Source organism: Micromys minutus (assembly GCF_963924665.1).
Source record: "Micromys minutus genome assembly, chromosome: 6".
Lineage (NCBI taxonomy): Eukaryota > Metazoa > Chordata > Mammalia > Rodentia > Muridae > Micromys > Micromys minutus.
The window spans coordinates 14,958,082-15,102,260 of NC_137975.1; positions in this window are offsets into that span (position 1 = coordinate 14,958,082).

Consider the following 144,179-nt stretch of genomic DNA (forward strand, 5'->3'; position numbering starts at 1 on the left):
TGTTAAAGACCAGCCATAGACCATGGTGATCTGAGAAGATGCATCTGACTATTTCAAACTACTTATATCGATTGAGGTTCGTTTTGTGTCCAATTATGTGGTCAATTTTTGAGAAGGTGCCATGGGGTGCTAAGAAGAAGGTGTATTCTTTTACTCTAGGATTATATTTTCTTTATATATTTATTAATTCTTGTTGGTTCAAAGACTCTGCTAGCTTTGCAGTGTCCTTGTTCAGTTTCTGTTTCCATGATCTGTCCATTGGTGAGAGTCGGGTATTAATGTCTTTCACTATTATTGTGTGGGGTGAAATGTATTTTTTGAGCTTTAGTAGGATTTCTTTTATGAATGTGGGTGCTTTTTATTTGGAGCATATATGTTAAAGATTGAGAGTTCCTCCTGACACATTTCCCCGGTAATGAGTAAAAAGTGTCCTTCCTTATCTTTTTTGATAACTTTTGGTTGGAAATTTACTTTATTCGATATTAGAATAGCCACTCCAGCTTGCTTCTTGGGGCTGTTTGCTTGGAAGTTTTTTTTCCCACCCTTTTACTCTGAGATAGTGTCTGTCTCTGTCCCTGAGATGAGTTTCCTGTATGCAGCAAAAGGCTGAATTTTGTTTATGTATCCAGTCTGAAAGCCTATGTCTCTTTACTGGGAAGTTGAGTCCATTTATGTTAATAGATATCAAGTAATAGTTGTTTCTGTTTCCTGTCTTTATTGCTTTTGTGGGTTGAGCTGTGTCTGTTTCTTTTTCTTCTTTTAGTTTTCTTGTTTAGGAGTTTTCTTGTTTTTACTAGGGTATATTTTCCCTCATTGTATTGGGTTTTCTACCTATAATTCGTTGTAGTGCTGGGTTTGTGGTCAGATATTGTGTAAATTTTGATTTGTCTTGAAATATCTTTATCTCACCATCTGTGGTGATTGATAGTTTTGCTGCGTATAGCAGCTTGGGGTAGCACTTGTGGTCTCTTAGGGTGTGCATGATGTCTGTCCAGGCTCTTCAAGCTTTCATAGTCTCTGTTGAGAAATTGGGTGTGATTCTGATTGGCCTGCCTTTATATGTTACCTGACCTTTTTCCCTTACTGCTTTTAGTATTCTTTCTTTGCTTTGGGCACTTGATGTTTTGACTATTTTGTGTCAGGAGGTATTTCTTTTCTGGTCCAACCTATTCGGAGTTCTGAAGGCTTCTTTTATGCTCATGGTCATCTCATTCTTGAGGGTAGGGAAGTTTTCTTCTATGATTTTGTTGAAGATATTTACTGTGCCACTTAGTTGATACTCTTCTCCCTCTTCTATTCCTATTATCCTTAAGTTCGGTCTTCTCATTGTGTCCTGGATTTCCTGGACATTTTGGGTTAGGAGATTTTTGTTTCTTGCATCTTCTCTGGCTGTTTTGTCGATATTTACAATGTTGTCTTCTGCCCCTGAGATTCTCTCTTCGATCTCTTGTAATCTATTGGAAATGCTTGCTTCTGTGACTCCTGATTTCTTTTTTAGGTGTTCTACTTCTAGGGTTATCTTTTTTTGTGATTTCTTTATTATGTCAATTTCCGTTTTAAATTTTCTCTTCCATTCTTTTGTCTCTTTGGTTGTGTTTTCCACTAGTTCTTTGAGTTCTTTGAGTGTTTATCTTGCTTTCTCTTTAAAAGCTTCTGAATCTTTTTGCTTTTCCTCCCATTCTTGTTTAAATATCTCTATTAGCATCTTTATGTATGATTTCAGGTCTGCATCTTCTTTTTTGGAGTGTTTGGCATTCCTATGTTTTTCTGTTGTGGGAGAGCTGGGTTCTGGAGTTGCCAGGTTGTCTTGTTTTCCTTGGGATACACTCTTTCCCTTTCCTCTTGGCATTTTGTTTTCAGTGATATGTTCTCCCCTTTCCCTTGTATCTGGTCTGTGTCCCTGGGTCTTCACTGGTCTATGTGGCAGATGGGCCGAGCCCTGTTCTATGCCTCAGAGTCGCCGGGTGAAAACAGAAGTTCCAAAGTTCTGTTCCTGGTCCCTGGATCAGGCACTGAAGTAGCCGCCAGGTGGAAACAGAAGTTCCAGAGCTCTGTTCCTGGTCCCTGGATCAGGCAGGGCTGGGGGTGTGCTTACAGTGTGCACTTTGCAGAGATCTCTCTGCTCCCTGGCTGCCCAGGTTTCCCACTCACCAGTCTTTAAAGCTTTAAACGCTGCTGATCCGTGTGGTGCATGGGCCGCGCCCTGTTCTGTGCACTGAAGTCACCGCCAGGTGCTAATAAATGTACCCTATATTTATTAATTCATTTTTTTTTTTGAGAAAAGGTCTCATGTAGCCCAGATTGTGCCTGAATTCAGTTTGTAGCTGAGGATGACCTGGATTTCCTTATACCCTGATTCAACTTCCATTTCCATAGATCACAGGCCTACTAAACTACATCCAGATTATGTGGAGCTTGCTATTTAATGCATGGTTTTATCAATACAAGCCAGTAATTTGTCTAGTGAGCTATTCTCAGCTGCAAGAGATAGGATTATTTTTGTTATTTTTTAGTTTTCCGTATCTTTTTGTAAAAATATTACAATGATTTAATTTTACAAAAGTTTAATTTATACCTAAACATTGCTTAAACATATTTATGGGATGCTGGAATAATTCTACACATACATACAAAATTTAATGTTCAAATTAGAGAAAGTAGTTTCTGTCTCTTTAAAAACTAACCCACAGACAAAAACACTGACCCAAAATTGTTCCTGTTTAATAGAACTGCAAGGACAAAAATGGAAAAGAGGCTGAGGAAATGGGGGTTCAATGTCAAACCCAACAATGGTCTATCTCAAGGGGAAGCTCCTAGGCCTGACATTATTACTGATGCTATGGTTTGCTTATAAACTCCACCAGATGCTAATGGATATTGTTTACCCATTACATGCAATAAAACCTGCTGGGGGGCAGTCATTTCAGATTCTGTATTCAGCCCCCTCACATACAATACTGTGAGATGAATTCAGCCCTTTCTTTATCTTTTCAGATGCTTTATGGCAGGATATTTTATTATAGTAACAAAAATAAAATTAGGACAACACTTTTCAAATTTGATTCATGAACTTACCATTCCTATATACTGAACCTCAATAGTCGAGTAAAAACAGGAAACACACAACAGGAAATATATGTCCCATAACTCACTCTTTTTGTAACTCTCAAGCAAGTATAGTTTGTGTCTTTTCATTGTTGACTTCACTGATGGAGGTGATAAAAAAAATTAAGAGTGTTTTATTTAAAAGATCTATATAAGTTTGACAGCTTTGCATTCATTTGAAAGTATTTCTCTGACCAGGTATTAATTTTACTTACAGTAGGCAGTGGAGGTTAGCACCACTGGGAATGGCATATGTGGCTTAGAGCAATAGGGAATCAGGTGTTACTCCAATGTAACCTGACTTTTGCAAAACAAACTCTGCAGCTCTTGAACAAGAGCCAAGATTTGCTTTCTCCTGGTTATGAAAAAAAAAAAAAAAAAGAAAAATGGAATATGACAAAGGAAAATTGTATTTGTTTGTTTGGGGTTGATAAAGGATCTGATCTTTGTTTTCTGTTGAACTGTTGTTTTAGATTTTTTTTTTAATCTGGGTTAAAAGGTGAACATGATATTTTCTGTGCTCACTTCCTTGAATATGGGGTGGGGCAGTAGTACCAATAGCAGTAGTGGAAGTGGTAGGAATAGTAGTAGTAGCAGCAGCAGGAGCAGTAGTAAGAGATGGAAGAATTGTAGTAATAGTAGCTTCCATGTGATTAAGATTCTTATGGTGCAAATAATACTAACTTATTGTTAAAACTACAAGTGTGTGGTATTGGCAAGAGAAGGGTTTCCTTTTTTATTCTGGTCTGTCTACTGGTGTGTTTACATTATTGGAATCTAGAACTAACCTATATAGTGACTACTGTGTCAAAGCTCTCTGGTTGACAGGCTTTAGTTCTTGCCTGCTGTGGGTCTACAGAGAGAGGCAATTAGCAGAACCTACTGTGAACTGGAAGCTCTCATCAGTTAACCACTTGCCTACCACCCTAAAACTTCAGCTTGGCCTCACACCCACTGCCAACATCCATTTGATTTAAATAAAATCTGGCCCTTATGTGCCTTCTTGACTTAGAGTACATAGGCTTAGGTGACATGGTACAGAAACATACAAATGCAAGAACCCCAGTCCTATTCTCTGTAAGCAAAGAGTCTTTATCTTTGGCCCACTTGCTATGCCACACATGCTGACTAACTCTGCTAATATGTCTCCATGTCAGGGGTTCTTTATGATTCTCTATAATTGTGAGCCTACAACTTTCATAATACTCCTCAACATCAGGACCTTATTGTGGATACCCATGGCCATGAATCTAATTCTCCTAATACAGATACCCTGAAGGGTAATTGATCCCAACTTCTTTTCTACATGCTATATTATTCTTGTATTTATAATGATAATCTGATAGCAGCATTCAGAAAGCTTAATAAACATCTCATGTCAGCCATGAGCATCCCATGCTCCTTATCCTATCCCATGCTGAGAGAAGAGATTGTCTCCTATATTTTGTGGGAATAGTGGAAGAATCAGTGTATTGTGAATTTCAGTATTTTACCTTTCTGAAAGCTTTTTCAGTAAGACTTTTCCAATGTAAAACCACAATCTTCATGATTTTATTTTTTTGGTTTCTATCTATGTGTGTCATCTTAGCCTCTTGTGTGACTTTTCTTTATGAGATGTCCACAGATACTTGTTCATCAAACAAGGACAATTAATAAGGGGCCAGTGAAATTCGTACAATTTAGTCTAGCCTAGTGAACTGGCAGGGTTGCTAGTGAGGTTATTTAGAGTAGAATGAATGAGGCATTATTAACAGAAGTATGGGTGACTCAAAGGAAGCCAGAGTATTCAAAACCCATGAAACTACAAGTCAGGAACCACCTATGTCTTTCAGGAAGCTTGGCTGCCTCAATAGTCTCCTCTCGCCAGTAACTGTTACTGCTCCTTTAATACTAGAAATGGGTCTTGGAATTCTTGTGAAATTCAGGGTTTTGTAGCATTTTAACTTTTGTGTACTTTCTGACCCCTACAAGTTTTGCATAAGTCTACAGTTTCCAGAGCCTCCTTAAGAAGAAACATTCAAAAGAACCACCAGCATGGCTATTAACTTGTTTCTGCCCTGCGACTGCAGTCAGCAGTTTGGAGTTAAAAAGACAGCCAGTTCTAACATTACCTTCTTGAACTTCATCATAGATAAATCTGAGGCTATATGACAAGAATCACACAAATGTGGCTCGATGGGGCCACATTTGCATATGCTAATTCCAAAATTCCAAGCCCATTTGCAAATGCTAACAATGGCTATAGTTAAGAGAGCCAGGTCCCTGTGGGAGGGCAAGCCATTGATTATCCAGAACTGCCATTCTTTCTGTCCTGCAGTCTTACTCTTCCATAATTCCTCTTTCATGTCTTTGTGGATTAATGCTCCATCTCCTTACACCTTTCAGGACTATGAATGTTGCTTTTTAAGGCAACTCATCAATAATCACAAGTGCTGACTTCCAGGAAGTTAGATCAAGAGGAAATGAGTAACTCTAGATTAGCCATACACTTCAATTAATACCCAGAGAAAAGGCACAGGAACATCCAGTAAAATAATATCAGAAAGAAATAAAAACACTGTGTTGCTAGGATACCTGGCTAGGTACTTGTTTTATTATAGAGTATAAGTGAAAAGCAAACAATGACCAGAAATTTCTCAAAATATATCCAAAATGCATCTGAGAAATGTCATAATTGAAAATAAAGGACAATCATTAGTGGAAGTAAACCTACTTCCTGGAACACATTAAGTATGAAGAAATACTTTTTTTTTCTATCTAGTCTTTCAAAGCAAGAAAAACTACCCACAGTTGAGACAACCTGTAATTACAGCAACAGGTAAAATAACAACTGTTCCCTTAATTCCTGCTCCATTTGTCTGTCTTTGTGCATGTGTACAGTTGTCTGTTTGTCTTACTGCCAATGGCCTTTGGTCAATTAGTCAACTCAACAATAACAATGGCAACTAACTAACTAACTAACCAACTAATTAGCTGACTAACTACAAATAATGCTTGATTTCTATGAAAGATCACCTTCATTTAATATAACAGTGCACACAAACACACACAGGCACACACATAAGCACACACATACACTCACACAGAGATAGAGAGAAAGATATATTTATTGCACAAGCTTGCCTCAAATTCACACATTCTATGTGATTGAGGGTGACAAACATTCTGATTCTGCTTCTATCTCCAAGTGCTAGGGCTAAATGTTCCCAATACCCGGTTCCTATTTTTTTTTTTTTTTTGCAATATAAGAGATTATACTCATGTCTAATGTGCTAGCACTCTACCAACTGAGTTACAGTCCAAGGCAATGTAAATACATTCATATTCTTTTAGTCACTCTGTAATTATGGCTGCCATTGTCAGGTTACATAGATAAAGAAGAAAAATATAAAGCAACTGGCCAAAGTATTTTTGACCCATTAGGTGGCACTGAAAAAAATTAATTCAGAATATATAAAAAATTTATAAAAATTTCTGTTGAAGAGATGAGCATATTCAAAATAACAGTTGAAACAGATACAGACAATATTTCTCTAAAATGATTCAGGGTCTTGAAACATGAGGGTAATATAACATTTAGACAAGTTTCAAAGACAATGTGTTATGAAAATGAAGTCAACAGAGGAAGTGAACAAAGAGGAGTCAAACACATTTGTTCTCTTTATTAATGGTGAGCAAACTGCTGTCCACCTACCCCAGCACAATGCCCTAAATTCTAGTATTCTGATTTGTACACCAGGAAAGTTGTAGAGAGCCGTTTGTTCCGCACCCAAACATGGTGCTGGCTTCCCGCCAAGGAATCAGCAAACAGAGCTGTTGCCCAGCCAAGAGACTTAGAGCGCATGCGCCACATATGTCATAGCCGGCTCTCAGGACATACTAATTAGCTACTGGAGAGTGCACCAATCAGGGAGTGACACGAATCTCCTGGGCATATATAAGCAATGCATTTCTCTCCCACGGAAGATCCCCTGCTCAGAGTATTGTACAATAAAGGTTACTTGCAGAAGGATCCTGTTGTTGCACGCCTTTTCCTGCCGGCGGGATGTGGAGCGAGCGACAGAAAGTGAGATATAAAAAAAAAAAGAAAAATGCACATGAATTAGAAAAATAGAGACTTTTAGAGAACTCTTTATTAGCAAAGGATATAAATCAAATTCTGTTACTTGATACAAACAATAAAAACTTAAGAGAAAATAAATAAATTAGGGATGGAAAGATAGCTCAATTATTCTGATTTCTTTCTGCTTGTCCAGAGGTCCTGAATTCCTGCTCTAGTACACAAAACAGACAGCTCATAAGCACCCATAACTGTAGCTTCAGAGGACCTGCAAACTCTCTTCTGACCTGTTCAGACAAACTACATATGCCTTCACACATATACCCTACAAACACACACACACACACACACACACACACACAAACACATGGAAGAAACAGAAAGAGGGGGAATCTTTTTTAGTGTGAATGTCAACTAGAAATGCTTCTGATAGGCCTCATAGAATATATGATTTTAAGACAAACTTTTTTTTTTTACAAATAGAAAATGTACATTAGTGTTGAGACAAATGAAATATTTAAAATTTTAGTTATAAGCTATTGTTTGGTAATATAGAAAAATATCATCTCTTTAGTAGTAGTCATATTCCTTTCTTCAAAAGCCAATGACAACCAACAGCTGAACACACTTCATTTCTTTTTATCCACTTTTCTGAGTCCTCTATTCTGAGTTTTAAAGAACCAGGATAAATGTTGAGAAGAACATTGTGATGTGAAATCACAGCAGGTTTTCTCTTCCCCATGAATTATTAGCTTATAAAGGATGTGGTATTATTTTTTATTCCTTATTAATTCATGGGGAACGGAATTATATTTTATATTCCTGTCAGACACAGTCCTTTTTTTTTTCTTGGCATTGACCTAGTAATGTCAATTTTTAACTATACTTCCTAGATTCTTCATAGCATATCAGACTCTTCGTAGATACATAATTTTTTATAGAAAAATCATTACAGCCACAATGTCATGATGTAAATGTGAGGCTAAAGCATCCAAACAGATTTCAGGTTCTACATCTGTATATCTCTTTTTGACAAATTTTTTGGAAGAATAATGCTAATAAATAAAAAGATACCACCCCAACCCCACTTCTCATACTGTTAAACTTTTGTTGGTATATGTCTACAAGAATAATGTTGATTTTTCTATACTTGGCTTCTACTTAGAAGAGATTGATTGTAGTTTATAGTAATTACCACCCTGACAAGATGGAAAATTGCATGAGAGATAATTCTCTGAGCATGTTCAAGAGGTATTATCTAGAATATAGGAAACATAGTATAACTATCCACCCTAAATGTGGTTGGCATTAGTCTCTATGCTGGAAGCTCTAACTGAATAAAATGGAGAAAGTAAGTTGAGTCCCAGCATTCACCTTTCTCTGCTTCTTGACCATTGATGCCATGTGACCAGCTGCCATGTTTTTCTGTTACTAGGCCTTTCCTGACATGATAAACTCTATTCCATAAATCTGTGCATCAAAATATCTACTTTTTTCATAAGATGATTCTTCCCAGTTGCTCCAAGTGTTAAGAAAAGAAATATAAACATTGATTTTTTTCTTATGTAGTATTTATGTGTGTATAACCACCTTCACTCCAAGCAGTTATTTTCTTTCTCCTGCACCCCCTCTTTCTCATACGGTTCCTCACTCACCTGTTCCAGAGTATTGGAAGTGAGTAAGGCTCACAGATCAGAGATTCTCACCAGTTTCATCTTACCTCATATTTTCCAAAGTAACACAACTTCCTAGGACCCAGCCTCATATACCTCCTTTATTTTGCTTAAAATAATGTACTCAATGATCCTGGACCTCAGATTTACTGGACTTGATCGTTTGAACTCTGTAGGACATAAGGAATGAAATACAGGAGAGGTTTTCCTATGAGACATATCCAGGTTACAATTAGGTGGCATGAAACTTAGGACTAAAGCTTAGAGTCCTTCCTATTACTGTGATGGTGAGCTGAAGAAGGCAGAAAGACACCTACAGCTGAGACCTCTGATGTGAGACCTTTGCAATCAGAACTCTGTCATGTTCAATTAATTAAACCCTGTCAAAGGAGGTTTAAAGAGTTCAATTACAACAGTAACTTTTCTTGACATAAAATTTTCTCAGTGTGCAATCACTAAGAGCTTAATTGATAGATAACTGAAAAGCCACACATTGTACCCATTTACTCATTCTAAATGAGTACAGAACAGGATATCTACAGACTTGGCCGCCTTATCACCTCTGATGATTTGAATATGCTTGACCTAGGGAGCAGCACATTGAGGAGGTATGGCCTTGTTGGCGTAGGGGGTGACTTTGTTAGATGAAATGTACCTTTGAAGGCATGAACTTTAAGACCTTCATCCTAGCTCCCTGGAAGTCAGTCTTCTTCAAGAGGCCTTCAGATGAAGATGTATAACTCTCAGTTTCTCCTGTACTAAGCATACTGGGATGCTGTCATGATCTCAACTTAATGATAATGGACTAAACTTCTGAGCCAGTAAGCCAGACCCAATTAAATGTTATCCATATAAAACTTGCTGTGTTCATGGTGTCTTTTCACAGCATTAGAAAACCTAATTAGGGCATCACAAAACCCTGTCTTATTATTTCATCCCTCCAAACAAACAAACAGACAAACAAACAACAAAAACACACAAAAATACCGTATTGTTACATTGTCTCCCCTTAGGTCATTCATTGCTAGACCTGGTTAAGTAACAAACTTCATTGATCATCTTTGGTATGTGCTGAATCTTCTAGGACAGATGTCAGTTAATTAGAATTAAAAATCTTGGTGTTCCCAATCTGTTGGTTGCCATTTTCACCTATTAACAGTGTCATTTGCCTTACAGAAGCTTTACAAATTTATGAAGTTCCATTTTTTTAGTTCTTGATCTTAGAGCATAAACCATAGAGGGCTAATATCTAATACATGTAAAGAACTCAAGAAGTTAGACTCCAGACAATCAAAGAACCTTATTAAAAAAATGGGGAACAAAGCTAAAAGAAAAAAAAAAAAAAGAACTCTCAACTGAGGAATATTGAATGGACAAGAAGAACCTGAAAAAATGTTCAACATCCTTAGTTATCAGGAAAATGCAAATCAAAATACCACTGAGATTCAATCTCACACCAGTCAGAACAGAACGACAGCAGATACTGATGAGGATGTGGAGAAAGAACAGCACTTGTCTACTGTTCTTGGGATTGTAAGCTGGTACAACTCTGGAAATCATTCTGAAGGTTCCTTAAAAAAAACTAGACATAGTACTACCTGAAGATCCAGCTATATCACTCCTGGGTATATCCAAAATATTCTCTAGCATATTACAAAAACAAATGTTCCACTATGTTTATAGCAGCCTTATTTATAATAGCCAGAAGTTGGAAAGAATCCAGATGTCCTTCAACAGAGAAATGAATACAAGAAATGTAGAACCTTTACACAATGGAGTACTGCTCAGCTATAAAAAACAATTACCTCATGAATTTTTAGGCAAATGATTGGAACTAGAAAATATCCTAAGTGAGGTAACCTAATCACAGCAGAACACCCATGGTATATACTCACTGATAAGTGAATATTAACCCTAATGCTCAGAATTCCCAAGATACAATTCACAGAGCACATGAAGCTCAAGAAGATGGAAGACCAAAGAGTGGGTAATTTTGTACTTCCTAGAAGGGGGAACAAAATACTCACAGGAGGAAATAAGGAGACAGAATGTGGAGCAGAGACTGAAGTAAAGACCATCCAGAGATTCCCCCACCTGGGGATGCTTTCCATATATGATCACTAAAACCAGACTATATTATGAATGTCAAGATGTGCATGCAAGACAGGAGCCTGGCATAGCTGTTTCCTAAGAGCCTCTGCTAGAGGCAGATGCTCACAGCCCACCATTAGACTGAGAATGGGGTCCCCAATGGTGGAGTTAGGGGAAGGACTAAAGGAGCTGAAGGAATTTGCAACACCATAGGAAGAACAACAATATCAATCAACCAGAACCCCCAGAACCGACGTGTACTAAATCACCAATCAAAGAGTACACATGGAGTGACCAGTGGCTCTAGGTGAATATGTAACAGAGGATGGCCTTATGACCGTCAACAAGAAGAGAGGCCCTTGGTTTTCTGAAGGCTCAATGCTCCTGTGTAGGGGAATGCCAGGGTGTCAAGGTAGGAGAGAGTGGGTGAGTGGATGGGTTGGTAGGTTGGGGACCAGTCTTATAAAGGCAGGGGTCATGCCATGGTGGATTCTGGAGAGGAAATTGGGAAAGAGGAACAAAATTTGAAATGTAAATAAAACACATATCCAATAAATTAAAAATAAAATCTCAGTGTTCATGGAGTAGAAAGGAAGTTTCTCCTTTGAAAGCTATTGCAGGAAACTTTTTACAAGTGATGGGTTTGTTCCTTACTTTTAGTTATCCAGGCCATAACCCAAGGAAAACATAGTATTAATATTGCCTCCTCAATAGCAGACCCTGTTCTAGTTTACACTTTGTGAGAAGTCTACTGATGCACCTTCATATGAGGCAGTTTCTCAGAGAAATCAGGAGTCTCTTCTTGTCACTGCCTGTCAGGTACTTTCTCTGTATGGATTCTGCTATCTGACTCTGTCTTTTCCTTTGCCTTCTGGCCTGCCTTGGACTCTGTTTATGCATTATTCAACTCATCTTTTCTGACTCTATGAGATTATGTCACCCTCTCCACTTGCTGCTTTCCTCAGAGCTGTCTGGCTTACTAACATTGACCCTGAGCTTTGAAGCATCTGTTTTACTTCCTCCCTATACATGGTGACTTCACAATCATCCTTTCTCCCCTTGAATGTATGAAGACATTTAGGTACTTCCTGTAAAAAGGCATGTTCAGTGGAGGTTTGGGTATGTTCTTTGATTTACTGTGGTAAGGTCTCAAGTAGTCCTGGCTTCTAGTTTCAAACTGACTATATTATCAAGAATGGTCTTGCACTTCTGTTCCTATTTCCTGCTATGTGCTGGGATTATACGTGTGAGAAACCATGCCTTGTGTAAATGGTGCTGAGGATCAAACCTCCAGCTATTCCCACATGATGCACACATATTCAGTTGAGCTAAATTCCCAGCATGACATTTCAGATCTTTAGGTGAGAAACAGCTGAAATAGTTGGACAAATCCTACCATATAGTACTCAAAATACAATGTTGGGATTGAAGAATTTTGGACATTTTGTTGGTGGCATATTATGTTAGAAAATGAATCATTGAAGAAGTCTTAACTTGTCATTGTGATTACTGTGATAAATTATGTCATCGTGTTATTGTCATTAGCATATGAGTATGAGTAGAATACTTACTCTTTGAAGGAATGCTTTTAATTAAGAACTTACAATAAATTTTATTATATTTTAGATAATAAAATATTTTATATATATTCTTCCAAGGGAATATAAAGAATTTTTTAAGTGGAAACTGGATTTGAATTTTATTTCTTCCTTTTGAAAATTCCCTTAAGTATATGTATTAATAATGCTTTTTTAAACAGTTTTTTAATGTATATGCCCATACTTATCTGTTCACATGTCTGAAACAATTGTTCTAGATTACAAAAGAAGCCATGCAATCCCCTTGAGCTTGAGTAACAGCAACTAGTGGACTACATGATGTAGATGCAGGGAATGAAAATAATTCTTCTGCAAGAGCAGTGTGAGCTCTTAGTTACTTATCTCTCTCCAGCCCCAATACTATCTACTTTTAAATTGTTTGAGGGACAACATTCAACCTACACACTCTTTTGAGTTATATTTTGGGCAGTCAATATTTTGGCTTGCCAACACTAACAACTGAAGAGTATGTACATTGTTCTAAATATGCCCTTAATGTCTAAACACAGCTGTTATTACCAACTATGGAATTTAATAAAAGTTATATCAAGTATATTTGATTGTCCATCATTGTCAACCAAGGTCACAATATGTTTTACTGAACAATATATAAACAAAACCTACATTAGATCATTTGTTTTCTTTCCCTTTTGATGATTCTTGTAAACTGGACTGGAGGTGGATTATTTATCTACCATAGTTTGTTTCATCTACACATTTGATTCAATTTAATGCCCACCATATTAAATATTATGCATTACTCACAAGTCACAAGACCCAGCTGACACAAGAGAAAACTTTGTAGGTTTTCACTTATTTTTCTTTTCTAAAAAAAAAAAAAAAAATTACACACCATTTTCAAGATGTGCCCTCAAAAGAATCCTTCATGGAATTTTTTTTCTTTGTTCTTTTATTCTTTCTTTTACCACTCAAAATTAAAATTAAAGACCATAAAGTCTAAACAATGAAACAATTGCCATGTTCTTCCCATCATGCTGATTTAGTCAGGGTTCTCTAGAGCAACAGAACATATAGATTATTTATATAGATTAAGGGAAATTATTGGAATGACTAACAGTCTGCAGTCTAATTAACCCAACAAGGGACAGCTGTGAATGGGAAGTCTAAGAATCTCCTAGTTGTTCAATCTAATAAAACTAGTTGTTTCAGTTGGTCTTCTGTCTAAGATGGAATATTGAACAAGTAGATTCCAACAGATGTGCTGGCAGCTAAGTGCCAGCAGGCAGAGAAGAAATCCTTCCTTCTTCCTTTGTCCTTACATAGGCCTCCAACAGAAGATATGTCCCAGATTTAAAGTGTGTACCACCACACCTGGATCTGGGACTTGCTCTGACCCAGGTTGACCTTGAACTCAGAGATCTGCCCAACTCAGTCTTCTAGGATTAGAGGTATGCATCACCTTGCCTGGACCTAAGCATTTTATGGATACCATATTTCAAGGTCCAGATCAGAAACCTATTTCTTCCATCCTTATGATATAGCTAACAGGTGTGCTCTCTATTTCTGGATTGTAGTTTATTTCAGATATAGTCAAGGTGACAAGTAGAAATCACCATCACACATACTAACATTTGTAGTTGACAAGAACATCAGAATATCCCCCAAGATGTACATGTTCTGTTCATTAAAACAACAACAACAACAACAAATACCCAGTTTCAAACCTTGGCTATTATAGAATCCAAGATAATTTATCAAAAGATATGTTTATTTTTATTTATGTGTATTTGTGTGCCTGCTTGCATGTATACATACATGAAGAGAATGCCATGGAAAATCATAGAAAGTGGTTTGGTCTGTGGAAGCTGGAATTAAAAGCATTTCTGAGTTGCCTAGTGTGGGTGTTTGGACCTGAACTTAAGGCCTCTGAGAGTAGCCAATGCTCTTTACCACTGAATTTTAATAGTACTTGCTCTATGTTATCTTCTTGAGCTGAAAAGATTTATTTTAGTTTTGTGTGTGTGTGTGTGTGTGTGTGTGTGTGTGTGTGTACAAAACAAAAAGTGTTGAATCCCTTGAAGCTGGAATCCTAGTAAGTCATAAGCTGCTGAAAGTGGATGCTGAATAGCAAACTTCAGCCCTCTGCAAAATCACAATTAGAGCACGCTGTATCACTGATCAATCTCTCTAGCCAGCACCCAATTTTAAAATTCAATTTCATCTTATACACTTTTGTCTGTTTTCACAATGTGTCCTGACCATTCTCATTCCCTACTCTTTCATTACCCTCTCACTTGTTCTCCTTGTGAATATCTCTTACATCTATTCCCTTTATTTCCAAGTCTCCAAATTTATCCATGGCCATCTGTGTGGCCATGGTTTGAAGCTACTCCCTGAGCCTGGTGGACTGAGCAGAAGCTATATAACCGAGGAAAACAACTTCTTTTCTCCCAGTCTCTATTAGTTGCCAATACTTCAACAGCAAATTATTGAACTCCATAAATCCGTCTTCACTCATGACTGATTCTTGACATGGCTAGTCTTGTGTGAACCCTGTGCAAATAACCAGAGTGGTTGCAAGGTAATGATTGTCAGAACTATATGGACTCTAAGAGAGAACATTTCTTTATCCTTTGATCAAGACCATTTAATAAGAGAGCTAAAATTATTCCCCTCGGAGACCTGTTTTGTAGCTTTAGAGAAGTTTGCCTTTTCTCCTGACGAATCAGGAGTGCTATCAGTAAAAGCTGTGAAAAGCAGAGAACGCTGTTACGTCCTGTAAAAGTTATGTTCCCCAAAACGATTTCCTTGTTGCAAATAAATTTGACTTAGTGCTGTGTTCGCTGAACATTGAAATTAGAAAGCCGCTTGGCCAGTTGCATATCCTAAAACCCACATAGCCTTTTCTGTTACTAGAGAAACTCACTTCAAAATGGCAAAGAAATGAGTAAGATCTGGAGAACAGATGTGGGTGGCAGCTCTCACTTTTGAGTTTATGGTGACCTTAGGGCATCTAGGTCATGAAAGTACGAGTGGAAAGGACTACACGGAGGCCTAGCATGCTTAACATGAAATTTGCCACAGAATGAGAGTTCTTTAAGTAACAAATATTAGGTATTAGTCTCTTTATCATTTATTTATTTTCATATGAAAAATGTGTAGGGGATTCATAGTGTGTCCATGACTATAGGTAAGAGATAGGCAGTGGGTATATTCCTCCACAGCATTCCACCTTTTTCTTTACAAGAAAGCAAATCCCAGTGAACCTAGAGCTTTCTATTTCAGCTGGGTCAGCTAGCCACCAGGCCACCAGAATGTGGTTCTCTTCATAACCCCAGCACAGGGCTCACAAGCATGTGCCTGGCTTGTGAGTCACGAGTATCACACCTGACTGTCCATGGCTGAGGGAGAGCATGCTCAGGTTCTCATACCTATCCATCAAGAATTCAGCCCACTGAGTTATCTCCCTGCCTCCACTATTCACTTCATAATCTACACCAAGCTACCATATAACAGATGGTATGCTTGCTAGTTAGTCTTTGTCAACCGGACACAAGCTAGTAACCTGGGAAAAAGAATCTTGATTGAGGAATTCATTCTATTACTTTGGCCTAGGTGCATGGCAGATGGGACACTTTCTTGACTAGTAATTGCTGTGAGTGGTGTCTCTCGTTGGCAAATGGTCCTGGGTTGTGTAAGAAAACAAACTGAGTAATTCACTAAGGGGTCCTTCGTGGTCTTTGATTCAGTTGCTGTCACCAGTGTCCTGCTTTGAGTTCCTGTTCTGGCTTCCAGTGATGAACTGAAAAGAGAGATAAATACCCTCCATCTAAAGTTGTTTTTCTCCTGGAGGTCATCATGACAAAAGGAGCCATAACCACTGGAGTGAGCTCACATAGTTCTTTTTTCTTTCTTTGCACTCCTTCGTAAGTCTTTTCACTATTCTCTACTTTTCTAGCCAGCAACTGCTCCAGATCCGCAAGAGTTGTTCACAAAACACTCACTCATATTCATATTCTGACAATGAAGCCACAACTATGAAGATTTTTAAATACATTTCAAACCTTACACATTTAAGGTCAATTTGATGAGAACAATTGACTTTGATATATGTGCAATAGCCAGCATTTTATGAGTTTCCCTATTTTTGGTTGCATATTTGCATTTTGGTTCTTAAGTATGTATATTAAAGTGTATGTAGGTACACATACGTATGTGTGCACATGTGTTCATATGGAGGATAAGATTTCCTCAGGTCTCTTTCCTTAGATATTATCTGTAATTGTCAGGAGTCTCTAGAGTAACAAAATTTATAAAATGAATCTCTCTCTCTCTCTCTCTCTCTCTCTCTCTCTCTCTCTCTCCCTCCCTCTCCCTCTCTCTCCCTTTCCCTTGCCTTCTCTCTCTCCTTCCCCTCCCCCTCTCTCTTCCCTCCTCTCTTTTTTTCTATCTATCTATCTATCTATCTATCTATCTATCTATCTATCATCTATCTATCATCTCTATCTATCTATTATCTATCTATTTATCATATCTATCTATCTATCATATTTATCTATCATCTATCTATCAATGATCTATCTATCATATCTATCTATATATCTATTTGGTCATTAGAGTGTCTCACAGGATGTGGTTCAGCATAATTCAATCATAGCTGGATATAAACAGAAATTCCAAGAATACAAAAGTTGCTAAGTCCATAAGGCTAGATTGCTTAGTTGGTTTTTAGTGTGCACTGGAATCCTAGAAAAGTTTTCTCTAATACTAGTGAAGGAATGGACTTACTAGCAATATAAGAACAAGAAGGCCAAGAGCAAAACCCTCCTTCTTCCATGTCCTTATACAGGCATCTATCAAAAAGTGTGGTACAGATTAAAGGTATGTCTGTCTACCTAAATACCTTTCATCTAAATACCTAGATGAAAGGTATGTGTCTTTATGTATCAATATCAAGATTAGACTTATATATTCCTATTTCAAATTAAGTAAAAATTCCTCACTGATATGCTCCTCATTCTTGGGTCTTCTTTAATGACAGATGTCTTCAAGTTGATAGCCAGGAGACATCACACATCCACTCTCTTTTTAAGATGGGGCATTTGAAAACCAGGCTAGGCTAGATAGGCACAGAAATCGGGAAATTTCCCTGACTCTTCTTCCCAGTGTTTAGATTGCTAGTACATGCCACTATGTCAAGAGTTTCTTTTAAACACAGGCCTTAAAATGTAACTCATGGTTTTGTGTGTTCAAGGTAAGTATTTAATTCAGTTATTCTGCTATTTCTTCTTTGTTGAGGCCCCTAGTCTGACCTCAAAATCCCAATATGCCTTGAAGCCCCGATTTTCCTCTTCTCTGTTATTGGGATTATAGAAATGCATCACTCTTGCTATTTAATGTTTCGCTGGAGAGAGAACCTATGACATTGTGCATGCCAATCATCTGCTTCCCTGAGGATTCTCACTGTTTTAGAAGTATACCATGAATAAACTGAATTGGGTAGTAAACTGGTTTTGTTTCTATTATGATAAAGACCATGATCAAAAGCAACTTGCAGGGGAAATAATTTATTTGGACTTAAAATTTGCAGTCAGTCCATTATGAAGGGAAGTCAGGGTAGGAAATACTTCAGGAACGTAGTCTGAAACATAGTTTAGGCAGAAGTTAAGAAGAAACCATGAAATAATACTACATACTGGCTTGTTCCTCATGACCCTCTAAGCTTGATTTCTCACAAAACCCAGGACAAACTACATAGTAGCATCATCACATAAACTAGGCTGAGCTCTCTACGTCTATTAATAAAAAAAAAACCAAAAAAATTCTTGTAAGTTTGTCTACAGGTCAGTTACTGGAGACATTTTCCCAGTTGAAATCCCCTGTTCTTTAATGGCCACAGCTTGTGTAAAACTCAGAAAATCAAAAACCCAAACCTTTAAAGCAAATCACTACCACCACAACAACCACCATCACAAGAAGCAGCAGCAGCAGCAGCCAACAACAACCTAATTAACTAACTACGCAGCCTGGGTCTTTTCTCCATACCATGTTGTACAAGTCTTGAAAAGTCTACCTTTAATGTAAGAAACTAAGAGCAAGGCAGATTTTCAGATTTTTCTGGACAGTCTCTCTACAAACCCTAAAACACACATACATCAGCCTTGTTACTTTGCCCCATTAAGTACTTTCAAGCCTGATGGTCTTTGACTTTTAATCTGAAGTAATTATCACTTAGGAATGCTGGATACCTCAGGACACCAGTCTTAATTAGTCACTTAGAGAGAAATTCCCCACAGCCAGTGAAGATTGAGAAGGAAGCAAACAGGCAATAGGAATATTTAAGGTAGTGACTTTACCTTCACTTGTCTCTTAACAGCAGAGAAGTACCAAGTGAGAGGTATTTCCCATTTTGGAAGCATGCAATATTTGGTGCAATTCAACAGAAGAGTAAATGCAGGTGACAGAGAAGGGGATCTGTGAACAGCACAAATGAACAACGCCATTAATGATCACAAGGTCTTATTTATGTATGCATTACTCACAGGGCTGGTACACCCCTCAGAATCTACCTATCTCTGCCTTCATTGTTTCAGGGTTACAGTCATTCATTAGTACAGTAGGATTGTGTATCTATGATGAAACACCATGTAAAAGCAAACCATATTAGTGATTGTTTATTTTGGCTTATATTATGCAGTCATAAATGTCTATTATTGTGAGGATGCATGGCAGCAGAAAACAAACATAGAAGCCCATATTCTTTACCACAAGCTCAAAGCAAAGAAAATAAATTGTAAGTAGAGTGAGATTCTGATCTCTCAAACACACCCCTTTTCTCCAGCCGAGCATGTCTGCACCTCTTAACCCTTCTTAAATAGCACCAGTAGCTCAGGATAAATACCTAACTGCTGGGGTTTCCACATGGGAGATTGAGTAGTTTAAATTTCTTAGGCCAAAGTTGGAAGCTCTTAGCCTTTCTTCTCAACCTGCTCAAAAGGGAGCAAGAGGGAAACTTAGCTTACATCTGTGAGCAGTCAGACAGTAAGAAATGGGGTCAATGTGTGGCACAGTCTAAGGAGATAAATATAGTAAATTTGGACATGAGTCCTTTAGAGAAATCTTTCTTGAGTAAATAGATAAGTCCTCAATAGTGATTCACAGTAGCAATTCCCAGTGTGCTGGGCAATATTTGGTCATCAGAAGTCACCGAGTTGTTTCAGGGACAAGAGAGCAATTGAACGTTATTGTTCTTAGCAAAGCTCCTGAAGTCTAACTTTGGAGTTAATTAGAGTTTTCAAGCAACCAAAATATTTAAGAAACTAAATTTTTGAGACTCTGGGATTTTTCTAGAAGAAACCACCCCTAAGCTTGTTCCATGTTGCCTGTAGCTGTCTAACAAAGCTCCTATGTAGAGGCTCTAGACACTTAGTTGAATTACAGTTAATTCATGGCTTCTTTCCATTTTCTCAAATTTTATAACTAAACCCACTATTAATCATATGAGTAGTACCTAGAGAAGTGTCCATATATTAATCCACAGGGATTAACAATACATGTGGACCAACCACAAGAGAATGTTTCCGGATACTACTTGGTGCACTGACTGTTTTTGTATGTCAACTTGACACAAGCTGGAGTTATCAGAGAGGAAGGAGTCTCAATTAGAGACATACATTCATGGGATACAACTAAAAGATGTTTTCTCCAAATAGTGATCAGTGGGAGAGGGCCCATCCCAGTGTGAATGGAGCCATTCTTGGGCTGGTAGTCCCGGATTTCATAAGAAAGCAGGCTTAGGAAACTATGGCAAGCCAGCCAGCAAGCAGGACCTCTCTGTGACCTTTGCAACATCTCCCACCTCCAGTATTCAGTTGTTATTTGAGTTCCTATCCTGACTTCCTTTAATGACAGTTTAGGATCTGGAAGCATAAACAAAATAAACCTTTTCCCTCCACAACTTGCTTTTTGGTCGGGGTGTTTTATTGCAGCAATAGGAAACTATAATTGTGCACATGATTATGGTAAATTTATCAGTTTTGTAATTAGCAAAGAATTTTCAAAACCACAAGTAGTGTATGATGTATGACAACAATATTAATATCCTGCTGTGACCATAATAATTTATCACCCACTTACAGGGTTCAAAAATATAAGTTTGGGGTAGACGTCTCCATTGGGAGCATGCTCACAAGAAATGCACAAAGACTTGAGTTTAATCCACAAAACCCACATTGAATAAGCCAGACGTAGTGGTATGATTGTGATTTGACCTTTAGGGAGGAAGAAGGAGGAGAACCCTGTGGCTCATGGACCAGCCATCCTCATCTAGTTGCAGAGTTCCAGACTAGTGAAAAAGAGGCTCCATCTCAAACAACAAGGTAGATATCATGCATGAAGAACAAAGTTGTTCTTTAGGCTTCACATGAATGTGTACATGTACACATACACACATACATATATCATACAAAGTGCTCTGTGTGTTTGTGTGTCTGTCTCTTCGGTGTCTGTGTACTGCCCTGTATATCCTATGTCCAAAGTGAGTCTCTCTAGGAGTGAGTAGGGAATGTACTAGTTTGTGTGCCACTTTGATGGTTTTAGTAAATGATCTGTTCCTTTTCCCTGATTGAGTAGATAGAATAAATAGAATTTATTCTTTGTGCTTTTATTAATGAAATGTGCATGTGTTTCTAGTTGTCATGTGTCCCAGTGTAGCAAAGGTACTTCTGAATATCTTGGTTAAGGTTTCTATTCCTATGTGTATTGGATATTTTATGTAAACTTGGCATATGCTAGAGTCATTGGAGAGGAAGGAGTCTCAATTGAGAAAATTTCTCAATATATTAGGGCTGCAGAAAAGCCTATAGGGCATACTTTTGATTAGTGATTGATGTGGGCCAGCCCAGTTCATTGTGGGTGGTGTGACCATTGGGTTGCTTTTTCGGGGTTGTATAACAAGGCAGGGTGAGCGAATCATGGAGGGAAAGCCCATAAGCAGCACCCCACCAATAGCCCATACTTCAGCTTCTGCCAACTTATAACTGTCCTGCTTGAATCCATATAACTGTCCTGTTTGAATCTATATAACTGTCCTATTTGAATTCATGCCCTGACCTCCTCCATCAATGATGGCCTACACTGTAGAAGTGTAAGTCAAAAAAACAAAACAAAACAAACAAAATGAAAAAAAATAAACAACAAACTTTTCTCCACAACTTGCTTTCGGACAAAGTGTTTCACCACAGGAAGAATAACCATAAGTAAAACACTATTATAAAATACCAAGATCAAAGGTTACTTGAGGAGAAAAGGTGTACTTCTACATCATTACGATTCTGAAAGGGAAGGAATTAAAGGCAGGTGCCTGGATAATGGAACTAAAGTAGAAGCTTACAAGCTCATACACATGACATGTTTAACCTGCTACCTTATACAACTGAGGAATACCTGTCTGGGGATAACTTCATCTACAGTGGGCTAATCCCTCCCACACATCAATAATTAATCAATAAAATGTCCTATAGGCTGGCCCTCATGCCCATTTGATGGGGGCATTTTCTCAATTGAGGTTCCTTCTCAGACAATACTAACTGTGTTATATTAACAGCATAATACTTGGTACAATAGCAACTCTTCATCTCCAGATGACAAGGAACCTGTGATTCTCAGTAACAACTTATCACACAAATGACCAACTCACTGCACAAGCTGGGCCTCACAGTATACACTTCTCTCAGCATTGTTCTCTATGTTCAACTCAATAGTTAAAGCTCTGAGCACTTTGTAGCTTTTCTAGCTCAAGTTGCTAAATCTCTCTGTAATGTAGCAAAAACATAGCAATGTCTCACACAATCAGTACTGGTTAACTGGAATTTAGAAATTAGCTGGGATTAAGAAGAGATGAGTACCACAGAGGTGAGATGTTCATAGACGAGGTTCTATAGTGTGAGTACACAGGAGCTGCTGTCTAGAGGAAGTAAAGCTGTTCCTCATGATGACATGCATGCAAAGAAGAAAGAAGGCTGAGTATTGGCTTTCATCTTTCTCTGATTCCTGAATGTGGACACCATGTGGCCAGCTGCCTCAACATCATGGTGCCATACCTTCCAAACCATATGGAAAATATGTACAGACTTCGAGCCAAAATAAACCATTTCTTCTTTAAGTTGTACAGGTTCCAAATTTTGTTACGGTGAGGAAAAGTAAGGCCTACCTACAATACCCATCTGGCTTTGTAACCATTGTAGAGTGACTGATAACAAGTCTTTAAGAGCCATATGCTGCTAAAATTTTTCAAAATGTACACAAACAGTAAAAACAGATTAAGGAGTATATTCTGACATCAATATGCTACCCTAGATGTGAAGAACTACCACTACCATTAAAATGAATTTCCAGGTTAAGTCTCCCAGGAGACGAGATCACAGCCCTGTCATCTTTCTCACAGCATACTAAATTATTTCTTATGGATTATATGTGGCATTGCCCAAATCAAACACTCAAATGGAGGTAGTAGAATTTTAGCAGCCGTGTTTCTTAAGGAGTGGCAGGAACTGAGCACAACCATTTAAGAAATTAATGGTCCAATATAACCAGATTCCATTCCTTCCCTATAAATGAGAATAGTACCAATTATTCTTTCAGCTGCAAGCAGAAGAGGTAGAGAAGGTTTGAATGTAAAATTTGGATCATTGCAGACATTTTTAGGATTTATTTGGTGCCAACATGGGGGAGACACTTTAGTTTTTATGATGCTGTCTCATTCATACTTTGCCAAAGTAAGGAAGCCTACATCTGCCATGTGTCCCCAGCTCTGCCATTTATCATGTCTTCTTGACATGAATGAGACCTTGTTAGAGCCAAACAGATAGCTAACACATTCAGTGTCCTGAGGCAGAGCTCCTGTGAGCAGAGGGAAAGAAGAGGTTTGAGAGATTGTTTTCACGAACAAATTTCTGTGGAAAAAGTGAAAAAAGCCATTGAAGAAAATATGGAAGTTTTAACAAATTGAACTCACAAAATCAAAAGCAAGTATGTTTGCTAAGAAGTGAATGAAATTGTTCATCTCTAAGATCAGTATTGCCCATTCTAATAAGCTTTACTTTTCATCTTGGCACCATTTAGAATCAACTGAGTGGAAATTTTTGATTAGAGGATTGCCTAGATAACCTGGGAATGCCATCTTGTTCTCATCGTTAATTGATGTATGAGGAAGCCCCAGCCCACTTTGTTGTCACCATTCCCTAGAATGGTGATCCTGGTCTGTATATGAGGAGCAGTGAAGCGTAATCCTGCCACTGCAAGAGTCAGCAAGCACTGCCCTCTGTAGTTTCTGCTTCATGTTCTGCTTGAGTTATTTGCTCCAGTTACCTGTTCCTACTTCCCTCAAGGATGGACTGTGACCTGGAAGTGAAAGATAAAAAAAACACTTTCCATTTCTAAGTTAAATCTGGTTAATTTGCAGTTTTGTTAAGGGTACAGAAGGAAAACAGAAGACTCATTTAGGTGACAACTTCTTGCTATATGCTTTTTCATACTCCCTGAAAAAATAACCTTGGCCTCCATAATTATATCTGTGGCACATGGGCACAGTTGATCTGCTCTATGTTTGTATGCTTGTATTCACTTTTCTAATACAATCACTCTGGAAAATCATGTAAGTTGTTGATTTTGTAAATGGGTTTGCCTTCCCATTAAGTTTTAGGAATGGAGGATTTGGTCTGTTCTTTCAGATAATTCAGAATGACAGGATGACTCTTGTATGATTTTTTTTTTTTTTTGTGTTTGTTTTTTAAAGAACAGACTACAAATGGCATTGCTTTCTGGTACTGGTTTTGCTTCTTCTGTTCTACTTACTTGAAATTTTACTAGTTCAGACAGACATGTACTTTGGGATAAGCCCAGTCTGTAATATATCTCTATGGAAACATAATTTATACTTTGGTTTAATTTCTCTGTAGGACAACAATGTAGGTTTCTGTTTTTGGCGGTGACTGTTTATTTGATTTGGGGTGGGTTCCCCCTAGATTTATTTGGATCTTTTCATCAAAAACAGAGGTCTCTTCATGAAAGTGTGAGCCTGTATTAAATTAGGTCATATATGAAGACTTCACACAAGTCTAGCGGACCTATCTCCATAAAGAGATGAGTTGGCCTCTTGTCCTCAGAACTTATAACCTGTGCTCTCTTGACAGAAGCCTGCATGATCATAGGCTTAGACAAATTCTGGTTGTCAATGTGACTACACCTGGAATCAACTAATGATCAGTTGCTGAGCACACCTGTGAATAATTTGTTGATCAGGTTACATGAGGGCTGGGGAGACATATAAACAGTGTACCTTCAGCAGGTAGTCAGATAAAAGGGGGTTGGAGGGAATAGCCCCGCTGTCGTCTCAATGCTGGCCTGTCTCTTTGATGATTCTATTCACTCCATTGCTGTTATTGCCACTGCTGCATTTGTTCACTGATAGCAGACCTGAGCATCCAACATAGACTAAAGACCAGCCACTCTTCAAAAATCATCTCTGTACTATGAGCCAGGTCTGGTTTACTAAGAAAATACAGCCTTCAGGACTGAGATGCTACCATGTTTTCTGCTTCTTTGGTGTGATGACAACTGTTGTTTGAGTACCAAGCCAATGGCAAAAGCCAAGGTCATTAATCCTCCAGTAGTCAATATTCATTCTAGCAGTCTTGTTCACCTAGAGAACCCTATTACATGTTAGATAGCAAGTGAACTTCAGATTTGATGAAATGTTAGTGACAATAGGTTAGAGAGCCGTTATCTATCAAGCTTGCAAAGATATGGGCCAATGTGGCTCTCGAAGACTGAAAGGGGGGCTTGCTACAACTGAGTCTGTGCTACATTCAGCAGAAGCAGGCATGGGACAAGCCTTCAATGAAATACTGAGGAAGTAAGGAAAGATTCAGCATGTAGGCAGCCATACCTGTCAATACAAAACTAAAGAGCTAATCAATCAAGGTCCATAATTCTGGACAAGTCCCTAAATGTACCAATGTTGCTTTTTACCTTTTGAAGTTCTGCTTTTTGTAACAGTTATTATAAACTGAGGTGTGCCAATCCAATATATGGTTTCTGTACTTTAAAGCTCACCCTGAGAAAAGCGCCAGATAGCACTGGAGACTCTAACACCCAGTGTAGTTGCCAGTAGCTAACAGACTTTCTATTGGCTTTTATACATCTCTTAGTAGTTGTCTGTGATGAATAGCTCACAATAGGAGGGAAAAAAAAAAAAAACAAAAAACCTACTCCTGCACTGGTTTTGCTCCAGAGGAAAGGTATCATAGATGCATATGGTAATTATGATGTGAATTAAATTTTCATCTTTATCAGGTCCCCCAGCAACTGGAGCAGGAGCTTATCCTGACTCGGTTGTTTGTCTTTGGTTCCTGTTCCCCTAACTGGACTGCCTTGTCTGGCCACAGAGGGAAAGTATGTGTTTATTTCTGCAGTGACTTGAGGTGCCAGGGTGGGCGGGTTGGTACACAAGTGGAACCTCCTCCTTCTCAGAGGTGAAGGGGATGGGTGGTGGAATTAGGGGTCATACAAGCTTGGACTAGAAATAAGGGAGCTTTGATCGAGATGGAAAGTGAACAAATAAATTAATTATTGACAAGGAATAAAGTAAACTATGAGGTTATTAGCAACTTCTATCTCCTTTGTGCTATGCTTCCTTGTGATAAGTAACTCTGGGAGTTGGCCAAAGTCAGAGGTATTACAGTTAATGAATTGTTTCTCTTGAACATTTATAACTTTTGTCTATAATCAATACAACCAAGCGCCAGAGTGGAAATTGGAGAAGGATGAATGGTGACTAATACGACTAAAGATGAGACATTATTCAATGATAGACAATCCTGAGGAGGAGGAAACAGCTCAGAAGGCTGTCATGCCATCTAGGCAGAGTCAGCTTGCACTAGCAACTGCAAAGATTGTAGCCAAAGCTTCCTGGAACAACAATAGAGAGAAATGCTCAGAAATAATAAGGAAGATGCCTAAAAGAACTAGAAGTCTATCCAGAAGGGAGGTCAGGCTTGAAGAAATCTGTAGGCAACCCCTCCTAAGAAAGAGAGCTTCAATTCTGATTTTGATTCAGCCTTAAAGGGCAAAGCATCACAGAAACAGAAGTAAAAGACAATACTTGCAGTGGCAAGAGCCTTAAATACCCACCCAAATCAGGAATAGTGGTTGGATCACAACTACTAAAGCCAGAAGCAAAACAGCCTCTAGCCAGCATTACTAGTAGGAGCAGCGAAAATAATAAGGATGAGGAGCATGATGAGGAGGATGCAGCTTCCTCCAAGAAGATGATACCTAATAAGCAAGTTTTACACCAGTGAAAGTATCAGTCAAGCCTGTCCAGAAGAGTTCTAGCATTGAAGCTTCTCCAGAAAGGCAGAAGAATAACAGAGAAACCAAATAAAGTAAAAGAAACAGATATCCAGAATTAAATTCCATTGCCTTCTGATGTTGTACCAAAGAGGTCCTTGGGAGCTCAACTTCTGAAGACATCTATGAAGCAGAAGCAGACTGTATGAGAATGGAAGATAACATGGCTGAATCTAAAGGGAGTCTGAGAAGAGGACACCGAAGACAGCCAGAACTGTCATCTCCAGAACACAGTTTCAGTAAGAAAGACAGCAGAGAGATCCTATTCAGTTCCGGTGCTGACAATCGAAAGAATCATGCTACTGCCAAACCAGTCAGTGCCATGAGAATCCCTTAAGCACGTTGGCTGTCTGTCCTAAACTGCACTAAAAGCAGCTGTAGCTCCCACACACCTGCAGACAGTAGCCAGAAACCTGAGCATGAAGGCAGACAGGACCTCCGCCGAAGAGGCTCCAAAAAATTGTGACACTAAAGAGCTTTAGGTAACAGAGACATTTAGCTTTTCAAAAGGATGAAGGCATCAGGAGATAGTGCACCTGCCAAACAAATCTCTGCCAGCTGAGAAGCAATGGATTCTGCTCTAAGAGTCCAGTGACTAGAAAAACAGATTCCCAAGGGCAAGGCCACCAAAAACCAAAAGCTCCACAGGTAGCAGCACCCCAGCTGTCCAGAATGCAAAAGTGGGTGAGGAGAGAGAATCAAGGAAGAGGAGTGAAAGGCAGAGGTGTGTCCAACCCACGTCCTGAAGAGAAGTGGAGACAGAATGAAGCAAGAGTCTCCACAAGCTGAGAAAGTTGGGATCCAGTCTTCCAAAATGACTGTAGAAGGAAAGAAAAGACAAAGCAGGGGACGGGGAACACTTTATCTGAATCATCAGAAAAGAGTAATTTGCAGACACATGAGTGGCAGACAAGTCTTTTGATAAAGAGCAAGGTATATCTGAGGACAGGTGATCAAGGCAATCTGCATCTGAAGTTCACCAATGTGCTCCTGGCGTGGGAGCGTCAAGAAGTGAGTATCAACGAGGAGGCTCTGTTTCTGCTCAAAAGTCTCTCAATGCAGGACCTGGCTTGGGTGATCCTTGACAAAGTAAGGGTGACAATGAGAGGTCACTCATCTCTGATGAATGCAGAAACTTATTTTGTTAGGAGAGGGTTTTGATAGAGACAGTTAAGAGCAGGCCTGAAATCTGGTACGTCATATAGATTTTGGGTTGTTTTTCTGTTCTTTCCTTGGTACCAAATCATCCTGAGTGCTGAATGTTAACTTTCAGGAAGAAAAATATATGAAATACTGTTTTGTAAGACATGTTAGTTGTCAATTCTTCCCTGTTCTGTGAAGATCTATGCACTGTAAATTTATTATATGTTTCATATTAAATCATTTTGCACTGGTTCTTCTGTGATTTTCACAGATGACTTTCACAGATGGGGTCTGAGCTATTGCCTAAGGCAGAGCAAAATTGCACAAATGAGAATTTTCCTATTTGGAGAATTCTCCCCATGTGAGCACATGCAACCACACTTGATCCCTCCATCCCTCAAAGCTCTGGTCATGGTACCACCAATAATTTGCTTTATTTGTCTGTCAAGAATCCCCTCTCCTCATTTCCTTGGTCTGAGACAGAGGTTTTCAGATGCTAGAATGGATTTACCATCTTTGCAGGTAAAAATTATGCTTCATGGATGATAACAACCTATAAAATTGACAGGCAAAATATAATGTGATGTGAAGGCTGCATATTGTTGTAACTAAATTACTTCCTATAAATGTTATTTTTATTATTATTACCAAGTTTGTAGTAGTTTTCAAATTGAAAAGCAGTGTTTGCTGCCATTGAAGGCATTTTTAAAAGCATGACTATAACTGTGGATGAACTAAAACCAAGTAAGCATTTTTGTTTGTTTGTTTTCAACACTGTCAAGACAAAAATGAAGGGGAATTTAGGTGCAAAAAAGCAAGCATCCCATAAACCAATGCCAAGCTCTTGGTCTCTCCAAGCCCATGGCCATTTGCATGCTACTCAGGGGAATGAAGTCATCATTTTATTTTTCTCCAAAGAGAGCACAGCCTTATCAGACATGTGACAATTGGCACACAATACAAATCATTAATTGGTTATCATTTCTACCAGAAATTTGCATGGATGCAGACTTGGCTGTTCAAACAACACCTCAGTTACAAGTTCTCATATGGCTTTCCCCTTCACACTGAGTCCAGGACCCCAGCCCATGGAACACCCATTTTTAGGGTATGTCTTCCTTCTTCATTTAACCAAATCAAGAAAATCACTTGTGACATGCCCAATGTCAATACTAATGATTATAAAATAAGATATTTTAATGTGACCAATACATGAATTTGGCTTGGCACTTGTTTTGAATGCTGAAATTAAGAGGAAGCACCCACAATGAGAACAACTGAAGAACTAGATGAGTAGGAACAAAAATCAACTTTAGCTACCAACATCACTTAGGTCTATTTTTAAGTAAAATATTAATTACTCTTTCATAATAAATATTTTGCTACAAAACAATAACCAAATTCTCTGGAAAACAAAATAATTGGTTTGTACATGCACACACACACACACACACACACACACACACACACACACACACACACACACTCACATAAAAGGAGTTAGCTTGCATCTATGAAGGAAATATATTGTCCTCAGGGTCTCCCTCCTCAGGGTGTTTATAGCGGTTCAGTAAATGTTACTATAATGGTGCTTCTTAGTTTAAAACACAAGAAATCTAGGGCAAAGATCTTCCTTTGCAAAGAATTGGCTAGTATTGTGGTTTAAAAGAGAGATTTCCCCCATTGGTGCATGTATTTAACATGTTGAGGCCAGCTAGTGATGCTGTTTGGGAGGACTGTAGAATATTTTGGAGGTGTAACTTCTCTGGAAAAAGTGGATAACTGAGGGTAAATTTTGGAGTTTTAGAACTGGACTCACCCTGTGTCTCTTTTCTGCCTCCCATATGGGGGTAAATTGTGATCTTTCTGCTTCCAGTCTAACCTAGCTCTCCTTCCGCCATGATGGACCATTTCACTCTGGAACTGTGAACGAAAATAAACTGTCTCCTCTAAGTTGTTTTTTGTAGAGCTATTCTAATAAGCAACAAAATAGGAACTAAGAAATTCTAATTTTTATGTATAGAGTTGGGAACATAATTTTAGAAACAGTGTATTCAATAGGAGATGCAATGCTGATTTGTTTCTGGTTGACTAGACATTTTCCCCATCTTTATCCACATAATGACCACTGTAAAAACTGTTTCAAAGGCTACTTCTACGGCTATATAAATTGTTTGCCAAGAGTATCAAACTATGGCTTGTTGTTCAATATCAAGGTATATAGTTCACCTTTCAGATTATGGTTCACTTAGGGGTAATATGAAACATTTGTAGAAAAATTAATCAGAGGATAGTTTTAGCTGTTCTTTAAAAAAATGTATGTGTGTTGAGGAGGGTGTGTATTTATGTGTTTGTGTGTGTGTGTGTGTGTGTGTGTGTGTGTGTGTGTGTGTGTGTGTGTGTATGGAGTGGAAATGTGTCTGAAAGAGGGTCATATACATGGGAAGTTATGTTTGTGTGCATGCACACTTATATGAATGCCACTGTGCATGAATGGAGTTAAGAGGACAACTTCGGATGTTGGGACTGCCCTTCCATCCTCTTAGAGACAGACTCCCTCATTCATTGCTAAATATGCCAGGCTACCTGGCCATGAGTATGCAGTGAGTCTCCTTCTCTATCTGATAGAACTTTAGTATCACAGTGACTATGGTCAGCTCTAAGTGGATTCTAGGAATTTGAACCCAGGTACAGATGCTTACATGGGAAATCTTTATCCCATGAGGCCATCTACCCAGCCAGAGATAGTATGAGTATATGCAATTGTAGCTTCTCCTTTTACTTCTTCTGCTAAGCATTCCTTTTCTTTGCCCAGAGCTATATGAAACATCTAACAACATTGAATTAAGTGTATTATTTTCTGTAACGTCCTTGAGTTGAAATTTTTAGATCTTAAAATATAAAATTGTTATCTACCAATATGTTGGGTGCATTTATATCACTCTTGAGATGCTTGCAGTCCTGCCAGATTAGACATGCCTGAAAATCTAGACAATTTTCTGTGTCATGATACAAGGGTTTTTACTAGCTATTAAATAAAAGCATAGGCCTTTCAAAAGCAAAATAAGTCATTGAAGTACTGCCTTATTCAATGTCTTTTTTTTTTCTGGTATCTTCCTAGACTGCTTATCCTAGTTTGATCTCCCAAATTTCTAGCTTCTCTGGTTCATGGTCTTTTATATCAATCTATACCACTTAGCTAATGTGGTTCATCAGTTACCACAGACAAATCCAATTACATTTCAGCTTTTGTGAGATTATCTATTCAGTATCCACTCAGACACAGGCTCACTTTCCCTTGTAGGAAATGCTGTGCTTTTCAGTTGTCCTAGCAGTAGGGATAGACAATGTTCTATGTGATCCAAAGAATGATCTACTTGGATTTCCATGAGTGACTTACTAAAATATACATCAATTCAACTTTAAGGAATAATAAGATAGATAATAGTTAGTATGTATATGATAAATGATTGTTAAGTAGATAAATGGTACAGAGATGATTAATTGGTAGGTGATATATGGTAGTTGTTAGTATGTAAGAAGATTGTATATAAGATAGTATATAAGAAGATTGATTGGTAGGTGGTCTATGGTAGTTGACAGTATATAGGAAGATACGGAGACAGACAGACAGATAGGTTATAGATAGATAATATGTAGATTTCAATTCAAGGGCTAAAGTCATTTGGCAAACTGGCCTGGAAAAGCACCATTGAGGCATTCAGCTGGAGTTCCAGAGGGTGTGAGACTTATAAGAGATAGAGATAATGTCTTCAAATTGGCTCACAGCAACCTACTGACACAGACTAAGAAATTTGGGACAGTTAGCTGGAGTTCCCAATTAAGCTTTCAGTCCACTAATGAGCTTTCCATCGCTCAACTTCTGGCTTCCCTTTCCCACTGCAGACATTTTTCTATCATGGGATAAACAAGAGTAATGTCTGTCAGAAATAGTTTACTTTTGAGCTTAGGGAGTCATTGCTTTTATTCTTGGATGCTCTGCTTGGCTGTTTCTCTCCTTGTCCCAGAATTAGAAGGTACAGCCTATCCCCAGATAAAAAGGTTTAGAGAAAAAGTTAAACCTGCTTGGGTCTGAAATGCTGAGACTAATCTCACTCCAGAACTAACTTCTCTTTGAGTTCAAAGAGCATGTTGGAATTTACCAATAAAATGTGAGCCATCTGAGTAGCTAAAATGTTAAGTCCTCTAGGAAGGCTTGTCAGCTCTAGCTGATGGTTAGTTCTCCAAGAATGTAGTTCCATGCTATGTGACTTCTCTTGGATTATTAATGTTTATTTTTAATGTGGTAGTTATCTAGTTGTACATTAGGAGGCTTTAGGTTTAATTGCAGATGTAGCCTTCCCTCATGACCAGTAACTTGTAAATCAAAGAACTGTAATTGCAGGTCATTGCTTACTGATCAAAATAATTGGATCGTGGCTGGTCAGATTGCTCAGTAGGTAAACCACTTGTTGAACAAAATGTGAGGATCTGAGTTCAAGTCTCAGCAATCCACATTAAAAAATATACATTAAGGAACATCTGCAATCTAGAGCTCCATTGGCAGAATAGGAAGCAGATACAGGATGATCTTCAGAACTTCATGGGCCAAGACAATCTGGTGAATGCAACAGTAAACAAAGAAATCCTTCCTCGAACAAAATGTAATATGAGGATTAACATAGAAAGTTGTACTCGGACCTGCACATATGTACAGACACATGTGTATACACACAGGCAAACAAAATTACACACACCAAAAACACAATAAGAATGGAATTTGACTCATAGTTCTGGCCCTGAGAAAAGACATAGCTCCCACATCATAAGAGCATTATTTATTTAGAGACTCTGTGGTAAAGAAAAAGGCATACTCTAGTCCCCATGTCTTCACCCATAAGAGTTTATCCAAGTGACTTTGTTAATTACATGGACAAGAAAATTTGCATCAGTAAGTTGTTTCAGAAACAGAAATTGTCTATATTAGCATAAACATGATTTTTAGTACATTCGTCTCTTTGGCTGTTTCCTGCTCTTCCCTGAAAGTGCCTCTACAGTAATTTCTACTTTTATTCTACATCACATTCTGTATTTCTCCTGAATTCACTCAAAACCCTAGGGGAGCTGAAAAAAGACTGAGGAAAATCCTGATAAGAGTTGCATGAGGTTTAATTTCTTTGTGTGGCTTTCTATTCATATAGGTGAAAAGATTCAAGATAAATATTCATCTTTTAAAGAAAAGTCACCAATGTACTACCACTTACTGGCTTTGAGTGTCTTTACAGTTGACCTGCTTGCCTGGGTAATTTATAGTCTCTGGGGAGAAAGTTTATAGCTAGGAATAAAAGTAACCTATTTTTAGTTTCTCAGAAAGCAGCTACATTGTAGTTGTTGCAAAGGGATGTTGCTGATGCACTTCTTAGACCCTTTCTTCTCAGGAAATGAAGAGTAATACAATAAAGATATAGAGTATAAAACTTGAAAGGCTGCTCAGTTGTCCTAGTAAAATGTTTCTCACTTTCTAATATTAAAAATTACAAGATGGGCTGGGGAAATGGCTCTTTGGATAAAGTATTTGATATATAAACACAAGAAGCTGAACATGAACTCACAGAATCCATACGAGTGAGTTAGCACATACCTAGACACAGAATGCTGGGGATGGGTAGTTGAGACAGGTTGCTTTCAAAAACTTTATGGCCTATCAGTCTTCCTCTAAAAGTAGAGGAAGATAGTAGATATCAACTCTTTCTTCTACCTGTCCATGAATAGGCATGTACATTACCACACCTATAGAGACATAAAAATGCTTAGAAAGCACACTATCTTGAGACATTAATCATTGCTAAAGGTGTTAATGTGAAAAATATCATGGGGTGGATTCAATAAATCAAGCAGTCTATGTTGAGAGATGTATGTTTCACAGTACTAATGTTGGGGAAGGAGATGCCAGGCCAGAGGTACTAACTTGCACGTGGTTCTCATTATGAGTATTCAACATTCTCACTTTACCTGTGAACAAAAGGAGAATAATATCTACCAGCTCAACTATGCTAAGATACAAGAATGGGATATAAAGTAGTGACTGAAAATTATAAAAGGCTGTGCATGCATGGGACTGTATTTATATCAGGACCGGTTTATATAGAGTAGACTCTACATTTTCCAGTATCTGCCACTCTAAGTATTCATATCATCCTACAGTCATGTAGCAATCATAATATTTCAAATGGAGAACAGTCTCCACCAGATTCTCAGGCTGTCTATCATGCATTCCATTTTGGGGGGAATGAAGTATTTTCTACAGTAGGAAATACTGCTACCACCTGATAGCCCCAGACTTGGGCTTTTCAGAAGAATCCTAACATGTAGCTTAGGCTTGCTTCAAAGTTTCTAGCCTTTTGACTTTGCCTTCTTCCTCTACATAGACAGAGCTGTAATTAGAGCCAGGTGACATCATGCACCACTATACAAAAAGAAGTTCAATTTGACCTCAGATACTAAGCAAGCTCAAGGCAAACAAGAAATGTGACTGTTCTTTGGGCATGGGTCTCTTGTAGTGGTGATTAAACTGAACTGAAATTTCTAGAGTGGTCGTTTTTCTTTTAAGGCATATTCCATATCATGTCATTGGGAAATGTAAATTTAAATTTACTTTACTTAAAATACCTGTTTCCTCGTGCATCTGTGATTTGGGCAGGAGTAAGGATATGCATGAGCAATGCAGAGCACAAGGAGGCCAGAAGAGGATGCCCTGGAGCTGGACTTCTGTCTGATTGTTAGATGCCTGATATGGGTACTTGTGCACAAGTTCAGGTCCTCTGCAATAGCAACAAGAGCTCCCTTTTTAATTATTAAAAGTTTTTTTTTTCTAATCCTAAACCTTACTTTCTGTTAAGAGCTTTACCAACACCCCCATCTTTTAAAAATAGCTTTTTTTCTCATGCAATATACCCCAACTACAGTTTCCATTCAGTCTCCTTCTCCCAGTTCAGTTCCTCCCCACCTTCCCTGCCATCCAGCTTCTCTCTTTCCATCTCTTGTTTGAAAAGAAGGGTGTCTCAGAGATAACATGATAAAATAAAATATAGTACGGTAAAACAACAACAACAACTACTACTACACAACCCTCATCAAAGTTGGACCAGGAAAACAAAGAAAAGGCAAAAGAATCTGAAACCCACTCATTCGCATGCCCATGAGTCCCATAGAAGCACTAAGTTGAAAGTTACAGCATAGAAACACGGTCCTGTTGAAGACGTGCACACACTATGAGTTGCAAGCACGCTTTACTGTAAAGCTGCCTTTCTTGCACTAGATTGAGTCTTTATAAGAACAGTAAATCCAAAAGCACAAAGTTCCACCCACTATGTATGTCATGGCCAAATATCTGTGAGTGCCTACTGAGAGTAGGAGTGTCTATAAGCCACAGGGGATTCAGGGGTATCTGAATCTGTCAACTCATGTCTGGATATATTCAATTGCATTGTTTGAATCATGCTGTCTGTGGTGTTCTGAGTAATCAGTATAAGGTATAAGGAACTTGAAGCATGATCTTCAATAGCTTTCCGTACTCTAGCCTTAGTGAATTACTGGTCTCTGCTCAGGTAGGAATAGTGATCATTTCTTTGTCTTGAAATAATATATAAAATAATCACTACTTTTATCTGTGAGGCTGACAGCTGTGTTATAATTTGAGTTCCTTTTGAGACACAAATCGATAAATTTGAATCCATTGCAAGGAATTGGAATAAAGCCTAAAGTTTATTACAGAATAGGGAAAAGTCAATATCCTCTAAATCAAGTCAACCCTGGGGGCTAGTTTTCTTCTTTACCTCAAATCAATTTTTCATGTAAATTTTATTTCATGCTTTCTTATTGTCCCTCCACCACATATCACTTTATGTTTTCTTTCATTAGAGATAGACCCTCACTTATTGTATATAGCCAAGGCTAGCTTTGAATTTTCCACCCTCCTGCTTCAGCCTCCCAAGGTCCAAACCTTGACATAAACTTAAGGTGGAGAATGACTTAAGAAGACACTTAATTACAACACCACCAGCACACACATACATTGTTCATTCTGCTTTATATACATGTTTTATGTTTGATCATAAGGAACTCTCAGAGGTCAGTGATGCCTAGTATAGCACTCTTAGGAGTCAGTGGATCCTGTAAGAATGTAGCCTAGTGGGAAGTCTTTAAGTCACTAGTGACTCACACAAAATAGGAAAACATGATGTTCATTTTATGCTTTCAATTTCATTTTCTAAACATAGAGTAAGAGTTGTTGTTCTCTTCTGCCTGATTGAGGAAGGCATAGAGAGTAGTTCTGCATCCTTTACCACTGGGCTTGGTTAGGCACACACTGTTCTAACATAGTACTTGTCAACCTTAGACCTTCAGCAACGGAAGATGAAATACCCCACCCCATTTACATCAAGATAAACGATGGCACTCTCTGTATAGCTGAATGAGTTTCTCCTCCCCTTTACTACCATCATATATGAGCAGTTTGTCCTGAATTGTACTCCAGTTATATCCAGTTATGAGGCTTTGGGGAGTGATCTGTTCTAAACTAGTTTTGCTTGCATTTCTAGTCAGAAAAAAAAAAAAAACTGCACATTTGTGTATGCATTTAATTAAGATCAGATGCATCGTGAGAAATATCACATAGTGAAAAAGTAACATCACTCACATCTGTCAATGAAACCAGAGAACTATCCAAATTATGCATCTAAATAACCCAAATTTCCCCTCAACCTAAACATATAAAATGAGCCTGGAGCTGGAGCAGTCATTGGGGCCATTGAGAACTGTAGCCTCTGTTGTCCAGTCACCATTGAAGTCATACTTCTTTCTGCTATGCATGAGGGCTTTGCTTTTGAATCAAATGTTGATATGTTGCAGTGTGCATGGACCTTTAATATGACTACTTGATTAAGAAGACCAGAGTCTTTGCATAATGTGCCAGACTCTGGTTAGAGAAGCACGACCATGATGTGGTCCTCCTACACTGTATTATCTTTTCCAGACCACAGAACAACAGCGGAAGTCATCGTCGACTAAAAATCATTAAAGCCATATATCTGGGTATAGGTGCAGTTGAGATGATACAGCTCTTTCTCAGGATGTATAATATCCTGCATGTGATTCCAAGTGTCACATACATTAGGTGTGCTAGTGTACACTTGTAAGCCTGGTATATAGCAAATAGAAGCAGAAAGATCAGGATATCAAGGCTACAGTCTACTACCTCACAAGTTCACAGCCAAACTAAGCTACTCTAAGTCAAGCCTAAACATTTTCTCTGAGTGTCTCAGATAGTTAACTAGCTAGGTAACTACATATGAATTTTAACTTTACAAACTGACACAACAAATTTAGGCTCGTCTTCTACTTCTGCCCTACAAGTTTATCACACCATGCTTATGCATTGGTTAGTACATGTAATTTAATTCACCAGCAGCATTTCAGAAGGTTCTATTTTCTTCACTTCAGAGATAATAAGTGAGAACTCAAAATGTTATTTAATGAGCATTTTAACATAGACTCATAAGATGTTACAGCTGTGTGGAGATTTGCTGATCATATAGTTTCACAAACTAAGATTTTGAGTTCTAACTGTAACTTTTAAGTCAAATTTTACACCTTTTACAGAATTTTCTGTTACAGAATAAATATTTATATTGTTTATTATAGCATTTGTTATTATTTTGTCAAAACAACATTTCAATTTATGAAAGTTAATATGGACCTGCAAAAATATAGAACAAAAACTATTTCTTAGTTTAAACTAATCATGTTGTCTCAAAATAATCTCCTTGATTAATTAAAAATGAACAATGAATTTATGCTTTCACTGATACTCATTTTCAAGTGTATCTCTTCTCCTTAAAGGTGAAAGAAGGAAAGGGAGGATGAGAAATATCCATGGATTGTATATGACATGCTCAAATTCCCATGCTTATTGAGCACAGGACCTGGAATTAAATGTCAAATCATTGGACAGTTAATCAACGTATTCTTACAACACGGTGAGAGGATAAAAGGGAGAAAAATGAAAGAAACCATTTGTTCTGTCTTTACCAATCTTATACTTGACTGATCAACTTGCAAATGATATTAATTGCTATTTTTTTTTACAAAATTCAGGATGACTGGAGTCACAGGGAAATGCAGTTAAATTTTAAAGGAGAGTTTTTTAAGTATACTCTACAGTTTTGTAAAGCAAAGAGGCAAGTTGTGGGTGCATAAAGTTAAGTGACCTGTGGAGGACACACCTGTCCTAATGTCCTATGTGTTCCTATGAATTGTTTCTGCTCCTTTAGGGAGAGGTAGTGCTGTTCTTTAGAGAAAATTACCGCAGGCTAGCTATAGTTGGTGCCTTTCACTGTAAAGCATGCATCTGAGATATGTTGCGATTGAGACTGATTTAGATTAAATGAGGCTTCTTTTTAGGAACATGAGAAAAGGGTTTATAAATCTTAAGAAACCAAGAAGACTCATCAGTAGATGGCTGGAATTTGGTTCTTAACATCCATGCCAAGTGGCTCACAACTAACTGAAACTCTAGAAGATTCAGTGCTCTCCTTTAATGGTACACACACACACACACACACACACACACACACACACACACAAGGAATATATACTCTTTACAGAACTATAAATCTTAAAATAGCTGCTCATGTCACAGAAAAAATAACTACATGGTCTCAATATTTAACAGTGACTCGAACAAGCTGATTGTTTCAATATTCTGAAATTTTACCAATGACCTCCATGTTATATTTGTAAAATAGAAAGGAGGAAAAACACCACTGTTTCTGAAATAGGGAAATAAATGTCTATATGCAAAACACTCATCATGTAATTGACACAGCGTCATGTGTATAGAGTGACACTGGAGCGTTTAAAGTGAATGCTCCAATTACTACTAAATCTAGAGATGTATTTTCAGATGGCATCTTTGACCGGACTCATTCTGCATCCCATTAATTAGTTTTAGTGAAGTGCCGTATTGTTTTTATGTCTAATGACGCTACCAGCAGCAATATTTATAATCTTCATGATCAAATGACTGGAACTGGAGTCACAAACTTTAAGGTGTGTCTTTTGGTTTCTAATAGTTTTGAGTAAGGGAGGGTATTTACCCTGGATTTTAGTAACATCTTAGGCTAACAGAAAAAGAATAAAAAAAGGAAAAGTGCATTGGACATTGTCTCCAGTGCCTCTTCTTGACCTTGACAAATCCATATAAACAGTGGGGACTGAATGGCTGGGTGGTTTTCCTTTCCAGGCCAGCATTCCCTCTTGTGTGGACTGAGAAAAAGAGAGACAGTGTGGCGGGCTCTCTTCAGTACTGAGACGATCCTGTGACAGTTCTCGAGAAAGCCAAGCCCCACAGTGCAGTCTCAACACATGGAGTGATAACATAGGGGGATGAATTTGTAGTCAGCCTCAGATGGAGAGATTTCAGTGTCAATGTGGGCTCCATAGTAAGAGGCTGTCTAAAATGGCAAAGGGAAATTTTTCCTTTAAAATGGGAAGAATTATAAGAGTGAAATCTAAGATCTTGACTGATAAATTTTCTTTTGGAGGAAAGAAACATTGAAGGTCATCATTACAGAGTATTTTTATATGTGTATGTTTGTTATCCCTTGCTCTCGACTTACCAATTTAGGAAGAACTCAATGTTAGGAGAACTGCTGTTCTTTATAGGATGTTGGGTCTAATGCTGACAGAATACACATTTTTCTGGGAGTAATACCTGGAAGAAAATATGAAAAGTAAATCTAGAAAGAGCTGTTGGGCTGTTATCTATAGTTAAATGTTAGGGGGAATACTACATTTCTATGATAGCATCAAAAATTGAAATAAAACTGAGTTTATTTATTTCCTATAATTATATTTTAAACAGCATTGGGAAGCCAGTTTAGTTCAGAGGTTGATAACTTGTAATTAAGCCATATTCTACTTATTGGAGTCTAAAATCAGAGCAATCAGATGAGACTGGGTCAGAAATATGCTATACTTTCTTACTTATGGCTTTTAAATTGTTTTTCAACACTGACCCATAGCCTTTCTCTACTTGAAATAAAAATCAATTCAATTTCTTAATTTATTGCATTCTTTTAATAATTTAACTTGTTGCAATGAGCTGGCTCAGCACTTAAGAGAACAGCCTCCTCTTAGTCTACATCAGGCATCTACAACTACTTGTTATTATAGCTCCAAAGAATCAGATACCATCTTCTGGCTTCTAAGACATGGTACTCACAGAGACATACACATAAATGGATATGTATACACACACAAACACACACAGATACACAAACACAAACAAATACTAGCATAAAAATAAAATAATTCTTTAAAGTAATTAACATGTATTTTTTTCTATTTCTGATGTTATAGTTTTTTGGATATGGACAAATTTATAATCTATCTTTCCTGATACTCAGATTCCATCAAGGTGTAGAAATTTTCATGAGACCAGTGCCCAGTACGTTACAATGTAACATTTTTGCTAGAGCAAAAATGATTGTCCCATTTGTTCCTGAATTGCTTCCTAACAGAGATGCACAGTCACAAAAGTCTACTGTTGAAGTTTCCCAGTGATTGATCAGTCTTGCTATGAAACGTATTTGTTGGCTCTCATATACTGATTCATAGCCACACTCTTATGTGTATGAATTGATGTTTTTGTTATTCATAGCTAGGTTTTCATTTCTAGTAGATCATTTTCTACTACAGTTCTTATACATCTTCGTGAAGATAGACTTCTCATCAGGTGGTATGATAAAGGGTGAGGATGGGGCTGGGGAGATACAAAGGTCTTCTTTTGTTAGCTTGTGAAATGCTCGCCATGAAAGTGCACTCTTTTAATCTGAATCCTGGAAGACGGACGGACATGTGAATCCCTGGAACTCACTGGTCTGCCAGCCTCGCCTACTGGGTGAGCTTCAGAACCACTGAGAAACTGCCTCAAAATATAGGGTAGGTGGCATCTGAGTAATGACAAGTGAGTTTGCTCTCTAGCATCTGCAAATAAAAGTACACACATACACATATACTCATGTACCTATACCTATATATACTTACTCCCTGTGTGTGTGTGTGTGTGTGTGTGTGTGTGTGTGTGTGTGTGTGTGTAAAGAATTGAAAATGACCTGAAGGAAAGAGAAAATTGCAGGATTAGTTTTTTCATGTCCTGCTGGCCCAGAGGGGCCTGGATACTTGGCAGAGAATGGTTTTTACTCTTAGAAAATACCCTGCTGGTTGCTTTTGAGAACTGTTTGAATTCACAGGATCAAGAAGGTGAAGGGAATAAGAACACCAGCATGGCACCCAGGGCCTGAAACAGAAATGCCATACATGGAGTTCAAACTCTAAAATTCAATCTCCAAAGCTAATGTTGTTTGGAGTGTCCCTTGACTTCAGATGTGGTGTACATTCCCCAAGAAAGAAATACACTTGTTTTCACACTGGGTGGTATGTAAGGAATCAGTTGTAAATTAGGGTCATGCTGTGGTAAGATCATGACCTTGAGCTACTCAGCAAAGCTTTTGGTGGGGCTCATCATCTATGTTCATTGTATTGTCTGCAGGTGAGTAGACATCCCTTCGATATTTTCAACAGATGAGCTGAAATAGTTCCAGAAGGCCACTCTGTTGGAGAATGCCAGGGTGGCTAGGTGAGAGAGAGTGTGTAAGTGGGTAGTGGAATAGTCACATAGAGGCAGGGGGAGAGGGATGGGATAGGGGATTTCACAGGGGATACCACCAGGAAAGGGGATAACATTTGACATGTAAGTAAAGAAAATGTCCAATAAAAAAAGTGAAAAAAATCTGTTTTTTTTCTTTTTCTTTTTCTCTTATTTTCTCTCTTGCCTCTTTCTCTCTGGGTCACTTTCTCTGCATGTCTTTCTGTCTGTCTGTCTGTCTTTCTCTCTGTGTATTTCTGTCTGCCTGTCTGTCTCTCTCTCTGTATTCTGTCTGTCTGTCTGTCTCTATCTGTATTTCTGTCTGTCTGTCTGTCTGTCTCTATCTCTATCTCTCTCTCTCTCTCTCTCTCTGTCTGTCTCTATCTGTATTTCTGTCTGTCTGTCTATCTCTCTCTCTCTCTCTCTCTCTCTCTCTCTCTCTTTCTCTCTTTCTCTCTTTCTCTCTCTCTCTTCCTGTCCCTCTCTCTCTCCCTCTCCTTTTTGCTCTCCCTCTCCCTCCCTACCCCCTCTCTTTCCAAGGATGACTTTATACTTCCTTATCCTCCTTCCTCTACTCCCAATGGGCTATAATTATGATGTCCAGTACTGGATCATCCTGTTGACGTGCTCAGGGAGGAACCCAAGACTTCCTTCATGCCAGGTAAATGCTCTACTAACTGAATTTCATTATCAGTCTTATGTACTATACATTACAAATTCAGATGTGTCAAGTGTCATCACATGTATGATGGAAACAGTTTCCCAAGGCTAATGACACAAAGTGAAAGAAAGAACATTTAGGATGTATGACTATGGGTAACAGGCAGAACTGTGGTCCCCACTGGAGAGACACAGGACATGCTCTAATAAACCAGTTGTGGTTCTGTGTGGAGCACCTCCAGCCAACCACACAGTTTTCTTGTTCTATGTAACCTATCCTGCTTCAGTTCCTCCCAAAGGCAAATACTGAGGTATTGGTTTGAATCAGAATCATTCTGTCACCACCCCTCCCCATGCAGACGTAAAGTGTGTCTCCTATATCTACTGTAAGAAATTGGTAAGGGTCTTGAAGATGAAATTCTCACAGGCACAAAGGTAACTCCTCTGAATATCCAGCCTTCGATTTTCTCTCTCACCCTATCTACAAGTTGCCTTCAGCCATTCAATTACAGTTAATTTTTTCCTTCTTCAGCAGTGGCTCTAAGGTAGCTGCTGTTCTTGAGGTTCTGCTAATATAGGCACTGGTGTTTGTGGTTTTGTGGCTATCTTTCCACAGCTGAGGGCAGCAATTTGCCTTGTGACTTGAGTTTTCTTACACAGCTAAGAAGAGTTGTAGATAGTATACTTGGTTCAGCATTATAACTTGCTATTAAGATAGAGTGGCAATTTTCTAACTTTTGTATACTGAAGTCCCCAGGAAATAAAAAGAGCCACACTTGGGTTAAAGTTTGTACAAGACCAAATGACTGAATTCTGTGCTTTAGGGAGAGTTAGAATACTTCAGTTCAGAGACAAATTATCTTGAGCTACTTTTAATACCTTCTGAGAGTCGTCACACCACATTCACATGATTTACATAACATTTTTGTGACCATCAGGACCTCCAAACTGCATTAACTGACCACTGCCTTCTACCTGTTCCAAAGCTATGACTGTCATCAGACAGTATCTGAAATCTATAGCAGAATTTTCTTACTTTTCTGTGACCTCACCATGGCTGTCACCTCTGTGTTTGATAAAGTGTTGACTTATGACTATCTTTGTTCAATAACTACTAAGGTTTTATGCAATCATATTAAGGCAATAAATAATATCTGGAGAAAACTGATTTTGGTTTCCTATGTGATGGTCACTTATATATAGCTACATAATAATTTTCTTTCTTCATCCCTTTGAGGTGAGAGCCATGGTGTGTGTGTGTGTGTGTGTGTGTGTGTGTGTGTTGTGTGTGTGTGTGTTGATAATTTACAGACAAGAAACTCCAAAGTTTAAAATTATTTTGAAAAAGAAAATGTCAATATTCAAGTATCAGATATTCCTCTTTAGTTTTGCACATATCAAAATTTATAACTTTTGTTTTGTATCTTTCAAAGATTAGTGAATACACACTCCCAGATCCAAATTATGATAAATTCTCAAGCTGACAATGATCATGGGCTCTTCATTATGAAGCAATGGATGTTGTGTTGGGTCATTAGACATGCCTTACTCCAAGAGGCAATGTCAAGTAGTCATTAGTCATTACATTATGCTTTGTTTTCATATACAGACTACATTTTTGACTAGTAATTTGTTCAGTAATGTTTCAAACATTTCTAAGACTAACTAACAATTTCTTTCTTTCTTTCCTGGTTGTGTAGTCTGCGTGCCCACATGCTTGGAGGACAAAGTTTAAGATCTGGTGTCCTTCTTAATCAATCTCTATTTTATTTCAGGGACAAGCTCTCTTACTGAATCTGTAGCTCACCACTTCAGAGAGACAAGTTGCCCAGCAAAGCTGAGGGATCCTTTTGTCTCCACCTTGACAAACCCAGGATTACACACACACTCCATTGTCTGTCTGGCTTTTTGCATGGGGAACAGAGCTCAAGTTCTCTTGAGTGATACTTCACCTACTGAACTGTATCTCTTTAACAGACTTTAAGAACTAGTTCTGAGATAGCTTCTCTCTGAATATTATGAACATGGTGCTTTGTAGTTTTGATGACTAAAACATAACTCTTGGTGCTTTTTATTCCTAGGGATGATGACATGAGAAATCATGCTGAGTCCCAATCTAGTGGTTAAAAAGTAGGTCCTTAAAAGTTTCCTCTCTCCTGGTATATGCTACGTAACTGTGATTGTAGCACATAGGAGACAGAGACAAGATTGTGAGAGATTCAGGTCATCTGCATCTAGAGAGTTTAAGGAAGCCAACCTAAGCTAAATGGAGACTTGTTTCAAAGAAAAAAAAATAAACAAAACCTCTTTGGAGCTGAAAAGATGTCTAAACAGTTAAAGTTACCTGCTGTTTATATAGAGGGCTGAAGTTTGGTTCCCTGCATTACTACAAGTAGCTGACAGTCATTTGTCACTCAAGGTCCAGGAGATATACGATCCTTTTCTGGCCTCCACACACACCAGTGTGTGTTCAAGTGCATAGAAAAATATAAATAAAAATAAGTATGTCTTTTTAAAATAAAGCTGTGTTCTATCCCTCTTCCACAGATACTGAAAGAAGCAAAGAAGGTACTTCTATTGCTGAGTGAATGATTGAGCCTATATGACAATGCTCTTCTGTAAAATGTATAGAAAATTCATTAACTTGTGACACACTCAAACTTTGCACTTGCCTATTTAACTCAAATGACCTTGGGGTTGATTTTCTTCTCCTTTCTGTTCTTGATATAAGTATTCAATTCCCCAGGATTATTGGCATACTCTACCACACATATTCATCCTTCTCTGCTTTCTCTAAGCTCACACTAGCTATTTATGAACAAAAGCATAATTAAAAGAAGAAGGTTTATGAACTCACACAGGGACCCTTTCCTATTTTTGTTCTGAAATGAATATAATAAATATCCCATAAATTTTCACTTTTGGGTATCTCTATGAAATCATAGCCTTTCAACTACTGAATTTATTTGCATTAGCTATGAGGCTTTTTTCCCCACACTTTTATTGTTAATTTAACAAAATCACAGATCAGCCAGCATGAGTGGCTTTCATGTGGGCCCTTTGTCTTTTTTATATTACTTAACAGCCTTCAGGCACACTGAAAATAATCCTTGCATTCTGTGAATAATAGTATTTTCTAAGTCCATGTTGAATTTTTTTCCTGTCCATGAACACAGAGTCAATCAGTTTTCAAGAAACATGGCTGTTTATTTTCATTTTTTTTAGGAGAGAACACAATTGAAAAAGAAATCACAGGAAAATATAAGCACTGGCAGGGACATTTCTTGTTTACTTCTAGACCTCTTTGACTAAAAGCAAGGGGAAGACTCTGTGTCTTAGGTATTTATTTTCACTGTTATTTCCAATTTGACATATGGTAGATTTATTTTTTAATATAAGTTTTTATTTATGCTTTTGTTACACTTTTCAGTAACTTTTTGAAATGCTGGGAGAGGAAAATAAAACCAGTATGGATTTTGAAACTCAAGTTCTTGTTCTTGTTTGGTATTGCTCACTTCACAAAAATGTTCTAAATCCAAAGCCACTAATTATAATGAAAATGTATATTAACATTTTCTCACAGTCTGTCTCTAGGAGAGAGGCATGTAGTGGTTAGGATAATATAAGTGAGTTATGCCAATAGGGATGCCAAAGGGTTAAGGATATTGGTGGGTTGATGGATCCAGTCTAGTTAGGTATTTGTGTAGATATATGGACCAACACAGTTTACTGTTTAGCCAGTGTTATAAGCCTCTGAAAGGTAAACCAGGCATGGTTTACATTAAGTATATGTATAATATAATATACATTGTAGGCTTATATTTTTCAAAACCAACTTTAATAAAGGTTTTTAAAGACTTCAACCTCCCATATAGCCCACTGACCAAAGGTAAGGAGGAAGATGGTTAATAAGACAAGGGTGACATGAAGTACTTCTTTGGGGCTATTTCAGTCTTCATTGTCAGCAGTCTAGTCCACTCACAAAACACCAAGCATTAATCAGCAGCAGAAGCCTGATCCAAAAGAAAATGTTCCACTATTTATCATGAGGCTGCTGATGCGGCAAGAAACAATCAGAATATCACCAGAAATTCCTTGGTATATTTTTTTCTACAAAGTCTCACCACAAGAAGATCAGCAAAGAACCAAGGTGAACCAATGCCAGAGTCATCAACCAAGATTATAAGGAGAACCATACCAGAGTGTCAATCAACTGTCTTTTGGTCTATACTTATACTCTTTCCAAGTATCACACGTCCTCTCAAGTGTTCACTCCAGTAAAATATCACATATTCTTCAGAGAGTTTCCACAAAAAAATCCACAAAAAAAAAAACTCCACACATGCTCTCACATGTCTGCTTCAGTAAAACATCCTCTCATATGAAAATTTCTACAAATGTCAAAATTGAGTCTCCAACAAAACTAGAAATTTCCACTTCAATATGGGTTAGGTTATATATACACATATAATATATTAAATATATATTAAATACGTTATTATAATATATATTGGTCCTCTATGTTGATGCTTATTAAGGGGTAAAAGAGTAAAAGCACTTTTGTAAAATTGTGAGGACTTGAGTTTAAATTTCTAACATAAACATGAAAAGCTGATGGTGACAGCATGCACACTGACAAACCTAGTGCTGTGGAAGCCAGAGACAATAGATCATCTGAGACTACCTGGCTGCTATCCAAGCTATAGTTCACAGAGAGACTTTGTATCAAATAACTAAGGTAAAATGTCACAGAGCAGGATGCCCCACACATGGATGGGCTGTTTATTTATACACACATGTGTGTATATAACTTGTACATGCATCAGCATACACACACACATACACACACACACACATACACACACACACACACACACACACACACACACACACAAAGAGACCATTGATACAGCAAATAAACAACAACAAAAACACATTTTCCTCAGGGCTCATGACTAATATTTTGAATTAATCAATGATGTCTGTATATTCAAATTGAGTCTCATTTTGAGTGAACTTTAAGAATAGCAGTAATAACATTCAATAGAAAGTAGCAGAAAGCGAATATTTACCACTGAACCTTGACTATTAGTCACACCTGTCAATCACCTGCTTTCTGTTTCAAAGTCTCCAGTTGGTTCATCATCCTTGACCTCAAGCTGTATTACAGAGTGTACTGACTGGTTTTGTGTCAACTTGACACAAGCTGGAGTTATCACAGAAAAAGGAGTTTCAATTGAGAAAGTGCCTCCATGAGATCCAGATGTAAGGCATTTTTTAATGGCAGTGGTCAAGGGGCAAGGGCCCAACCTATTGTGGTTGATGCCATCCCTGGGTGGTAGACTTGAGTTCTATAGGAAAGCAGGCTGAGTATGTCAGAGAAAGAAAACCAGTCAGTAACATCCCTCTATTTCCTCTGCTTATGCTTCCTGGTCTGCTTGAGTTTCCGTCCTGACTTCCTCTGTTGATAAACAGCTATGTCGAAGTGTAAGCTGAATAAACCCTTTTCTCCCCAACTTGCTTCTTGGTCATGATGTTTGTTCACGAATAGAAACCCCAACTAAGATGCAGAGCAATCATGATAAACACTGCATTGTATTGGTTTAGAGACAAGCAGATAAATCAATGGAATAGAATTGAAGACCCACAAAAGAACCCAGATACCTATGATCACTTGTTCTCTGATAAAGGAGCTAAAATCATCCAGTGAAAAAGGACAGGATTTTTTAGAAATGGTGTTGGTTCAACTGGTGGGCAACATGCCAAAGAATGCTAATAAGAATGGATTAAAAAAAATAAGCAGTACTACTTAGCCATCAAAAATGATGACTTCATCAAAGTAACAGGCAAATGGACAGAACTAAAAAATATTGTCTTGAGTGAGGTTACATAGTCACAAAAGTACACACATGGTATGGACGCAATGCTAAGTTGAAAATAGGATAAAAATGTCAGCATACACTCAATAAAATTTACAGCCCATTTGAATCTCAAGAAGAAGGAAAACAAAGGTATGGATCCCCTAGTCTTACTTAGAAGGGAAAACAAAATAATCATGGGAGGAAGAGTGTGGGGGGGATTTGGGAGAAAGAAAGTGGGGAGATAGCAAAAAAAAGTGGACACAGGATAAGATATGGGATGAGACAGGTAAGATATACAGAGGACCAGGATATTTAACAGAGTTGTATAGCAATGGGAGATGTGGAGTTGGGCATAACCAACAGAAATTCCCAGAAACAAGGAAAACAAGAGGCTCCTAGGATTAAGTGAGGATTACATTAGCTGAAATACTCAACAAAGGGAAGAGAGAATCTGTTGAGACCATAGCTAGAGGTTGGGCACTACCCAAGGTTGAAAGTTGGGGGCCACACATCCTTCTCAAAAATTTTTAACCAGAATTGGTGCTGTCTGAAGGCAATACAGGAATAATGATTAAAGCAGAGACTGAAAGAAAGGGCATCCAGAAACTACTCCACCAGGTCATTCCTCCTATATGCAGTCAAAAACACACAGACACTATTGCTGATGCCAAGAATTGCTTGCTGAGAGAAACCTGATATACCTGTCTCCTAAGAGGCTCTGTAAAATACTGACCCATACAGATGCAGATGCTTGCAGCCAAACATTAGAATGAGAACATGGACCACAAAAGAGGAGTTAGGGGAAATACTGAAGGATCTAAAAGAGATTGCAACCCCATAGGAAGAACAATATTAACCAACCAGGCCAACCAGACCACATTCTCCAGAACTAACCAAAGAATACACCTAGAGGTGCCCATAGGTCCAGATGCATATGTAGCAGAGAATGGCCTTATCTAGCATCAGTGAGATGGGAGGCCCTTGTTTCTATGAAGGCTTGGTGTCCCAGCATAAAGGAATGCTAGGATGTTGAGGTGGTAGTAGATGCACAAGTGGAGATGTGGGAACACCCTCATAGAAGCAGGGCTGAGGGAGGTGGGATAGTGGGGTTTTAGAGTGGAAACTTTTAAGGGCAATAACATTTGAAATGTAAATAAACAAAATAACTAATAAAAATAAGTTTTTAAAAAGGCATGTACCATCATGCCTGTGCCTAACTTTTTATGGCAGCCATGCTTTACTTTTCAGATAAAAAAAAAAAAAAAAAAATGTATAATCCTATGTCAATATCTGAATCAAAAGCCTGTATCTTCCAGTGTTAAGATCTGGATAACTGATATGCCTTTTATTTTTGGATTGTACTTTTTTCCAGATTAAATATCAAGTAAAAATAATAACCAGGTTATAATGTCTACATATAACTCTCCTGTATTTATCTGCAAGCATAATAAATACATAAAAGCTTAGTTCTGTGGGATCTTGCCCTGAGGCCACCACACACTTAATTTGTTTATCTCCATGAACACAGAATTCAGTTCCATCTCACTTCCTGGTGCCTCTTTAATACTCAAGCAATGTGTTTTCTATTTTTTCTTCCTCAGCTTGCTATTATTGATCAAAATGCCCTTCATAATAGTGAACCAGAGAACAAAGTGTATACCAGCCTTTGCTGAACCTACCTTTGTCAATGGAATTAATCTTAATCTTTTCACCATAGCCTCAGTGAGAATTCCCTGAAAAGGGTTAAAAACAGCCAAATTCTTCACCAAAATATTACAAGAATAGTTTCTAGGTCACACACTAAAATTCTTCTCCTCTGATACATCTTGAACTAGGGTCTCACATTTCAAATCACCCTCAGAAACATTGTTGCTCATGCAACTACTTGTATGGCCCATTAAGTCCCACTTAAAACATTTTACTGCTTTACAAAATCCCAATTCACATTCCTCCAAACAAAAGCATGGTCAGGCCTATCACAGCAATACCCTATCACTGGTAGCAACTTGCATCTTAGGTTTTCATGGTTCTAGAGAGAGATTATGACCAATGAAATTTGTATAAAGATGGATAGTTAATTGGGTCTTGCTTACTATTTTAAAAGTTCAGTCCATTATCATGATGGTGTGAAGCATGACAGCAGGCAGAAAAACATAATTCTAGAGAAGGAACTGAGAGTTCTATGTTTGTATCCTACAAAAAGTGTGAGAGACTGTTTCGTCTGCACTGGCTAAGCCTGAACACTTGTAGACCTCAAAACCTATATATACAGTGACACACTTCCTCCAACAAGACCATACCTTTTTCAACAAGGCCATCCCTTCTAATAGTGCCATTTTCCACAGGTCAAACCTATTCAAACCACCACACACATGCAGTCAAACGCTCATGCACTTAAAATACAAATAAATTCTTAAAGCAAAAACAAAAAAAAAAGGAATTCTTAGATTCTCACACTAACTTTAGGATTGATTACTGCAAATGATATGTTTATTAGTGTTAATGGTATTCTTGGGCATGAGGGTTTAAGAATTATTTTCAATACAATATTTTCCCAACACATTACTCCTCATTAACATGCCGATAACTAATGTACTAGATCAAAATCGGCATTTTAATGTAAAACTGGATTGAAATTAAATGGTGAGATTAATCGTTGTGATGATAAAGTATTATATATTAAAAAGTGTATACAACACAGCAGTGTCCATGGACAAACGCACATTTGTGTTTATGCATTGCTTAAGCATCAACATGAATGTTGTACATCTAGAAGTTAACAGCTACAGCTTTAATTTTCTTTAAAAGTATCATTAAATTTACTGTTATTACAAATTATAGCCCAAAAGTTATTATAGTTACTTAGTCAAATATTTGGCCAGCTCCAGAAGTAAAAGTCATGAATCAGGAAATTAATAACATAAAATCCCAAATTTTAGTCAACTGCAAACAGAAATGAACTGGTCTATGTGTGACTTTTTTGGTAGACTGCACGCCTAGCATGTATGAAGCGTCATCTGTAGCATAGCATAGACCAGGCATGCTATCTGTATGCTACAGTGCACACCTGTAATCCAGTAATTTAGCATGTGGAGACAGGATGATTAAGAAGCTAAAGTTTTTTCCTTTGCAGATTCTAAAGAGCCAAAGATATCATCAATGATATGTAACATTCATTCATAGTCAGTGTGGAACTCAGTCCCTCTGGCTACCTGTATAAACAATGTATGTGTGGGTTTCTCAGGATTTAGGTTGGCTTAGTTTGCTTTTGTGTCTAGTTGGAATCATAACACAAATAAATAAGCTGATTAAAAAAATTTAAAAAAAGAAGCTAATTTTTTTTCCTTAGAATAGAATGGTAAGAGACTGTCTCAAAAACTAGATCAAAATTAAAAAGCCCAAATCCCCAGCCAAACAAAACAACAAAACAATTCATTTGAAGACTTTTAGCCTAATACATTGAACCTGGCTCTCTTTCTCTCTTTCTCCAAATGCAGCATTTTATATTCAAGTTTCTAGTGCTCATCACATATGGTTCGGGCTTCTGACACATGCTCATTGAATTGTAGGGTTGAGTAGGTCATGTGATGAATAAAGAGTATTTAAGTGACATGGGATAGTATTTGTTATGCTCATAATGGTGACTCATATATATTATCAAGGGAGCTGGGGCAGATCCTCAGACACATGCTGTGTAGAGGCACAAAAATAGTTTCTTAAATCAGGATTTCTCAAGCTGCTGTATAAGCCACCCCAAAGACATGTAAAAACTCTAGGGCATGAAAATGAAACCAGCTTACATGTTGATCAACACATGAATGGGATGTACATATACAGTCTGGAATCTAACTCAGCTCTAAAGAAAAATTAAATCATGAAATATATATATATATATATATATATATAAAGGATGCCAGATAAGGCCCCTTCAATTTCTTCAATCCTTCCCCTAACTCCTCCATTGGGGTCACTGTGATAATTCCAATAGTTGGTTTCAAGCATCCATTTCTGTACTGGTTTAGATCTGGCTGACCCTCTCAGGAGACATCTGTATCAAGTTACTGACAGAAAGCACTTCCTGGCATCAGCAGTAGTGTCTGGGTTTGGTGTCTGCTTGTGGGGTGAATACGCAGGTCTGACAGTTTCTGAATGGTCTTTCCTTCAGTCTCTACTCTAATCTTTGTCACTGTATTTTCTCTAGACAGGAGCAATTCTGGCTTAAAATTTTGATCGATAGTTGGCCCCATCCCTCAGCTGTGAGACCACACCTAACCTCTGGTTAGGATCTCTACGAGTTTTCCCTCTGCTTTGTGGGGTAATTCTGTTAATTCCATTCCTGTCAGGTCCTAAGAGTGTCTTGCTTTTCTGGCATCTGCTATTTTCTAGTTTCTAACCAGTTCCACAACCTCCATGGCTAAAAAACTCTGTTCAATTTCCTGACCCTCTCTACATCAACTCCATTTCCTCCCATAGCCTATTATGCCCCTCTCCCCTCCCCTTCCTCCCAAGTCCCCCCAATCCTCTAGCTCCCTTAATTATTTTCCCGCTTCTAAGTAGAACTGAAGCATCTACTCTTTGTTTTTTATTCCTCTTGAGCTTCATGTGGTTCCTGAGCAGTATCATGGGTATTCCAAACTTTGTGCTTAAAATCCATAGATCAGTGAGTACATGCCACTTGTGTTCTTTGGTGACCCATCTATACCACTCCTGGGGAGTATACCTAATAGAAGATACAACATGTAATAAGGACACATGCTCCACAATATTCATAGCAGCCATATGTATAATAGCCAGAAATTGGAAACAACCCAGATATCTCTCAACAGAGGAACAGATATAGAATGCATGGTATATTTGCACAATGGAATAATATTCAGCTAATAAAGCAATGACTTTATGAAATGTGTTGGCAAATGGATGAATCTAGAAAATATCATTCTGAATGACGTAACTTCCTCACAAAAGAACACATGGTATTAGTGTTTTTATCTGTGCAGTTTTATGAACAGTTCTACATATTCTTTTTTTTTTCTTAATTCAATATATTTATTAATTCACTGTATTTTAACAACTGTATCAGAGCATGTCATATAATGCATACATTTACTTTTTATGTAATGATCATATGACTATCTGAAAGACCAAATCAAAACAAAAACAAAAATCTGGGATTAAGTTATTATTATAAATACACATCGATATTCCCTCAAAAGTATTTAAAGTTAGGGTCAGTGGGAGTCTATCTCTCCAAGTCTCAACTCTGTGATGTGCTTACAGATATGAGTCTTACTCTCCCATTAGCTGTGCTTAGCAGTCCAAAGAGGTTTATTGGCCTTACCCTTAGCACAATTGTTTGTGGGGTTGTCTTGTACTGAGTGCACACACTTTGTATAACCCTCATTTGCAGTTATGTGGACAGATTTCAGTAAATGCAGGCAATTCTTGGTGACAGTCTTTGTCACCAGATCCTGGTGTCCAACAGTTAGGGAGTTGGGCCTCAGGGGTACCAAAAGCACAAAGCTCCTGTTCAGCATTAAGTCTTACCCTGGATTTCTATCAATGCAGGCATCTTCCTCAAAGCTCTACACCCCCCCCCCATGAAATACCATGCATATTTTGAACATTCTCTCTTAGAGGAAAAAGCATTCTTCTATTCCAGGGAAAGCAACACTGTCAGTTGGCTGGGGTAGAACTGTAAATACCACCCCATAATTTCAAGTGAGCAAGATAAAATTATAGCCACTTTCTAGTCCCTCTTTCCTGGGGAACCAGTCTCAGCAATGTGGAGAAGTCGGTTTTCACCAGCTCCTAGAATTCCTCTCTTGACCCTTGTGCTGGGGTCATGAATACAGCAGCAACTGCCTGTGGTTTGCTTTACAGTTTTCCAAATGAGTCTGGGAGTTTGCAGTAGATTCTCTCTACTGACACTTCTCCAGTGGTCATGGATTACACTGAGGCTGATTCTGGGTCTGGGTGAATTATTGATGATTTCCCATCCTGTTTGCACTGTAACCTGGGGTGTAGATGCTCCTGTCTTTATTTTTTTGTTCTTTTGGTTTTTTTTTATATAAAACAACTTTATTTTACAAAGCAAAGATAAATGTACAGATTTTAAACATTTTTGCTTAAAATTATACATTTTTGTCAGTACTTTTTATTTCAGATTTTAACATAATTTTTACATAAAACTATATGAATATATTCTTTTAGTCAGAACTTGATTTTTTACAAGGTTTGATTGTATGCCTTGAAAACTTAATAGTTACAATGAGCTAAAGTACATGTAAAACAAAATGTAACATGGAAATAGTTAAAGTCTTCTTGTTTTGTGAATATTTTATTTTGTTTTGTTTTGTTTTCTTTATTTCTTGGACTTCATACAGTCTGTGAGTTGTTTCTGGGGGGAGTGCAAGCCTCTGGGGTTAGCATCCCACTATCAGTGACTGCATATTATGTCTGTTCTTTTGTGACTGGGTTATCTCACTCAATATGATATTCTCTAGATGAAGCCATTTTCTTAAGAATTTGGTTAAGTCATTGTTTCTGGTGGCAGAGTAGTATTCCATTGTGTATATGTACCACATTTTTGTATCCATTCATCTTCTGAAGGACATCTGGGTTCCTTACAAATACAGCCACTATGAACATTGTGGTGCATATATCTTTGTTGTGTATTAAAGTGTCTCTGGGGTATATGCCCAGAAGTGGAATAGCTGGGTCTTCAGGTAGTACTATATCCAATTTTCTGAGGTATTGCCAGACAGATTTCCAGAGTGGTTGTATTAGCTTGCAACCCCACCAACAGTGGAGAAGTGTTGCTCTTTCTCCACAGCCTCACCAGCATCTGCTGTCATCTGAGTTTTGGATCTTGGCCAATCAGACTGCTGTGAGGTGGAATCTCAGGGTTGTTTTGATTTGCATTTCCCTGATGGCTAAGGATGTGGAGCACTTCCTCAGATGTTTCTTGGCCATTCAGTGTTCCTCAACTGAAAACGTTTTGTTTGGCTCTGTACCCCATTTTTTAATAGGGTTATTTGATTCTCTGGTGTCTAGCTTTTTGAGTTCCTTGTACACCTTGGATATTAGGCCTCTATCTGATGTGGTTTTGGTAAAGATCTTTTCCCATACTGTTGGTTGCCGTTTTGTTTTCTTGATGATGTCCTTAGCCTTACAGAATCTTTGCAATCTCATTAAGTCCCATTTGTTAATCTTTGACCTTAGAGCTTGTGCCATTGGTGTTTTGTTCAGGAAATTGTCTCCTGTGCCTATGTGTTCTAAGGTTTTCCCTACTTTCTCATCTAATAGTTTCAGTGTATCTGGTTTAATGTAGAGATCTTTGATCCACTTACACTTGAGCTTTGTACAAGGAGATAAGAAAGGGTCTATTTTCATTCTTTTGCATGCTGAGTGCCAGTTGGACCAGCACCATTTGTTGAATAGGCTGTCCTTTTTCCATTGAATGTTTACTGCTCCTTAGTCAAAAATCAGGTGACCATATACATGAGGGCTCATTTCTGGATCTTCTATTCTATTCCATTGATCCACATGCCTATTTCTGTACCAGTACCCTGCAGTTTTCAGCACAATTGCCTTGTAATATAGCTTGAGGTCAGGGATAGTGATTCCCGCAGATGTTTTTTTGTTGTTGAGGATGGATTTCGCTATTCTAGGTCTTTTGTTATTCCATATGAAATTGCACATTGATCTTTCCAATTCCATGAAGAACTGGGTTGGAATTTTGATGGGGATTGCATTGAATCTGTAGATTGCTTTTGGTAGGATGGCCATTTTTAAGATGTTGATTTTTCCAATCCATGAGCATGGGAGATCTTTACATTTTCTGAGATCCTCCTCAATTTCTTTCTTTAGAGGTTTGAAGTTCTTGTCATACAGGTCCTTCACTTGCTTAGTTAGAGTCACTCCAAGGTATTTCATAGATTTTGTGACGATTTTGAAGGGTACCTTTCCCCTAATTTCTTTCTCCACATGTTTGTCCTTTGAGTATAGGAAGGCTACTGATTTGTTTGAGTTAAATTTGTATCCAGCCACTTTGCTGAACTTGTTTATCAGCTGTAGGAGTTCTCTGGTGGAATTTTGGGGGTCACTCAAGTACACTATCATGTCATCGGCAAAAAGTGATGTTTTTATCTCTTCCTTTCCAATTTGTATCCCCTTGATCTCCTTTTGCTGTCTAATTGCTCCAGCCAAGACTACCAGTACTATGTTGAATAGGTAGGGGGTGAGTGGGCAGCCTTGTCGAGTCCCTGATTTTAGTGGGATTGCTTCAAGTTTCTCGCCATTAAGTTTGATGTTGGGTGCTGGTTTGCTGTATATTGCTTTTATTATGTTTAGGTATGGGCCTTGGATTCCTGTTCTTTCCAGGACTTTTAACATAAAGGGGTGTTGGATATTGTCTAATGCTTTCTCAGCGTCTAGTGAGATGACCCTGTGATTTTGGTCTTTGAGTTTGTTTATATGGTGGATTACATTGATGGATTTCCTTATGTTAAACCATCCCTGCGTCCCAGGGATGAAGCCTACTTGGTCATGATGAATGATCGTTTTGATGTGTTCTTGGATTCGGTTTGCAAGGATTTTGTTGAGTATTTTTGCGTCAATATTCATAAGTGAGATTGGTCTGAAGTTCTCTTTCCTTTTAGGGTGTTTGTGTGGTTTATGTACGAGAGTTATTGTAGCCTCAAAAAATGAGTTGGGTAATATTTCAACTTATTCTATCTTTTGGAATAGTTTGGCGAGTATTGGTGTTATATCCCCAATAAATGTCTGATAAAATTCTGCACTGAACCTGTCTGGACCTGGGCTTTTTTTGGTTGGGAGGCTTTTGATGACTTCTTCTATTTCTTTAGGTGTTATAGGGTTATTTAGATGGTTTACTTCGTCCTGGTTTAACTTTGGGACCTTGTATCTGTCTAGGTATTTGTCCATTTCCTCCAGATTTTCCAATTTTGTGGAATATAAGATTTTGTAATAGGATCTGATGATTTCTTGAATTTCCTCAGTTTCAGTTGTTATGTCACCACTTTCCTTTCTGATTTTGTTAATTTGGATACTCTCTCTTTGTCCTCTAGTTAGTCTGGCTATGGGTTTATCAGTCTTGTTGATTTTCTCAAAGAACCAACTCTTTGTTTTGTTGATTTTTTCCAATGGTTCTTTTTGTTTCTATTTGGTCTATTTCTGCCCTAATTTTGATTATTTCTTGCCGTCTACTCTTTTTGGGTATATCTGCTTCCTTTTGTTCTAGGGCTTTTAGCTGTGCTGTCAGGTTGCTGATGTGAGCTCTCTCTGAAGCACTTAGGACTATGAGTTTTCCTCTCAATACTGCTTTCATTGCATCCCATAGGTTTGGGTATGTTGTGTTTTCGTTTTCGTTGAATTCTAGAAAATCTTTAATTTCTTTCTTTATTTCTTCTTTGACCCTGCTATCCTTTAACAGAGCGTTGTTTAGTTTCCATGTGTATGTGGGCTTTTTGTTGTCTTTGTTGTTGTTTAAGACCAGCCATAAACCATGGTGTTCTGAGAGGATGCATGGGAGTATTTCAATCTTATATCGATGGAGGCTCGTTCTGTGTCCAATTATGTGCTCAATTTTCGAGAAGGTGCCATGGGGTACTGAGAAGAAGTGTATTCTTTTACTTTAGGATAGTATGTTCTGTATATATATATATTAATTCTAGTTGGTTCAAAGTCTCTGCTAGTTTTGCAGTGTCCTTGTTCAGTTTCTGTTTACCTGATCTGTCCATTGGTGAGAGTGGGGTATTAAAGTCTCCCACTATTATTGTTTGGGGTGAAATGTATATTTTGAGCTTTAGTAGGGTTTCTTTTATGAATGTGGGTGATTTCTTATTTGGAGCATATATGTTAAGGATTGAGAGTTCCTCCTGACAGATTTTCCCAGTAATGAGTAAAAAGTGTCCTTCCTTGTCTTTTTTGATAACTTTTGGTTGGAAATTTACTTCATTCGATATTAGAATAGCCACTCCAGCTTGCTTCTTGGAGCTGTTTGCTTGGAAGTTTTTCTCCCACCCTTTTACTCTGAGATAGTGTCTGTCTCTGTCTCTGAGATGAGTTTCCTGCATGCAGCAAAAGGCTGGATTTTGTTTATGTATCCAGTCTGATAGTCTATGTCTCTTTATTGGGGAGTTGAGACCATTTATGTTAATAGATATCAAGGAATAGTTGTTTCTGTTTTCTGCCATTATTACTTTTTTGGGTTTAGTTTTGTCTGTGTGTTTTTTTTTTTTTTTTATAGTTTTTTTTTTTTAGGAGTTTTCTTGTTTTTACTAGGCTGCATTTTCCCTCATTGTATTGGGTTTTCCACCTATAATTCGTTGTAGTGCTGGGTTTGTGGTCAGATATTGTGTGAATTTTGATTTGTCTTGAAATAACTTCGTCTCTCCATCAATGGTGATTGATAGTTTTGCTGGGTATAGCAGCTTGGGCTGGCACTTGTGCTCTCTTAAGGAGTGCATGATGTCTGTCCAGGCTCTTCTCTCTTTCATAGTCTCTGTTGAGAAATCGGGTGTGAGTTTGTTTGGTCTGCCTTTATATGTTACCTGACCTTTTTTTTCTTACTGCTTTTAGTATTCTTTATTTGCTTTGGGCACTTGGTGTTTTTACTATTATGTGTAGGGAGGTATTTCTTTTTTGGTCCAAGCTATTTGGAGTTCTGAAGGCTTCCTTTATGCTCGTGGTCATCTCATTCTTGAGGGTAGGGAAGTTTTCTTCTACGATTTTGTTGAAGATATTTACTGTGCCTCTTAGTTGATACTCTTCTCCCTCTTCTATTCCTATTATCCTTAGGTTCGGTCTTCTCATTGTGTCTTGGATTTCCTGAATATTTTGGTTTAAGAGCTTTTTGTTTTTTGCATCTTCTCTGGCTGTTTTGTCTATGTTTGCAATGTTGTCCTCTGCCCCCGAGATTCTCTCTTCTATCTCTTGTAATCTATTGGAAATGCTTACTTATGTGATTCCAGGTGGCAGATTGGCCAGGCTCCGCTCTGCGTCCTGAAGTCGCCTCCGGAACGAAACACAAATTCTAATTTTCTGTTCCCAATCGCAGTTGCTCAGCCTCTATGAGTCGCCGTTTTGGGTGGCAGATGGGCCAGGCTCTGCTCTGTGTCCTGAAGTGCCTCCGTGTCGAAACAGAAGTTCTAATTTTGTGTTCCCAATCGCTGGATCTGGCAAGGCAGGGCTGGACAAGGTAGGGTGTGCACTTTCTGTGTGCACTCCGCAGAGATCTCTCTGCTCCCCTGCAGCCTAGGTCTCCCACTCACCAGTTGCTCAGCCTCTATGAGTCACCATTCCGGGTGGCAGATCAGTTCTACATATTCTTGTGTTAAGTAGAAGATATATTGTATGGAAAATGACAAACTGATTAGTTCTTACCTATGATGAGATAGTTTTGTCATCAAAACCTGGATATTTGGAACTTTAGAGAACTGTAAGATACATAGAATCTCAAATAGCAATAATCCCTACCACACATATGTTTTCTTTTTGGTATTTTTGCACTTATTATTTTTACTGGATATATTTTACTTACATTTCAAATGTTATCCTTCTTTGCATATTTTCTCTATAACCCTCCTATCTCGTTCCCTCTCCCTTCTATGAGAGTGCTTCTCACCCTCCCACAGCTTCCTGCCTCCAAAAACTGACATTCCCCTACACTGGGACATTGAACCTTTGCAGGACCAAAGGCTTCTTTTCCCATTGATGCTCAACAAGTCTATCCTCTGCTATATGTGCAGCTGAAGACATGAGTCTATCAATTTGTACTCTTTGGATAGTGCTTTAATCCCTGGGAGCTCTGGGAGCTAGGTATTGTTGTTCTGATGGGATTGCAAACCCCTTCAACTCCTTCAGTTCTTTCTCTAACTCCTCCATTTGGAACTCCATTCTCAGTTTGATGGTTGGCTGTGAGCATCCACCTCTGTATTTGTCATGATCTGACATAGCTTCTCAGAGGACAGCTATATTAGGTTCCTGTCAGCATGTATTTCTTGGCATCAGCAATACAAATCAGTCTTGATTTGGTGGCTGTGTATGGGCTGGATCCTAAGGTAAGGCAGTCTCTGGATGGCCTTTGTTTTAGTCGCTGCTTAAAATTGTTGTCTCCATATTTCCTCTGGTGGATGTTTTTGTTCCCATTTGAGATAGACTGAAGCATTTGCAAATTTGTCTTTCTTCTTCTTGAGCTACATGTTGTCTGTGAATTATATGTTAGAGAATCTGAGCTTTTGGGCTAATATCAAATTATCAGTGAGTGTATAAGATGTATATTTATTTGTGATTGGGTTACTTCATTCATTCTGGATAACATTTTCTAGTTCTACCCTTTAACCAAAAATTTTGTGAAGTTATTGTTTTTAATATTTTGACTTCTCCCTTTCTAATATGTAATTTTTAGACCTCCTTTTGTTGTCTAATTGCTCTGGCTAGGACTCCCAGTACTATATTGAATAGGTAGGGAGAGGGTGGTTTACCTTCTCTAGTCCCTGATTTTACTGGGATTGCTTCAAATTCCTCTCCATTTAGTTTGATGTTGGTTACTATTTTGCTGTATATTTATTTTACTATGTTGGTATGGGCCTTAAATTCCTCCTCTTTTTAAGACTTTTAACATGAAGAGTTTTTGAATTTTTTGCATTCTATCTCAACATCTAATGAAATGATCGTGTGTGTGTGTGTGTGCCTGTATGTGTGTGTGTGTTTGTGTGTGTGTGTGTGTGTGTGTGTTTATTCTGTTTATATAGTGGATTATGTTGATGGATTTTTGTATATTGAACCATGCCTACATCCCTAGGATGAAGCCTACTTAATCATGATGGTTGATTGCTTGATGTGTTCTTTGATTTGGTTTGTAAGAATTTTATTTAGTATTCTTCATTTATTTATTAGGGTATTTGGTTTGAAGTTTTTTTTCTTTGTTTGGTGTTTATGTAGTTTAGGTATAAGTATATTTGGGGCTTCACAAAAGAAATTAGGTAGTGTTGCTTTTGTTTCTATTTTGTGAAATAGTTTGGATAGTATTGGTATTAGGTCTTCTATGATGGTCTGGTAGAATTCTGCACTAAACTCATCTGTTCATGGGCTTTTTCTGGTTGGGAGACATTTGATGACTTCTTCTATTTCTTTATGGGTTATTGAACTCTTTAGATGGTTTATCTAATCTAGATTTAATATTAGTACTGATATCTGTCTAGAAAAGTGTCCATTCCATCCAGATTGACTAGTTTTGTTAAGTATTGCTTTTTGTAGTAAGATCTGATGACTTTTTAAAATTTGGTTTTCAGTTTCTGTTGTTATGTCTCCCTTTTCATTTCTGATTTTGTTAATTTTAATACTGTCTCTGTGTTTTTTGTTTAGTCTGATACCAGTTTATCTATCTTGTTGATTTTCTCTTTTTGTTTCTACTTGGATGATTTCTGCCCTACATTTTATTATTTCCTGACATCTACTCCTCTGGGTGTATTTGCTTCATTTTGTTCTAGATTGTATGTTCTCTTTAGTTTTATTTTTAAAGGCACTCAGTGTTATGAGTTTTCTTTCTAACACTGCTTTCATTGTGTCCCATAAGTTTATATATATATTATGTGGTAATTTTTATTAACTTTTAAAATTCTTTAATTTCTTTCCTTATTACTTTCTTGACCAAGTTATCATTGAGTAGAGTATTGTTCAGCTTCCATGTATATGTGGGCTTTCTGTAGTTTTTGTTGTTACCCAAAACCAGTCTTAGTATATGATAATCTCAGAGGATGTATGAGATTATTTCAATCTTCTTGTATCTATTGAACCCCCCTTTTTGACTGATTATATGTTCAGTTTCAGAGAAGGTATGCTAATGTTTTATTTTAGAATAAAATGTCCTATCAATATCTGTTAGATCTATTTGGTTTATAACTTCTCTTAGTTTCACTTTGTCTCTGTTTCATTACTGTTGCTATGATCTGTCCATTGATGAGAGTGTCATGGTGAAGTTTCCAACTATTATTTTATGAGGTGAAAACAAATGGATTTTGTCTGCCCTTACATTCTTTCCTTTTCTCTCTCTTTCTCTCACTCTTTCCTTCCATCCTTGTACAGCCCCTTCTCACTGATGACATTTTTCTCTTTCTATTTCTTTGTATATGTTTGCCTATCTATGCAATCTATTTTATGATTGATCACCTACCACACACAGACACACAAATACACACACACACACACACACACACAGAGAGAGAGAGAGAGAGAGAGAGAGAGAGAGAGACCACTTAAAGTGGGCTGAGGTAAACTAATTATTTTTGTCCTTTTAAAGCATATATAAATTCAGAACAGAGTTGTAGCTTTAGGACAACTTAGTTTGTGTATCTCATTTGATAGCCCATCCTCATGTGTCTGTCATATGCTGTTCATGTTACTCCTTTTCTGCTGGCACATTCCATGTATTCAAACGTTCTACTTCATCACTTTATATGTAACTGGAATTCGTTATTTCACAGATATCACTTTTATTGTATAGATATCCAAAAAGTGAGTAGTTGAAACATAATTATAACAACATATAAGTTAAAGCAAATAGCTTTATATTTTATATTTTATATATTACCAAAACACATTTTATAAAGTTGAATGTAAAGTATCTCCATCATGGTCAGAGATAAGGCTCAGTGGGTGAAGGTAGTTATCAAATGTAACCCTGAGTGTAGTCCCTGAATGCTTATGGTGGAAGAATAGAATAAATTCCAGCAAGCTGTCCTCTAACCTCCATTCATGTGCTCAAGTATATATATGCACACACATATGCAAAATATAAATAAATGGTACTTAAAAAGTTCATCAACTCAGTATGAAACTGGTGCTTCACATTTAAAATCATCAAAATAGTATGAACTATTATTTTTTCTCAATTAAATAAAGATAATTTTTTAACTTTTACAGATATTTGAATAATTATATAATCAAACAAATTTATTTATTCAAATAAATGTTAGCTTGAGATATTTTATATATATCATTTAGCAATTTTCATGTTGTGAAATTATTTTTACTTAAATTATTTTTGATTTTGTTTCATTTTTCTGTATATTTTCCTGCTTTTAACTCTATTATATGCATCTTTATACATTTAAATGAGAAAAAATTTTACTGAGCTTATTGCTATCTTTAGAAAATCTACACTTTACCATGTTGTTGCTGAGAATAAATGCTTTTGAGCCAGTTTTCTAAATTCAAATTCTGATAGTAATGGTTTAACTCCTGAAATATGCTAAATCTTTTATAGTCATAATTAATTCACAAAAGAAAATACTCTGATATAACAGTTGGTTTACATAAGATTTGAAAAATGTCGAGTGTGTACAATGTTTTGGTTTCAGTATCTAGCTTATTTAATAAATGCCGGACATAATAGTTTTAGTTATGTCCCTTAGACATATCTAAATTCTGGTATTTTTCAAGTTCTCTACACAAGCACAGTCAACACTCTGCCTCATCGGCTCCTTTTCCCATATATATTAGCTCTGAGAGGAGTACTGCAGTCTTGTAGTCTTCTTCCTTGGATCAGATTCAAAACATAATCAAGTGATGCCTCCTTGATGTCTCTCTCATACTGAACAAATGGGGTTTCTCATATTTAGTGAGTATAATATATAAGTCCGTGATATACCTCAAAGAAATACATTTACTTTAGTCAAAAAACATAAATCTCAAAAAAAAAAATTCACTAGTGGTTTGACTTTTTTACATTTTTACATTTTTTTTGTTTTGTTTTGTTTTTCCAAAGAATATAGTCTTATTTTTAATTATGGTTATATCTGTGTCTGTGTATCAGTGGTGGCCAGAAGAAAGTGTCAGATTCTCTACAGCTAGAGTTATAGAATGTTATGATGTAGCTTCTGAGAATGGAACTTGAATCTGCTCAAAGCTCTTGCCTTATTGAGCAACTTCCTAGTCCCATTTTTCTCTCTGTCATTTGTAGGGGAGATTTTACTCTGACTTCCTACTCAAGTGACAACACAACAGTTTTCTTGGGTGCATCTTATTGGCAATTGCAGACATAGAATATTAGTAAGTGTTAAAACAGCAACATAACCTCAAATTGGAGTAAGAAAACAAAAAGAGGGGTGGATTTTACACTTCAAAGATTGCATTTGCTACTGAATAATGAGGGCCTCTGTTGTGTATGCTTTGCTTGGGGGCCTTTTCTGACATCCAAACTTTTCCAGAAGCAGGAATATTCAGGATGCTAACATATGAAGAAGGTAACCTCATGGCTGAGATGTGTGAGGGTGCCTACTCTCCCTTACATGATTCCTTCACCTAAGAGTGAAGCTGTAAACTTAGAATGGAAGACTGCTAAGAAAAAAAGAGAGTCAGGGAGACTGACAGACAGAGAGATGGAAAGGAAAAAAAAGGAATAGGAAGAGAAAGAAAGAAAGAAAGAAAGAAAGAAAGAAAGAAAGAAAGAAAGAAAGAAAGAAAGAAAGCAAAAGAAAGAAAAAGGGAGGGAGGGTAGAAAAGAAATGAAGGAAGGAAGGAAAGAAAAAGAGCAGAAACAAGTGTGAATATTAACTGCTGCAAAGATGAGCGACCCTTCACATACTTGAGTTCTAAATATTTGAAATGGCAGGGGAAAAAACAGTTTGTACAGGCTGAAAGAATGGAACAGATCATCAGCCACTAAACATGGCAGGAAAGAAGTAGCTGCCATTCATATGGTGGCAAGTTCAGTTACTGTGAGAAGAAAACTTTTATCTGAATACAACTAAATCTATAGTGACATATATGTCACATTTACTTTTAGGAATACTTTTCTAATTCCTTTTCAGGTACATATCTAGCTACAAGAATCCACAACCATAGTCAAGTTTTGCTGTTGCTTGCTTGTTTTAATGATTATTAATTCTTGATATGGTATTTAGTTTTAGGTCAACATGTGTTTATAGTATATCCTCTGCTATTAAACTTATCTTGTTGGAGGTAAGTGTGCTTATGAATTCAGAGATGGGTGCACATACATAGGCTTGTTCTTGGCCTTGGAAAGACTGATGGAACACTATTTTTAAGTTGTAACAGACACCATTTCCTCTGCCCAGTCAGTTCAAAATTTCTTCTCATTTGAAACCAGTGTGGGATTCTTTTTCTCATTATGTCTTAGCCTCTTAATCATTACCTTCTGAAAGGCTGAGGTGAGCTGGATTCTTGCCAAGCTGTGGAGAACGTGACAAAGCATGTTACAGGATTGTGCCATGGTGCCTTTCACTTAAGCTCTGTATGCTGAGTGAAATCTCTATGAGGAGGCTCCTGGAAGCAGGAGAATTGTACATGTCAGTTCATTATTGTTTGCTCATGTCGTTCTATTTTCTTCTTATGGAGTATGGCATTCATGGATGCTAATTAATTATTTCAATGCAAAAGTAACACTTCTCAAGTTGATATAAAACATACTTATCTATCCCAAGAATTGTTTCAGTATTTCAATTTAGCCTCCCAGAAAAATAAATGTAATTACTTTTAGTGATATGTCACAGTTGTGAGATCACTTGTTCTGGATTTCGTTGTTTTGAGAACCTTTGTGTCTTTGTAACAGGATGATATCTGTCGGGTTGATATTAACAACCCATTGTTTTCTCTTTGCATAACCTTATCTTCCTGTAAACTTTATCACTTATACAAACATTCAGTTATTTTTAACTTTCACTGCCATGCTCTTTAGTCTGAACATGTTTACTCACTAATATTTTATCTTATTTTATTTCCATGTGTGAGGCAGGTATAAATCTACAGCAGCTACTTGGTTGTGAAAGGACGTCTACTACTTACGTAGCTCAAGACCTCTGATTATCTGGGGCTATGAGGAAATAAGACGACAGACACACAGAAAAGTTGGGACCCAGTGGACTGTGCTTTTTTAATGGAAATACTGTAATGTTACAGAAACTCGGCATATTTATTATGAAGAGAGAGGTCGGGTTATAAAATACATCTAAACAAAGAGGCAGTGTTTATGATATACAGAAAAACCAAAGAAGCAGCTTTAGCTAACCTTGGTAGAAGAAGTCTGTGTGAGAGAGCAGTCTTCAGGGTGTACATGTGCAGAGGAAAAAGTTATGGTGGGTATTTTCTGCACACAGTATTGACTTAGACCTGTCTCAGGTTTTGCTATCTCTTTGAGCATTCCTCTGGGTATGCGTGTTGGGAGGGAAATGTTGTGATTTGTTCACAGGTCTTACGTGTGTGTCCTTGACACAGCTGTGGCATGTCATAGGCATGCATTCCCTGAGAACCTGAGGAGTGCATTTACTCCGGGCTCCCTCTGCTCCCCATACAACTTGCCAGGATTTGAACTCTCTTCTACCATGTTGGCTTGAATTAGGTCATAAGGCTCATTGGCAATGGTACTTACCTACAACCTCCTGCTTCCCTTGGTTTTTTGTTTTCTTCCTTTCTTATTTGTTTCTTTGTTGGTTGGTTGGTTTGTTTTAGTGTGTTCAGACATGACATTTCTCAGGCTGAGCAGATTGTCTACACTTTTCTCTAAATTGGCATTTTAGTATAATAAATTATACAATTTATTTCACTACAAAGTATAAAATTCTCTGTTCTCTGTCCTCTGCTCACTCCTCTCATGATTACATCAAACAGTGTCACTATAGTGTTTCATCTGTTTTTCTCCATAAAACTCAGAGTAAAACTAAAGGTACTTGGTGGAGAAGGATGGCTGATAATTTATACTTAATTGAATTAACCAGAATTTGCTTGTTAGTAAACATCAAAAATGTAGCAGGCAGAGAAAGTCTTTCTATAGATACCTCATACCACAGTTGTTCAGGGTAGAAAGTGTATGTGCTTCCAAAGGTCCAAAATAGCAAATTTCAATGTTTTTCCAGGGATATGAAAAATACTATTGTTCATGTGTTTTAATGGATTAAATTAAGTTGAGAGATTTTTTTTTCTGAACTCACAGTTATTACATAAATGAGCCTAGGGCCACTGCAAAGTGTTTTATTTGCCTAAACTGACTATGACCTTCCTGTTTCAAGTGTTTCTATGTTTCTGCAAGTAATATAAAGACCCTGTTTGAAACCTTTCTTCCAAGAACCAAAGGACACCTACTATAACCTCCTGTCTTTACACAAGTGTGCTGCATCCAACGTTAGTTCCTACCCCCTCCAAATATATTGGTTAAGTTAAAAATTACCCAGTGATTTTGGGCTTACCCAGCCATTGGTTGTGGGTGTTCACACCACAGTACCTGAGTTCATGTCCAATAGTCCATCAGAGTTCCAAACCATCTGTGTTCCTACCTCCTCTCCCACACGCATGTCCGCAAACTCACACACAGCTATATAGATAAAAAAAATTCTTCTATTGGTTAATCAGACTGCCATTAACTTCAGAAGAGACAAGGCCACACTACCAGCATTAAAATAACTAAACCCTCTTCTCACAGCTTTCAGTGCATTTGTCATTGTCTGTAGCTTTAGTTCTGCTTAAAGATCGAAGCTCCACACAGAGGAAGCAGTGGAGGTAGGAGATCCTTGCTGAGAATGGATCCTGGTCCCATCTCTGTAACAACTTACCTTTAACACAGTGTAAACCTCATCATGCCATAACTCAGGATGATAAGGCATGTGTATCAGAAGTTTAAGGATGAATAGTAAATTAAAGCCCACCCTGAATTAAATGGCACTCTATCATGTTTTATCTATCTATCTATCTATCTATCTATCTATCTATCTATCTATCTATCTACCTATCTATCATCTATCTATCTAATCTATCTATCTATCATCATTTATCTATCTATCTATCTATCTATCTATCTATCTATCTATCTATCTATCTACCTACCTATCTATCATCTATCTATCTAATCTATCTATCTATCTATCTATCTATCTATCTATCTATCTATCTATCTATCTATCTATCTCTCATCATTTATCTATGAACCTATCTATCTATCTATGTATCTATCTATCTATCTACCTACCTACCTACCTACCTATCTATCTATCTCACTTTATATCCTGTTGTAGAATATTTAATCCTAATTCAGGGTTGCTTCCTTACTTTTGATCAATTAGTTTCTAGATAAAAGATAAATACAACCTTTATAGTTATAATAAGCCTTACCGAGCAAATAATAAATGATTTTAGAATACAGTACTAATCACATGTAACACACTTTACAGGAATAATATTTCAGTTACTATTGTTAACCAGGTGTATGTTAGTGAAATCAGATGCAATTGTGGTGCAAGCTGGAGAGATTATCCAAGGATTAGGAGTGCTTGATGTTTATCCAGAGGCTTGGTTCTTTCAGTTCTGTTCAAAACACCCAGGTCAGGTGACCAACAACCACCTGTAACTCCAACTTTGGTGGCTCTGATGCCCTTTTCTTGTCTTTTTTGTGTATCTACATGCATGTTATTACACACACACACACACACACACACACACACACACACACACACACACCCATACATGCATATACATTTATTAAAAGAAAAACGAAGTATATATAAAAAATTACAAATGTAATTTCTTAATACCTAAATTAGTTCCTTTAGCTTTGTAGCCTGTAAACTTATTTCTATATTGGAAACCGAGTGTTCATACTACCCTGATGAACGAACTGCTATCTTTTCAGTAACCAGAAAAAAGAAACAGGTTAAGCCTCTACTAATTCTAACTACATGTATTATTGTATGAGTTGTTGAAAAATCTATAATGTATGATTTTATTTTCAACCAGATTTTAAGAGCTGCTAATTGTTGTATGACATAAATATTTGTGTGTGTGTGTGTGTGTGTGTGTGTGTGTGTGTGTGACATTTGGTTCTGTGACTGTGCATACACGGATGCCAGAAACTTAGAGCTGGAATCTCCCTCTATCATTCTCCACTTTAATATTTGAGACAGATTGCTCATGGAAGTTCACTAGTTCACTTATGTTTCACAGCTATCAATCTCCTGGTATCCTCTTGCCTCTACCTCACCAGAAATGGAATTTCAGATTTGCCTGGCTACACACAGTTTTGTTCATGTGGTAGGGGATTTGAACTCAGATCCTCAGGCTTGGGCAGCAAGTACTTTACCTGCTGAGCCATCTTTCCAGCCCTGTATATTACTTTTGCTGTGGTAGTCTCATAATCCCAGAATTGTTATTCATGCTGCTTCACAAGCTAGTAGATGACAATATACACAAGGAAAAAAATGAGGCTGGTTGTAATTTCTTGGCAGTTATATTCCCCTTGTATTTGAACCTCCATGAACCAGTGGGAAAATACAGAAGAATGCATAGTCTCTGCATATTAATCAGGAATGACAAGAATTTACAGGAGGCTATGATTTAATAGTTGAGTAAACTCAAGCTGAGAAGCTAGGGACCAAGTTGCCTGCAGCTCTGTCTCCAGATCCCACTGCCTAAGTGACAAGCCTCTACCCTCCCTCAGTTCTACTAAAGGCATTTTAACAGGGCAAACAGGTGAGAGTAGATTTCTTTCTGGAGATGCAAATAAGCTAATGGGAATCAAGGTGTCTGATCATCTCATTAGAGCAATCTTGCCTCATTTTGAAGATTGGTTGCATTAACGAGAGATGCTTCATCAAGGTAATGCTGCCTTTACCAACTGCAAGGGAAACACAGTTTTTCTCAGTGATATGAGATTTCCTGTCTTGTAATGTTCAGGGTGACATGTGGCAGACACATCTGCTCTTATGACTTACTAACAATAACACACAGCACATGCTTTCGCTTCTAACCTTGACATTTCTGCCAGAAATAGAAATCAAATATATAAACGCCACTTGGGGTAACCTTTAAGGATTAATATGATTCATCACATTTGTTCACACAGATGTCTTCTTTCATCTGATGTTTCCCTTTTTTTCCATATTTGTCACTAATTATGGAAAATGATTATTGGGGTAAATATTTTCAAACAGAAAGGCACATTTACTCTGCTATTTTGTATTTCTTCTTTTTTCATTTACAAACAGGTATGGCAGGATGTTCCAGGAAGACATGGGTGAGAATGATTCCTGAGGTTCATAGATAACCACTGCAAACATAATTCTGCTCAGGAATCAGCAAGAGATTCTGACTCAAGAACGGGATGGAACCTGTTTAAGGAAGACATACTCATTGACCTCTGACTTCCATACATGTGTGCACACACATACACACTATCACACACAAAAAACATGTATACAAGCTTTTTTTAAGAAACATTCACCGAATGGTGGGTATTGTTAGTCACAATGCATGGCCTTCACTTCCACCCGACTGATGTACATTTCTCTAATGTCTAGGTGTGGTACCCAAAGTGAGGCCACTCCATATCCCCATTTGTAAAATCAGTCTTTTTTTTTATGCTTATCTGGGAGTCCTTCATTTTGTTCATACTTATTTTTTATGAATCATGAAATATTCTTTCATGGAATATTCTCTTCTTTAAAACTTCATTTTAGTTTTCTCTTGAGCTAACCTTTCTATGTGTTACAAATCTAAGAAGTTGTTTCACTTTTACTTTAATTTTTTTAACATAGAGAAAAACATATTGGTTTAACACACACACACACACACACACACACACACACACACCCTTAATAGAATCACTCTGAATTTCCCTCCAAATTGTTTCCTGTCCAATATGCTCTGATAAACCTCATATGTAACCTACTCAGCTAACATGACAGAGATGGGCAACCTGGAGTATGGAGAGAATCAGGCTCACACATTCTTATTTTGTTCATATTTCTTTCCTATTTCACTCCTCCCAATTCTTCCCCACCTCCCCTATATTTTCCTGGATTCACTTTCTTGTTGACTTTCATTAGAAAAAAATAACTTCTTTTAATTTTTAATTATCCATATGAATAGAAGGAGGGGTATGGGGAAGTGAATATAAATGCCTGATTAGGCCAAAAGTTGGCACCGAATCCTGGATTTACATGGGAGTTTGAGACAACTCAATGTGGATCCAAGGAATTAAACCCTGGTACTCAGCAAAGACTGTATATATTCTTAATTGTAGAGCCATCTCTCGAGTCCCCTGACACATTATTATTGAAGAATCCTACTGCTGCAATAAAGATATTAACCTATTCATGAGGGCCACGTCCTTGTAACCTGAGATGACATCTTCATCTGTTAGAAGCCCAGAGCTCTGTACTGTTGCTGCAGGAAAAAGACTCGTGAGGTATGAATTCATAGTTCACAGAACACGCAAAAATAAAATGAATGACATAAATAAAATAGCAAAATTATATGCTCAAAATAAAAATGATAAATTAATAAAATGACAAATAAATAAACTTAAACAAAATAATAAACAAGCAAATAAATAAACAAAAACCTTAAGGATGTTTACATTAAAACATAAAGTAAATAGAATAAAATAGAAAGTTAAAAAAGATTCATGGATACATATCTCCCAAAAGAGCAGGAACCTAAATAGAAAATGCTCCTGAATGTATGTGCTCATTACATTAATATTTCTCATGAAGCTCTATCTCATCTTCTTATGCAGGTTTACAGAACAATGTGTACACTGTTAAATAGTTGATTACATGGCTGTCTTACCCACAGAGTTTATTAGGTAGCCAGTTATCCAGTGGCTCAGAAGACAGGCATCACCAGAAGAGCTAACAGACCTTTGAAAACGAATAAACAAGAAAGTAAAGCTGGGGTGTGGGACATACAGACAACTGTAGTAGAAAACAAGGGGTTAGTCCCAGGAATGATGGTATACATCAAACAGAGCTTGATTTATAGTCATTTTAAGAAGTATTGTTTGTAATACCTATAAACTAAGGACATATTTTATAGTACCCATAAAAGTAAAATAGTATAGTAAAGGCATGTTTTCAAATGGAGGATGTGTTCCTAGCCCTGTGCTAGTATAAGATAGAAAAAAAAAAAAAAAAACAACAACAAAAAAAAATGGTTGATAATTATTTGCATAACTATCTTCTGGGCTTCAACTGACATCAACCTCTTGTATTTCCAACTTTTACTCTTCTGACCCACAAAGCATATCTACATTCAATAAACTTATTGGAAAGCAGATCTAAAAAAAAAATCTTGGCAGCATGATTATAGTTAGCATGGCTCTGGCAAGCTGGCAAGGCCCTGGTAGGCCTTGTCCTTCTCCTCCGTTCCCTTTACCTTGCAAAAGCACAAACAAAACAGAAACAAACAAACAAAAGCATTAGATTGCATGTCTTAAGCTAACTACCAATGTCTATCTTTCCCCCCTTGGCCACTTTCTTTTCCTGAGGCTAACTACCAAGTTTCAGCTATCAAAGTCTGGAAGATCAGCAATCAAAAGCCTATTTTTGTTCACCTAATTAACATGCCCAATTAAAATTAAGCACCTCATCCAAACACAGGTTTTCTCCCTTTACCTTTATAAACCACAGTTTTCCTATGTGCCCTGTCTGTCTCCTCTTTATCCCGAGGCAGTCCTTTGTTCTTTGGCACAAGTATTCCTCCTCCCTTCCCATTATTTCTTTTCTGTTCTCCCTCCTCCTCTATCTACCACCTGTCTTTGCTTCTTTTTCTGTTCTTTGTCCCTCTGTGGCAAATAAATAGGTTTTTTTTTTGTGTGTGTGTGTGTGTGTGCTGAGAACTTTGTCGTGAGAATCCTGAGCCAAGACTGATGCTTTGTTATGGTGTTCAGACTCAGACAGCAGCCTCCAGGACCCAATGCCAAGCCTAGTTCTCCAACATTTAGGCCTTCAATATCTGGCCTTTCCCATCTAACATCTAACTTTGGGACTAATTGTTGAGTGTCCCAAAGAACTTCCTACAGTCCTATACCTGATAAGCATTCAAAAGTGTTCATTTTTTAATGTTTGGCAAGCATTCCTTTCACCTTTAGTGCTGCTCTGGCAGGATACAGTGACTGCTCTTGACTGTCTGGAAACCCTTTTGACAGGTATCAGACTTCTGAAAGCCACTAGGATCCAAAACTACTGGTCCATCTCTTGCAGACGGAGAGTATGGGTGACCACCCAATCTGCCACAGAAATCTTTGATCTTTTTTTAGGGGGGAGGCTTATGAAATTAGGAGGATACTGTCTCTTGGCCTTGGTTCTCTGGCCATCATTGGTGATGAAAATGTTTTACCCATCTAAAAACATCAGATTAATATAGTATTTTTTTCATCCAACAATAACTTTGGCACCTAAACACAACTCTCCTTTCTTTTCTGTCTCCTATAAGACTCCAGTGTGACTCCTATACTCTCTGAAAATTTCCAAATGTTGTAAGCCTGTGTGCTGTTTTCTGTCCTATTAAAACCTCCACACATTGCAAGTCATTTTTCATTAAGTCTTTTTGGTCATCTGCCACATCCCTTTTGTTCCCCAGCTTTCTCTTCAAAATTCTTCAGCTTCCTTAGGCCTGTGACTGGGCTACTACAACCCACCTTGTGGTAGTTTAAACAGGAATGGTTTCCATAGACTCATAGGTTTCAATGCCTGACCCATAGGGAATGCACTGTGATGAGGTATTGCCTTGTTAGAGGAAACATGTTACTGTGGAGTTGAGCTTTTAGGACTTCTATGTTTAAGCCCTTTTCAGTGTGCAATACAGTCATTTTCTGCTGCCTGTTGATCAAAAATGTAAGAATTCTCAGCTCTTCTCCAGCACATGTCTGCCTGCATACTACCACGTTTCCATCATGATAATAATGAATTGAATCTCTGAAATTGTAAGCCAAAAGCAGTTTAAGGTTTTCCTCTATAAAGGTTTCCCTCATCATGGTATCTCTTCCCAGCAATAAAAACACTTACAAAAATACTCCTCAAATCTGCTCTTCCATGACTCTCCTGCTGAGTGCTGCTCCTGCATCTTTGTTCCTAGAAGACCCCTTCTTTCAGCATGATGTCTCTCTGACTCCTGTGTTAAAACCAAATTCCCCACGCATCCACCATCTGGCCCTCTGAGCTATACCTGCTTCCATATCTGCTTCCCTTCTGCTGTTACACTAATAAAGCTGAGGTTAGCACTTACCTATAATGTACTGATCTTGGCTTCTCATTTATTTGTGTTCTTATCTGACATCTTTCTTTGACAAGACCATTAACACTTTTCAATCTTATCCCCTTCCAGTCCTGACACCATTTACAGCTTAAACTGAGTCAAAAAAAAAAAAAAAAAAAAAAAAAAACAAAACAAAAAAAAAAAACAAAAAAAACATAATATTTTGTAATGCCAAAGGTTTACTACATTTTTGGTTTATAGAAATAGAAAAATGTTTTTTTAGCCTTCTATATATGTGTTCAAGTTTGTCACTAAAAATTTTAGATATACATAATAAATAATTTGTTCTTAAACTCCTTAGAGCTCTGCTGAATATGGCATTTCATGTATTTAGTAAAAACATTTTACAATAAACAAAGATCCAAATCCTAACCAAAAAAAAAAAAAAAAATGAAAGTTAAAGACTCCAAAGAACACAGAAAATTCATTGCACTAACAACAACTGGACTGTGGGAACATAAAACATTGAAAATTTTACTTCAGAGCTCACCTGACACCAGGAACCTGCACAAATTGTGGACACTTTTGGTTTCACTGAGGTACTCTCCCTCATCAAAGTAAGGTCAGTTTTTCCAAATTCTTCTACAGAAAAATTTCCTCAGACCTGAGACTGACAGCCAAAGGGCTTCTTCTCTGTGTTGCATCTGAAGATTCAATGCTGTGCTTGCCTGGCAGATAACGACTTTCTGCTTCTGCAGTGAACCACACAAGCCTCAGATAGTCACCTACGTAAGACTCTGTCCTTTTAATTAATACAAAACCCACTTAAATTATACTTCCCATTCAGATGCATTCATTACAGATCTCTAATGACACTGATAACCAACTGAAGCTTTAACAACAGCAAACACCAAGCTACCTGGTCAGTCCATTTTGTATGTACAGTTTTCTTGGCTAACAGGCTTCACACTAACAAAGATTCAAATTTCTGAAAGAAAGGAGAAACAGATGAGTTAAGTGACTAAATGAAAAATAAATGGTACAAGTCATGCAAGTCTGAGCATCTAAAAGCTTGAGAAAGTAATTTATTGGTTCTAAAAAGGATTTTAATGGATATGAAAAGCTGATTTAAGCTTTCTTTGCTTTCTTTCTATGATATTTACGCTTTTCCCCCAGCCATAGTCAGAATATGCAACTAATTCTCCACACTTTTACCTTAACTTGCTCCTTTCAAGTTCATTGTTTTACCTTTATTGTTTTGCTTTGGTTTTTTTGTTCATTTGCTTTGCCTCTCATCATTCCCACATGCATTCCTTTATAAGAATGGATATTCTAACTAGAATTGCTATAACGTTTGCCATTTTCTCTGACACAGATCTCAAGACACTGCTGTGTCCCTTCTCTTTCTTTTCTCATTCTTCAAAATCCCAAAGTCCTATTATTCTTTGCCTATTCTGCTAGTCAAGACCAATGTATGGGATACCACTTTTCTTTCCCTTGCAGGACATCGTAAGAACTTCTCTATTATACTTGAAGAAACTTCTGCCTATATTTGAAGACCCCAATACTCCTTGCACATAACCAGCCTCTGCCCAGGCCTCAAAAAACAAACTCACTTCCAAGCTTCACACCTTTACTCTACAGGATTACTATATTAGCAGTAATAAAACCTAATGGGAACTTCCACCTAGTAGAGAAACTTCACTACATAATACTGCTGTTGTCCTTTTATGACCTTAAGTCCTTAACCTTGTTGCTATCATCTCCATTAGCCTCTTTATTCCTGAAACTTAAAGACACTTTTCCTTTAGTATTCTTAGATGCCTACTACCAAGACATGTTTTGCCTTCAGATAGATGAATTCTGATACTCAACCCCCCCCCCCAAACTGACATGGACTATCATTCCTTAGAGATTTAGCAATAGACTCCATTATTTTGTCCAGGAAATTTCATGAATCTATCATGCCTTCCCCACATTTCCGCTTTTCTGCTTAATTATATAGATGACCTGATTGTTACTCCCATCTATAAAAAAAATGTTTTAAACTAAAATCTTTTTTTAAACTATCCCAGATCTCCATGTCACAGATCTCTGCAAATTTCACATACTTATACTTACAAAATACAAACACCTCCTAAGATTTACCTTTGACCCTGCCACCTGCCTCTCCATAAATCTAGAAAACACCATCCACTAATAATCTTCCTGTCTACACACTATTGCCACTGCCTCTTTAATCACCTCTAAGTTATGCGCGCGCAAGCACACACACACACACACACACACACACACACACACACACACACACACCACTAATCTACAATCCTCTTTCATAATCTATGATCTCCTGTTACAATTTATTCCCAAAATGTATCTCTCTCAACTCCAAAATCGCTTCCACTCCCTTGAATTTCATCCTGACAAACTTCTGTAACCAAAAAAGCATCAGTTACATTCCTTATTGTTCTAGAAGCATTGGAACAACACCATAGTTTATGCCTCACTGGGAAACAAGTAAGTAGGTAGTGGAGAGATGGAAGTGAAAGAATCCAGCCAATTGGTGTTTGATAAACAGAAGATAGAAGAAGCTGAGTTATTAGTATGCTATAAAGTGATGCAGAACTAGAGTTGTAAATGTTGTTTCTGTTCTTGCTCCTTGAGTAATGGTGAGTTACACTGTCCATCAATTGAATCAGTAACAAACACAACTGCCAATGAGACTATGCTTTCTTCCTTTAATAAAACTGGCCACTGTATAAGTTGCTGTGACCCCCAGAGCTGAATACTAGTCCAGGAATGAAAGCTGTACCTGCAGAGTGGAGTTTCAAAACTGACTGGACCTTTATTGTTGTGTTTACTTCTCATTGTGGACCTATGTATGTAGTTGTCTGTAGTAGTGGTTCAACCACGAGACTGGAGGAATCTGTGTTAAATTACAGTATTATTGTGCTTTGTTTGACTTTGGGTAGGGATTTATTTCTTTTGGATTCATTAGATTGGACAATGATTTGAAGCTACATAGATGTCCTGGCTACCACTTGGCTTACCTATGATGGAGCTACTATAATATACATATATGTAGTTGAAAGATGGGTGAAAAAGAAAAATAGTATGGGTTAACCAGTATAAAGAGAAGTGTCTCTAGAGCTGCTGTAAGGGTTGAAAGGAACAGCCTGACATGAATTGCCTGCCTTGCCCCCTAAGGCGATGGTAAAGTCTCATCCATGCTGCTTAAGGCCATGTCTTGGTCCTTGGCTATCCAGTATCAGGTACCTGTGAATATCCATACCCTATATTACCACCAGAAGCTATGAGAACATCCTAGGCTAGAGCCTGAGACTATGTATATATCCAAGAACTTAGCAGAGATTCTGTAGCATTGCATGAGCTAGCTAAGGAAATGCTGGTGGGTGATTTGGTGAGGGGGAGTGGAGGGCTGACCAACTGAGCTGTCATGAACATATAGGGCTCTCCGTGGGTACTCCAACATTTTCCCAACTTATAAACCACTAGAGCATGTAAAGAGAATGGTCCTCGATTTCCAAAGCTCCAGGATCTCCATGAAACAGGTTGATAACAGGATGTCTTAGAAGAGTACCTGTGAGGATCTGGTATTTACAATACAGCATAAACCTAGGACTGTAGAAATAAAATCATTCACTCATTATACTAAACATCTGCAAGTAAGGATGTATGAACAAAAAAGTATACTCTGTGATATACTTTCACACACTATCATTTCCACAATGAGATTTTCCTTTACTTGTTTGAAGGAGAGGTCATGTTTTGAATTATTATTATTTTGTTTTACTTTATTTTTATTTATTTATTTATTTTTTAGTTTTTGTGGGGTGAGGTTGTAGGGTGACAGATAATATGGTTAGGGGATAGGAGTGAGGGTTGGGGTTCATGACGTAAAATTTGCAAAACATCAATACAAAAATTTTAAAAACTCTCACAAACTTTCTACTCCATGCTTTTAATCTATAAAATATTTCTTTAGCTACTTCTGTCTATGCTTTCTATAGAGATGACAGTTCCTGTCAGAGGACCACATGTGACTTACCTCTCCATTATCAATGGTCATCCATTCCCTCTGCTTCCTGTTATTTTATGACCACTAATTCCCCACAAATTTCATCTCTCTTCTCACACTTCTTTCTTTCCTCTACCCAAATTACTGCCAAATGTCCACTGACAACTGACCCTCCTAAATTCATGAACTGTCCAGATGTCCTTAGACATCAAACACTCTGAACAAATCCCATAATATTAATTATAATTCATAACTTAACCCAAACCTTCTCTCCAACACACACATACTCTCATGACCAACCTCTTACATGTATCAAGTTTATCAAACTCTCCTGACTTCATTGATCCCTCCTTTAATGTCTCCCACTGCTTTATTTGATATTTTCCCAAGGCCCTTATTAGCTGCAGTTATTCTCTCTACTATTCTCAGTAGCCAATGCACCACCCCCACTACCTACCACTTGTCCCCTTAACTATCCAAGTTCCCCTTGGAATCAAATACAAGTTTTCTCACCCTTTCCAATACCCCTCCCAAAACCTGATATAGACCCTCCCTCTTACAGTTTGCCAAAAACCTCCCTAATTATCCATGTTCTTCAAGTATTTCAATTTCAGAACCTTCCTAAATGCCTCATCAAAAAAAAAAAAAAAAAAAAAAAAAAATACCAAAGCTTCTCAACTTACATTCTCCTAAATACAACCTGTTTTTCAGATAAATTTTCTCCAATTAACATTATATAATCAATATAGATTTTTTTCTCAGATCCTCTAAAAATCTCTCAAAGGCTCCTGGTAAATATCCTCCCAACCAATATCCCAAGTTTTCCTGCCTATTGCCTGTTCCTTAGAGAGGGATCTCTTCCCCTTTCCCCTATCTTGGAACTCCTCTTCCCAATTACAACTACAAGGGCCATAATACTATAAGTTTCAAACGTATAACCAAGATAAAAGAATTCTAAACTCCTTAACGCTACCCCTGCCCCTATTTTGTATGCCCTAACAGATTTAAAATTAACCACAGACTAACCAAGCAACTCAAATGATGGCCCTGACTGATTTTTTTTTTTCTTCCAGAATCTATATCCTGGTCCAGCCTTGAAAACTATACTTCCCAGTCCCCAGATGGTCTAGCAGAACCACAACATCTGACTGACATGAACTTCTCTTCCCAACCTTGATCAATAAGTCATGTTCTTTGGGTTTTCTGACAGTGACACCCTAATTTAACCCCAGAGAAAACAATACCCAGGTACCTACCACTAACCCAGCAAATGGTAAAACAAAAACATAGGAATAAATAGACTGGCTAGCTCAAATGTGCTGAGAATGCCACTGTCAGGCCTTGCCCCTCTTTCCAATTCCCTGTGCTTCACTTAAAACCCATTAGATTTATTCCTAAAGCTACCTGCCCACATCTAGTTCCTTATTTGGCTAATTCTTCCTCTTGAGGCAGACTACCAAGATGCATCTAAACATGTATGGAAGTTCAGTGATCAAACCTCCTCCCTTTGCTCACCTAAATTAGCCTGTCTAATTAAAAATTATCACCTCATTCTAATATGGGATCTTTCCCCTTTCCCTTAATAAGCTACCCTTTTTCCTGTGTGCCACACCTGTCTCTTCTCTATTTTGGTGAGTCATTGTCCTTTGGGACAAATAACTCCTCCCCCTCTATAGATTTATGTTAAGGTGATAAATGATTGAACAGGAGAGAGATAGGTGGATAAAGGTTCATCAGACAGAATGAATACATACATATATTGGGAAAGTTATTAATTAATTAATATCTGATGCTCCAGTTTGAGATTGGAACAGATTGAAATACTTTGGACTATGGTCCTGGTTTTAAAAATTTCTAATTTATTGATTTGCAAGTGATAGTTAGTTCATGTTGTGAATTACCTTGCTAAGGCCATGTGGCTTGTCAGATGCAGGCTAATAAGGGTTTATGGTTATCTTAGTTGTTTATATTGTTTCAAATGGGTATAATGCTGAGTTTTGTAGTTATATTATTTATCTGGGAAAGAATACAAGATACAAGATATTCTAGCTGTCGATTAAGGAATATGCTACTTTAAGAGAAAGGTGTTTTTCTTTAGGTTTTTAAAATGTGTGATTCAGCTCTGTGTGCCTTCCAGAGTTATATGGATTAGATTTAATAGAGGTAGACCACCTGAAAAACTAAATTCAAGAGGATCAAAGAAAATATATCTTGATACTAAAATGTTCTCTGTTGAGTTTTATATATATTACAGAATGGGTAGCTATGGTGAAGCTTGCCCTCTGTCCCTATGGGGATAATAAATCTTAGTTGGTTGTGCTGATAAGATTCTCTGAGCCAATATTGATTCTTTTGGGACGTAAGGATTTTCAACCTAACAGCAGGTAGAACTTGGAGTATATTTCAGGTCTAGAATGCATTCAGTACATCATAAATTAAGCAATTGGATGACAATAATATTGGAAAAAGTACTAACTATACTATTAAAATATATTCTCACATATATTAGTAGCAACAGCTTTCTTGTTTATTTTATTTGAAGCCTGTAGTCTATAAAGACAGGGCTAAATCAATAGCTTTGAGTGTTAAATACAGAATAAAGGCCTTTGATATTAATCTTTCTTAAATAAAACAAAGTCAAATAAATAAACAGGAAATACCAACCAGCAAATAAAAACAATAAGCAATTTTATAGCTGGAAAAGAGGCACAGATAGTCAAAGACATGCCATAAATATATGAGAACCCAAGTTTGGATGCCCTGAATTGTTTTGTGGCACTATTCCTGGTGCGGTGTGAACAGAAATCTATTCATACCAAATAGGGAGTAGATAACAGACCAAAGTGAGAAACATCAAAGCTTAACTCAGTGAGCCAATGTGTTTTATTGGAATTACTTTCCAGAGCAGAAATGACTTGAGACAAGATGCCTTACCAAAAGCTACCCAACATTAGGAACTGCTCATAAACACCCTGTAAACTAGTGTATAGGGTACATAAACTTCAAGTTGTTCAATCAGCTGTAGAGTGTCCTTTCTAGCTTCTTCCAGGCCCATAAACTTGTCTCAGCTTTTCCAGGCAGATAGACTGATCAGAGCCACATTTAGGCAGTTCAGCTTGCCAAACAAAAATTCTCATCAGACTTTACTACTTACGTATACTTGAGGAATGAGGGATCCATTGAATCTGTCCATTTCTGGAACTTTCTGATACTCTTTTGAGTTGTTTACTTACTGTTTTAATGAGTTTTAGTATAGGATGTAGTGTTTATCCTCCCTTGTTGTTTTCGTCTTTGTAAAGACCTTATGTTTTAATGAACATTTCTCTAAATTAGATATTTTAACCTGGAGTAAACTACTAAAGGGATACATACAGCCTTGGTGACTAATGATTTTAATTTTAGATTTCAGGAGGCAAAGACAGTAAGATCCCTGGAACTCATTTACCCACCAGCTAGTTTATCATTGATCAGTATGCAATAGGCTCACTGAGTTATCCTGTGTCAAAATATAAATTGTAAAGCAATAGAGAAAGATTCTAATTATGACCTCTGGGCTCTACATGCATATTTACACTCATATATATGTACCTTCACATATTGACACATACCAAATATAAGAATGTTGTGGTAGGGAGGTGTTAGTTCATTTGGCCCTGTGAGAGCACAGGTAAGAGGATTTTCACTGTAGATAGAAGGTGACGTTAGTGCTGACCATAAAACTATTTCATAAAATTGATTGTTAGAAGTTGCTTGGTTGACCATACCATGTGGACCCTCTCTTTCTTAGATTATAAAGAATAATAGTTTGAGCCTCAAGTGTTCAATATTCAATACAGGCTTCTTGATTGTAACCTCTTTATAATTAATAAGCACTTAAAAATTATATTTTTCTTTTTTCTTATATATCTATTCAGTGAGAAAAGTGGATATAACTTCTGTAACATCAGAATTCATTAAAAGAACTTTTTCAGATTATTCCCGGATCTCATCACACCTTGCATAGGTTTTTAAGAGTCTGATGTTTGCTCTTGACAAGTTCAATAGTCTTTGTGTGAGCTTACTTAGTGGAAAAAAAATTCCGTAACAATGTCATCATGGAAGTCAAGAGGTACAGCATGCTGAATATAGGGAACACATACAGGATGTCTACTTGACTAAAATTATTACTATTTCCTGAATGAGTAGAATGTTTCTCTTCTGAATATGTTGCATTTTCATACTCACTTTGTGTAATATATTTCTCTGTCTGACTCTATTCATGAGAATAAGAAACCAGGCAATTGGCAAATATATGGTATCAGTAGCCAACTCTTATTGATTTAACATGTCTGTGAGGATTGTGTGTTTTAAAATTCTGAAAAAAATAAAACTCAATTTCTCTTGAAAATTCCATTATTTAGTATTAGATGGCCATTTTTCTTCTGTTTTATAAAATAGTTTCCTAACAATGCTTATTCAAAAATTATGTATTTTTGTATCTCAAAGGAGCCATGAACAGAAAAATGTCTGTTCAGATAGGACATCATAAACAAGATAGAGCTAAGACTGTACCAAATTCTAGGTTGATGAACGGTGGTAATTTATCAACTTTATAGAGGTTAATTACAGAAGTATGGGTCATCAAAGGTAGCTCTAACATAGAAGTTCCTAGGAGCTCTCTACCTGACTTACATGCAACATTGCCAGTTAGAGCTACTGAAAGATGATTACAGTCCTGAACACAAAACACATTTTTAGGCATCTTTCCTAGGTTTAAGTATAAGACAAGTCAGTTGGATCTGTTATTGTATGACATATCATGCTCATTTCGTATGCACGACATATTATGTTCATCTGTGCAAAATAGTCTTCTTTAGTTTTTCTAATTTTTAATAATAAAATTATCTCAGAATTCCAGTGTTGTTACTCCTTTCATTTCTGTTTGTTTGTGCATATGTATATGTTTAGGATATGTATGAATATGTGTAAGTTTGGTGTGCAAGCATGTATATGTATATGTATGTTAGGACATGTATATGGAAGTCATAACTTAACCTCAACTTTCTTTCTCAATTATTCTCCAATTTATTTATTTAGACAAGGTCTCTTGCTAAACCTGGGTAGCACTGATTTGCTAGGCTAGTGAGCTAACTACCTCTAGCCTCTTATTTCTCCCTTCTATGTGCTGGAATGAAGATTGGTCATCACACTCACTCAACATTTAGATTATATCAAAACATTATGGGAAAATTTTATTTCTTTTTTGTCAATTGAATACTTTTAAATTTTGTTTTCAGTTGTATAGGTGTGAGTTGACCTGAGTGTAAATATGCATACCATTTATATACAGGTCATCTTGGATCTTACAGGTCTCATCAAATCTCCTGAAATGGGAGTCATAAATGGTTGTAAACACTTGGTGCTAGAAACTGAACCTAGAGACTGTGAAAGAACAGTAAATTCTTAACTGAATGACTGTCCCTCTAGCCCCAACTGATCAGTAATTTATAAATGATAATGCCAAGTCATAATGTGGAATGTTTGGAAATCTCTGTTAGGTTGATTGATGGCTTCTTCCACTCTTTTGGGAAGCTCAGATAGAAAAAGCCAAAGGTGACAAATACTTGAGAAATTTCATGGTAGCTGGAAGCAGAAGAAATAAAACTGCCTAGGCTCCAGAAAGTTTGGAGGACATGCCCCAGTCTCTAGTAGTCCATCCTCTAGGCCCACCATGGGCTTCTCTATAGTTTCAAGTGTGTACTATGCCTTTATCTGCAGCTTCTAGAAGACAGGTTAGCTATGGGAGTTCCTCTTATTGTTTTTCCCCAATCCATAGCCCTGTAACAGGAATTCAAAATGTAGATGAATTTTCAATCTGCCAATCATTGTGAAATAAGATTCTAGTTCAGAAAGGGCCTTTTGGAAATGAAGTCTAAGTCAACATCTGTCAGAATTTCTAGTTGAGAAATGAAAATGTCAATCAATCATCACATTTCTAAATACTGGATATATGACAGGATGGAGCTTCAGTGGAAATGTAAGATGTGTTTCATTCTCCACCAGTATGCATCAAATATGCAGTCAGAGAAAAAATATTCTGAATTCGGAATAATTCCTTCTGATTTGTTAAAAAATCAGAATCAATTTATCCACCAAACAAGAAGTTCCAGGCTGTGTAGATGTGTTCTGATATGCTACAGTTCACATGAGGAGAGACTGTGTCCCATGTCAAAGGGCATGCTGCTCTTCCAGAGCACCAGAAGTTGGTTGTCATCATTGACATTGCATGACTCAAAATCACTTGCATCTCCTGTTTTAGTAAATATGACATGTGTTAACCCCACAGGCATCTTCACAATGTGACATAATGAAAGTACATATACTCAGGTGCTCATGGATAAAAGAAAAATGAATTTTTAAAAATAACTAAAATCTCTTATAGAATGATCTTTTTTTTCTCATTCCTTTTTCAACTTTGTCATGAAGGGAAAATGTCAACTTCAACATATTCATAAATGAATATTTATTGCTACCTTAGATCAAAACAATTTTATGTTTTTATATTGATGAAACACCATGAACTCAGTGATTTCAATATTATCCAAGATGGGTTACTCTCAGTTAAAAATAAAAATAAACGGTAGTACAGAAAAGGAAAGATTGGTAGGACTTGCAGGCCAGTTTATTCTAATAATTCACACACACACACACACACACACACACACACACACACTCTCACAAACCCTGTCAATGACCTATTGTTTTTTCTCATTCCCAATCATTTTGCTCTATCATAGGATGAAAGATTTGAGTGGCTCCCATACTTCCATGACAGGCATTTCTCTTTTCTGGTCTTCAGACATTATAATTATAAATGATTATGTCTTAAGGGAGCTTTGAAATTTAATCTTCTATGAAAAAGTTTTAAGTAATTTTAATCACCTTACAATTTCTTTGTTCACACACACTTGATAGAGTTTACTAAATATTTCTTTGTTACCCTGTAGTTTCACTTGATCTCCAAGAAGTACTTAGCGGATTAGATTTCCTCTCTGTTTTGACTTTGGTTCCCTAGTATAAAGAGGTGGTAGAGACTTAGTTGCTTATTCAACCTACTGTCCTTGAGCTTCTTGCTTGCTATTATTGTTATGGATTTTAAAAATTGGTTTCTTTAATTAAATCTTAACAATTAATTCTGTTTGTACATTTACATCATTTTCTTTAACATAACTAATTGGAGAAAAGAGTACCAAGCACATTTTTTAATTTTTCATATTCAATTTTCAGAGTAAGCACTGCATAAAGTGAAAATATGCATTTGAAGGACTTCAGGCCAGATGTGGCCTGACAGTCCTAGGAATGTGGATGTGGAGACAGGAGGAGGATCATTAGTTCAAGGATCGTATGCTCTATGACACAAGAACCTGTCTAAAAAAGAAAAAACGAAGACAACAAGAAAATGAGAATAGTAAGGTTGTACTTTTTTTTAACTTTTTAACTGATCATGTGACATGAATCATGTTATGAGAATTCTGCATACATTAATCTTTAATAAATACAGAAGGTTAGATAGAAACATTCTTTAATAATGTATGTGGGCTTGTGTGGGCGCATGAGTATAGGTAGTCATAAAGGCCAAAACAAGGTGTTGAATTTCCTGTAACTCCAGTTAAAGGCAGTAATGACCTAACTCATATGAGTGCAGAGAACCACATTCAAGTAAAACAAGGGTTCTTAACTTTTGAGCTATTCATACTGTCCAATAATAGTCTATTTGGGGACTCTTAAAGAAGAACAGAAGGAAGCATTTCAGACTCTACAAGCATAGGAAATTCACAGGAAGATGGACAAAGCCAACTACTCTGAACCCTTGATGCTCTCAGAGGCTTAGGTACACACCAAAGAACATACACCGGCTGGACATAGCCGACCCTGTACATATGTAGCAGATGCACAGCTTGGTTTTCACATGGATCATGAACAATTGAAATGAGGGTATCCCAAATACTTTAGCCTATGTGTAGGGTATATTCTTCTATCTTGGCCCTTCTATCATGGCTTCACTGGGAGAGGAAGCACCTATCTTTGAATAAACTTGATTTGTCACAGTTGGAGGATACCAAGGTGTAGGGGACTACACCCACTCAAAGAAGAATAGAAGGGGAAATGAGGAAAGGATTGTGGGGGTTAGCAGGGATCAGAATGTAATGTGAACAAGTAAAATAATAATAATAATAATAATAATAATAATAATAATAATAATAATAATAATAATAATAATACTTTCCATATTCATACTGGAACATTTTTTTTCTAAACAGATAGTAAAACTGAGTAGATGCTTATATTTTTGTCTTTTTATAGCTAGGTATTCTTGTAATCTTTACCATGGACTATACCATCTTTGTAAATTAAATGTAAGATGGGCATTGCTGTGTTGGATACACTTCTATAAACTTATTTTATTGTCTGGTAGTGTAGTTCAAAAATTTATTTTTTTCCTTATTTCTCATGTTTTTTTCAAGGCTTCTAACCTGGTACAAGTTCCCATGTTTTTTTTTCCACTGTTAAATTTCATATACTAGAATGGGGGTCCACCTAAATAAACTTAGTTTTATAGAACTTTGTTTTTCCATGGATTTGCAGTATCAAGACATGTACATAACTCTACTCTCAAAAATTTCTATACATTTTGATTAACTCTGTGAAACAGTTGCTGTATGGTGTGATTCCTTTGTATTTGTTTTGTTAAGATTTTGCGCTTCTTTATCTCTTGTATCTTTGTGGATGGATAAAATTGAATTGTGGAAAAATTCAGAGGTCTCCCAATGTCCTTCAAGCATCATCAAGGAGTAGAGTATTTTTGTCTGCTTTGATGATCTAAGGTTTTAAGTGCAGCGTCTTTCACTTCAGATTTTAAAGTGACTTTCCTTGTCCGGATCGTTGGGATCAAGGTGGCAGATTACTGAGGCTATATGTTCATCTCTATTCAGAGCATTTCTCCATTTCTGACTGTAGCCTTGGATTGGTCTTATATTGTCTGTCTTCCCAATGAAGGGAGACATCTTTATAAGGTAGCAAGAACACTCCACAGCTGACATTTAACTGCCCCTCCATTGCCTCCAGCCTCAATATAAAATGCTAATTCTTAATGAATAAGTTACATAGGAATGTTTTACCTATAAATTTATTAATAAAATGTAGTGTCAATTGCTCTCTTTCCTGGCTCTCCTATATCATGCTCTCTGTCTGAAATCCTGTCTGACATATTAAAACCTGTGCATTTCTCTCTTGTCATCATAGAAACAAGTCTGGAGAAAGCAGCATTTTGGGAGACATGGTGCCATTTTTGAGGACTGTGAGGCTGCTTCAGGCCATATCTCTCTACAGAAGCAAAGTAATTCCTTTTTAGATTTTTACTTTATGTGTCTCCCCTCCCTGTTCACCTTCAGTACATCTATAGGTGACAAGATTGTGTTTTCTAGGTCACTCTGATGTTATACTTCAAAGAAACCTTTTGAAAACATTTGACTATGAAAAAATTTTAATACACAGAGATTGGTTCTAATGTGATTTAGGTATTTTGTTCAATGAGTGTCACTGTCACTTAGTGAACAGACATTAAAAATGAGGGCAGCATGGCAACAGGAGTCTAATCTGGCACATTACTTACATTACCGCAGAACCCGCATCAAATCATTTTTTAATGAATAAACTAAAGTTAAATTTAGCATAGGTGATATGTCCCATTACCAGTGTCCTTTCTTGTTTAAGAAATTGTTCACAGGACAGCACAATGATACAACTTGGGAAGACACTTGCCTCCCAATCCTGGTCACATGAGCACTCCCCTCCAAACTTACATAAGGCCAAAGGAGAGGATCAACTCTACAAAGTAATCTTCTGGCCTCCATAGGTGTGCTGTGATATGAGTGACTTCAAACATTCAAGACATAGAACAGCAGCATCAGCAGAGGCAGCAAAAACAACAATAAGAGTATGTTAATTGTCCTTATTCCCAAAGTGATTACACAACTATGGCTCCTACATCCTGCCATGTGAATTAATGTGAATGAGCTCTGGTGTTTGTAAAAAAAAAAAAAAAAAAAAAAAGAAAAGAAAAAAGAAAAGAAAAGAAAGAAAGAAAGAAAGAAAAGAAAATGATACTTTTAGATACTTATTTTCATTTTATTCAGATTAATAGCTTAAATATTCCAAACAAGGTTAATGTACAAAGCAAAAAGTAGTAACAAATTATATTCTTTAATATTTAAGTTTGCTTATTTCTATCATCTATCTATTTGTCTGTCTGTCTGTCTGTCTATCAAATTCTCTGTCTCTATCATCATCATTTACACATTTTGAGTGTGTGTGTGTGTCTGTGTGTGTGTGTGTTTGTGTGTGTGTGTGTGTGTGTGTGTGTGTGTGTGTGTGTGTTCATCTAAATATGAGCCATTGTGCTTTACAAATATCAGAGGATATTTGTAAGGGTCATGTCAATCCTTCTAAATTGTGGTTGAACTCAAGTAGTTAGGCTCGGAATTATCTTGCTAGCTCAGCATATTCTTTTTCCTTGTTTATATTTTACTGAATAATTAAAGAGGCAGAACAGAATAGCAGAGAAAAAAAATATAACTGGCCTCCAGTTACATGGGACATATGGATCCCAGGGTGTAGAATCTCTGGTTCAGCATCAGGGTTCCCCAGCAAGTAATAGCAGGAGGAACCTTAGGGCTTCTTAGTAATAGGCAGTGAAGAGAAGTTCAGGAAGGAAACAGGCTGCCTAATCATTTGTGGTAGATACATCAGATACATGAATTGAATTCCCTGTTAGTACATTTTGAAAAGTAAAATCTAAAGTGAGATTGTTTGGTGAGTGAAGGAGCTTGTTTCCAAACCTGGGGATATGAGTTGGAGCCTCACATGGTGAAAGAAGAAAACCAACTCCTGAAGTTTTTGCATGTCCTTTGCTAGACGTGTACTAAATCCCATATATGCATATTAAGTCAATAAGTATATTAATTTCTTTAAGGAAACTTACACTCTGGTAAGGCACAGAATGTTTATTCAAAGTAAAATCTAGACTAGTAGTTGGCAAAATTTGTCCCATGTATTTACATTTAAACCTAAATAAATATATGTAAAAATACGAGTTTAAATATTTAACACAAATTTTCAAGCCAGAAGGAAAGAAAAAAAAAAATCGTAGTAACCCTTAACCTGTCTCTGGCTCATTATATAACTGAGTAGTTCACTATGACAGGCATCCTTGGGCTGATATTCTTATATAAACGAATCTTCGTAGAATTAATGACCTTTGCTTTTCTACTTTGAAATATTCCCAGACCCTTGTGAACTGTTTAGAGACTGTATTCTTAAGTGGTTATTCTTTTTTTCTAATTTTTCAGCAGTATTTAGAGCAAAGCAAGTATAACATTCCTCATTTGTCTTGGCAAGATACCCTTAAATTCTGGTGATTATGATTATATAGCTTGTCTGTTTTGTGCTAATATCCACAGCACACAATTAATCATCTTAGTGATATTACTCTAAGCTTTCAGTTCTGGGTGCTAGAAATTAAACACAAGGCCTCTTGCATGGTAGGCCAGAATGCAACTACTGAGTTTCAACCTTAAGTCCCATGCATCATCTCAGTTGAATAGCACCTTGACAGGATTTTTCTAAAATAATTGGACTAGGCTTAAACTCACTCTCTAAATCATATAAGCTATGGACTTTAAATTCTACTGTTTAAGTCTACCATGCATCCATATTACAGCCTTGGTTTACCATTTCTGGTATCTTGTGTTTCTGGAGAGAGGATGGAACCTGGGGCTTTATGCCTGACAGGCTAGCATTCTATTAAGAGTGATACATCCTCATTTCCCTATAAATTGATTTTTTTCATTCATTTTTCTGAAGTGAACTAAAGACCACATATCGATGCAAAAATACTAAATAAAATTCCCTCAAACCAAATCCAAGAACACATCAAAAAGATCATTCATTGTGATCAAGTAGACTTCATCCCAGGAACAGTGATGATTTAATATATGAAAATTCATCAATGTAATCTATTATATAAACAAACTCAAAGAAAAAATGCTACATGATTGTCTCATTAGATGCTGAAAAAGCGTTTTGCAAAAATTCAACACCCTTTCATGTTAAAGCTTTTGGAAAGACCAGGAATTTAAGGCCCACAATTAAACACAATAAAAGTAGAATACAGCAAACCCAGTCACCGAAAATAAACTAAATGAAAAGAAACTTGAAGTAATCCACTAAAATCAGGGACTAGAAAAGTATGCCAACTCTCTCCCTAGCTATTCAATATAGTACTTTGGCTTATGTAAGGCCTAGAGCACTGTCATTAGGACAAAATGGCAACTAACAGTTGGGAAAAAGTTCTTTATCAATCCTATGTTCAATAGAGGGCTAATATCCAATGTATTCAAACAACTCAAGAAGTTAGTCTCCAGAGAATCAAATAACCCCATTAAAAATGGGATACACAGAGCTAAACAAAATATTCTCAGCTGAGGAATATCAAATGGCTTAGGATAACCTATAGAATCTTCAACATCCTTAGCCATCTGGAAAATAAAAATCAAAACAACCTTGAAATTCCACCGTTTACCAGTCAGAATGGCTAAGATCAAAACCTCAGGTGACATCAGATGCTGGCATGGATGTAGAGAATGAGGAACACTCTTACATTGTTGGTGGGATGGCAAACTGGCACAACCACTCTGTAAATCAGTCTGGTGGTTTCTCAGAAAATTGGGCATAGTCGTACCTAAGGACCGAGGTATATCATTTCTTGACGTATACCTAAAAGATGCTTCAACATATGACAAGGACACTTGCTCCCCTATGTTCATAGAAGCAATATTTATAATAACCAAAAGTTGGAAAGAACCTAGGTGTCCTTCAACAGAGGAATGAATACAGAAAATGTGGTACACTTATACAATGGTTTACTACCCGGCTATCTAAAACAATTAATTTATGAAATTCTTAGTCAAATGGATGAAGAAAATATCATCTTGAGTGAGGGTGCCTAATCACAAAAAGAACACAAATGGTTTGCACACACTGATAGGTAGATAGTAGCCCAAAAGCTTGGAATACCCAAAATAAAATTCATAGACCACATGAAGCTCAAGAAGATGGGAGATTGAGGTGTGGATGCTTCAGTCCTTCTTGGAAGGGGAAACAACATACTCACAGGAGGAAATACAGAGACGAAGTATGGAGTAGAGACTGAAATAAGGCTATCCAGAGACTGTTCCACCTAGGGATCTATCTCTTGTTCAGCTTTGAAATTTTATAAGGTCCTGATAGTCAATTGTTTTTCTTAGAGCATATGCCATTGGTATTCTCTTCAAAAACTTTCCCCTGTGCCCACATGTTCGAGGCTCTTCCCCAATTTCTATTTGACCAGTTTCAGTGTATTCACTGGTTTAAGGTGGAGGTCCTTGATCCACTTTAACTCTAGCTTCCAGGGACTAAACCACCAACCAAAGCATATACATGGAGGGACCCATGGTCCAGCCCCATATGGCCTTGGTGGACATCAGTCAGAGGAGGGGCCCTTGGTCCTGAGAAGGTTTGATGTCCCAGTGTAGTAAAATGCCAGGGCAAAAAGGCAAGAATGAGTGGGTGGATTGGGATGCATCCTCATAGAAACAGTTGAAGGTAGAATGGGATAAAGGATTTTCACTGGGCAAATATAAAAAAATAATGAAATATTTAAATATTTAATTAAAAATAGATTATCAGTTTGGCACAACAAAAGCAAATAAGATGGCAGCAGATAACAATGTCCCTGAGACCACTTCAGTACCCAAATGTAAAAATGTGTGATGTTTCAAAGTGCAACTATAGTATAACTCATACTCTTTGATCAAAGTTCTTGAATTATATTGAGAACTTACTAAATACAGAATATTTAGGCACAACTCAAAATACAATATGGAAATGTAAACTAAAAATTGAAAAAGTAAAAAAAAAAAAAAATAAAGCATGCTGTTGAGTGGCCTTAGGATGCCCCTCTCTTTTGCAGCTATAGGTCAGAGGGGACTCTAGACAGCCCATGCATGGCAAACATGATTCCAGCAGACCTTGCCCCTTTTTACACATCATATCTGCCTTGCTAAAACCATTAGATTGCATTCCTAAACTAGTCACTAACATCTATTTCCTTATTTGGCTTCATTCTCCTCTTGAAGCTGACTTCAACATGTTTAAGTCCAGCAATCAACATATTTAAGTTCAGCAATCAAAGCACTCTTTGGCTCAGCTAAGTAGCAGGCCCAATTAAAGTCAACCACTTTTTCCTAACACTGGGTTTCCTCTTGTACTTTTTTAAACCACAATTTTTCTATGTGGTATATCTGTCTCTTCTCTATTCAGAGACAGTCGTTTTGTTTCTCCCAAACCAAAAAAAAAAAAAAAAAAAAAAATTCTCCCATGTCCTTTGTGTCCTTCCCAATTACCTGCCTTTCTGTTCTCTATCTTCTATCTTTGTTTCTTATTTTCTGTCCTCTCTTCTTCTGGGGCAAATAATTTGTACTGAGAAGTTGGTATTAGGAGTCTTGAGTGAATGATTTCTGGAATGCAAGCAAAATTAGATTCTCAAATGTTATGAAGATTGCTCATATCAAGAAAATGTGTGTATCAGAAACATTTTTTGTCCTCTGAAATTTATGGTTCATTTTCTTTATGACCTCATAATGTTAATTATGGTCAGCATGCTCTTATTTCTAATGAATCCACACTACAAGGCCTCATACTGTCTAGATGTGATCACTAGTCTACAACACTCCCAACAAAGCTCATCTTAATCTTTTCATTTCTAGGAGTCTGTTTCTTTTCAATAACATCATCACCCATCTGTCTGGATTACTCTGTGACTGCTTAACTAGTAGCTTGCTGTGAAACCCATATCTTCCTTGTAACTTCTAAATTTTAATTTTATGTATTCATCTCTAATACAATATACCCCAACTGCAGCCTCCCTTTACCCTCTTTCTCCAGATCTCAATGCCACTTTCTGACTCTTCCACATACACTGCTTCTTTGTTTTCTTTATAGAAGTCCAGGCCTCCCAGTGATGAATGACAACAAACATGACTCATAAAAATGCAATAGGATTATGCATAAAGTTTCATATCAAGGCTGGATATGGCAGCCAGTAGAAAATAAAAGAGTCCCCAGAGTAGGCAAAAGATACAAAGACAGCCTTACTCCCACTGTTAAAAGTGGCATGAGAAGTCCATGCTACCCAACCATACCATACATTTCTTGAATTTTCTCAGTTTCAGTTGTTATGTTTCTACTCTCCTTTCTGATTTTGTTAATTTGGAGAATCTCTTTTTGCCTTCTAGTTAGTCTGGCTAAGGGTTTATCAATCTTTTTAATTTTCTCAAGGAATCAGCTCTTTGTTTTTTTTGATTCTTTGAATGGTTCTTTTTGTTACTATTTGGTCAATTTCTGTTCTGAGTTTGATTATTTCTTGCTGTCTACTCCTCTTGGGTGTATCTGCTTCCTGTAGTTCTAGAGCTTTCAACTGTGCTGTCAAGATGCTAGTTTATGCTCTCTCCAGTTTCTTTTTGGCACCACTCAGAACTATGAATTTTCCTCTCAGTACTGCTTTCATTGCATCCCATAGGTTTGAGTATATTGTGTTTTCATTTTCATTATATTCTAGATAATCCTTTATTTCTCTCTTTATTTCTTCTTTGGCCATGGTATATTTTAATAGAGCATTGTTTAGTTTCCATGTGTATTTGGGCTTTTTATTGTCCTTGTTTTTATTGAAGACCAGCATTAGACCATGGTGATCTGATAGGATGCATGGGAGTATTTGAATCTTCTTATATCTATTCAGGCTTGTTCTGTGACCAATTTTATGGTTATTTTGGAGAAGGTGCCATGAGGTGCTGAGATGAAGATGTTTACTTTTCTTTTAGAAGGAAATATTCTGTAGATGTCTATTAGTTCCGATTGGTTCATGACCTCTGCAAGTTTCACTGCTTCCATGTTTAGTTTCTGTTTCCATGATCTGTCCATTTATGAGAGTGGGGTGTTGAGGCCTACCACTATTATTGTGTGGGGTGCTATGCATTTTTTTAGCTTTAGTAGGGTTTCTTTCATGAATATAGGTGCTCTTGTGTTTGCAGCATATATGTTAAGGATTAAGAGTTCCTCCTGATAAATTTTTCCTTAATGAGTAAAAGGTGTTTTTCCTTTTCTTTTTTGATAACTTTTGGTTGAAAATTGCTCCTTCTCTAAATTAAAGCAGCTTCCCACATACTTCCCATGATGAAGTTGCCTTTGACTTGTCCACACCCGTAGAAATAAACCTTCTCCTATTACTTGTGCAAGAACTCCATAAAACATATTAGTTCACTAATCTCATCTTTGGCAGACAAGTTTCTCTAGTCTGTTGTCAGTGGTTTGTCCATGTTTTCCCAGTAAGACACATAACATGAGGTAATCTTATATGGTTATTTTTCTAGAGTTATAAAAGATGAATTCAAAGTCAGTTGCTATAATTCTGCTTTGAGACCTCTGAGTTACTTATTTTGACTTACAGTTGTGTGTCTTTCAAGAGAACATCAGTTCTGCAAATGTTTATCGAAGGGATTATGCAGAAATGTTATGTCTGTCACCTAGGAGGTGGTCTGGGCTGTTGTTTCCAGTGCAGACTGAGTCAACACAGTTCTTTTTATTCAGCCTTGAGCTCAGTATTGTCCCTATGGATGACTTTTCTGTTCTATGACATTAATGACTTCTTAGAACCCTGTACCTCTCTCTGACTAATTGTGGGTTTTATTGTGGCCCAGGCCACTGGAAATACAGAATATCCACTGGATACTATTTCCTTGGGGTCATTAGGCTTAAAGTATCCAAGCACAATAATCTGCTTTTGTACTGACACTGCATTCTCTGGTGGTTGTTTTTAGATGTTACTTCTAAACAATAGTGTGTTTAATTAACATGATTTGTATCAAGTCACAGAGGCACTCCTTCATATTCACACATTGTAGCATGTTTACTCAAAATAGACAACCTAATTACTTAAGAAAATTGGCTGCATTTGAAGAACTGGTACATTGTAGGAAAAAGGAACTGAAATTATGAAATATAGAGGGGTGGAAAAGTGCCAAGTTCTTGTTATTTTTGTTCCATTGCATAAATATTATTTAAGATATACAGTCAGTATTGTGTGGAATTCAATACATGTAAATGGATGTCTCCTCATACTGTTGAAGAGGGGAATATTTATCCCATCCTGGCTTACTTAGTTTGGATTCATAATTTGTAGACTTTGCTGGTTTATGTTACGTAGCCAGCCTCCCTGTTTCCCACCCTTTGTAGAGAAGTAAATTGTCTAAAAAAGGAATTAAGCATGTTGGAAAGTCATTTAATCTAACTGGAGAGGAAACATTACACTTTTCCTAAACAAATCACTCTACAATTTCTAAGAGCAAAGTATTAAAATCAGGGTGGCTGAGGACTGTGATGGCTCATTAGATGAGAGGCATGGCATAACACCATGAGCATCTGAGCTTGGATCTCAGAACCTACCTAAGAAAAGCCATCTGTGGCCATTTGTGCCATGATCCTAAAGTTTAGAGGATTAGGGCTTATAAGGCTGAAGGGAATCAGAGAGTCACAGCTGGGATCACAAGGTCTTTCTGATGAGAGATACAGAAACTTTCTCTGTAATAAATTAAAAAGAATAGTAAAAGCCAACCAGCTTTTGATGTCATTATGTAGAAAGTGATTAATATATAGAGAAAATAAAAAAAAAATTGGCTGGTATGCTGATTTGGCTAGCACTGTGATATTTAAATCCCCAGAGTTCTGCAGGTAAATATATGGAAATAGAAAATATCATCCTGAGTAATATAATACAATAACACACTCACACACACACAAAAAAAACCACATACTACATACTCACTGATAACTGGATAGCAGGATAAAAGTCAAAATATTCACTATACAATTTACAGACTATATGAAGTTCAAGAAAAAGGAAGATCAGTGTGGATGTTTGAGTGCTACTTAGAAGGTGGGAGCAGGGATATTCACTGGAGGTAGAGGGTGGGAGAGACTTGGGAGAAAGACAGAGGAGAAAAAGAAAAAAGGGGGGTATTATCAGGTGTGAAAGGGGAAAGGAGATATTTACTGTGGGTCAGGAAATTGAACAGAGGTGTGTAGTAATTGGGGATTGGCAACTGGGGATAGCCAATGGAAAGTCACACACACCAGAAATATAAGAGGTTTCCAGAATTTAATGAGGATGACCAGCTGAAATTCCCAACAAATGGAAGAGAGAACCTGTAGAGAGCATAGCTAGAGATTAGGTACTGCCCCCAGTTGAGAGACAGGACCACCCATTTTTATCAAAAAATTTAACCCAGAAATGCTGCTGTTTAAAGGCAATACAGAGACAGAAATTGGAGCACAGACTGTCCCACCTGGGTATTTATCTCATATGTCGCCACTCAACCCAGTCACTATTGCTGGTGCCAAGATGTGCTTGCTAACAGGAGCCTAATAGATCTGTTTTCTGAGAGGCTCTGCCAGAACCTTACTGATGCAGATGCAAATGATTACAGTCAACCATTGGACTGAGCATGGGGACTCCAGTGGAGCTGAAAGAATTTGCAACCCCATAGGAAGAACAACAATATCAACCAACCAGCTCCCCCAAAGCCTACAGAGACTAAACTTCCAACCAAATAATACACATGAAAGCACCCATGACTCCAGATGCACTTGTAGCAGAGGATATCCTTATATGCTGTCAATGAGAGGGGATGCCCTTGGTCCTGGAAAGGCTTATTGTCCCAGTGTAAGGGACTTGTAGTCTCATTAGTAGCGAATGATGTGTATCTTTCACTACATCCTTTCCAGAATTAGTTGTCAGAAATTTTCTGATCTTAGTCATTCTAACTTGGGTAAAAGAAAATCCAAATACTCTCTATTAATGATATTGATATGATAAGACATTTTGCTATCATCTTTTAAGAACTGTATGTTTAGATCTATATTTCATTTTTGGGGATATCGTTTGTCTTTTTGTCTTTTTTTGTTGTTCTCTGCATAGTCTAGAAATTCAGTCTTTATCATGTTATAGCTAGCCAAAGATTTTTTTCCCCATTGTGCGAGCTTCCTCTTCACTTGACTGTGTTCTCTGCTGTAGAAAAACTTTTGAGGTTTATGAATTCTCATTTGTTATCCATTGGCCTTAATTTATGAGCAAATGGAGTCCTGCTTAGAAGCCCTGTTCTACTCCAAAATCCTTTAGAATACTGCCTAGGACTACTTCAAGCTGTTTAAGTTTTTTAATTTTTTTTTAAGTTTCACCTTGAAATATTTGGAGTTGATGTTTTGTGAAAAATGTGAGACTAGTTTTCTTAGTGTGCATGTAGCCATTCAGTTCTCCCAACACCATTTGTTGAAAATGTTGTTTTCTCCAGGATATATTTTGGCACCTTATCAAATACAAAATGGATGTAGATTTTTATATTTTTATCTGGGTCTCCTATTTTGTTTCACTAGCTTACATGTCTGGTCTTGTAATAGTACCATACTGTTTTTATTACTATAAATCTATAACAGAAATCTGATATGCTAACACTTTATACATTATTCTCTTTGCACATGATTAATTTATTACCCAAGGTAGTTTGTGATTTTGAATGAATTTTAATTTTCTTCTAGTTCTATGAAGAATTTAATAAAGAGTTTAATTGGAATTGTATTGAATCTCTAAAGTGATTTTGGTAGAATCATCTTTTTTATACTCTTGAGTCGACCAATTCTTTAGTATGGGAGGTTATTCTAACTTCTAAAGTGTTGCTCACTCTTTTTCTCTAGGGGTTAAAAGTCTTCATTGTAGTGGTTTTTCACCTCCTTGGTTCAAGTTATAACTTTTAATTTTGTTTTTATTCAAATGTTTACATTCAAATTGTTTTAAAAACTTTGTGCTCATACAACTAATCTGCCAGTTATAAATATTTCCTATTCCTCCCCTCAATTCTTCAGGAAAGTTTCACTAACATATCTCCTTTCTAATTTCATTTTCTTTTAAAGAAATAACCTATAGAGCTTAATTAGCTTTTCCTAGGCACATTGGTGCGGGGTCATCCACTAAAGCACAAGAGACATACCAGTGGGCATTCTGTTGGGTGATTCTTATTTAGGAGTCATCAACTTCCAATAGATCCTTCCTTAGGGTACGGCATTAAGATTTATTATCCCACACATGCTAAAACTTTTAAATGATTTTATCTTGTTTTTTAAATCAGAGTTGTTTTAAAGTCACACCCATGGCATGTCTAGAAGAGAATATTTCATTGGACAACACCCACCAGTGCTCATTTCTACATTCTTTCTTTCTGCCCCAGTTATGAGATGTTTCTTAACCTTTAGAGTGGTGTGTGTGTGTGTGTGTGTGTGTGTGTGTGTGTGTGTGTGTTTCCACATGTTCTATCTTGACATTTAGTGTGTAGTAGGCATGTATAGAAATAGTAAATGCAATGATACCAAGAAGTTTTCAAATAAAGGCTCTTGTGACAAAATGTTGTGATAACACAAAGTGTGAAACTATTTTTCTTATTAATTCTCATCAAACAAAAATGAGAAGGATTGTTGAGATTCACATTTTAATCTTATCATCGAAGTCATTGGTGAGCACAGGTACATGGGCGATATAGTTTCAACATTGCAGCACAAGTCCTTTGTCCCAGGTATGTGTGCTGGAGTTTATTAATTTATTGCAGAGTTTAACCCTGCTAGGAATAAAGAATCTAACATCCAGAAAGACAGAAGACCAATACACAGAATAGGGACAGTAGCAGCTTTGTCCCTTTGGAATGTAAGGATCTCTGCAAACTAGGAGCTGGCTTGGATATTTTATAGGGCTGGGGGTCCTTCCCTTGCCCTTTGTCCTGTTCACATATCTGTCCCAGTGCCTTTCATCATGCCCCCTTAAATTATATTCTGGAAGAAAGAAGCCATCATCTCAAGACACCTGCCTTCACTTTTCTGCCTATTTATATTGCTCTGCCCTTGCTTCAATTTGAAAATGCCCTGGCCCAAATTCAGAATCTCCATGGATGCCCCTACACCCCTATCACACATGGAGCCAGTGTGGTTTAAAATTGTTCTTAAGTTTTCTTCTAATAGTTGCATAGTGTTGAGATCAGTCTGTACCATATTCCAAGTTACTTTATATATTACAAACATGTTGTTACAATGCATTTTAGAGATTCCTCTAGACGGATCCAGAAACTGTGCTACCTGTTAGGTGGCACCATTCTACACAGATTGATACATAAATGGGTTATTCTTGAGATAGAAAGACAGTCATCTTATAAATTTATTGGTTAAACTGAAACTTTAGAGCAGTGGTCCTCATAATGTGGGTTAAGTCCATCTGGGGATGTTGAACAACCTTTTCATGGGAGTTACATATCAGATATCCTAGATATTGAATATTTACAATTTATAGCAGTGGTAACATTATAGTTACGAGAGAGCACCAAAATAATTTTATAGTTGAGATATCTATAACATGAGGATCTGTGTTAAAAGGTTGGGTCATTAGGAAGGTTGATAATCACAGCCATCAAGTGATAGGCACTAACACTATGATGCCATGTCACTCACTAACCTATTATGGGGTACTTTGTGTTTTTGTCAGCACTGGGGACTTCCCTACTTTTCTTGGATCTTTCTAGACATGGTCTCCCATGGTTTACACAGGATGCTTGACCATTTGCTTTTCTGGCTGTTCACCCATGCAGACATAGACCTAGACTTGATCAGCCATCTTCTGCTGCTAATGTTTCCTTCTCTAGACCTCTTTTGTCCTCTTCTCCAGCTGCTGAACTCAGAAGTTTCAAGTTCAAGTTTGACTCCAGAGAATCCACCAGCATCTTCTTCCTGACCCGGGTTTGGTTTATTATCTTTATCAGCACACTCTGCACCCTCTTCAGCTCTTCTGCAGACCCTTTAACTTGCATTCATACTGTAACCCAATAATGCATATGCAACTGTGGGGATATATAAAGTGTTATATATGATATAATATGAGACATAGTCTTAGTATTTAAGACTGGAATAAAAATAATTTGATTTCACCTCAATAGGCTACCAGTAAAATTATATAAAAATTTTATGACTCAGGACTTGAAATCTTCAAATTTACCTAATAAATTCTGACATTATATTAAAATAAAAAATATTAAACTGTGTTTACCCTAGTGAGCTCACAATACATACTACATTACTTGTATACCACTTAAATCCATAAATTGGAGTTTATTGGAATTAATCAACATGACCCCCTAGTAAATGAAATCTCTCTATTTAATAAAGATAAAAACACAATATAAAGACCTTCCTAATATGTTTATAAAATAACTTGTCATTAAAATAGAACTGTATCACATCCCCGTTTCCTCCCTACAGCCTTTCCCAGTTTCTCTCCTATCCCCTCAAATTAATAGCCTCTTTTCCCATAATATTGTTACATATATACATATGTGAATGTATATGAACCCACAAATACTTAATTGCAACCTTAAAAATGTATTAGTATAATTTTATGCAAAAATGCTTAAAAATTTGTACATTTATCTTCTTTTTTTAAAGTAAAGTTTTTCAATAAAAAACAATTAGAGTGGTAAAAATGTTGGAAAATTTACCTATAAAATAATAAAATTTCCAAAAGTCAATTTTTTTTTGCCTTTTAAAAGTCCAAAAAGGTAACTTCTCACAAAATATTTACCTTTCCCTTACTTCATTTTCCAGGATACATAAGGATTGAGCAGATTTCTTGTCCTTCCCAATACTCAGATTCCAAGTAGTTACCACAGACCAAGGTGCTGATTAGAATATTTAATACTTTGTTTACCACGAGCTATTCTTAAAACTTCTGTGCCAGGAGAACAACATGAATACAAGTCCCAATCCCAAAATCTTGGTAAATGTTGATATATTTCAACCCATGAAGTAATTACTTTTCCATTCTGTAAAAGAAAAGTACCAACATGTTATAAAATATAGTACCCATGGGAACTCCTCCTTCACCCTATTTAGATTCATGGTGACTGCTTGTAAAAGGCCAGGCAGGCTGATAAACTGTACACAATCTCTCAAAGAAGGGTATCTTTCAGTAAGGTTACTTTGGGTCCTCTAAAATCCACTAATTCTAAATCTACAGTGTGAAACTTGCATACACATGCGTATATACTCATGAAAACACACACACACACAGAAGCATGTGTACAACTTGCACACACACACACACACATACACACACAAACACACATACATCAAAATAATCAACCAAACATATTTACAATTACATTTTATAACTTGAAACCTGGAAATCTCAAGATTGTCTAAATGTAAAGATACTTCAGCATTTTAGTAGGAGGGTGGTTTCTATAACTCTATGTCAAACATTACTGATACAGCAGTCTGGTAAACTCGAAGTCTATCTAAACAGTCCTTGGTGTCTTACTGGTAATCCTTGATGAAGTTATGATTTTAAGCACAGTCCAAACAGAAAACCACTTGAATTTAATATTGGATTCTATATGTCTGGCAACACAAACACATGTTGAAACTTTTTCTATCTTTACTAATCTTAAAATCTTTGGGAATCTATAACAAAAGAGATGACTTCCCTTCTATACCCCCATGCTAAAAAGTATTCCAAAACTCTTATATATAAAATAAGGTTCCTTCATCATAGTGTTTTGTCAAAGCAACAGAAAATTAACCAAGTCAGGGCCATTCAAATGAATACTAAAGTCTTTATGGAGAAATAAATCTGACATTATTATCCGGGGAATAATAAAGATCTAGCTATGGTTTACCTCCTCAAGCATTCACAGTCTTTCAAAATAATACCATCAGCTTTCAGAGAAGTACTCCAACACACAAGCCTATGGTATAAAATACAGAGATACTGATGTGTAAAAACCTTAAGCATACTTCATCTACAAGAGTCCTCTTCATTTGGAGAATGAGGTTTGCCTTAGAAATAGTAGCTGGTCACATGGGTTTTCCAGCTGTTACTTTCCTGCTCTTTTTATATTGATTACATATATCACAGAACAGCTAATCCACAGGCCCAGCTTTCTGATATTAATGATAAGCTGTTTGATGTCTTTCACTAAAGTGACACTTGCAGAGAAAGCCCTCTGTTGAGAACTGAGTAGACACAGCTGGATTTATCCACAGGCTTGTCTTCACTTGAAAGCATTCAAACCCTCTTGCCATGGCTAAATAATTTTCTTACCTCTTTAATGGTGTGTTTTCTCATGGTATGTAAAGTAAGGGTAAATAGAGTATATTAAGATAAAGACATCCCTTTGGTATCAGTATTCCTATATCAGTTACATTACTGAATGGTATAATTTGTACATATTAATGGCAATAATGTACATTTTGTGTGTATAATTTGTTAAATTACAAATAGTTATTATTTGTATTTTAAATGTTTGATTGTCATTAGATATATATCAACAAGGTTAACATTTATTTCAGACTGGCCGTCCTGTCATGCACAATACTGAGTCAAACATTCTAAGCCACTCATTGACCACACTCATGAAATCAGTATAGATTTTCTTCTAAGCAAAAGAACTGCTATAAAACCCAGTGTACTACATACAACTGGGAATGTGCTCAAAAGACGCTGTATCACCCAAGACATCCTTTGCCCATCCAAGCTTATTATGGTTTGGTTGCATTCTCAATAATAGGGCAAAAAAAAAGCCTGGGTGGATACGCAGATATAATGAAACTGTGCAGGTACAGTAAATTTTTATTCGGAATTTAAGAAAATTAAATGATTAAGTTTCAAGAAAGCAGATGGAGTGGGGTATTTTGTAGGGACAGGCTATGAGAGTAGAGGGAGATCAGCAAAGAGGGCATTGGATGATGGGGAAATGGAACACAGGTGTTAGGTCAGGCAAAATAATTCATCTTAGAGGAAGGATGTAATGTGGTTCAAGGGCAGAGACAATGTCAGAAGGGGAGCAAACAAAACTAATCTTGTTTGACATGGCATGATAAAAATTAATACATTACATGCCAAACAATTTGAAAAGTACCTGTGCTAACAGACTTTAGGCGGGATGAAGGTTCCCCATGATACATCACCATCCTAAAAGATGTATCTAAGTTTTCCTGCTAAGTTATTGAGAAATGGAGCTTTGGACACCAATATTCTTGACTTTTAATGTAGTTATTTTTCCACAAATCAATGCCTAGATCATTCAATTACTCCAGCTGCTGGAAGTCTGGGGACAAAGCGAACAGGGGTTGTGGAAAAATATGTTCGCCTTTTCTCTAGATATGATAGACTTTCTGTCTCATATCTAATTACAGACATGCTATTCCCTCTTCATCTCATCTCAGGCTGCAAATACAATTCAGTTGGATTCATTCTGTTGCAGTACTAAACAATGAAGTGTGTGATCTCATATATTTTCCCTTTACACGGAAGTAACATGGTGCTGGTGTTGACAATATATAGAAAGGGGAAAGTGAATAAGTCCATTTTTCCCTTTTAGCCAGATATGTGCCATTATAAAACATATAGGAAGACACATTTCTTCAGTGCTGAGAATATCCGGATAGGAAATGTTATCCTGGTCATTAGTATTCTTGTGATATATACTTTAAAAGACTTACATCATTTTTAAAATTATGTGTGTGTGTGTGTGTGTGTGTGTGTGTGTGTGTGTTATTATGTCAGTGCAGGTATGTATAACAGCCAAAGACGAGACCCATCCCTGGAGTTTGAATTACAGGCATTTGTGAGCTACCAGATATGATTGCTAAGATGGAAACTTGAGTCTTCTGCAAGAGTAGCAAGTGCTCTTAAGGCTTGAGACATCTCTCTAGACTTATAAAAAAATTAAATAATAGATGGTTGAGATTCAAATTTTAGTTATTTTCCTTAGATGGAAATGATTATCAGAGAGTGCTACTCTTTCTCTTTGGGATTATTAATACCTTATCTCAGTTATGTTGCCTTTTGATCCAGTGAGGTTATCTAAGTCACTGAGGATGTCCAAACCTTACAGCATGTCTAATTGTCATTAATAACCAATCTTCTAAAATATTGAAAATGGTCCAGATAGTGGTCTTTGGAGCCTGGCAATAATTTTCAGTAGGAAATGAGTTTTGTGTTATTTTAATTAAATTAGTTAAAATAATTGGAACTGATACTGGGTTCCAAAATATTAGTGGAAACATTTTTAATGGAAATTATAGAGTACTAACCTGTCACAATGTAAAAGGCAGTGAAAAAACCCACAATCTCATAAAGCATACACAATAATTAAAATATTAATGTTATTAATGTGTAAAATGTATCAGCAAAATGTATCAGATAATAATTGTGGGGATTGTGCTGTAAATATGTAAAACTGCTTTGAAGAGCTGGAGGGGTCTTTCAGGGTTAGAAGATTTGCTTTATAGATTTGAGGACCCTGAATACTGATCCCAGCATACAATTAACAGTTGTGCATTCTATATACATCAAAACCGCAAACACAAAAGGATGAAAATAAGCTTTTTGGGTCTTGATGGCTTTTAGTCTAGTGAAGAATATGTCAGCACTAGGGGGAGGGAGAGGTCCTGACTCAAAGGAACAGGAGCACAATAAAAGGTAGAAGAGGACACTGGATGCCCATTGATGCCTACAAATTGTGTCCTCTTCTGGTCTATGCAGCCATGTATTTGCATACATACAAGCACACACACACACACACACACACACACACACACACACACACACACAAACACACACACACAACACACACACACTTGCACACTCCAATATATAATAAGTGATATGAAGAATTTATAAAGTAATGAATATATAGGTAAAAATTAGATAATGTAAATATTTAATGTTAGCAATCTTAAATGTGTTAGTGATAAGTCCATTACTCAATCTATATGTTTGTCTGTCTGTCTGTCCAACTCGTAGTCTTTCAGTGATAATATAAAACTCTAACAGGTTTAGAAAATTATTATTTCCTAGAAGGATTATAGCTGTGGTAATACTGCAATACAGCACAGCATAGAATTTTATGACTACTAAAGATAGGGTATACTTGTGTCTGACAAAGGCTTAAAAGGAAATACAAACTCTGAAATTTTATATATTTGCTAGATTTAAAATGTATGCATCTTGCTTCAACATTTTTGGCAATGGAAGCCAGCTGTAAAACTCCACAAAAACATTTACAAATTATAATGCACATTTCTAACCCACCCTACATTTTCTAGAAGAATTACTAGGAGATACAATGAGACAGAAAGACAAGAAGGCAAAGGAGGGACCATTAATGCTGTGTTAACTTTTCCCAAAGGATTTATGGAAAATTTGACCCAACCCTTAAAACAAACCTAAGCCCATTTTTGTTACATAAATATGTTCAGTGGCATAAAAGGAAGGAATGAGCAATCACAGAAGCTTGGGTAACCCTCAAGTAGCAGAATTTGCCCAAAGTCCCACCCTAGCTTGGAGGTAGACTTTATAGAAACTGCATTATGATGCCTGATTTTAATAAAACATTCTACTTCATACTTGACATTTTCAATGCCACTTGCTGCTGGTGAAGGGAAGTAATCAAGAGAGGGTTTCCTGGCCCTGCATAGAAAACTGTCATAGCCCCATTCCATTTCTAAAGACCTGCCTGCCAGCTCACTGCTCTGGTCTGGGTGTTTTGAAGTCACAGTCCCTGGTAGAACCTTCCTGTGACCTAAGGAAAAAGTGCCATACAACAGCTAATTAAACATAGAGAACAAAGAAGTCACACAGCTTATTCACAGGCTTAAATAAAAGTGTTTTGAAAAATAAAAATTACTTCTTTTAAAATTGAATTACTATTGATGGTATCGATGTAAAATAATTCTTTTCTTTTCTTTTTCTATCTTTGTCGCATAATAATACACCAGGGTGTGGAAGGAAAGTAAGTCTGAATTCTGGGACCCTTGATTTATGTGGAAAAACACAGAGACAATGATTTACATAAAGCATTGCTTGGAAGTAGCAAATTTTAAATACACATTGAAATTTCAAGTGCAGCCATTTGAAAAATATTAATGGGATGTCAGAGTTTCAAACCATTGGAGGAAAAACATGAAGAAATCTGCATGAATTCAAAAGGAATGGAAGTTTTATTATTTTTTTAAATTCATCTTTCAATTGTGTGTCTATGTGTGTGCATGAACAAATGCTCGCAGAGACCAGAAGTGAGGGTGAGAATTCCTGGAGCTGGCATTCCAGGTGGAGGTGAGCCACCTGATTACATTCTGGGAACTGAGCTCAGTTCCTTTGAACATGCAGCAAGTGAGCTTGGCTGCTCAGCTCTCCCTCCAGCCCCTGATTTTTTGAAAGCAGAAATTTTAGATGTATAAAGGCCGAAGGAAATGTTTAGACTACAGTGTAAACATCACAACACACACAAAGAATAGCATCTGTCCATTTAGATATTTCTATTTTGGTTGCTCTTTAATACCAGTACTTGGCTTTCTTTTGTTTTATGCCTGTTTGAAAGAATGGCAATAAGAAAATGGCCGATGTTATATTGAAAAAAAGCTTACTGATATATGTGGAAAACAGGCATGTTAACACACCAATGGCAGAGCAAAGGGGATGATAAGTGGGGGCATTTAATGGAGTAGACATACTTCTTCATAAGCACTCAAGTCCATTTTCCTTAAAGATTCTCTCTAGTTTATTTGATAAAAGGATATGCAATATACAAAGCTGTTGTTAAAAAGGAGAAGAGCTGAAGAAGTACATGTGGTGGTCGATGCCCAGAAGCAGATAGTCTCAATGTTCAGGGACTGATTATATTATTCTGTTGTTTTAAATAATAAAGGAACAAGAAATGAAGGTTCACAGCATGCAGGGAATTTTGTTTGTGTGTGTGTGTGTGTGTGTGTGTGTGTGTGTGTGTGTATGTGTGTGTGTGTGTGTGTCTGTGTGTTTGTGTGTCTGTGTGTTCATGTATGCACATGTACATTCAAGTATGTATGCACAAGGTACACAGACAGATTCCTCCATTTTTTGGGAGATCTGGACCTGTAAACAGATTTTACTGAAGAAATTAAAAACTTTATAATTTGTGATTATTTGTCCTTAAGAACTGGCTGAATCCTGCTGTTGCTAACAGTTGGATAAAGTTGAAAAATGGAAGCTGATGACTTTCAACCTGCCCTGTATGGGAGATTTAAAAGTCCCACTGAACTTTCCCTCTAGTAAGAAAACTCCCACTCAATCTCTAGTGTGAAAAAGAATCAGGAAATCCACCATGAACAAGCTGCCTACACAGCTCACTTGTGGGTCAGGACTAAAATCCAATCAGGAGATACAAAATTTAAAGTTGCTAATATAGAGGGGTTATTGAAAACATATCTGGATTATGTTTGCTAAGAGTATACAGATAAACAGAAAACAATCTAAAGATCTGAGGACTCAACTTATGGGATCCAGAAGTGTTAGAGAAGGAGAGACAGTAGAGAAGAAACTATGCAGGAAATGCGACATGAGCACCCAGGGACATGGGCAATCAGGAGTGTGCCCACTGTTGAGACCCAAATTGGAATGAGGTTTTAGAAAAAGGGAGACACAAGCTGTAGATAAATGGAGTTGGAGAAAAATAGAACTAATGGTCGTGTTTAGTACTTAAGAGGACAGAGCTGGTCATGTTAGCAGAGATTTGATGGAGCATCAGGGACCTTCAGTTAGCATAAAGTGGAAGAAAACTTAAAATAAGTGAAATTTCTCAATTATTTTTCAATTATGGTATAATGGAAAATCTCCCAGGTTTGCACATAGACAAAGGAAAGCTGGATAGCAGTTTTTGTTGTTGTTATTGTTTTGTATTTCTTTTTGTTTTTGTTTTTGTTGTTTCAGAAACAGCAATAGGATTTAATATTGGTGTGAATGGTTCAAAGTATGTCTGAAAAGTATGAATACCACAGAGACAAAAATTGATGGAGCAACATATATCACAACACTTCTAAAAATAGATTCTATTTCCCTATATAATGAAGTGTCTTCAGGTAAAAGTGAGAGCTTCTTGTTTATAGTGTTCCAGAGATCGGTGAGAGTTGAAGAAAAGATGACGAAGAGAAGATGGATGACAGAAAGAGAGATGACAGATAGATAAACTGGTAGATGGCAGATCAGGGTGAGAAATCTATAGACAGATAATCCAGATGTAGATTGCATGTGGATAAAGAACAATGATAGATTTCATAGATTAGATATGGAAATATGCACAAATGTGTGTATATTTATTTATACATACTGTACTTAATCAGAATATGTATGTAAAGTGCAAATCCCATTGAGTTGTAAGAGCAGGGGCAGTTTCTGTATCCTTTCTTTTACCTACTATTTTTCTTTACAGTAGAGGTGAAATAGGTAATCAGCTAAGTGCATGGATGTAGGAGGTTCATAGAAGGACAGTGGCTGAAATGGTCATGCAGAAGATAAGAAATCTCAAAGAAAGTGGAATACATGTCATTACTGTGTAGCCATAAGAGTCAAGATGGAGAAAAAATAATCCAAATTCCAGCAGTCAACACTCCAGTCTCCAGGAACAGGCTTCATATCAGTAGCTGGTGGACACACACAGGTGCAAGGTACACTGAGAAAGTAAGCTAGGGCTGGGTTGCTAAGAGAGTATCAAACACATACAAGGAATGGGCTATACAGTTTTACCAGAGAGCTTAAAGAAGATTCAGATTCAGATAAAAGAGACTGACAATCAAGGATTAACAATAAATATGAGAAAATGCACTCATTTTAGGCTCTTGGTGCTGACCCAGAGATTTCACAGCATCAAAGTGAGAAAAATATCTAACAATTATGAAGAAACACTTTGAATACTAACGGTGTGAACTGTTTGCACTTGTTTTGAACCATAAGAATGAGGGTCATTTGAACCATTATTGACTGAATTACCTTTATTAGTATTTACATCTTCATGGATTATGAAGGAAGTACACTAGGAGGGCAAACATTAATAAGTATCAGAAGCCCAAGCATCTAAAATATTCAATTTTCCTGCACTTGTTTATTTTGTGTATCAGTGTGTGTATGCACATGCATGTATGGATATGATTATATATGTAAGCATGGCATGAATGTAGAAGTCGGAGGAATACACTGGGGAACCAGTTCTCCCTTTCACCATGTGGGTCTCAGGATTGAGCTCAGGTCCTAGAAATTAGAAGCAACTGCCTTACCCAACTGAGCCATCCTGATGACCCCATCCGGAGATACTTTTTAAGAAAAACGTTTGGAAAATTATGTTGTCATGTATGACAAGGGAACTTTACCAAGGCTGATTTTTTTTTTAAGTTATGATGAAAGGACAAAAAGACATCTCCTCCACTGCCAGACTCAGTGAATACTTCAAGGAGTCAAAGACAGGAAATGACCTGAAAAGCAGTTTTTTTCAGATGAGTTTCATAAGAATAAGGATCGTTTGTATCAGTGACCCAGGTGAGCTTGCCATGGTTTCCTTCTGCTCAGCCCACCACTTGAGTCTTGGGGTTTGACAGAGCAATCTTCCATCTTCTTTTGGCAGTTTTAAATCTGTACACCAGGCAAGAGGATTGGCTGGTCTGTATCAGAATTGGTGCTGAGAGGCAGGCTTATTCAGGTGGTGGCAATCTCATAGTGAACTGGCAGCAGCTGATTGCTCTAAGTGCTGTTGGGTTTCTCATGGCAACCCAGTGACCTCTGCTTCTGCCAGGGAGACCTGAAGAGCAAAATGAAAGGGGATATAAATGACTAGATCTAAGAGTGCCCATCTTGTTAGTAATCAGTGAATTCAAAACAAGTTAAATCTTATGTTTACTAGAAGAAAGACTTATGAATGCTAAATATGTAGGGCAATATGTTTTCTTATTCAATTTTGAGCACCAATGAGTAATCACCCTTTCCACAATACTCACATTAGTATGTGTCAGTGTTTGAATTGAAGCTATATATTTTCCCATATATCAACTATATAAAAACAATTATTTATTGCGAATGAGTACTCATAGCATATAAAAAAAGGATATTTAAAATGGCTCATTGGAGCATTTTTTGTAAAGTATCATACATTCAGCACAGCTGTCAGAGCCGAAGCTTAAATCCTAGTTATCCATCAAAGACTGAGAAGAACAGGTGGTGCACTCCAAATGGGCAATGGACCATTTGAATGAAGGTGTTGCTTACATGCTTTGTTTATAAGTTGAAAATGGTAATGATGATGGTTCAGTGCTCTGGAATTAATCACAATGGACCTTTACATTATCTTCTGGGACTACTCAGAAGCCAGTGACAGCTGTGTATAGATGGCCAGGGAGCTCAGAGGTCTGATCCACAGAAAAGGGAGACCACAAAGTCAAACATAATAAGTTGGACAAATACACACACACACACACACACACACACATACATATACCTTCGAATTTCTCTTCTCCAGATATCATGCCAATGGGGTTCTTTAGTAAGACTAGTGCAAAGAAAGCCACAGTCCTGTAAATGGTGCTGGAGATTCGGAGCTACTTCCGGTCACCAGTTGAACTCAGTACCCCAAGGCCAGAGGAAGAAGGGGAAAGTAGAGGCAGAGTCTGAAGATATCATTTGGGGATATGGCACTGTGCACAACAGACTTTAGCACAACAACATGATAGTACGAAGGCCCCAGCATCTGCCCAAATGGGAGCAAAGCCCTGATCCATACAAGACACAGTCCATAGTTCCAGGATCCAGCATGGTCCCTGAGTGTTCTAATATTCTTTTGTGACCTCTGTAGTCTAGGTGAAGAAAGCAGATGTGCATGTGTGTGTGTGTGTGTGTGTGTGTGTGTGTAAAAGACAAGAATTAGTAAGGCTCTGAGCTGCATGACTTTGGTAAGTTTCCCATGAAGGTGCGGCAGGTAAAACAAGCTTTCTATTAGACTTTTAAGAGCATTGCACATAGTCACTTTTCATCTGATTTTGGCTGTTGGAAGTGTGCACACCAGGCTGGGTTTTTCTCTGTTCTGGACCACAACTGCTGCCGAGAAAAGGCTTGGTCAGATGTTGGTAATCTCCTGGTGAACTGGGTCTAGCTTTCTACTCTAGGTGCTGTTGGTTTCTCACAGCCAGCCAGCTGTGTTCCCCGGTAGAACCCCCTAAGAGTGTTTCCTCTAATATGATCAAATAAGAAAAGAAAATAGTTCAGTGTCTACAGCCTCATTCCACACATAAAACATGAAATAACTAGTCAGTGAGATACCCAGAAATATCTGCAGTGGGTAACTGTTCACTGAGTGGTGGTTAGTGACAAGTGCAGACAAACAGAGGGAGGTTTGTCTACACTTTAATCCGTAGTGGACGTGTATTTATCTGTCAAGATTTAAAGTTTATGTCAATAAAAAAGGCTTAAAAATCATGTATAGCAGCCAAGAAAGAATTCAGTGGGAGCAATGAGTTGTTTTATATTTTTTTACTGTGATATTTTAAAAAATCTTTTTTTAGCATATATAATAAGAAATCACACAATTTTTGGTTGTCAGCAGAATTTTTTTTTCTTCTTTGCCAACAAAAAAATAGTCATCCAGGTATAGGAAGCTTCACTGATCATTTTTTCTTCAAATTTTCAGTGACTTACAAAACTCTATAAATGAGAAAGTGGGATTCCATCCTTCCAGCCTGAGGAAGCCTATACCTTATTACCTAGTAATCAAATTGCTTTTCGAGTATAGGAAGCATGAAAGTTAAATTGGTAGCTTTGGTACCTTATGATCTCCAAACCTCCTCAAGGAAATGGGAGAAAACAATTTGGTTTGGTTTTGGGAGGAACCCGCCCAAAAAGCCAAGCCAAGCCTATGCTTTCCAAATGTGAGATGAGGTTGCTCAGGGCACATAGGTGAAGTCAGCGATGGGGGCAGGGGTGCTAAAAGTACATTCATGTTCATAATGAACACAGTACTGCCGTGTTTCTGAAAATACAAGATAGGCTGAGGCTTGCAGACAGCCACGGCACAGCTGCCTGACTAAGTGTCCCCACGGACAGCATTCCCTTGCCCCGCAGGGCTGAAGCTGGGAAGTGGGAGACTCGAGGGGCTGTGGCCAAGCTGACCCTGAGGCGTGTGAAAAGTCATACCGTAACAACAGGTGCATCTTTGCCATAAGTGCTTTCGTTTATACAGATATGATTGTCTTTTTTAAAGATACATGTATTTGTAAGGTGTTGCCTGATAATTTGTTAAGAAATTATTTTCTTGTTTTTTGGTCCTAAGGACATAGTAAGCAGAGATTTTCTCATTTTCTTTGGATTTGGGGAATGTGAAAAGACTATTGAGAAACGAAGAGTCTGGTGAGCTGGGGAATTTCAGGATCTTCCAGCTGGTAGTATTGAAAGCACATCAAAGATAGCCAGACTGCAAAGCTTTCCGACACATGATACCGGCATAGAGGTCTCAGGTACCATTCAGCTAACTTTAAATATACTTCTAAAAGTTATTAGCTTATGCTAATGATACATAACTGTGGGTTTTATTATGACCTTTTTATACATTGGTGTTACGTTTGTTAGCCATAATCACCCATTACCTTTCCTGTTCCATTTCCACTTTTATTGAACCCTACTCTCTCTTAAATAATCTCTTCTTTATTTTAATGCCCTTCATTTTTTCTTTTGTTAACTAGTGTGTTTAATTGGGACCTTACCAGAGTTTATAACACACTCTCCTCCTTCCCCTCAGGACCATTAACTTCCTCTAGCTCCTCAGGCAGGGGAGGACCTTAAAAGATGCTCCACCCACCTGTGACGGAAAGTGGAGAGGCTCAGTCCTGTGCACACCTTTTACAGGTAATCGCAGCTGCTGTGATTTCAAGGAACAAATATTTTCAGTCTGTACTTTAGAGTAATAAGCAACCATCCATGATTTATTGCTAGCTTTTAGAGGGAGTAATTTATATTGTCTCATGATTTATGCTTGCGTATCCAGATGGAATATGCCAGGACTTATTACAGGGGTGACTAGGAAGGCCAAAGGCTGGTATCATTCCCTTTACCCATTTAGGCTTATTTCTCTTTCCTTGATCACTTGGATCCTGTCTCACGGCAGAGAACGGGAGTATGCACGGACGATGTGGAAGCAGGTGCTGAGCACTGTGCTGTGAAATTATGTGATTTGAAGCCATGAGCACAAACTTGAAACTGAGATAGAAAGGGAACCAGGGAATCCCTGGCTGCTTGTTTTTTATTTATTTTTATTTTTCAAATGGGCCTATAGGATGTTAAATGTCTTTATAACATTTTGAAAGTCACAGGGAACCTTGCATTTATTTTATTTTATTTTATTTTTTGCATTTTGTATCTAAGGAGATGCTAACCAATGGGTGGATAATGAAAATATGGAACGTAATCACAGTGGGAATTTCATTCATCTGGGAGGAAGAATGAAATGACATTTGCAGGAGAACGGATGGATCTTGGATTATAGTGGTAACCCAAACTCAAAGAAACAAATTCTACATTTTTTTTCTTGGATGCAGACCCTGGGCACGAATGTATTCATGTATGAACATAAACAGGTATGGCCATGGATAGAGATCAAAAGTAGAAAGGCGGTATAGAGCAAGTCATGACTGGTTGGTTAGGTCATAACTGAAGTCAAAATGGGGTGCCCACCAGGGTATGGGATTCTATGATGGGAAAGGTCTATACCAGTAAGTGAGCACATCACCATGAACCTGGGCATGGGGTTCCAAGTTTCTGCTTTACATTCACTTAGGAACAAAGTATTGCTAATCTCCTCAGCCTTTCCTAAGTGTCTGGGCAGGGCAGATGGCTTACTGATTAATGGCACCTGCTGCTCTGGGTGCTGGTTTGGTGAACAGAAAGCAAGTCAGGCAGATCACAAATACCTGTAACTCCATCTCCAGGGGATCTGACACCCCTTTAGGGTCTTTACAGGCACCAGTAGAAACACAGACACAAAAACAAAAACTAAATAGAGCTCTGGAAAAAAAAAAAGAATAACCTTCTGTCAGTTATAATATAATGTGTTCTATCACATTAGGCCTCCTGCTAGTTTCATAAAGTTTTTCTTGTTTTCTTTCTTTAGAAGCCTTTAAGACAGTTCTACACATAAACAAAGCAAAACAAACTTAAAGACCTCTCATTTAGCATTTAGCATGCCATTCCTGGTCTGACCTTTGAAAATTGGCAATTATTCTTTTTCTTTTTTCCCAATTTGGATTTCTACAGTCAACCACACCAAATTACTCCCATTGTCCACTTACCCTGTTTGTAATCTTCTATGCTTTAATGCTAATGAAAACTTTTAATGTGTTAATAATAAATCTCTGTAACCTAATAATGGCTTGTGGGATTTGTCTGAAATGGAAACAAATCACATAAGGTATAGAGGGGTTCAGAGAAAAATGAATTCTCATGAAAAAAAATACTGCAACAAAAATGATTTATCTGAAGCAAGCTGCTGAGGAAGAGTATAAGAGAGAGGGAACACATGGTGTGTGAGCTGTGTAAACAGGGAGCAGGCCCTGCAGGTAGAGACAGCAGGCAACTTTCCATGCTTGGTTTATTTCTCCCCTGCCAGTTTGGCATTTCCGTGACTTGTCTTTTCACTCTCAAGCTCTGAAAGGTAGTAGAATACATTTACCATGAGAGAACATGAGAGAATGGGGGGATATTTGGAAGAAAATAACAGAGGAGGGAAAACAGGAATTACACACCTTGACTTGTATGTATGAAAATGTTATAATGAGAATTGTAGCTCCTTTCTTAAAGGTCTAAATTATGTGTGTGTGTGTGTGGGTATGTGCACATGTTGTGCAGTGTCTTTGGAGGACAGAGAAAAGTATTAAATTCCCTGGTGCAGCAGGTTCAGGCAGTTGTGAGATACCTAATATGGGGTTAGAGGCCAGCTCTGGTCTGGCTAAGCCATTTCTCCAGCCCCAAAGACCCTTGATTTCAATACTAACAACATTTAATTTAAAATCTAGAGAGAGAAAAGCTATGAATGCACTGGAGTAGAAAGGGGAATAGTTTAGCTCGATGAATTTTTCTTTTTCCTAATTTAAATCTTAGGAATTCTTAGATGTAAGTGGATCAATGATTTATAGCTATTCAATAATATTTACTTGTGACTATTGGGTAAAAATAAGACTGCATCTTCTTGTGTGCTTTTAATGCATCTTTGTTCTACGTGACACAAATGAGTGGCTTGGGTAGAACTGCTTCCATCTTCTCTATCCCCTGTAGCTTGCTGGTACTGCTGCTAACCAGGGCGGTCATTGCCACCTTGTAGCACAGAAACGGATTGCGCCAATTCACTAAGCCCATCCTCTGCATCTCTAGCAAGGCATCTGCCCGGAGTGGTGATTGTAAGCCAATGCACCAGATCAATCCAATACCACAAAGCAATAGACAGCCTTGGAATCATAACCAACTTCTGTGTGACTATATCTGAATAATTGTCCCCATTCAAAGTTAGGGATCGTGTTAGGACACTAGACCCTTGGAAGATAATTTTTTCTTTAAATGTCTCTATGTATGTGCGTGTGTGCATGTGTGCGTGTTTGTGTGTGTTTGTGTGTGTGTGTATGTGTGTGAATGCCACTATTCACAGTTTATTAATGCACATTCACTTACTTTTATTTGTGTCTATGCCTGTGTATAGGCTTATGCACATGAGCAAAGTAACTGTGAAGGCGAGAGGTGTCAGATCTGCTGAAACTGAAGTTGCTGAAGATTGTAATTCATCTAAGGTAAGTGCTAGAATTCCACTTGGCTCCACCATAAGAACTGTGTATGTTTATAACCACTGAGGTATTTCTCCAGCCTGAATAAAACATCTTTTGAGAGGTGACAGCCCTACTCTTTATTAGTTTAAGGCGGTTAGAATGTACTGTGTAGTATCTTTCAGTTACTGGTGTCAGAGGGAAATTCAGAGAATTTTTTCACAACTTTCATGTGCGAAGATCTTAAAATCTGTCACCGAAATAAGAAATCAGCAGAAGCAACAGGACATTACTGACTTTTCCTGGCCTGTGTCTGCAGAGTGAAAAGAGATCAGAAAATGGGTACAACTGGGGTCACAGCCTACACCTGTTTACCTGGAATCAAGCCACAGGAGCCAAAAGCCAAGAGAAAAAATTAACTAGTAATTTTGATTAATGGCTAGTGACTGAGGGTGGACGAGCTGTAGAGTAGAGGTTAAAGGGCCCCCAAATTACATGGTGTTTCCAAATTTGAAACCCACTGGGTCCTCATGTTGACTTGCTAAGGAAGCTTTGTTCTTGGTTTCAGCAAGGAAAGGGTCACAGCCAGTTTTGAAAATGTCTAAAGAACTGATCAAGCCTCCAAATGAGCCCAGAACCACAGGCATATCAGGCATACTGCAATCAGGACTCCAAACCTGTCCATGGAGAACTGAGCACCCAGAGGAGACATAGGAACATTCTCCCTACTGAGCCCACTGATGAGTCCACACTTTCTCTCTCTACTGTCTCCACTTATTATCTAGGGACAGACTTCTGGGAACTCTCAGGGCACAGGTATCATGCTACTTCTTAGGCCTATGCCCTTTAGTCCTCCATCTGCACCCACAGATAGAGCTGGCCCATTGCCATCAGAACTCACACCCTGCGCATAGAGAGCTGAACACCCAGGACCAATCTCCTTCCAGAGCCCACCGCCAATGGATGCATAGGAAAGACAAGCTCTATTCAAAGACATCAAAGATAAGAAGATGGCAAGAGCTGAGCAGCAGAATCTAAACAACACCAAACAATCAAACAATCAAACAAAAAAATAACCTGGAAACATCAGAACCCAGCTCTCTCACCAGAGCAAGCAGTGCATATCCCAACACAACAGAAAAAACAAGATTTGGACTTAGAATCATGCCTCGTGTTAATGATAGAACACCTCAAGAAGCACATGAAAACTCCCTTAAAGAAATGCAGAAGAGCACAGAAAAACAAGAACAGGCCCCAACAGAAACACAGAAAAACACAAGAAAACAACTGAAGGAATTGAACCAAACAACCCAGGATCTAAAAACGGAAATGGAATCAATAAAGAAAACACAGAAAGATACAACCTTGGAGATATAAAATCTAAGAATGAGGTCAGAAGTCACAGATGCAAGCATCACCAACAAAATACAAGAGACGGAAGAAAGAAGCTCAGGGGCAGAAGATAACATAGAAAGCATTGATACAGCAGTCATAGAAAATATAAAATTAAAAAACTCTTAATATAAAACATCCAGGAAATCCAAAATAAGATTTCAATCATGAATATTGATGCTAAAATACTCAATAAAATTCTTGCAAAATGAATCCAAGAACACATCAAAATGATCATCCACTATGATCAAGTAGGCTCATCCCAGAGATGAAGGGATGGTTCAATATACAGAACTCTCTTAATGACATCTACTATTTAAACAAACTCAAAGAAAAAAGTCACATATTTCTAGAGCGCCCGTGCTTGCGGAGCAAACATTCAGGCCACCTGCCAGAGGAAGAGCAGAGATCCAGGGACAAAGGCCAGGTACACGGGAGAGATGGGAACCAATCACTGACAACAAGACTACATATAATCATAGACAACAAGATGGCAAGAGGAAAGCAAAAGAACTTACCCAATGGAAACCAAGACAACCTGGAAACACCAGAACCCACCTCTTCCATCACAGCAAAAAACAGAATGCCAAACACTCCAGATAAAGAAGACTCAGTCCCAAAATAATATCTCAATATGAGGATAGAGATCTTTCAACAAGGATGGGAGGAAAAGCATAAAGAAATAGAAGATTTTAAAGAGGAAACAAGAAAAACACTCAAAGAAATCAAAGAATTAGAAGAAAACAGAACCAAAGAGTTGAAGGAATTGAGGAAGGAATTTAAAATGGAAATGGAAAAAATAAAGAAAACACTAAAAGAAACAACCCTGGAGGTAGAAAACCTAAAAAAGAAATCAGGAGTCACAGATGCAAGCATCTCCAACAGACTACAAGAGATGGAAGTGAGAATCTCAGAGGTCAAAGACAACATGGAAAACAAACAAAAGAGTCAGAGAAGAGGCAAAAGCCAAAAAGCTCCTAACCCAAAATATCCAGGAGATCCAGGAAACAATGAAAAGACCAAAGGAAAGGATTATAGAAATAGAAGAGGGCAAAAAATATCAACTAAGAGGCACAGTAAATATCTTCCATAAAATCATAGAAGAAATCTTCCCCACCCTTAAGAATGAGATGACCATGAACATAAAAAAAGATTAGAAAACTCCAAATAGACTGGACCAGAAAAGGTATTCCTCCCGACACATAATAGTCAAAGTATCAAGTTCCCAAAGCAAAGAAAGAATATTAAAAGCAGTAAGGGAAAAAGGTCATGTAACATATAAAGGCAGACCAATCAGAATCACACCAGATTTCTCAACAGAGACTATGAAAGCTAGAAGATCCAGGACAGATATCATGCAGACTGTAAGAGAACAAAAGTGTCACCATAAGCTATTATATTCAGCAAAACTCTGAATCACCATAGATGGAGAGACCAAGATATTCCAGGACAAAACTAAATTTACACAATATCTGACCACAAACCCAACACTACAATGAATTATAGGTGGAAAAGCCAATTTAAGGGGGGAAACGACATGAAAGTAAAACAAAAAAATACCTAAGCAAGAAAAAAAAATAAGAAAGACACACAGGAAAAAATCTATCTTTAAAAACAAAAATAGCAGGAAACAATAACCACTATTCCTTAATATCTGTTAACATAAATAGATTCTATTCCCCAATTAAAGGATATAGGCTATCAGACTGGATATATAAACAGAATCCAGCATTTTCCTGCATATAGGAAACTCATTTCAGAAACAAAGACAGACACTATCTCAGAGTAAAATATTGGGAAAAAACATCCAAGGAAACAGACCCAAGAAGCAAGCGGGTCTTCTTGGACATTCTTATATGGAATAAAGTAGATTTTCCACCAAAAGTTATCGAAAAAGATAAAGAAGGACACTTTTCACTCATTATAGGAAAAAAATTGTCAGGAGGAACTCTCAATCCTTAACATACATGCTCCAAATACAAAAGCACCCATATTAATAAAAGAAACTTTGCTAAAGCACAAAAGCTACATTTCACCCCCACATAATAACTGATCATTCCACTCTCATCAGTGGACAGATCATGGAAACAGAAACTAAACAAGGACACAGTAAAACTAGCAGAGGTTTTTAACTAATCAGAATTAATAGACATCTACAGAACATGTCATGCTAAAACATAAGAATACACCTTCTTCTTAGCACCTCATGGCACCTTCTGCAAAACTGATCATATAATCGGTCACAAAACAAGCCTCAATAAATATAATAAGATTGAAATACTTCCATGCCTCCTATCAGATCACCATCGGCTAAGGCTGGTCTTTAATAACAACACAGACAACAAAAAGCCCATATACAAATGGAAACTATGCAATGCTATAGTAAACAATAGCATGGTCAAATAAGAAATGAAGAAAGAAATAAAGGATTTTCTAGAATTTAATGAAAATGAAAACACAACATACCCTAACCTATGAGATGCAATGAAACCAGTACTAAGAGGAAAACTCAAAGCTCTGAGTGCTGCCAAAAAGAAAGTGGAGAGAGCATACACTAGCAACTTAAAAGCGCAGTTGAAAGCTTCAGAACAAAAGGAATCAGACATACCCAAGAGGAGTAGACTGAAAGAAATAATCAAACTCATAGGAGAAATTGACCAAATGGAAACAAAAAGCATCATTCAAAGAACCACAAAACCAAGATGTAGTACTTTGAGAAAATTAACTAGATTTATAAATGTCTAGATTAACTAACGAGAGGACAAAAGAGATTATCCAAATCAACAAAATCAGAAAGGAAAGTGGAGACATAATAACTGAAACTTAGAAAATTCAAGAAATCATCAGATTCTACTATAAAAGCCTATACTCAACAAAGTTGGAAAATCTGGATGAAATGGATGAACTTCTAGACAGATAGATACTGGATACTAAAGTTAAATCAGGACCAGGTAAACCATGTAAAAAATCCCATAAAACCTAAAAAAATGAAAGTAGTCATCAATAGCCTTGCTACCAAAAAAGCTCATGTCTAGATGGTTTCAGTGTAGAATTCTATCAGACATTTATTGACGACCTCATACCAATATTTTCCAAACTATTCCACAAAATAGAGTCATATGGAACAGTACCTAACACATTTTCGAGGCCATAATAATTCTCATTCGTAAACCATACAAAGACCTTACAAGGAAAGAGAACTTCACACCAATCTTACTTGTGAACACTGATGAAAAATTCTCCACAAAATTTTTGAAAACCAAATCCAAGAACAAATCAAAATGATCATTCACCATGAACAAGTAGGCTCCATCTCTGGGTTGCAGGGATGTTTTAATATACAGAAATATATCAACATAATTCACCATATAAACAAACTCAAACAAACAAAAAAAAAAAACATGTGCATCTCACTAGATGCTGAGAAAACATTTTAAAAAAGTCCAACATGCCTTCATGTTAAAAGACTTGATAAGGACAGAAATCCAAGGTCCATACCTAAACATAATAAAAGCAATATATAGCAAGCCAATAGTCAACAATAAACTTAATGGTGAGAAACTTGAAGTAATCCCACTAAATTCAGGGACTAGACAAGGCTGCTCACTCTCCCCCTACCTATTCAACATAGTACTAAAAGTCCTGTCTGAAGCAATTAGAGAGCAAAAGGAAATCAATAAGATACAAATTGGAATGGAAGAAGTAAATACATCAATGTTTGCAGATGTCATGATAGTGTACATAAGTGACTCCAAAATTCCACCAGAGAACTTCTACAGCTGATAAACAAGTTCAGCAACGTGGCTGGATATAAAATTAACTCAAACAAATCAGTAGCTTTCCTCTACTCAAAGGACAAACATGTGGAGAAAGAAATTAAGAAAAAGATATACTTCACAAGAGTCACAAACTATTTGAAATACCTCTGTGTGACTCTAACTAAGCAAGTGAATGACCTGTATGACAAGAACTTCAAATCTCTAAAGAAGGAAATTGAGGAAGACCTCAGAAAATGGAAAGATATCCTATGCTCATGGACTGCAAGGATCATCATTGTAAAAATGGCCATCTTACAAAAAGCAATCTACAGATTCAATGCAATCCTCATCAAAATTCCAACACAATTCTTCATAGAGTTGGAAAGAGCAATATGCAATTTCATTGGGAATAACAAAATACCTAGAATAACCAAGTCCATCCTTAACAACAAGAAAACATCTGCAGGAATCACTATCCCTGACCTCAAGCTATATTATACTGAAATTGTCTCAAAAACAAGATGGTACTGGTACAGAGATAGGCAGGTGGAGCAGTGGAATAGAATAGAAGATCCAGAAATGAGCCCTCAAATATATGGTCACTTGATCTTTGACAAAGGAGCTGTAAACATTCAATGGAAAAAGGACAGCCTCTTCAACAAATGGTGTTGGTCCAACTGGCACTCAGCAAGCAGATGAATGAAAATAGACCCTTTCTTATCTCCTCCTACAAAGCTCAAGTGCAAGTGTATGAAAGATCTCCACATTAAACTAGGTACACTGAAGCTATTAGAAGAGAAAATAGGGAAAATCTTAGAACAAATAGGCACAGGAGAAAATTTTCTGAACAGAACACCAATTGCTCATGCTATCAGGTCAAATATCAACAAATGGGACTTAGTGAGATTACAAAGTTTCTGTAATGCTAAGGACACTGTCAAGAAAACAAAATGGTATCCAACAGATTGGACAAAGGTCTTTACCAACCCCACATATGATAGAGGCCTAATATCCAAGGAATACAATGAACATAAGATGTTAGACACCAGAAAATCAAAAAACCCTATTATAAATGATGTACAGTGCTAAACAAAAAGTTCTCAATTAAGGATTATCAAATTTCTGAGAAGCAAATAAGAATGTGCTCTACATCATTAGCCATCAGGGAAATGCAAATCAAAACAAACCTGAGATTCCACCTCATACCAACCAGAATGGCTAAGATCAAATATTCAGATGACAGCAGATGCTAGCAGGGATGTTTAGAAAGAGGAACACTTCTTCACTCTTGGTGTGGCTAAACTGGTTCAAGCACTGTGGAAATTAGTCTGGGGATTCCTTAGAAACTTGGACATAGTACTGCCTTAAGACCCAGTGATTCCACTTCTGGGCATTTACCTCAGCTATGCTCCAACATACAACAAAGACATATGCAGCACAATGTTCATAGCAGGCCTATTTATAATAGGCGGAAGCTGGAAAGAACCCAGATGTTCTTCAGTAGATGAATAAATACAAAAATTGTTGTATGTTAACACAATGGAGTACTACTCAACTATCACAAACAATGACTTTTTGAAATTCTTAAGAAAATGGACGCATCTAGAGAATATCATCCTGAGTAAGATAACCTAGTCACTAAAGAACAGACATAATATGCAGTCACTGATAATTGGATACTAACCCCAGAAAGCTCTGAATATCCCATAAACAACTCACAGACTATATGAAGTTCAAGAAAATCAAAGGCCAAAAAACACAAATGAAAAACTATTATGCTTATTCTTTACACACCATGAAAAGTTTAAATATTTCCAGGTTACATTTTGTTTTACATGTTCCTTATGCTCATTGTAACTTCTAAGATTTTAATGCACACTGTTAATTCTTTAAAAAAAATCAAGTACTGATAAAAATGTATTCATATACTTTTATGCAAAAATGCCTTTAAAAATATGTACACTTATCTTTGTTTTTTAATATAAAGTTGTTCAATTAAAATAATTCATGTGATTATCTCTGTAGATCCTGAGAAAGCATTTGACAAAGTCCAATACCCCTTCATGTTATAATTCATTGAAAGATCAGGTATTCAAGGAACATATTTAAACATAATAAAATCAATATACAGCAAACCAGTAGCCAGCATCAAAGTTAATGTATAGATACTTAAAGCAATCCCACCAAAATCAGGAACTAGATAAGCCTGCCCTCTATCTTCCTACCTATACTGTATAGTATTGAAAATACTAATCAGAGCAATCAAACAGCAAAAAGAGGTCAAATGGATTTAAATTGAAAGAAAAAAATCAAAATATCACTACTTGCAGAATACATGATAGTATACATCAGTGACCTCAAAAATTACACTAGATAACTTACACAGTTAATAAACAATTTCAACAAAGTGGCTGGCATTAAACTTAACTCAACCAAATTATTTGTCTTTCTTTACTGGAAGAACAAACCGGCTGAGAAAGAAATTAGAGAATTGACAACCTTCACAATAGATACAAAGAATAGAAAATATATTTGTGACAATAACCAAGCAAGTGATAGGTCAACTGGTAGTCAGTATGCAAATAGATCCTTTCTTACCTTCTTGTGCAAAGCTCAAGTCCAAGTGCATCAATGATCTCTACATAAAACCAGATACTCTCAATCTAATAGAACAGAAATTGGGCAGAAACTTAGAACACATAGGCACAGGGGAAGATTTCCTGAATAGAACACCAATGGCTTATGCTCTTAGAGCAAGAACAGACAAATGGTACCTCATTAAATTGCAAAGCTTCTTTAAGGCAAAGGACACTGTCAAAAGTACAAAATGACAACCAACAGATTGGTAAATGATCTTACCAATCCTACATCAGATACAGGGCTAGTATCCAATATATATATATAAATAAATCAGGAAGAGCTTGTCTACATATTTAGGGGTGGTCTTGCTTCTGCTGTGAGCTTACATGACCTGTGGTCACTTCTGCCTGTTGAGAAGGGACTTGAGGTTTGGCCAACAGCCAACAGTCAGTGTGGTGCTCATGGAAATTCAAGGATTCCTGTTTTTATGGAGACTAGGAAGCTTCCTGCCGTCTCACTTATTATTGTTTCAGGATCTTCAGCCTGACTCAGCTGAGAAGAAGACATCCTTAAGGGCACAAGTCCCACAGAAAGAGGTCTTTATGTATCCCAGGTTGCCCTGCACTCCATGATTACTGTCCCTTCTTTAGTGCTGATACCAGATGCCTGTGCCACCCTGACAAGTTATTGCAGAGCTAGAGATATAACAACAGCATCATAAAATGCTAAGTTATCTCTGAACACAATTTGGCCACAGGCCTACCTCCAATGTCTGAATTTTAACAACAACACCAAAAAAAAAAAAATACAAAATATACAAGCCACCAAAACAAACATAATATGCCAGAGCCAGTATCGAAACTATACATTTAAAAAAATAAAGTTTTCCATGTGGTCCGGCAAAAATTGAGTTTACTTTAAACAGTGTTTTTGCATTGTTTGTTTGTTTGTTTGTTTTGTTTGCTTTGTTTTCTTTTTTAAAGAAAAATACATTAAAAAATATGTAGGCCATGCTTTAAAAAATAGAAATTCTAGGAAAGAGTTGCAAGAAAAGAATTTATTTTTGAATAATGAAACGTAAATAAAGAATGCCTTTGGTCTCATCAGAGGTCAGATTCACCACTGTTGTAGCTAGTAAAAGTTCCCAAGAACCATAATAAAGCTGCATGGCGGCCAACATATAAGGCATTAACAACACCAACAGAGAAAAGACATGAAGCAGAAGAAATGTTTGAGCTAATTACAAGATAATCTCTAAATTTATGCAGACACCAAATCACAGACACAGAATGCTTAGAGAACTGACAGCATAAATGATAAACAAATACAACCTATAACCTCCACAAAAGGAGCTTCCTATATGTAACAGATCAGTTCATCGAGGAGCCAACAGGATGGCTTATGGAACAGAAGGTTCGCGATTAAGACCCTGGCCACTGGGCTGGATCCCAAAAATCATGTGATAGACACCCATACTTTCCCCTCTGATCTCCACAGATGTACAGTGGTCTGAGAGCATACAAATAAAGCTGAAACAAAAAGTTGAACATATATTAAATCTAAGGGACATAACATAAAGTTGTCATCATCTCCCCTTCACATTAGTTTCTCTTTGTTTGTATCAAATATTATATAAATATTATATTATATCAAAAATTATATATATATATATATATACATACACACAGCCCAAGTATAAGGAATTCCTAAAAAACAAAACAAAAACAAAACAAACAAACAAGCAAACGAAAAGCTCTTCATGCTGTGAAATGATAAAGGGAAGAACCTGAGGGTTACAGTAGAGGAAATAATCAAAAGAGGATGAATTTGGGAAGTATTACTTTCTTACCAATCTAAAAGGTGACTATCAGTAGTGATTAGTAACATAGTCATGCAGTGGCCACACCATGCGCGTAAATGGAATAAATTGCAGCCATGGCAACAGGAGGTTTTGTGGGTTTGGGTTTTCTCTGTTCCTTCCAGATATTTCTGGATCATTTTGCTTACCTCCGAATTTTATAAACTATGAACATTTATTAGACCTGAGTGAAGTAATTCAGGGCTCAAGAGAAGTTTGTGCTTTGAAGGTCTTCCTGGTAGCCAGGCTTCACTTACTTTGTATGACTTCCAAGAAGTGAGGGACAAATTTCTTTTTAAGAGGTTTACCTGCTTGACGTTAAAATATGAGTGTGTTATCTGAAGGTAGAATTTTAGTAAATATGTCTGCTATAAATAATAGAATAACCAGGAAGAATCTTTACAACGGAAATATATCCAAACGGTGCTCCATAATATAACCAGGATACATGCTTCACTCTGTTCATAGCAGCCTTATTTATAATAGCCAGAGCTGGAAATACCGGGACAAATAGAGGAGCAGGGATTGGAGATCATTCAGAGACTGCCTCACCTGGGGATCCATCCCACATTCACACAACAAACTCAGACACTATTGCTGATGCCAAGAAGTGCTTGCTGGCAAGAGCCTGATATGGATGCCTCCTCAGAGGCTCTGCCAGAGTCATACTGATACAGAGGAGGATAGTTGCAGCTAACAATCTGAATGAGCACAGGATCCCTAATGGAGGAGCTAGAGAAATGACTGAAGGAGATGAAAAGGTTAGCAACCCCATGGGGAGACCAGCAATATCAACCAACCAATGAGTATCAACCCCCAGAACTTCCAGGGACCAACCAATGAGTACACATGGAGAAACTGATAGCTCCAGTGCATTTGCAGCAGAGGATGGCAATGTCTGGCATCCATGGGAGAAGAGACATTTTGTCCAGTGAAGGCTCATTAATCCAGTGGAGGGGAATGCCAAGTCACTGAGGTAGGAGTGGGTGATTGGGAATGGGAGCATCGTCATGGAAGCAAGGGGAGAAAGAAGGGGGAAAAAGAATAACCATTAAAATGTAAATATATAGAATAGTCAATGAAAATGATTTTTAAAAAGAAATATAATTTATTTTAGCTGGAGAGATGGCTCAGAGATTAATAGTGCTTTCTAAACATTCAAAGAACCAAGTTTCAAATCCATGCAACCACATGGTGGCTAAGAGCTGTCTGTAACTTTAATCATAGGGTTTCTAATACCAGCTTTTGGTCTTCCTGGCCTCTACAGGCCATGGTACACAGACCTATATGTAGGTACAGCATCCAGATACTTTTTTAAAAATGAGAAGATATAATTGGCGAACAAATTGTTCTCCAATTGGGGTTTCAGAACGTTGTCATACACAGCTGTGTAAAAAACTACTGTATGGATTTCTACAAACAAAATTTTGATGAAAGCAGAAATTTTGAAAGGAGAGATAGCAAGATGGATCAGTGGGAAAAGGTGCTTGCCACACCGACTTGTGGGTTGACTTCAATTCCTGGCGCCCACAGAGTAGTGAAGGATTATTTCCAGAGAGTTGTCTTCTGACCTCCAGAGGAGTGCAAGTGTACATGAGTGCTCAAAATCATGTTTCCAAACTGACATTTTAGAACTTCAAAAGACAAAACAAACAAAAAAAAAATCAAACAGAAAAGAAAAAAAAAAGAAAAGAGGAGGAGCAAGGTAATGAGGCCATTATACGACACTATTTGACTTGCTTTGCTTGGTTAAGGCAAGAGTTATGATATGAGCACCCCATTTTAGGCTGAGATCCCCAAGTGTGGTAAACTCACAAATGTGTTGCCACAGATGGATGTTATCCTTACAGGTTAGCCCCAGAGTGTGGTTTCTCAGCAGAAACCAGTACTGTCTCTCAGATGAAAACAAAAAAGTTTTCTAAGTTGTCAGTACACACTGTAGGGTTTCTATGTTGTCAGTACACACTGTAGGGTTTCTAAGCTGTCAGCACACATTATGGGATTTCTTAGTTGTCAGTACACTCTGGGATTTTTTGGTTGTCAGTGCACACTGTCAGATTTCTAGGCTGTCTGTACAGTGTGGGTTTCTAGGTTGTCAGTTCACACTAGGGGTCTCCCATTGCCACGGCTCTGTATTATTGCAATTCTCTTTGGTGGCTACTCTGCACATGTGTGGTCCCAGCAAGGAGTATATGGCAACATTAGGCTCAGGGCCAAAACACTGTGGTCAGTCAAGCAAGTCCAATGCATGAAAGTCAGTAGTTATAGCTCTTTATAGGTTTTTAGTGTGTTTGCTTGTATATGCCTGTGGATACACTCACGGGTACTTGCAGATGTGTAGGCTGGAGCTGGACACTGTACTTCCTCTCCAGTTGCTTTGCACAGTCACTTTTGTGACAGGGATTTTGCTGATTCTGGATCTTGCTGTTTCCCCTAGACTAGCCAGCCAACACACACTGGGAGCCACCTCTCTCTGCTCTTTTACCACTACTAGGCTTATAGCACACTAGGCTTCTAAGTAATGACGAGCATCTATCCTGAGCACATCTATGTCAGGTTGTACATTCGGCACTTTATCCACAGAACACTATCCCTGGCTCCTGGATCTTATGTTTTTATAGACCAGTGGACTCTTTACTGAGTGGCTTCCGAAGTCAGTTCAGCTTCCAAACTTTTAGAGACAGTCCTTATTCACCCACTGAGACTGAGACTCCCATTCCATAATTTTGAAGAAGATTTCTCAAAACTCTTGTCTTATATTGATGTTCCTTTGTAGAAATAAACACAAAATACAACACATATCTATCTCTTACCTCCAACCATTAAAATTTTGCTCCACATGGAAGCTAGTATGGTTGAATAATTGAGAAACCAAAATAAAAATTTTGAGCAATCTTTATTTTCTCTGACATGGGATGAAAGATTAACTATGATGTCTATGCTGTTCTGGACTTTATGTTTCTTTTCTTATGCAAGTGTTCGTCTGGTATGTACTACATAGGGCAGACATGACTGTTGCAGTGCTAAAGTAGCTTTAATTATATTTTCATTCTATTTGATTTTCTTTGAATACAAGTATGTCTCCTAGGCAACTTTCTGCACTTCTGATTAACCTGAAGGGATTGCTATGGGGTCTATGCAAGAGGGGAGGGGTTGCCCTGAGTGTACTGTGAGACAGCTACAGGAAAGTGGAGTTTGAGAGACTGAAAAGTACTCCAAACCACCTCACAAAGAAATTTTTTTACAATTTTCTTCTCTCCTCTATTGCTCTTAGGCTTGACCCTCTCAAAATGTTATTTTCATAATGGTATTGTCATCTGTGAGGGAGAGAGGCATCCGTGCAGAAGAAAGTTTGTACTGCAAATTGAATCTTCCATATCATAAAGAGATCAAACTGGGAGCTTAAAATCAACACACACGCTACTTTAGAGCTGTGTTTATTGCTCAAAATCCCAAGTGAAGAGAAATTTTCCTTCAGCATTGACTTAGGATTTGGGATTGGATTTTTTAATTCCTCATTTTAGTACCAAATGTGAGATTGTGCACAAGTGTTCACTAATTAAAATCAGTAGTATTTGTTTTACAGGACGTTTCCAGAGGATGACTTTACAGTCGTTTGTGATTGGCCTTCATTTCAGAGGAAAGTTAACTTATTGCATTTAGGAAGAGGGGAAGCACCATGGCATGTGACATTTACATAGGACAAGCCTGCATAATCTGATCACCACAATTTGGAGGTGCCTAGGGATGTAAAATCATGAGTTTTTTTTACTGAATCTTTATGTATCTGTGTGTGCATGTAATAGTAGGGGCTGGACTGTGTGAAGGACAAGCCCGTAAGTCACTTCTAAGATGTTTGAGACAGGATCATTTTACTGTGTTCTGTTGTATGCTGCATGTGAGAGAGGCTCCTGGGAAATTTCCCATTCTCCTTGTATAGGGTTACAGATAGATGAACTACTGTCCTGAGGTTTCCTGGACATTAAAATCAGGACTTTTTTGTTTTCCTCCAAGGCAAACGCTTTACCCACTGAATCATTTCACAAACCCTTTAAAAGTTATTTTAAACAATTTTGAGTAAAAAATAAAATTAAAAAGGACTGAATATGTAAATCGCACACAGAATTTATAATAGGTTGGATACTTTCCTACAGATTTCTTTCTACATTGTTTTGTCTCCTTTCTCCCTCTCTGTCTCTTGTTTACTCTCCAGCATTCTCTCTCGCAAATTTTTTCTGTATTTTTTCTCTATCTCTCTGTCATTTTTCCTTCTTATAGCCTTCCTCCTCCTCTTCCTTTCTCTCTCTCTCTCTCTCTCTCTCTCTCTCTCTCTCTCTCTCTCTCTCTCTCTCTCTCTCTCTTTCTTAGTTTTCTTATTCCTCTGTTCTCTCTCTCCCATTCTCCCACTCACCATCTTCTTTTTCTTCTTCAAGGTGATTCTGAACTTGCTTTGCCTACTCACAACCTTTTTCAGTGATGTGTTGGTCCTTCTTTGAGCATAAGTTTCACACTATGTAAAAAGAAGACAAAGCTCACTTTCAGTGTATTTTATAACAAGATAACAATGAAAATGAAATGTGTGTCCTATGAAATTCAAGATAAATTTGATATATTTAACCAACCTTTACCCCCATCTGTGTGAGAGCTCAGAATTCATCAATGTATACCATGATTCATCTCTGTAATAAGATACTTTATCTTTCTATTAACACATGGTAACTGTACCTACAATGGAGCTGTGATATCTCTGAAGCAATGTTTAGTACATACTGGTTCATGCCAGTCACTACAGATTCAGGCCAACATTCTCAAGTTTCTAATATCAAATATATATATATATATATATATATATATATATATAAAACACTTATTCATATAAATAGCTACATGGTTTAACACGGCACACTCTAGTTGTATCTACTTTTTTTGTAAAAAAATGCATTTCTGGTTTCTTAATGATAGTAATGATGAAGTCTGATAATGTAATACTCCACTATGATTTTATCTCATGTTCTTTTCTTTTTATCTGTTGATGGGCATTCAGGGTAACAATATAAAGGTCTTGTGACTACCACTATAATAAATGCTGAATTTCAGGTATGTCTGGGCAGAATGATTTCATTCCTTTTGGAAATGTACTAGTATGTGCAATAAAGAGATCATATGGTAGATAAGCTTTGGTTATGAAGATCTTCATCATGTTCTCTGTGGTAAATTTCCTAATTTTTTCCCCATTCTGTTGCATAGTAATGTGGAATGGAGAGCAACCATGGAGTCGAGACATCAAAACCTCAAAGCAAATTCTGTCTACATTGACTCAATTCTTCATCAGGGTTCCACCTCATAATGATTTTTTAACTCCCCAGGAGCACCCAGTAGAGGCAAATGTTCAAATACACGAGGAAACTTTATACTCAAACTGCAAAAAATCCTTATCAGAAAGAAAGGTCTTTTATGGCTATGGAAGAAATCAGTAAATTTGGGACAATTTTTGAGATTCCCACATGTACATGACTCTACCTCTGCATTTAGAGGAGGAATATTGTTGCAGAATGACCAAGAATTCACCATGTTCCTAAAGGGTTGTTAAGGCTGACCAGCTGCAAATATAACTATCCATTTGACTTTCTCATTACTAAACAGAAAAAAAATATCAAAAAGTAAAAGTCATAAAATGTTGTCTCTAGTGCATAATATGGCCATTACCCTCATGAACTCACTGAAGGCATGGTTACTGGCACAAGATCAATTTGAAAAGGTCACTAGTTATTCCAACAGACAACTCTAAGTGGACTCAGAGAAGTTATTAAAAAGAGAGGTTCTGGTGACCTGAAGGGAGCAGAGAACGTAGAGGAGAGGGGTAGAGGAGAAGAGAGTTCTGTGGAAATTTGTGGAAGGATATACATACATACATACATACATACATACATACATACATACATACATACATACATACGTATGTATGAAATAATGGCTCATTATTTACATTTGTGTAGTTATCCAATAATAAATCAAAGATATCCCATCTTTATGAAAATGGAGAAAGCTATCTTAACATTAAGTAGAATCCATCTCTGCTTCCCAAATACAACAAGCTGCCTCAGGTACCTTTTGTCACTCTGTCTACCATGATGGACTATACTCTGAAAGTATGAATTAGAATAAGCCTGGCCTTATTTTAACTAAAAAAAGTAAAAATAGATTTTTGAACGCATTTTTATGTAGCTACCAAGCCTCACTGTATAGCATTAGAATAGCTAAAAACACAGTAGTTGTATTGGACTAAAAAAAAAAAAAACAAAAAAAACAAAAAAAAAAATTCAAATATTATGACAAATAAAAAACACTGAAAACCCAGTTACTCTTTAGATAAGCAATTTTCCTCATTTAGAGACCCAAGAGTCTTCCCTAAGCAACGTTATAGACAAGAATTCCTTACTATACTTTTGTAGCTCTCATAGTAACACTGTGGAATACTATCAGAGAGCACTGCGGAAACATCCCTGTCTAATATCTGCCATTGACAGGGACACACTGATGTTTTCTGACCATGTATAAGGTAGTGTGAGTAGTGACTGTATTGAAAGCATCTCTAGTCATTGAGACTCTACCCTTGAGAAGGAGGTACAGACATTGAATAGCTAAACACTTTATCAGTAGAAGTTGAGAATGAGGTGTGAAAGCCATGTTACTGGACCTTGGTAGATTAAATAGAATGGATGGGAATGCAAGAGGCAGGTATTCAAATAGATTAAGAAAAAATTATGTATATAAAAATATTAGAAATGAAAATATGAGGATGTGAATAATTAGTTGTTAGAGAGAAGAGGAGTAAAATTTCAGAAATGGGAGATTACTAAGCAAGTGAATCCAAGTAAAGAAGGCAGAATACTTTACAGAAACTAAAGAAAAAAATGCTGGGGATGGTTAAGATGAATGAATGCATGAATGAATGAATGAATGAATGAATGAATGAAGTATTGGTCCAATAAGAATTATGTGTGTGTGTTTGTGTGTGTGTGTGTGTTTGTGTGTGTGTGTGTGTGTGTGTGTGTGTGTGTGTGTGTGTGTGTACAAATAGAGAAAGAAAGAGAGAGACAGAGAATGAATACTTTAGAACTTAGTAAAAATAAAATAGAGATTGCATGCAGCCATTTTTTTTCACATATTGCTTTATTAATATATGTTTACCTAAGAATATTCAGGTGTTAAAGAGCTATGTGTGATGGTTTTAGTATTTCCAGAATTATGCAACTAATTTTTTCTTCTTTTGTTCATGTTTGATAAAATTACTTGACAAAAGTGACATTAAGGAATAAGATTTATTTCATTCATCCCGCCATCTTACAGTCAATCACTGCAATGTTATCAAGGCAGGAACTTCAAGGAATTGGTCATATCACACTCCAGTCCAGAGCAGAGGGTAAGGGATGAATGACTCTACTCATGATGGTGCTCACCTTGCTTTCTCTACTTACACAATTCAGAATCTCCTGTACAGGGAATGGTACAACCCACTGTAGGTACATTGTCCAACTAATCAAGATAACACCCATGGACACACCTAGAGACCAAACTGCTTAATTATGGAGAATATACCCAGGTGATTTTGCCAGGTGATGTAGTAACAATTCAAACAACACTGTGCTGTGATATGTTTGTATTGTAGAGAAGTGTCCACAGCATACTAACTGTTTATAGCTTATAGTCCAATAACTTTCTGAGAAATCACAGTACTGTAAAACTGCCTTTCCATTATGTTCCTGAACTTTCTATTCTAGAACTAGCTTCTTTTAGTACCTTCCTTGAAAGCCCCAAGGCTGTTACATAGCTATTCCTCATATGCCTTCTGTTTCTAGATTTTTCTATTCTGGCTGTTCATTTGAATGTGATCTTGTACTTACTGTGTGACAGCTCTATTTACAATCACAGTCAGTAGGAGGTGAAATGAATCTAAATGTTTATGATTAATTACTGGTCATTACCTGCGATCTTCTTTGACACAAGCTTGTTCTCTTGTACTCTATTGTATTTGGCTGCTTGCTGGCCTATGATCCCCTAGAGAGTCTCCCATCTCCAGCTGCCACCTCGCTATAGCATTCAGATTTAAGCAGTGTATGACTGAACCTAGACTTGGATTTATATAGATTCTGGGGAATTCTAATTCAGGTCACAGCACTTTCATTGCAAGGGAGCCATTGAGCCATCCCCAGCCAGTGGAAGAGATTTTTAAAGGGTGTGGAAAATGCGTTATTAGGATGGGTAGTAGTCATACACCCCTTTAACCCCAGCACTCCATAGGTGGAGGCAGTCAGATCTCTCCAATGTCAGACTAATTTACAGAGCATGTACTAGAATAGCTGGGGTTAGACAGAGAAACCCTGTTTTGAATGAGGAAAAAAGGAAAACAAAAAAAAAAACCATTTTTTAAAAAATTCTAGTTGTCTTTGTGATAAAGAATTAATTGGAACAAGAAAAAGAAGAGAATGAGGAGATAAAATGTTGTTGAGAAAAACAGAGCACGTCATTTACTTAGATAAGAAGCTAGCATAGGGAGAGGGAAGGTAGGATTGAGGAGGGGGAAGCTGGAACTGGGGAGAATGAAGCTGGTATCAGAGAGAGGGAAGCTGGCACCAGTGGGTGAAAAGCTGGCAATGTGAAGGGGGAAGCAGGCATCAGGGAGAGAGAAGCTGACACAAGAGCTTAGATAGGAAGCTGGCATTGGGTAGAAGGAAGCTGACACATTAGGAAGATGTGCGGAGGTAGAATCATCAGTCTTTCCACCTGACTGAATTTAGAGACTGGAATAGAAAAAGAAATCAATGCAGACCATAGGTGAAGAACCCAGCTGTCACATGTGAAGCACTAGACTGTAGAAGACAAAGGCTTCAAGAGAAAAGTCAGTTACAAAGAAGTGATTATGTCCAATATGTGTCAGCAGGGTTGTAGAAGAAGTGGACCTCTTAAAAGAAGTGGTGTATTTTTAGAAATGATATTCTCTGTAGAAATGCTAACAACATATTAAATGCTATTTTTAATCTCTCTCTCTCTCTCTCTCTCTCTCTCTCTCTCTCTCTATCTATCTATCTATCTATCTATCTCTATCTCTATTTCACACACACAAGTACTTCTTTTTCTAATATGAATGCAATATAAATGGGCACATAAATGCTGAAAGAAAAGTGTATTTTATTGCAATGGTTTTCCAAAATTGAAAAGTCCTAAAATTTCCATTGATATCAGTGTGAATAAATCCACCATGGGACAGTCATTGGACAAAATAGTGTACAGTGATGGGGACAAAGCTCAACTGCATGTGCCATGGTTGGTCCCCAAAGTCTACAGCATGAGGTAAATTTCTCCTTCTGTGCCGGTGGTCAATGTTTGGCTCTGTTGTATTTTGATTAGAATTTGCTCATAGGAACTCTTTATTTTGTGGGTGTTGGAATCTTTGCATGGGTGTGTTTATCTCCCCAACTCTGTAAGAGGGTTTTGAGCTCAGTGAATGAGTAGAGATACATAAAAGAATTCATAAGATATTTTAAAAAATGAAAAGAGAAGGATGGTTGTAGTAGACCACTACCTAGAAAAGAGCAGCTGAAGGGAGAAGACTAAACATAAAAATCCAAGTCTGATGTTACTTCGGGGAGCTTCCATCCCAGTCATGAACTATCTTGTCATGCTTGAGGAAAATGAACAAAATTGGTATATGTTTTGCATTATTTTTTTTTCTCCTTTCTGTCAGCAAGTTACAACCCATCACTCATTTCCAACTCCCAACCCCTGTCCACTGCTGCTCTATTCTTGATGCCTGTGAATGTGTGTGTTTTTGGTGTGTGTGTGTGTGTGTGTGTGTGTGTGTGTGTGTGTGTGTGTGTATGTGTGTGTGCATGTATATATGTGATTGGTTATTATTTATTGGTTATGGACACATATATGGCTTGCTATTGATTGTACAAGAGTATTTGCTATGTACCAGTATATATAAAATTGTGTGAATGTGTGTAGATATCATAGGTCAACCTCAGATGTTGTTTCCAAGGATCTAATCACTTTCTCACTCTATCATTCATCTATGTGTCTGTCTGTCTGTCTGTCTATCTATCTATCTATCTATCTATCTATCTATCTATCTATCTATCTATCTGCCTATCTACCTGTAAGTCTTTGGAGAGACAATGTCTACCCCAAGGATGAGAGAATACCAGTTCAGTTACAAGGAAGGGAAGTAAGCTCCATGGACTCCCTTCTCTTCACCTCCCCAGCACTAGGATCTAAAGGGAATGCCATCATATCCAGTTTTTCGTCCTTGGTTCTGGGGATTGAACTTGGGTTCCTATGCATCTCTAGTGAGTACTAAGTTACTTATACTAGAGCAGAGACAAAAAAATCTGTTGAGGTAAAAACTTCTCTCATGTTTCATCATGAACAAGCACTAGAGCTGACTTTAAATGTATCAATACCCCAACACACTTGTGTAGATTGTTCTGAAGCTTTTTGTATTTTAATGTTAATTTCACTTCCCCAAGAAGGGCTGCTTAGTCATGTGACTCCAACTGAACCTTTCCATTTTAATTAGTAATATAAAAGAAAGCCAGTGGCAGGGCAAGGCCAGGTAGGTAAAGAGGGCTGAGGTCTGAGGAGGTCAGAAGATGGAGAGTAAAGGTTCTTGTGGCAACATGGAGTTTCCCAAGGACCAGCTTGACCCTGGAGATATTCATTGGCATTAAATAGCTATGAACATTAATGATTTTATAGGTCTAGCATCTTATATGAAGGGCAGTTTGTACCTTTGTCTATTTGATGTAATGTTGTTGTGTAAAGGGTTTGTGGACTAAGAGTTGAACAAATACATCTGTATAAAAAGCTATTGGGCTGTAGAGTTGTGTTTGTGTGGGATTTGGAGTACAGAAATACCCAAGGACAGAGGCGGAGAACAGGCGGTAAAAAACCGCCAAGGGAAGGGAGTTGCCTGGATGAGTTGGGCCGTGGTGACTCAGACCAGGCTCCAGAAGTGAGTGCAGCTCCCTATTAGGGTCGGGGCTGAGGAATGAGACCTCAGGGCTGGTAAAGAGATAAAGTGATTTTTATTTTTTAATATTTACAGCAACACACTTGAGCTTCTTTTCTCCACAAAATGAATGTGTTCTCGTTTCTTTGAGCTTCTGATGTACAGGCAGAACTCCCTCTCTAAGCAGTGGTTAGATTTCACACAGCTGTTTACCTCATCAGTCAAACAGGTGACAGACAGGAGAGCCATTGAAGGGAACTGAGAAGTCCTCAGTGACTCTAACATTCTTTCAAAAATGTGTCTACCTCAGCTAAAGGGAGGTATCAAATGAGACTAACTTAGAGACAGTAAAAGAGTTCTTCCATTCTAGTAGGTCATCTGTGAGCACTCATTTTCCTGTCTTCACTATGGTTTTGTGTGCTATTAATTGTACATATTGCTTATATATGTTCATGTTTGTGGAAACACTTTTATCTATTTAACCATATGTATGAAAGTCCTTTGATCATGTACAAGGATACCTTGGCTCTCCATGCACAGAATCTGTTTACCTTGATTTTTGTTTGCTTTAGGGTGGGGATTACAAACTTGCACAATCATTGGTGGCTTTTCACATAGATTCTAAGACATGAACTGAGGACATATCTGCTGCCCACACAAAAACTTGTCGGAACTGAGCCATCATTAAGGCTTCCTGGACAATTTTACAGAGAATCTCTGAGCTACTCTCAGGGCTTAGAGACTGACACTGACAGGCAGTAAGTAGGGCAGGCATGCTGCAATGTGCTTCTGTTGCTTTTTGTGTCCATGCTCAGAAACCCACAATTCATTTTCTTTCAGACTAGTTGCTGTTAAGTAAATGCAGCTCCTCAACATATTGGTCTCCTCACCAGAGTGTGTTATTGTTGTTGTTGTTGCTGTTGTTGTTGTTGTTGTTGTTGCTGTTGTTGTTGTTGTTCTTCATCATCATCATCATCATAATCATCATCATCCCCTGTTCTACATTTAAAAGTCCAGGCAGAGGCAATCATCTTCATCATCATAATCATCATCATCTCCTGTTCTACATTTAAAAGTCCAGGCAGAGGCAATCATCTTCATCATCATCATAATCATCATCATCCCCTGTTCTACATTTAAAAGTCCAGGCAGAGGCAAGCTTTCTTGCTAATTTGTGAGCTTGCTCTGTTGGTCTGTGTAAACACCATTCCCAGGGGTATTTTCCCTCCTGTCAGAGTCAGGCTTTCTCCTCTCCCTTAGTCTTCCATTTCATATCCATCACATTTCATGCCTAGTTATTTCTAAGACATTTAGACAGTTAAAGAAATAAAAATAGCCATTTTATCATGAAATGTGTCTCCTTATTATACTTTTTCTATAAACTTTTTTTTTGGGATGATTAATGTGTGGCATTTGTTTCAGGAAATGCTAAACAAATTATGCTACACCAGGTGGCTTAAAGAAATATAAAGGCATTCTCTTCTATTACTAAGGAAAGATTTTTTTTTAATTAGATACTCTGTACTTACATTTGAGATGGTATGCCTTTACTCCGCTGGTTCCTATTCCCCCGTCCCCTCCCCCCAGTTACCTTCATAAAGGTGCACTTCCTTCTGATTCTCCTCTCTACCCCATTACCTTAACTATAATTCTACTACACTGGAAAAATGTGCCCTCTCTAGAACAAAAGTCTTTTCTCACATTGATGCCAGACACTGCTGTCTTCAGCTACATATGCAACTGGATCAATAGGTCTCTCAAAGTGCACACAAAGGTTGGTGTTTTACTCCATAGAAGTTTTGGAGGGTTTGGTTGGTTGATAATGTTGTTATCTTCCCATGAGGTGTTGCAACCTCATGGGAAGAACAGATTGTAAAGGTAAGGTATCATCAGGCCAAAGGCCCTCCCAAGTCTTCAGATAGAATTACTGTGTTTCTCTCTGCAGTCACAGTCAATGCTTAATATACTTTGGCTTGTAGCTAAACACTCAAATGTGTGTGATTTTTGTAATGGGAGATAGTTATCATTAATTTTAATAAAGACTGTCCTTCATGCTGTAGCATAATCTTATCTCAAGGTTTTTACCTAGTTATGCACACAAGAACCTTCCCCAGTTTGTTAGGTCTGAGTATCTTACCATTTGAGCTTACTGTAGAATAGGGCACATGAGATGTTCCAAATAGATTAACTCCATTACATTCCAGAAGAATTTTGCTAATTATCATTGCCTATTAATAGTTGAGGTGCCATGTTTCCTACTCTTTGAATGTAAAGCCCAAATATATTGATAGCTACAATCTATTCTAAATATAGTGTTTTGCTCTAAAATGAGCTTTTTCTGGAGCTATATGTTGGGAGGTTTATTTTATTAAATAGTTTAAGATCCTTAGAAAAATATGGGGCTGGGGAAATGGCACAGTAGTTAAGAGCACTGGCTGCTCTTCTAGAGGACACTGGTTCATTTTCCAGCACCCACATAGCAGCTCACAATTGTCTGTAACCCCAAGATCTGACAACCTCAGAAATACATACCTGCAGCTTTCACTCCCAACTCGACTAGCAAGGAAGAAACAACACTCCAGATTCTTCTCAACAATCTTTATTCAGGAACACCTCAATGCTGATACGGGAAACCCCAAGTGCCCAGAGCACCCTCCTTTTATCCTTCTCGGACTGAGGTTATGTGACTTGTCCTCTGGGGATTGGCGGAGCGGGGATCACCTTATTAGCATAATGCCGTGTGGGCATGTTTGGTGCCAGAAGCAGTTATGTACATGCACAGTCAGGTTGTTTATTTCTATCCAAGCCGGTTGTTGGCGCCATTTTGGCAGGGCGGCCAAGCCGCTACTTACATGCAGCCAAAAGCATAGCAATGTGCACAAAATAAAAATAACCAAATTAGAAATCATGACTTTTATAAATTCCTAGGCAAATGGATGGAACTAAAGAATATTATTTTGAGTGAAGTAACCCAGTCACAAAAGAACACACATGGTTTACACTCACTGATAATTTGATACTAGACCGGAAAGCTCTGAATACCCAAGAAACAACTGACAGACATTATGAACCTCAAAAAGAAGGAAGGCCAAAATGTGGAAACCTCAGCTCTTCTTAAAAAAAAAGAAAGAAAAAGAAAAAATTAAAAAAATTGTTTATTACCTAACAGATTTTGTGAGCTACAATAATATTTTATAAAATACATAAATCAAAAATATATAAGAATGCTAAAACAAAAGACACATATTGCTTAAAAATATAGCATATTTGTTTTATGAAAAATTTATAGATGATGAAATGTAAAATAAAGGCATAAAATTTCTGTATAGCAGTTACCTGCATTAAGCAATATTTAATCATAATATAATAAAAAGCTTTTTCATAAAAAATAAAATTGTTTTTAAAGCTAAATTGAATAAATAAAGTAATTAAAAAAAGAGAACCAACATAAAATTATTTAAAAGAAGAAATTATGGAATGCTAATTTTGAGATCCAATCTGCTTTTTGTTTCTCTGTGTATCACCAGGCTTTTTTATCTGCTGGTCACTCTGCATGTTGAAGATCTGATCCAGAGATTTGTACACAGACAGGATCTTACTTATTTGTTCTGTAAGTCCTAAGAATTACCTATGACACGCCTACATTTTGGATTTAATGCACATGCAACACACACACACACACACACACACACACACACACACATGGAAGGGGTGGCCAGAGAAGGGGAAATATTTTCATATTGAGTGCTTAAAACACTCAACAGAATATGACTGAGAAATTTCCTTTAAGGCTACCAGCTAGATTCCCCATGGAGAAACTCAGAGAGAGCCCAATGTCCTTGGGTTTTGCTTCCAAGCAAAAGAACAAATAAAACAGCTAGAGATGACATCATCCAATCTGACACCCAGCAAAAACCAATCAAGGATGTTAGAGACTGTTGTCTGAAGTTCTGCCTGAACTTTTTCCCAATAGTTGAACTTGCTGTTCCTTTCTGCACTGCAGGTCCATTTTATTTAAGAGGATAAACAGTAGCTGAGTCTTTATAACCTGGGGATGATTTACCTCCTGGCAGGGTTCAAGGACAAATGTTTTTACTCTAAACCTTTAGCCTCTTGTTCTCAATGACACGGTATTTTGATTCTTGGGCTGTGTAAGCTCCATTCCCATCCTATCACAGAGTTAGGAGGTCCACTCCATGCACAGACAATGATTCTTAGAGGACACTTTGAGATAAACATTCTTAGGTCTGAGAGGAACAACCTGGATTCCAGAGCCAGCTTCTCAGTGAGATTACACATGTGACAACTTACCACTACAGTGTGTTGAACATTAACTCTCTGATCCAGAAATCTATCTGTTTTTTTAAAGTAGAGAAACTACACACAGTTTTGAATAAGCCACTGGTCTCAACTCCACTGTCACCTGGCTCACTGGGACTGCCTTTGAGGAAGAAATGTTTATGCACCTTATTTAACTCGATTTCTTAGACATTGGAGCCACTCTTAGAAATACATATGTCCTGACTGTGAAAATCACGACAGGGAAACAACACTGTGCTATTGTTTCAGCCACACTGACAAGGATTCTCCAGATTATCCGAAACTGCTGCTTCAATTTCCTCTCAATGCCAGTGACAGCAAAGCACTGCCCGTGAAGCTGATCAATTATGGAAATTGGGTTGTAGTGCCAGAAAATGGGGTTTAGAGAAATTGCTTAGAGCATCATTTGTATAGTTGGGCAGGATATGCTTGCACCCTGAGTGTGCATTCTTCCATAGCCTATCAATTGAGCAATCCTTCTTCTGGAGAAAGGAAACAACAGAAGAGTTTACATACTTCTGGGCCCATGCTGGTCCAGCCAAGCCTAACATACACATATATTCATGGTTCCTGATTTGAAGTACAGATTAATATTTTTTACCTTTAGTTGATACTGCTATTATGTTCTTCCTAAAGGCAGATATTAGCCATTATTATCTTTAGGGAAAATGTCTTAGTGAAATTTTTACTATTAGAATGAGTAGTCAAACTATAATGGTAAAGTGTTCTACACAAATCCCTAAAAATATATTCTTAGGATTCAACTAAAAACATTCCAAAATAGTAATCATACCTCATATTAATTGCATTATGGAATGGTTAGTGTCCATTTTCACTTGCCACAATCACATGGGATATGGACCCCAGGGTATGCCTTTTGGAGGATTATCATGAGGCTATGAATTAACATGGCAAGACTGCCCAATGTAGACATCATTACTTTAATGGGGATCTGGATTGTATAAACGTAGAAATGGAACTGAGAACCAGCTAGCAAACAATTCATTGATATCTTTGTCTATTCAAGGTCATCTTAATGACCAGATGCTTTAATTTCATGCTCCTTGACCTTCTCATCATAAACTACTGAACTTTGAATAACCAACCTAGTAAAAAAAGAAAAAAAAATCCACTCCACTTGGAGGATCCACATGGAGTCCAAGCTGCACATCTGCTACATGGGCTGGGTAGGAGGTGTTAGGTTCAGTCTTTGCTTGCTCTTTGGTTGGTGGTTCAGTCTCAGAAAGCCACTGAGGATCCAGATGAGTTGAGTCTTCTGATCTTCTTGTGGAGTTCCTATCTCTTCTGGGTTGCTCAACCTCTTCTTCAACTTTTCCACAAGACTTTCCAGGAGACAGCGGTGTTTGAGATGTAAAATAAATAAATCAATCATTTAGTGGGGAAAAAAGGAAACCCTTTATCCCTGAAGTTGCCTTCTTGGAATATATTATCAGAGCAATAGTAGCATATCTAAGAGAAGAAACTGAGGCAAGATGAAAAGAAAAGAAGCCACTCTTTAGTTATATATACCTTGCTTTTATTTCTTATTTAGATGTGTTTCTCTTTTTATTTATATTTTTCTTCTTAGATTTAGATAGACAACATGGTCTTTCACTTGCCACATCTGGTCTAGGAAAAAATCAGTTGACACTGAAGACACTGTCAGCAGACATGGCCCCAAGAAGCATTACACAGGGCCTTTCTCCATATTAAAGCAGGAGGAGTTCTTCCCTTATTCTAAGACTGAGAGAACCTGTAACAAACAACAGATTTTCAAACATGTTGTAACACTGAAGTGAATACAAATTGTGATGGGTTCAGTAATAAAAGAGAAGTAGAATTGGGTCTTTCTAGAGACTTCCTTTGTATTTAGCTGCTATACTTCAAAGCATTTTTAACCTGTTGATATGAAGAATATAAACTGGGGTCTTGGATCTGTAGGAGACCCGCATATATCTCAGAAAGCATAGGCTAAAGTATTACAGAACTTGGTACACTTTCAGTCAGTTATCTCTTCATAGGAAATGTCATTATCACAGGGAATATGGAAGAAAAAGAGATACAAGAAAATTGTATGTACCTTAAAATGACTCTGAACTTCTTCCACTTTCCTCCACACTCTAAGTGATTATCAAGTTGTGGCACCACAATGAACTTATGCTGCTCTGCTGGGGCTAAAACCCAAGACTTCTGCCATGTCAGGCACTCTATCAACTAAGCTATTTTCCTTTGTGACACTGTTTTGGCATTATTTTCTCAAATGGTAATTTGATGCTGGTCCAATAAAATGTTTCAGTGGCTGAAGATGCTTGCCAGCAACCTTGACAATCCAGTTTTATCCTAGTGACACATGCTATAGAGTAGACTCCTGAGAGTTGTTTTCTGACATGTGTGAACATGGCACATGTGATTATACACATACACACATGGATAGAGAAGATGCATATACATAAAGGTAATACAATAAAAAACAAAGATAATTTTATGCCTTAGAGATAATTTAACTTTTCAATAATATTGATTATATTCACAACACTGTCCTAAAAATTTTGTCTTTTATATTTATCTCTTACCAATCACTCAGTTAAAATATTAAGGGTTTCTTCTTAACTTTTCACTTTAATTTCCAACAACACATTCAGATCCTCAGGTGTAATTCTTTTCTACATATGTCAGATTTCAGTTTCCTAAAGTCAATTCTCTACTTCCCTCTATAGTTATGACTTAACATGGAACATAAATCACTAGATAAATATCACATGCATGTTTATCTGCATCTGAGCCAATACTGTAGTCAGATTCTGTAGAACAAAACCAAACCAAGGAGATGAGGATGTGTGTGTGTGTGTGTGTGTGTGTGTGTGTGTGTGTGTAAAACCACATGCATGTAAGGCCAGAAGAGGGCATCAGAGCCCCTGGCTTTATACATGGTTGTAATCAACGTGTAATGGGAACAGTACTTGAGTCTTCTGCAAAAAAAAAAATAAAATAAAAAATAAAAAAAAAATAAAGTAACTTTTTATGGTTGAGCCATCTCTAATCTTTTTCCTCAGACAGCATTATACAAAAAAAATATTATTCTTGTCTTTTAACATTCATGATTTTAACATTTACTAGATAAAAAGTGTTCATTTTA